We start from the raw sequence: 144,179 nt of genomic DNA, 5'->3' as shown, positions 1-144,179 counted from the left end.
CTGTGCAAAAGCTTTGAAGTTTCATTAGGTCCCATGTGTTTATTTTTGTCTTTATTTCCATTTCTCTAGGAGGTGGGTCAAAAAGGATCTTGCTGTGATTTATGTCATAGAGTGTTCTGCTTATGTTTTCCTCTAAGAGTTTTATAGTGTTTGGCCTTACATTTAGGTCTTTAATCCATTTTGAGCTTATTTTTGAGTATGGTGTTAGGGAGTGATCTAATCTCATACTTTTACATGTCCCTATCCAGTTTTCCCAGCACCACTTATTGAAGAGACTGTCCTTTCTCCACTGTACCTTCCTGCCTCCTTTATCAAAGATAAGGTGACCATATGTCTGTGGGTTTAACTCTGGGCTTTCTATCCTGTTCCATTGATCTATCTTTCTGTTTTTGTGCCAGTACCATACTGTCTTGATTACTGTAGCTTTGTAGTATAGTCTGAAGTCAGGGAGCCTGATTCCTCCAGCTCCATTTCTCGTTCTCAAGATTGCTTTGGCTATTCGGGGTCTTTTGTGTTTCCATACAAATTTTGAAATTTTTTGTTCTAGTTCTGTGAAAAATGCCAGTGGTAGTTTGATAGGGATTGCATTGAATCTGTAGATTGCTTTGGGTAGTAGAGTCATTTTCACAACGTTGATTCTTCCAATCCAAGAACATGGTACATCTCTCCATCTATTTGTATCATCTTTAATTTCTTTCATCAGTGTCTTATAATTTTCTGCAGACAGGTCTTTTGTCTCCTTAGGTAGGTTTATTCCTAGATATTTTATTCTTTTTGTTGCGATGGTAAATGGGAGTGTTTCTTTGATTCCACTTTCAGATTTTTCATCATTAGTATATAGGAATGCCAGAGATTTATGTGCATTAATTTTGTATCCTGCAACTTTACCAAATTCATTGATTAGCTCTAGTAGTTTTCTGGTAGCATCTTTAGGATTCTCTATGTATAGTATCATGTCATCTGCAAACAGTGACAGCTTTACTTCTTCTTTTCCCATTTGGATTCCTTTTATTTCCTTTTCTTCTCTCATTGCTGTGGCTAAAACTTCCAAAACTATGTTGAATAAGAGTGGTGAGAGTGGGCAACCTTGTCTTGTTCCTGACCTTAGTGGAAATGTTTTCAGTTTTTCACCATTGAGGACGATGCTGGCTGTGGGTTTGTCATATATGGCCTTTATTATGTTGAGGAAAGTTCCCTCTATGCCTGCTTTCTGCAGGGTTTTTATCATAGATGGGTGTTGAATTTTGTCGAAAGCTTTCTCTGCATCTATTGAGATGATCATATGGTTTTTCTCCTTCAGCTTGTTAATATGGTGTATCACGTTGATTGATTTGCGTATATTGAAGAATCCTTGCATTCCTGGAATAAACCCCACTTGATCATGGTGTATGATCCTTTTAATGTGCTGTTGGATTCTGTTTGCTAGTATTTTGTTGAGGATTTTTGCATCTATGTTCATCAGTGATATTGGCCTGTAGTTTTCTTTCTTTGTGACATCCTTGTCTGGTTTTGGTATCAAGGTGATGGTGGCCTCATAGAATGAGTTTGGGAGTGTTCCTCCATCTGCTATATTTTGGAAGAGTTTGAGAAGGATAGGTGTTGGCTCTTCTCTAAATGCTTGATAGAATTCGCCTGTGAAGCCATCTGGTCCTGGGCTTTTGTTTGTTGGAAGATTTTTTTTTTTTTTTGCTGTATGCAGGCCTCTCACTGCTGTGGCCTCTCCCGTTGCGGAGCACAGGCTCCGGACACACAGGCTCCGCGGCCATGGCTCGCGGGCCCAGCCGCTCCGCGGCATGTGGGATCTTCCGGGATCGGGGCACGAACCCGTGTCCCCTGCATCGGCAGGCGGACTCTCAACCACTGCGCCACCAGGCAAGCCCTTGTTGGAAGATTTTTAATCACAGTTTCAATTTCAGTGCTTGTGATTGGTCTGTTCATATTTTCTATTTCTTCCTGATTCAGTCTTGGCAGGTTGTGCATTTCTAAGAATTTGTCCATTTCTTCCAGGTTGTCCATTTTATTGGCATAGAGTTGCTTATAGTAATCTCTCATGATCTTTTGTATTTCTGCAGTGTCAGTTGTTACTTCTCCTTTTTCATTTCTAATTCTATTGATTTGAATCTTCTCCCTTTTTTTCATGATGAGTCTGGCTAATGGTTTATCAATTTTGTTTATCTTCTCAAAGAACCAGCTTTTAGTTTTATTGATCTTTGCTATCGTTTCCTTCATTTCTTTTTCATTTTTTTCTGATCTGATTTTTATGATTTCTTTCCTTCTGCTAACTTTGGGATGTTTTTGTTCTTCTTTCTCTAATTGCTTTAGGTGCAAGGTTAGGTTGATTATTCGAGATATTTCCTGTTTCTTAAGGTGGGATTGTATTGCTATAAATTTCCCTCTTAGAACTGCTTTTGCTGCATCCCATAGGTTTTGGGTCGTCGTGTCTCCATTGTCATTAGTTTCTAGGTATTTTTTAATTTCCTCTTTGATTTCTTCAGTGATCACTTCGTTATTAAGTAGTGTATTGTTTAGCCTCCATGTGTTTGTATGTTTTACAGCTCTTTTCCTGTAATTGATATCTAGTCTCATAGCATTGTGGTCGGAAAAGATACTTGATACAATTTCAATTTTCTTAAATTTACCAAGGCTTGATTTGTGACCCAAGATATGATCTATCCTGGAGAATGTTCCATGAGCCCTTGAGAAAAATGTGTATTCTGTTGCTTTTGGATGGAATGTCCTATAAATATCAATTAAGTCCATCTTGTTTAATGTATCATTTAAAGCTTGTGTTTCCTTATTTATTTTCATTTTGGATGACCTGTCCATTGGTGAAAGTGGGGTGTTAAAGTCCCCTACTATGATTGTGTTACTGTCGATTTCTCCTTTTATGGCTGTTAATATTTCCCTTATGTATTGAGGTGCTCCTATGTTTGGTGCATAAATATTTACAATTGTTATATCTTCTTCTTGGATCGATCCCTTGATCATTATGTAGTGTCCTTCTTTGTCTCTTCTAGTAGTCTTTATTTTAAAGTCTATTTTGTCTGATATGAGAATTGCTACTCCAGCTTTCTTTTGGTTTCCATTTGCATGGAATATCTTTTTCCATCCCCTTACTTTCAGTCTGTATGTGTCCCTAGGTCTGAAGTGGGTCTCTTGTAGACAGCATATATATGGGTCTTGTTTTTGTATCCATTCAGCCAATCTGTGTCTTTTGGTGGGAGCATTTAGTCCATTTACATTTAAGGTAATTATCGATATGTATGTTCCTATTCCCATTTTCTTAATTGTTTTGGGTTCGTTATTGTAGGTCTTTTCCTTCTGTTGTGTTTCTTGCCTAGAGAAGTTCCTTTAGCATTTGTTGTAAAGCTGGTTTGGTGGTGCTGAACTCTCTCAGCTTTTGCTTGTCTGTAAACGTTTTAATTTCTCCATCAAATCTGAATGAGATCCTTGCTGGGTAGAGTAATCTTGGTTGCAGGTTTTTCTCCTTCATCACTTTAATTATGTCCTGCCACTCCCTTCTGGCTTGTAGAGGTTCTGCTGAGAGATCAGCTGTTATCCTGATGGGGATTCCCTTGTGTGTTATTTGTTGTTTTTGCCTTGCTGCTTTTAATATGATTTCTTTGTGTTTAATTTTTGACAGTTTGATTAATATGTGTCTTGGCGTATTTCTCCTTGGATTTATTCTGTATGGGACTCTCTGTGCCTCCTGGACTTGATTAACTATTTCCTTTCCCATATTAGGGAAGTTTTCAACTATAATCTCTTCAAATATTTTCTCAGTCCCTTTCTTTTTCTCTTCTTCTTCTGGAACCCCTATAATACGAATGTTGGTGCATTTAATGTTGTCCCAGAGGTCTCTGAGACTGTCCTCTGTTCTTTTCATTCTTTTTTCTTTATTTTGCTCTGCAGCAGTTATTTCCACTATTTTATCTTCCACCTCACTTATCCGTTCTTCTGCCTCAGTTATTCTATTGATCCCATCTAGAGTATTTTTTATTTCATGTATTGTGTTTTTAATTGATGCTTGATTCATCTTTAGTTCTTCTAGGTCCTTGTTAACTGTTTCTTGCATTTTGTCTATTCTATTTCCAAGATTTTGGATCTGGGAAATAGAATCTTGGATCATCTTTACCATCATTATTCTGAATTCTTTTTCAGGTAGACTGCCTATTACCTCTTCATTTGTTAGGTCTGGTGGGTTTTTATCTTGCTCCTTCTCCTGCTGTGTGTTTTTCTGTCTTCTCATTTTGCTTATGTTACTGTGTTTGGGGTCTCCTTTTTGCAGGCTGCAGGTTCGTAGTTCCCGTTGTTTTTGGTGTCTGTCCCCAGTGGCTAAGGTTGGTTTAGTGGGTTGTGTAGGCTTCCTGGTGGAGGGAACTAGTGCCTGTGTTCTGGTGGATAAGGCTGGATCTTGTCTTTCTGGTGGGCAGGTCCACGTCTGGTGGTGTGTTTTGGGGTGTCTGTGGACTTTTTATGAGTTTAGGCCACCTCTCTGCTAATGGGTGGCGTTGTGTTCCTGTCTTGCTAGTTGTTTGGCTTAGGGTGTCCAGCACTGTAGCTTGCTGGTCGTTGAGTGAAGCTGGGTGCTGGTGTTGAGATGGAGATCTCTGGAAGATTTTTGCCGTTTTATATGTGGAGCTGGGAGGTCTCTTGTGGACCAGTGTCCTGAAGTTGGCTCTCCCACCTCAGAGGCACAGCACTGACTCCTGGCTCCTCAATTTGGGATGATGTGTTGTCTATTCATATATTCCACAGATGCAGGGTACATCAAGTTGATTGTGGAGCTTTAACCCACTGCTTCTGAGGCTGCTGGGAGAGGTTTCCCTTTCTCTTCTTTATTCTCACAGCTCCTGGGTCTCAGCTTTGGATTTGGCCCCGCCTCTGCGTGTAGGTCGCCGGAGGGCGTCTGTTCTTCGCACAGACAGGACAGGGTTAAAGGAGCAGCCTCTTCGGGGACTCTGGCTCACTCAGGCCGGGCGGGAGGGAGGGGCACGGAGTGCGTGGCGAGCCTGCAGCGGCAAAGGTCGGCGTGACGTTGCACCAGCCCGAGGCACGCCGTGCGTTCTCCCAGGGAAGCCGCCCCTGGATCCCGGGACCCCGGCAGTGGCGGGCTGCACAGGCTCCCGGAAGTGCGGTGTGGGCAGTGACCTGCGCTCGCACACAGGCTTCTTGGCTGCGGCAGCAGCAGCCCCAGCGTCCCACGCCCGTCACTGGGCTCCGCGCTTTCAGTCGCGACTCGCGCCTGTCTGTGGAGCCCCTTTAAGCAGCGCTCTTAATCCCCTCTCCTCGCGCACCAGGAAACCAAGAGGGAAGAAAAAGTCTCTTGCCTCTTCGGCAGCTCCAGAGTTTTCCCGGACTCCCTCCCGGCTAGCTGTGGCACATTAGCCCCCTTCAGGCTGAGTTCTCGCCACCAGCCCCAGTCCTCTCCCTGCGCTCTGACCGAAGCCCGAGCCTCAGCTTCCAGCGCTGCGCGCCCCGGCGGGCGAGCAGACAAGCCTCTCGGGCTGGTGAGTGCCGCTCGGCACTGATCCTCTGTGTGGGGATCTCTCCGCTTTGCCCTACCCAGGTATGTGGGGGGTTTCTTGCCTTTTGGGAGGTCTGGGGTCTTCTGCCAGCGTTCAGTAGGTGTTCTGTAGGAGTTGTTCCACGTGTAGCCGTATTTCTGGTGTATCCGTGGGGAGGAAGGTGATCTCCGTGTCTTACTCTTCCGCCATCTTACCCGGAAGTCTGCCACAGGCTTTTTGATTGTGAGCTTCAGTGTACAGGGATCTGGCTGGCCTCAGGTGTCAGTATCTTTATGTTTTTTTCTCTTGAGTTGGCCATATTCCAGAAGAAGTCTCTTCTACTCTCTTACCTAGAGAGTGAGGCCTAGTAGCCAATCTCTGGAAGAGAGAAGGAGGCGGAATGGGTGGTGAGGGGAGTCTCAGCACTGAGTATGCATAGGGCCATTCAGTTCCTCTGTTCTGTACATATTCTTTGGTTTCATCTGCTTCAATGTTAGGTGTGGGAGGAGCCATCATCCAGTTTCTTAGAGGGGAGAGGAAATCAGAGGGTCTAATCACTTCTTTAAAGTCTTTTAACCAGTTTTCCTGTTTTTAGCCTCATCTTCATGCCCAAATTCATAGGCACCTGGCGCCACCTTTCCTGCTGCCAGCTTACAGCATAGCCAAGCCACTCACCCATCTGTTTTTCATCTTCCCAATTTCTCATTTTCTCTCCCATTCTTTATGTGACAGAGAATTTGTATCCCTTTTAAAATATTTTAATAAGGTTTCTGAAGGAAGTAGAGGTGGATGGATGCTTTAAACCCCCATCTTGATGCAGAAGACACTTTCTCATGATTTTTAGAAAACCCCCTTTCTAATAGGACGCCCACACCTTGAGTTGTGCATACATCTTACTTCTAACTGTTTTTATTGGAACTTGGGACAGCTCTGTCCGACTGCCATTCAGGAAGAGAAAATGGGCATTTTTACTCACTCTGTCTTCCTCCTCTTTAGCAAGGTGTTAAGTAGATTTCTTAATTTTGGAGCATTTTTGTAGATGACAGACCATGGTTAATTCAAGGAAGCTTGGTAGAGTAGGGCCAATGTATGTGGAAAAGAGTGTTTCCTTTCTCATCATCCAGATCACAAACTCATCTACCCAATATGCCTTCAAGACCTAAAACGTTGTGCTCTGAATGGTACCATAAACCTTCAGAGTGTGAAAGAAAAGCATAGTGTGGCTTTATCATAAACTTTTTCAATGTAGAAGAGGCAGAGGGTATCTTAATGTTTTAAGAGTTTATTTAATGGTTTATTTAAAGCTTGATGAGAGCCCAATTTGTTCTCTGTATAGGGAGTCATAAAAGACCTGATTTCCAGAAACACATTGTAATTTAGCTGGTTCTTTTTCTTCTCAGAGAATATGGTGGAATGAAGGGAGACTTTGGGGAGTGGGTGGTGTATGTGAGACACAGGGACACCATGTTGAAGTGACAGCCTGGACTGAGCTCTCACAGGCTTTATTTTGTCTCCAGTAGAAACGAGTCATTGTTTGTGCTTTCCAAAGGGAGGACAAACAAATGCTTTTTGCTTGGGGTTTAGCTTCTGAACCCCAGTATAGTGTTTAGAAGATTATTGGGACTCAGTTAATCAACACTGCTTTTACATGCGATCATTTGACATCTTCCAGTTCCCTGGTGTAGAGCTAAGGCCCTCTGAGTTGAGCTCTGATGGTAGTCACCTGATGTCACACATAGGAACCAGGGGCTAGAATTACGGAGCTAGAACAATGTCCTCTGCACCTTCCAGGCCAGCTTTCTGCCTTTAGCACATGCTAAGGAAAAGTTCGGTTTGAATCTAGCCTATGACTTAATGTTTCCCGGGGAAACCTCACTGTAATTCCATAATGGAAGTCACGTTGCTCTTTAGATTCTCTCTCAGGATTGGCAAGGACAACGCCTAAGTCATAAGCAGGCTGGGCTCCTCTTTGTGCCCCAGTTCTGGAAAAAGGCTAGACCCCCCTCATTGTGCATGTCCTTTTAAATAGGCTGAGTTCAGAGTTACCATCTGGTATAGGCAGGAGTGGAGCTGGTGTCTTGATTTCACCTTGCTTCCTCCAACATCTTTTCATCAGTCTTGATGACTGTCCTGTCAATTTATTACCTTAAATATTTTTGAAAAGGCACCACTTTGTAGAATGGGCTTCTCTTCTGTTCTCTACCCCCACCTCCAGATATGATTCAGGGGAGAGCCTCCTGTTAGTTTTTCCCCCTTTCTTTTTAACTGAGAAAGCAAAGTGTGAGGCACACCACTCTTTACCATGCTGCATTTATTCCTGTCATTCATTTCCTCCTCTTGTAAGTGGGAGGCTCAGATTGAAGCCTGTACATCCTTCATGTCCACAGAGAGGGTAAGAATAATGCCCTTGTTCAGGATGGGAAACTGGAGATTATGGTCACATTAGTGGAATCCTGACTGATGACATCATTAGGTGCTTCACCCCTGCTCATCACAGCCAAGAAAAGTCCTTTTGTCCCTAGGTCAGAAGAAAAAGTATAGGCTCCTACTAGCCCAGCTGTGCAATTTAAGGAGCTGCCACTGCTTTCCTCCTCAACTCCTCTTCTCTGTCTATTTTGACTCCCATTAGAGGGTGGCAGGAGACTTCCACTGTCCCTGAAAAAGATCAAGATAAAGTTGAGTTGCACCTGAATGGCCTATGCAGTTGACAGCAATCCTGGGAAACTGTAATATTTCCTGAAAGATTGGACTGGAGACTAGCAGACTTTCAGAGGTCATCACAGACCTTCTGAAGAGGCACCTTGGAAGTTGGAGTGGAGGCTTGCTGGGACTCCTCCGTGTACTAGCTTGGAAGTTAACAACATCAAGTTAAAAGTGGACAAACCCCAGATAACTAGGGATCAGTTGAAGCTGGTAGAAGAGACATGGACAGCCAGCATCAGGACCATCTGAGGCAGAATACCACTAGAGAGGGGGAGACAAATCTGCATGCAAATGTTATGAAATAAGACACCCATACTGGCTGCCCCTGGAGTGGGAGAAATTTGTTCCTGGCAAGTTTCTGAAGATGCACTGCGGGAAGGACAGTATAGGTTATGAAAGTTTGTGTCCTAAATATTATATGAGACAGGAGAATGTTGTAGAAAGAGCATGGGCTCAGAAGTGAGATCAGTTGTCACTTGTTTGTTGTTATGTCCTTGGACAAATTACCTAACAAGTCTGATCTCCATTTTTTCATGTGGAAAATGCAGAAATGTGGAATATATATCTATATCTATCTATCTACATCTACATCTATCTCCACTAACATAGCACTTGGAGAAATGTGGACACTTGGTGTATTAGACATGAGAAACTAACATTCATCCCTACTACCTTATAACGTCTCTGCTATATTTGTGGGGTTGGATTCTGAGAACTACACTTCCCAGCATCCCTTATCAGCAGGATTCTAATTTTGATTCAGAATGGGAGGCATTCAGGTGTGATTTAGAAGCAGAACATAAAAACAGAAGTCGTTATTGCACCTGCAAATTTTTGGACAGTTACATGAACTTCAGAAAACAGTAGACACGAGCTTTTGCCAGTGGCTTCTGGGACTGCCCCCTAAAGTTGACCCACTTTAGGGCAATGGGCAGCATAGATCACTAGTGGCAGTTTTGGGGGGGCGGTCTCTGTACTCTCTCATTTCCTGAAAGTTAGTTTTGACTTTCCTTGACTTTATCTTCTCAGTTTATCCAATAGTATTGTAAACCTCTAATTCCCTGCACTAAATCCCTTCCTGTTCAAAATACCTAGAGAGGTTTCTGTTTTCCTGGCTGAATCTTACTAACACATCTGAGTTTTAAAAATACAGAAAGAATGGTGAGAATGAATGGTCTTATGTTTTCCTAATAAAAAGAAGAACATTTGCAAATCTGAAAGATGACACTGAGGGCTAGAATTGTAACAATTGGCATTGAGAATTGGGAAAACTTGGCTCAGGTTTAAGGAGGAGAGCTTGAGGAAGAGAGGATAGGAAGTCATAGGTATCTGGGTAAGAAGTGAAAATTTAATTATTTATTTTTCCCTGCCACTGGATAAGGAATTCTTGACAGCAGAATGATCTCAAGCAGAATAAAATGAACAAAGAAAAATGTAACCTGAATGGAAAAATAAGCTTCCTAATACGATGTACATGAGACTGTAGGTGGGGAAGAGGTGACTGAAATAAAGAGATTTACTCCATAATAGATAGAGGTGCACCCACGTAACCTATGGTGGGAGGAAGAAACCTATAACTGTAATGAAATGATATCTCTTTAACGTTTTATTAGACAAACCTCCTGACCCTTTAAAAATAAATGTCATCTGCACCCCATTCAAATAGCCCCTTCAAAGTTGGTTAAATTATAAGTTTGACTTCCTATTATCCGAGGGAAAGTGTGAGCCCTTCCTCCCATGCAGACCACAAGGCACTTCTCAGAGAGGAGCTCAGGTTGCACCTTGGTATAACAGAAAGCATGTAATTTTGATGCATTCAGCAGTGGAGGTGCAGTTGTCAGTCTGCTTCTACTTGTGAGAATTCTCTTCACCTTCTTCTTCCATGCAGCTTTTCAGTAAAGAAAAAGTCTTAATTTTTTTTAAAAAAGCTTGAAGCTTATTGTTGATTGGGTGGAGCCGAGAATGCAGCCAGGAGCACACTCAGCAGCCCCCACCCACCCCAGTTGCTATGGTTAGAGAGTCTCCTGCAAGAAAAAGAACATAGTCCTGCTTGCCCAGCTCAGAGATCTATGGAGCTGCCACTACTTTCATCCTTAGCTTCTCCTTTCTATCCCCTTGACACCCACTGGTGAGGAGCAAGAGAATACTATCCTCCCTGAGAAAGACCAGGAGAGAGAGGATATGGGCTTCAATGGACAATGGAGTTAGCAGCCATCCTGGGAAACGCTGTAGCATTTCCTCAAGGACTGGACAGGTGACTGGTATTACAATGAGAAGAGCTGCAAACCAATCAAGGAAACTGTGATTAGAAATGGAACACCGAGGTCTTGTTAGCCACACCTTGGGGGAAGGCACAGTGGGAAGAAGATGAAGCCATGAGGGGTGGGCTTGGATTGGAAGAAACAAGCTGACACAGTGGACAACAGCTGCCTACTGAGTGGGCACCTGCCTGTCCTTCCTCCTCCTGGCACGGCAGAGACCATTATCCACAAATCAATGTTCTCATGAATCCAAGTGGCCTCCCCTGGGGCAGCGTCAAGACCTAGAGGGGTGGCGGGACTGGTGATGGCAGGGCTGATTCCTTTGGTGGCTTTTGTGAATTGGCAGAAATTGGCAGCAGTGTGGCAGCCAGCTGCTTGAGCCGTCCCCTGTCTTTTGCTGTCACCAAGGAGGGGAAACTTCCCAGAGAGGGTAGCTGAGAGTCTATCCATCTATCAAAATTCCACACATTCAAGGCCCAGCTCATCTATCATCTCCTCTGTGAAACCTGTTCTGAATCCCCCCAGGTTGGATAGGTGGTTCCCTTTTATTTTGTTCTGCCTTGGTTGTACATAATTGTTCCATTAGACTTGAACTTGCAGGGGTGGAGGTTATGTCTCCCACAATGCCCGGAACAGGGCTAGTTCCTTGCTGCCTCTCAGTGTGTCCATGAAATTGAATGAATGACTGGAAGATGAGGTGGTTAGGCACACTGGGAGCCTTCTCCTTACCTGTTCTTGTTGGTGCCATCTGTTGAGTGCCATCGTTAGTTGGGGGTTGTGTACTGTACATGTGGACTACACCCCAGAGCTGTCCCAGAGCTGGATGGTCACCACGCTTTGGGAGTATGGGAGGATAAGGGCCAGAGGGTCCCATCCCTCCCTCTCCCTTCGTGGTCCCTGTGTGTGTAGAGGAAAGGGGAGCTGTCTTCATAAGTGCGTGAACTCAGTCCCTAGGAATTGTTCCCAAGTTCTGCTTGCCCTCAGTAGTAGGGGTCGTCATAAAGAATGGTAAGTTGAAGAGGAAGAATCTGTAGTGCGTGAATTAGAGAACTAGCAGCAAGGGGAACACTCATTTACTGCAGGAATTCAAATGCCCCCTCCTCTGTGAAGCATGTCCCCTAGTGTCTTCTCTGGTGTACCTTCCTACAAGCAGAGTTCTTTGCTCCTTCCTTTCTGTTCTCTCTCTCTCTCTCTCTCTCAGCAGCAATCTGCTCATTCTTCTACATTAACACTCACAGCACTGTACCATATCTCCACCCTCCCTCCTCCACTCCCACCCCTGGACCATGAGTCCCTCAAGACCATGGACAGAGTGTTCATGTGTCATGACACCTGGTGGGAATGCCCTGATGTTTCTTAAAGGAATGGATATAGAGATGAATGAATGAGTGAGTGAATGAATGCATGGGCTTCAATTGCTGTGCAGATAGGGAGGCAGAGATTCATAGAAGGAATTCTCAACCTGGGTTAAACTCTAGCTTGACCACTTACTAACCATCTGATAAGCCGTGGGCCTTGGCCACCTCATCTGTAAAATGGGGATAAATAATCCTGACCTTACAGCGCTGATGGAGGAGGGAGATTATCTAGTCAAAGGTCCCAAGGCAGTGGCTGACACATGCTAGACACTCAACAAATGGACAATTCTAAGACTACTTGACTCAGGGTGTTGCAGGGATACCAAGCTATTTGGAAAAAAAGTGCCTCTTCTGGAATGCAATAGGGAGGGAATTGAGAAGGTGCCAACACTAAACTAGGGGTGCCGACTGGCATTCAAAACCCTCAGCTGTCTGTTCCATTACTATGAACACTCCTGCAGCTCTCTGGTAGAGGGAGGTGGAGAAACCTACCTATTCTGTTCAGGTATGGAAACCGAGGCCTGGGCAGCCCATCTGGTGAGTAGCCAGAGAGAAATGTTTTCAGGAAACAGGGAAGCACCAGGACATTCATTCATTCATTCGTTCAACAGGCATTCCTTCATTATTGGGCACCTACTGCCTGTCAGGCCCTCCTATTTGCTGCAAAAACAGCCAAGGAGGTGAGCTGAGCCAGGTGGGAGCTGAGAACTCTCCACACACTAGTCCTTGCCCCCTGAGCCTGGGAGAGTGGCTGGAAAAGAAGGCAGTGAGTTGCCCTGCATTTATCAGCTGCCTTGTGTGGGTGAAGGACTCAAGGTGTCTCATCAGGTTCAATTCCAAGAGCATCTGAGCCAGGAGGTTTCTTTTTTTAGTTTACTGATGAGGAAACAGAGACAGGAGGTGAAGCAGCTGGACCCAGCCCACGCTGCAAGCAGAATGTTGTAGAGGAGAGGTTAGGCCTGGGTTGTTGAGGTCCCCAAGTTTCCCAATGCTGCGGAGGGCTGGAGGCCACCTCTCTGCTGTAACCCAGTCTGGTATGAACACCTAATTTTGAGGCATGCTATTGGAGCAAAAGTCCTGACTAGGATAGCTGGTGACGTCTTGCAGAGGCCACAGGGAAGCATACAGACATTTCCCATCCTGTATCTGTGGTCTTCTTGCTCGTCATTCATGCATTTCTGTCCTCTGTTTCACTGGTTTTACTTCTCGTTTCCAGCCTGGGCTCTGCCAGAAGGTGATTCCACATTTTTCTAGCAGCCCATGGTTTGGCTGCCCCCATCTCATTCCGAGACACCATGCCAGGCGGCCCAGCATGTGCAGGTGGGAATGTCTAGTCCCAGCTTCCCTGCCAAGTTCAAAAGGCAGCAGCTGCATCCACAGGGCCCAAAGCTGTGCAGCCAGTGCCTGCCACTGTCACTGAACAAATGAGAGTTTCCACTGGGTGGGCCTGGGGGTGACAGCTTGGGGTGTGGAGGGGCTAGCAGCTGAAACTGGTGTGGGAACAGCACCTGTGGGAACCAGATGGCTCACTCACCAGCAAGGCTAATGCAGACCCCAGGGCATCAAGGGATGCTGATCAAAGTGAAGCTTAGGGGCTTCCTGAACCCCTTTGGAACCTGAGGACTTGGGTTCAAATCCCAGCTCAACCACTTCCTAGCTTTTTGATCTTGAGCAAGTTAACCAGCTTCTTTGCCTCAGTTTTCTCATCTGTGAAGTGGGAATATTAATAGCATCCACATGAAAGGGGTGGCCGTGAGGTTTAAATGATTTAGTCCATGTAAAGCATTTAGTTAGAGCTCAATAAACATTACCTGTTCTTTTCTGGTCCTCTGCCACCTCCTCCATGCCCCATCACTCTTCTGCCTGCCAGCCCTCACAGATACTATTCAAAATAGCTGTTTCCCATCACCGGTCTTGCCTGACTGTCCTAAGATGCCTCTCCTTCTTCATGTGCCTCCCCACGTTTCTATAATTGAATTTGCAATCTGTACTCACAGGGCCACACAGATCATGTTCTCTGGGTTAAGGGATGTACCCATGGAAAACAAGAGGGAGAAAAGGCAGCCACTACTCTAGGCTTGGTTTCCACAAAAACACCAATGTGATGAGGCTCTGGTGTCTTGCCCAGTGGTCCAAAATGCCCAAGCAGTCCTCCTGCCTGGAGGGTGTGGAAGCAGGGGTGATATGCAAAATATTCAACAATTCAGAGGGGCCCTGACCAATCAGAGTGGACTCTGGCCACAGTGCTGGATCACTGGGTACTGGGGGCTGGGGTCTGTAGCTCTTGACCAATTGGCAAGGAAGTAGTTTAACAATCGACATTGTTGCACAGGTGTGTTCTGGGTCTGTAGCAGCTCCCCTGGTGGGAAGAGTCAATAAGGAGCCTGTGTGGAGTCTGGCTGGAAGGAAGGCAAGTCCTGTTCTCTCTCCATGACCACATGGTAGAAGGTTGAGAGAATTAAGTGGTCTTGAGGGGCTAGCAGTGTGGGCTGGTGTTAACAGTGTTGGCTTTGACATCAAACTATCCACTTACGAGTTTTGGCATCTTGAGCAAACTTTAAACCTCTGAGAACCTTGGTTATCTAATCTGTGAAATGGGGGCAATGAAACACACAGGGCTATTGCTAAGGATAAGTGTGATAGGAATCACCAGAATGCAGGGCCTAGCTGAGGAAGTGGGAGCAATCTCTGTTCCTCTTTAGGATGCCTTGGTGTTCTTTCCATCAGGTGGGACTCCTCCCGACTTTGGGAATCAATGAGGTACAAGTCTTTCTTCGAAGCACTCACACACCTGTGCAGCTCATGCTTGTTCTTTCGTTCATGCAATGGGGGTTTATTAAGTGCCTTCTCTGTGCCGGGCACAGTTCCAGCAGCTGGAGAGGCTTCAGGGAACACACCAGATGGGGCCCCTGTCCTCATGGAGTTTGCATTTTGGAAGGAGAAGCAAGAAATATGGCAGCCAAGCCTTTCCTCCTGCATCAAGCACTCAACAGTCCTGAGTCCTGGACATGACTGACACAGGAGCAGCAACAATAAAACCTGCTAACCTGAAATCAAGGAAGAAACCCTCAGAAGCCATAAATGAAAGCATGGCCTCCAACCAGAGGCCTGAGCTGGGCTGCTGTGGAAGATGTGCCGGGGTTCAGGAACTGCGTCTGGGTCAGCACTTTCCAGCTGGGGCTGCACCTCAGCACCAGCTGGGGAGCTTCTGGAGATGCACAGGCCACACCCCAGACCAATCACATCAGAATCCCGGGGTGTGGGGTCCAGGTACCAGTGGGTTTTAAACTCCTCCAGTGGCTCCAATGTGCAGCTGAGCTGGCCAAGGTCTTTGAAGTGGGACTGGGGATGAGCCTCCCGTGTAGGACAAGAGTCATGAAGGTCTCTGAGTAGGTGGAAGGAAACTGGAAAAACTCTACCCACCAGCTCAGCTAAAGGGGTAAAATGCTGGTCATCTACCTGCAGGGGCCACAGGGGACAAAGTGTCACTGTGAAAATTCAGAGCTTGTCTGTGCCTCCTGAGAGGGCCAGGAAAGTGGTCACACTGTAGTCTGTTGCCAGTGCCCCAAGAAAAGACATTAACCATAACTGTGGAGGGTGGCCACTTCTGCCACCCAGGGCACAAGACACTGCTATGGAAAACAAGTGTCCACTGAACAGTCTAGAAGGGCAGGCAAACAATAAACAGGGGAGCAAATATGTCAGTGTTTCCCAATCCTGGCTGTGCACTAGAAAGAGTTTTTTTTTTTTTTTTTTTTTTAAATGTATCTGTCCCTCATTCGTTTCTGGAGATATTGATTAAACTTGTCCCCATTGTGGTCTGGACATGGGGGTCTTATATGAATTTTCTCAAGGTTGAGAACTACAAAATAAGTGAGATAATTCAGATGGTTTATAAGGACCACCTAGCAGGATAATGTGTATGTAATAGAGAGTGATTGGCTGAGAGAGACCTGGGACAGACTCCCCCGGAGGTGACGTTCAGTTTGAGACTTGAAAGATGAGGTAGGTGTGTCCTGCAAGGAGCTGGAGAAGAAGCTTTCCAGGCAGAGGGGACAGAATGTGCAAAGGCTGGAATGAGTCTGGAAAGTACTAGGAGAAGCAAAAAAGCCTGTGTGGCTGGTGTGTAGTGAGCCAGAGGGGAGGGGAGCATTCAAGACTACATAAGCCGTGGTAAGATGCTTCGAATTCTCTTCCAAGGGCGAAGGAAAGCCACTGACACGTTTAAGCAGGGCAATTACATGAGCAGAATCCTAAAACTCACGGCTGCATGCATTTCATTGGCTCCCACTTACACCCACCCGACTTTTCTCTCTGCCCCATCCTTTATTTGCATTTTCACAATTACTCTGGGAAGAAGGTAGGTAGCTGTCTTCTCTATTTTATAGCTGAGAAGGCACCAGTGTTGAGTGACTCATCCATGTCCCCTGGGTTCTTGAATGGCAGGTACCCGTCCCAGAGCTCTTGCCCAAAGATACTCCTGAGCACGAGAAGTCACAGTTGTTGTTACAGTGAGTCCCCTACATATGAAGCTTCAAGTTGTGAACTTTCAAAGATGCGAATGTGCATTCGCATGTCCAATTACGTAACTTAGTTCACATGTCTGGTGTACATTGTCACGTGTGTGCATCCTCTGCAAGTAGTTGTACTTTTGTGTATTGGGTTGGCCAAAATGTTCACTCGGTTTTTTCCATCAGGTGGCTCTAGTAGCACTTAGTTGTCTTTAACTTCATTCGAAACAATTTTGTTAGATTGTATGTGACAGCTGTCATATCAGCGTACATTTAAAAAAAGACTTATCAAACTCAGTGAATTTTTGTGTAGCCATTTTAATATTGAAGATGGAAGAAAAAAACTCAACATTTTTGGCATATTATTCTTTATTATTTCAAGAAAGGTAAAAACGCAACCAAAACACACACACACACATACACACACACAAAAGATTTGTGTAGTGTATGGAGAAGGTGCTGTGACTGATCGAACGGTCGTGTCAAAAGTGGCTTTCGAAGTTTTATGCTGGAGATTTCTCCTTGCTGGACGATGCTCCATGGTTGGGTAGACCAGCTGAAGTTGATAGTGATCGAGACACTAATTGAGAACAATCAATGTTATACCATGTGGGAGAGAGCCAACATACTCAAAATATCCAAATCAAGTGTTGAAAATCATTTGCACCAGCTTGGTTATGTTCATCGCTTTGATGTTTGGGTTCCACATACATTAAGTGAAAAAAACCTTCTGGACCGTATTTCCACATGCGATTCTCTACTTAAATGTAATGAAAACATTCCATTTTTAAAACAAATTGTGATGGGTGATGGAAAGTGGATACTGTACAACAATGTGGAATGGAAGAGATCATGGGGCAAATGAAATTAACCACCACCAACCACACCAAAGGCCGGTCTTCATCCAAAGAAGGTGATGTTGTGTATATGGTGGAATTGGAAGGGAGTCTTCTATTATGAGCTCCTTCTGGAAAACCAAACAATTAATTCCAACAAGTACCTCTCCCAATTAGACCAACTGAAAGCAGCACTCGACGAAAAGAGTCCAGAATTAGTCAACAGAAAACGCATAATGTTCCATCAGGATAACGCAAGACTGCATGTTTCTTTGATGACCAGGCAAAAACTGTTACAGCTTGGCTGGGAAGTTCTGATTCATCCACCATATTCAACAGACATTGCACCTTCGGATTTCCATGTATTTCAGTCTTTACAAAATTCTCTTAATGGAAAAAAATTTCAATTCCCTGGAAGACTGTAAAAGGCACCTGGAACCATTCTTTGCTCAAAAAGATAAAAAGTTTTGGGAAGATGGAATTATGAAGTTGCCTGAAAAATAGCAGAAAGTAGTGGAATAATAGGGTGAATAGGTTGTTCAATAAAGTTCTTGGAGAAAATGAAAAATATGTCTTTTATTTTTACTTAAAAACCGAAGGCACATTTTGGCCAACCCAATACTTTACAGTACTGTATAGACTACAGTAGTACAGGTACCTTTATTTCAAACTCAGGATGTCTGGAAGCAAGCGTAAAAGCAGTGGTATATAGCCGATTGTGTTCGTTGGGTACCTAGGTTAACTTTGTTGGACTTACAAACAAAGTGGACTTAAGAATGTGCTCTCAGAATGGAACTCATTCATGCGTAGGGGACTTACTGTACATTGAGTTACATTCACTGCAACCCTGGCCGTGGGGATGGGAAAGCTCAATCTTGGCTTTCCTTGAGCAAAGCAGCTCACCCCAAAGTGGTCTTCTTTGCAACAGCCAACTTCCCATAAGTGCTGAGTCAGGCATCCCATCACAGACACTATCCTGCAACTCTACCGTGACAACCTTGTTCTAGAAAATGAAGGCGCTTTGAAATAAATCAAAGGGGTGTTTTGCGGCGCCAGCCTCACCTTGACTTACCTCAGTGTTCCGCCCTGGAGTCTGCAGTCCTTGTTGGCTGGACCTGCCCTGCAGGGTCCACGTGGGCCATGGGGCCATCTCCCCACTGCCTGGCTGGCAGCCAGGCAGTAATATTCTATTACTTCCCCAAGGACTGGCTGCTGACAGCTAGTGCTAGATCAGTTTTATGGAAGCCTCTTTAATACTTGAACATGTTGTCATGGATGGAGTATTTGGGGTTTTCTTGACACACATCTTGGAACCCCTTGGGAATCCCATTTCCCACCCCAAGTTCTAGGGGGAGGTGGGATGGCTGAGGAAGTGGCAAGGAAGATGGAGAGAGGCCACAAAGGACCTTCAGTGTCTTTGCTGGGTGGTTCTGTTGGGCTTTGGCTACAGCCAACTGGGGTGATTCTAAACACATGGGATGACCTGGGGTTGGAGAGCTCAATGCACTGTATGTGGAAACTGGTCCCACCACCTGGACCACTAAGGATGGAAATGAAACTCCTACCCTCGTCATGAAGCCCAAGGGTGACAAAAACATTGCTTCTAGACAGTAACCATGGAAACCTCTCATTGCTATGGATGGCCCACCGCCAGAACAGCTCCTTGTTCTATGGCATAGAGTGCCCCCCTCTCTCCTCCTCTCCTGCCACTTCACTGCATTGCCTCAGGCCAGGGCTCCGGTCCCCAGGAAGAGCTATAACTTGGCTCTCCAAGGTTCACCTTGATTTTTGTGGGTGCCAAGGTAAAGAGCCCTGGAGAGGCGAAAACGAAAGGATGGGGATAAAGTTGGGAAAAGATGATGACATCCGGCAGTGCTGGTGAGAGACAGGCAGGCTGGGGCAGACTGTCAGTGTCATTGGGGATGCTATTAAGGGCATTCATGAGGCAGCATGCGTGTCTGGAGTCCCATCTGACTGGCATCATTCATTCCTGTTCCTGTTCCATTCATTCTGGAAGGGGAACCTTAATTAGACATGAAGAGATTCATCAAATGGCAGCCCCTTGGAGCTGGTAGTCTCTTTGCCATCTGGACGGATGGTTTCTACCTTGTGACAACAGCAGCAGGAATGATTTACGAGGTCCCACAGCTCCACCCCCTGGGCCTGGTAAAACCTGAATGGCTTTTGTCCTCTCCAAAAAAGAGCGAGATTTTGCCTGTGCTGATGGGCACATGAGCAGGGGTTCACAGTAAGGTTTGCCCGACTCTGTGAAGTTGATGCCCAGACCCGTGGCAGCCAGGACCTTGCCTAGGGTCAGTTTTCAGTTTACAGTGACTCAACTGCAAGGATGAACAGAAAAAGCCCTGGAGTGGGGACCAGAAGACCTGGATGCAAATTCTTTTGGTGAGCTATGTGGCTTCAGGTGGTTTTTGCCTCAGTCTTATGACTTATACAATGGGGATAATGATTTCTGCATCATCCCAACTCACATGATTCTTTGGAAGTTCCTGTGACACTATAAGACGCAAAATGACTTTCTAAATTATACAACCCTTGACAGGCATTGAGGATTTAATCCAACAAACATTTATTGAGCAATTGCTGTGTGCTATGCACCACCCCTGGTGCTGTGATGGACATGGATGAATAAAACACAGTCCCTGCCCTTGGCGAGCTTACAATCTAAGAACGGTCATAAGACAAGTGCACAATAACTATAATACAAGGCAGAATATGGTAAGTGCCATGAGAAAGGTACAAATAAAGTGCTACGGTGGTTCAGCGGAGGGAGAGATCCCAGTGGTTGGTAGATTAGGAGGGGGCTTCGTGAAAGATGTGGTTTCTGCATGGGCCTTGAAAGAACCAGAAGAGAGTGTTTCAGGGGATGAGAACAGCAAGACCAAAGGCACAGAGACAGGAAAACCGGGCACCCCTTCCAGGAATGACGGCTAATCTAGATGGACTGGTACAAGGTGTAAAGGAAGGATGGGGCTTTACTGGATGGTCTGTAATGTCAGGACGAAGACTTGCACATTATTTTAAAAGTTTGTGAATGGCTGGAGATAAAAAAAAGTGTCTATGAATGTTTAGGATGGACTGGAGAACATGCAAGTGTGCCCAGAGGAAATCTGGGAGAGGAGACTGCTGCTGAAATTGAGAGACCAGAAGGCAAGAGTAGCAAGGGAATGCACGGAGAAGAAATGAAGATGACTTTAGGGTCTCAGAATTGGGTGGTTGAGAGGATCATGGGTCTTCTAATAGTAAAAGGAGAGATTGTAGAGGAAGGGGAGGCAGAGATGATACACTTGGCTTCAGAGATGTTGAGTTTCTGGCGCTGCTGGAGCAGATGGGGTGAATGACCAACGAGCAGTGTGCAATTGAGCCTGGAGCTCAGGGGAGGCGCTAGGCTGCAGGAAGTGTAGGATGGCTCCAAAGGAAGGCGGGAGGTTGCTGATGAGTGTGCAGGGATGTGAAGAAAGGGGGCCGAGGAGAGGACGCCAAGGTGGGGAAGGTCTAAGTGTGGGGGCAAGAAGGAGAGAGGGAAATAATGGTCGGATCTACTTCAGCTACTTTTTAGATTAAGGTAAGGGTGTCAATAAATAAATCATAAATACATAAATAAATAAATACATAAATAAACAACAAAGGGGTGTTGGCAAAGGAGAAGAGTCATGAGAACGTGGCTTCCTGGGCACCAAGGGGACAGGGAACGTCCAGGAGGAGTCAGTGTAGAGCCAAGCAGTGCAAAAAGCTTGGTGATGAGAAAGGGCTTTTGACGTGGCAGCTGAGTCTCTGGTCCCAGGAGCATGGGGGCCACGAGGGGGTCGAGAGGAAAGGCGGTGCCAGCACCAGAAAGCCCCCCACCCCCAGGTCTGGTGGTGAAGGGACGAGCCACAGGAGCCAGGACGGGTGGAATGAGTGCCTGTTGGTGGAAAGAGAGGACAGATGCGGCAGAGTGGCTGAGGACCGGTGAGAGGATGAATGTCATTTCCTCAGAAGTGGGAGGAAGGAAGTGAAAGGAGAGGGGAGAGATCAAGAGGTTTTGAGGAGAGACTGCATTTCAGATGATTCCACCTCTTCACTGAAGGAGGAGGCTGACGGTGGGGGTCATTTGGGGGTTTGAGGCGAATGGAGAAGATCTGAGGGGCTTCAGGGTGGGTGATGATGGGATGAGTGGGGATTGACTGATGGTCAAAAGGAGGTTGGCTGACTGACCACCTGCTCCCGGAGGCCTGTGGCCACTGTTATTACAAGGCAGCAGATCAGGGTACCGGGTACCAGGTACAGGCCGGGACTCCGTGGGGCTGCCCCAGACTAGCTGGGCTGCGTCAGAGGCTGCAGTGGAACCTCGGGCAAATTGAGCTCTAAATAGGAGAAAAGGACAGGCTGCCTCCTGATCATGGTGCCCAGATGGAGAGGGCGAGGGGGAAGGGGAAGCCGAGGTCTCTGGAACTCACGCCATCACAGGGCCGAAGTGTTTTGGCAGTACAGGACCTGCGGGTTGGGAATGGTGACGTGTGGATTGTCCTGGGTGCCCAGCCTTCTCTGGAGAGAACCCAGAGGCAGGTTTTGAGAGTTCCTTCCCTTCCCACTCCATCAATTTCAGTTTAAGGAACCAAGACCAAGAAGAGACAGAAAGAAAACTGTGTTTTCCAAAGAGCTCTGGCCTCTTTACTCCCCTGCAGGTGGGCACTGGCAGGTCCGTGGAACGCAGGGCCAACTCCAAGACCTGACATCGGGTTCCTCTCTGCACTCACCACTGGAACCTTCTGGAACCCAAGGCCTTAGCTAATCCACTGAGGCCTCACTGGCAATTTTGCCTGTTCCCCAGGGCACTGCAAGCTTCAACAATGAAATGTCTTCCAAGGCCTCTGAGATCCTCAAGATGAAAGGCCCTGGAGAAGTGTAAAATATGATACTAATTATTTCCACTTCTTGTGAGAAGTCCAAACCACTCTGTCCCCATAGAGCCTGTTAGGGCTGTTGCTTTTTTAAATATTAATTTTATAATGCAAATCCCAAATCTCAGACTTCAGGCGTCAACAAGGAGAACAACAAGGGAAGAAACACAGAGACATAGTATCGTGATCTTGGTTTGGAGCTAGAGCGTCCGCATGCAGGGTTAATAGGTTCTGAGCATCCTTCCACTGTCTCCACTGGCTTCCCATCAGGCATTAATTTAGAGCAAATGTCCTGCTTGAATTGCCATTGATTAATTATGTCGTCTCATATGCTTGGGAGTGGATCTTGATCCCTTTTCTTAACCCCCTCCACCTTCAATATAATGTTTTTTTACCTATCTTTCAAATATATTTTAAAACACTGTTATTTATCAGGCAAGGGAATGAATCTAACAAATCAAGCTGGCTAATGCTTGTCTACATGTGACATGTCATTCCAGCCCCTAAATTATCATCATCAAGCCCAGGTTTCCCTGGGGAGAGTATGTCCAGTATTTGGATACTACATTTGGCTTTGGGTTTTAAAAAAAGTCTTAACTCTTAATTTTAATAGGGGATAAAAGGATTTTGCCAAATTCTAAAATCACTACCTCTGTGAAAAGAAGGAGGTGGGGATGGACATTGGAACCTCTCCCCATAGAGCTGAAAACCTGTGTTGCAGCTCAGTGCCGGCAAGTGCAAAGATCAGGGTAGGAAAGTGACAAGAAACTGACATTGATACAGCAGTCTGGCTGCAGACACACCCCGCCCTGGAGTGCAGGATGCATAAAGCAAACACAGTGGCTGTAGAGAAATGGAGCTGGATGCTTAACGTTCTTCCAGGCCTCACACTCTGGGGCTCCTGAGGCACCCAGGAAGGCAATCATATATATTTTAAAGGGATGACATTTATCTTTGCGGTGCCCTTTCAAGCTTTTGCGGTGGCTTCCCTGGAGGCAGAAGGGAATAGCACAGTCCCTCCTGTGACATTCTAACAGAGCAGGAAGGAGGCTAACCCTGAGGATGAAAGCCCAGGGTCCCTTCCTCCTTGACAACTCAAGTGGCTTTAAAGAACAACCACCACATTTTGGACACTCTTTTGCCTTATTCGGGGCTGGAGTGCTGACTCTTAGTAGGAAGTTGCAATTTTTCGAAAACACGATTTGGAACACCCTAGCAATTTAGTGTCATCTGCCTGCTCCGTCCCATGTTCTTGGGGGATCTTGCAAAGCCAGAATAGGACCTGTCCACCGTGTCTTCTCCAGCCTTCTCTCCAGAGCTATGGAGGCCGGTCTGGGACAGGTGGGTCAACTGTGGTTCATCCTGCGGGCAGTTCAGCTCTGAGTTCATGGAACCAAGTCCTCAGCTCTGACGTGGCCTCTGCTTCTTAGTGAACTTGTGCTCCTTGGCTGGGCTGAATGTTCCAACCTCCCTCTTCCTGGGAACAGCACCATTTTAGACTTGGGTCAAGTTGTCCCCTCTGGTCTTGGCTTACCCAGAATCCATATTTCTCAGAGGCTCGGGGCAGCTGCCAACAAGTGGTTCTCTAATCATCCATGAGCCCAAAGACCCCTCCAACTTGGGACGCAGTGTGTCATCCAAAGTCATGGGACTGACTTATCTTCCTGTCAAGTCCTTCTTGCCCCCAAAGATGCTCTGAGTCTCAGTCTGATCCGGGTGGGTTCTCCACACCTTCTTCCTGTGGCTTATCTGCCTAATGCTAGATGAACACCACACAGTTATAAATACTCAGGTCAATATATATATGCAGGTATAGATATATATATTCTGGTCACTGTTTTACACTTGAACAAAGAAAACCACTAGCCTGCTTGTTCTAGAGTTTGTGCCACCCCGACTCCCATCTGCCTGTGGTATAGCTGGCAGGAAATGTGAGCCACTGAGTCCCATGGGGCGCTCACCTTACGTGGCCCCGTCGCACTGGCCGACAGTCAGTTTCAAAGCCCCCTGCTCGTGCAGGCTCTTCAGGGCCTTGAACTCCAAGGGCATGGTATGGGGACCGGCCTGGGAAGTGTAGCCGTACTTGAGGCTGTCGTAATAGTGGTACTTGACAGGGTTCTGGTTCTGATCTAGTGGAAAGGGCCAGAATCCATAGAGGTAGATCTGGTTGCAGAAACGCGTGGCCAGGGTGTACATCAAGAGGCCTGTGGTGGGTCTTTTGATGTGAACTTTGTTAGTCAGCCAGTATCTGGGAAAGAAAGAAGAAGAAGAAGAAGAAAAAAAGTGAAACAAAGAAACAAAAGAAACAGTTAGCGAATTATCCTTTCCAGGAAGGGGAAGATTTTGTCCTGGGCCACAGCCTGCCTCCTGCTGAAGAGGAGCTGCAGACATGAGGTTCAGAGGTTAAAGGGGCTTGCCCAGGTTCACCTAAGTAGAAAGGGCAGGACCTTGACTTGAGCTCAGGCTGGTTGAAATCTAAAGCAGGGGCTGGCAAACTTTTTCTGTAAAGGGCCAGGTGGCAACAATTGTTGGCTTTGCGGCCATACTCCTGGCCTCTGCCACTGTAGCCTGAGAGTGCCACGGACAACACACATGGGTGTGGCTGTGCCATAGTTTGCCGACCGTGATAAAGGGCCGCCTCTTGCATGGTGCCCACCGCCTCTTGCCACATCTGACTTTGGCAGGGGTTGACCTCCTTGCCTCCTAAGCATCATCAGATTTCTTTTCCATGCCTGCCCACAGGCCCCACACCCTGCCCCCTTCCGCCTCTGATGCAGGCTGCCCATCTCTGAGCATATGTGGCTTCCCTGGAGGGCAGAGGGAGCAGCAAACAGCCGCCTTCCCTGTGAGGCTGGGTTCTGCAAAGGAATCTGTCAGAAGTATGAGAGGAAACACGGGGCGGGGGCAGGGCGGGGAGAGCAGAGCCTGAGGCTAAGGGCTTCCTGTGTTGAGTGAGGTGCTGAGCTACCTTTGTACATAGAGGGCTTTGGTTTACCGTAATTGAGAAAGAAGTGAGGAAGAAACCATCTTCATTTCACAGGCTAAGCAACACAGGTTGAGAGGTGGTTTCAGTGACAGTTCTGTCTACAACTACCTGTGTGCCTTTGAGCAAGTTGCTTCTCCCTGCTGGACCCACTTTTTCACATTTATGCAGTGATGGGGCACAGACCAAGGGATTGCCAAGACAGCCTCCAAGTTCCACCACAGTCCAGAAGTGTCTTCAGAAGTGGGAAAATAGACACTCTCTTTGCCATCATTTTTGTTTTCCATCATGGTTTTTCTCCTGCTTGGATTTAGAACCCACTGGGATGTGTGGTCCAACCTCTTTATTTCTAGTAAAACCTTCCACTTACCCAGTGCTGAACCCTTTTATAAGTAATGCGTACGCCTTGGTGGAAAGCTGTACTTCCCTAGCACAAACTCCTTACTACTGTGTCTACACCAGACAGGGTCCGTGGTTTTCTGTACTCGAACACACTCTGTGGGCCCCCATCCCATGAGCTCCCATTTGCCTCTGTGAAAAACACCCACTCCCCATCGGAAGCACAGGCCAACGTTCCCCACGGCACCTCGGCACAGTGATGCCCGAGACTATAAAGTCACACATGTCAGTTAAATTCATGCCAGAAGGTAAAACGATGCTGGACAGAACACTTACATATTGCTGAAAGGTACAACTGTTTTACATTATTAACAGTGCTTCTAGCTCAAAGTTTGGGGGCAGCTTCTCTAGAAGCCCAAGTACACCTTTTTGCAAGAGGTTCCTTCTGCAGCTCCAAAATAGGAACCCCCAAACATTTCAGAGACTCAAGCTTAAATCCTTTAGCTTTTACTTTTTTTTTTTTTTTTGTGGTACGTGGGCCTCTCACTGTTGTGGCCTCTCCCGTTGAGGAGCACAGGCTCCGGATGCGCAGGCTCAGCGGCCATGGCTCAGGGGCCTAGCCGTTCCGAGGTATGTGGGATCTTCCTGGACCGGGACATGAACCTGTGTCCCCTGCATTGACAGGCGGACTCTCAACCACTGCGCCACCAGGGAAGCCCAAATCCTTTAGCTTTTGAGGGAGGCATCAGCCTTTGTATCAGACAAGGTTATAGATTCCTAATAACCCATATAATTTCAGTAAATCATGTACTATTGGATATAATAAAACTTATTTCAAGACTCCCTCCCACCCCATCCTGTCAGGCCAGGGTGATCTGAATTTCCCCCCTAACATCGATGATGGAGTCTGTGGTCCCCAACGGCCAGAATCAGAGTGAACATGATTCTTCTGGGCACTGCAGGTGGCCCCCTTTCACAACTGCTGTTGCTTCATAAGCCTGTCAGTTGAAGGCCCCTTTCTTTGTACCCTCTCCTTTTTCATCTTGTCTGAGACAAGAAACTTCCCTGCTGCTGAATTTTCCAACCTCGAATCAGACAGAGGGGTAGAGGCAGAGGACAGAAGAATGGCTCTAGTAACTGCAAACACAATAAAAAAATAATAGGAAAAGAGTTGGCGGACATACCACAGAACTTCATCATTTCTGTCCTGCATGGTTGAGAAGTTTCATCCCAGCTGATACGTAGGAGGCATGGTGCTGGCTCAGGGGGATGCTTGATGCTGAGACTGGGGCTTATTAGATAGGGAGCCCTTCCTTAGACTACTTCAATACTCTATATGCTCAGTGGGGCTGAGCTGAGCTTGGGAGGACCCTGGGGGTTGAAGGCAGGAAGAGTGCATGGAGGAGAAGAATCCAGAAGAGCAGCAGCTGACACCTCGGCTTAACTACATCTAATAATGGGGAGCTCACCCCCTCTTGAGCTAGTCCATTGCACTTTCAGCTTTAACTTAATGGTTCTTAACCTAGGCTGCCCCCTGGAATTGCCTGGAGCTTTAAGATGACCCATCCTGGGTCCCACATCCAGGTGCAGCCTGGATGCTGGGATTTTTAAAACCTCCCCCAGTAATTCAAATGTGCAGCCAAGGTTAAGAAGCCCTGCTCTAACTGGTAGGTGGTTCTGCCAAAAGAGCCTAAGAACGAGACTTATTTAGAGAAAAGAGGGGGAAAAATTAAGCATAAGGATAGTCATTGAGTTTTAAAGACAGTTGGGCCTGGAGAACTCATCTAGCTCAGTGGCCTGACAGGGGATATAGGTGAGCTAGCTGGGAGTTGGGACATGTGTGTAAGGAAAACTGACACTGGCCTCTGTGTTGCCAAGGCAATAGGGAGTGGTGGGGACTGTGGCATCTAAAGGGGTAGCTGGTTTTATTGTTATCTTGTATGGTCATGTCAAATTTTCTGATTTTTTCAAAGTTATCCGAAATCTGGATTTTAACACAAATTCTCCAAAATTTTAAATGTTGGCAACTACTTAAAAAAATTTTTTTAAATCCGGTGAGTCCCTATTGGGTGAGTTAACAGACCATATCTATGGGTAATCCACGGTTCTCCTGGACTGAACTTGTCCTCTTCTTTCAATTTACAGAGGAAAAAGTGAGAATCCAGGGTGACTTGCCTGAGAAGAGGCAAACCTCTCACACAGCTGGTCAGATAGAGCTTGGATAAAATGCAGCCTCCCCACTCCTGGTTCTTGGGTTTTTTTCACTCCATGGTGATTCTGGGGGTGGGTGGGGGATTGTCAGGGTTGGGGATGAGCTGGCTGCAGCTGCTGTTGACACTATCCAGGGACACACGAGCCACGGGCTGTGTCCCCTCATGAGAGCATCTCAAAGACTGTTCACTCCCTGAGAAATTCAAGCCCTAACAACGGCCACATGACAGACTAGGGATTTGCGGTTTGTTTATTTTCTGATTGCAAGGGCTTAGCAGGGTAAGGCTTTCAGAAATAAATTTCTTTTCAAGCCATTGATGCTCTGCCCAGAGAGAGGCAGGGAAGAATTGAATCAGTGGGGAAACGTCCAAGTAGCTCATAGGTGGGTCTGAGTTTACCCAGACAAGTGCAGTGCCCTCCCCGTAGGTGTGCCTTTCCCCTACATGTCCTCTTGGTGAACTCTCTTTTTTTTTTTCCCCTCAAATTGAGCACGTGAATCACGTCTTCCTGGAAATGCTCCCTTTGTTCTACTCTCTTCTCAGCTCAAACTGAATTAGTCATTCCCCCCTTATTATTATGAGTTTTGTTTCCATGGATCCTATTGTGCTTATGAACCCGAGCTGATCCTTCATTACTGTATGGGTTGGACTCCCACTTGAAACTGTACTGTGATCTCCCCAAGAGAGGAGGCCATGCCTTACACTCCTTTGTGGGGTCATCAGAGGCACCTGGCTCAGTGTGTGGTGCAGCCAAGGCACTATGGCAGAGACAGCATTGCTCAACCAATCCTCCATGGGCTTGCCTATATCTCTCAGCATCCCTTGTAAATGAGCTGGGGTCACATGACCAGTTCTGGCCAATAGACTGCAATAGGAAATGGTCCCTGCTGGACCAACTGTTCCCCAAGAGCTTACTCCTGCCTTGGAGAACCTCAGTGCCTCCTGGAAAGATGATGTCAGCCTAAGATGAAAGAAGCCTAAATCCTAGAATCACTGGTAGGAAGACAGCTCCAACCAACCTACATCACACTTTGCGAGGATGAGAAATAAACTTCTGTTGTGCTAAATCACAAGGGTTTCAGGGATTGTTATTGTAGCATAAACTAGAATTGATTATCCTGGCTTCCATGGCGCTCGGCAACGTTGGACTTAAGTGGAATCGAAAAATGGGAAGAAGTAGAAAAGGAGAGGGGGGAAGCTAGCAGTGCACGCAGCTTTGTGACTCTGGCCGGCTAGGACAGGAATAGAAACGCCCAGCCTCTCAGATCTGCTGCCCAGAATCGCTCACTGGGAAAGGTGTTAACAGCAAAAGAGGCTCCGGAATGAATTGAGAGCTCAGTGGCAGGGAGGGACCCTCTCATTTCCGATTCTGCCTCTGTGGGTAAACAAGAGCTCCTGAGTGAGGTCTGACAGGGACACGGGGGCGCCGTTTAATGAGCAGCTTGTTCTAGAAGCCGACAGTTATGCAGGAACAAATCACTCTCCATTTCCTTTATCGCTCCTCAGTCGCCCTGGCCAATTTAGAGACTGTGTGCATGGCCGACTTGTAGACGATTTCTTTCCTTGAGATAACAGCTGGGTGTTAAAACACAAACTAATTAATTTTGCCTTCCTAAACGAGGTTAGCTGGGTGCATCCAGGATGCTTTGCGAGGATGAGAAATAAACTTCTGTTGTGCTAAATCACAAGGGTTTCACAAGGATGCTGTATTGACAATGCACCTTTAATATCCTAGTCTGGAGGCTTTAATTAGAAGGCAAAGTAATCTCCAAAAAGGCAGTAATTATTTTTCAAATTTGTTACCCCAGTTGCCAAGATAATTAAGTGCCGTATTTTATGAGCATGGACAGCAATAAATGAAGATTGTCAAAATCATCACCAAAGCACACTTATCCTTCTCCCTGGATTCCTGTGCTTGGTATGTGGCAAGCATGGTGGCTGCCATGGTTGGAAAAAGTGACCAAAGGGGCTTTCTCTAAGAAGCTGAAAGCACTTTGTGGGATATAGCTCATATCGTCCTTGTGGAACAGGAATGCCTCACAGGAGGTCATTGAGGGATACTTGGTGATGCTTTGCACAGGATCATCAGCAAAGCCAGAAACAGGGCTCTCAGACTCCTGTTCTCTCGTCATCTACATCACCAGCCCGGTCTCTGGTCCAGGGGCCTCAAAGCCCATTGCTGTCTTTCCTTGGGAACACCTTAGAGCTCTGGTGTCTTGGGGGGGCATCTCAGGATGTAGCTTCCCAACTTTGTGGAAGTGGAGATTGGGGGGTTTGTTTCAGAATTTGGGGCTGGTATGCAGAGCTGGTTAAGCCCTGGGGATGCTTGAGGCTGATTCCTGGTCCCCAGCCCTCCATGCTTACCCAAGCCAGTATTCTCACTCAAGTAAGCCAGGCTAGCCTTAAGTATTACCATGCCACCAAAAGCTCCCCCATGACTCCTGGGGTCCACAGGATAACATCCAGCAGCCTCAGCCCAACTTGTGAAGCCCTTGAGATTTGGGCCTGAAATCCCTCCCACCACCTGGCATGCACAGCCACACTGCCACCAGGAACTTCTGGTTTCTTCCAGGACACCACCACCTCCTACTTCTCCTGGCTGGCAACTCCTTCTCAGCTTCCCTGAAGGAAGCCTTCTAGGACCTGCCTGGATGGTTTTGTGTCCTGTATGTTGTTCTTTTCCTATCCTAGCACTGATCATGCTATGCTATAACGATTTGTTTACTTGTCTTCCTCCTCCCCTACAATTTAAACTTCTATGAGCAAGTGGGTTGACTTCTTGCTTCCATGTAACCCCAGATCCAAGCACAGCTCACCCACAGAGTGGGTGCTTCACAGATCTTTGTTTAATGAAGCAGTGAGTAAAGATTAGCAAGTAGGGGTTAATGTCTCCCTTCGGGGGCACTGGCAGGAGAGGTGGAAGGAGCCTGGCCTTACCCTAAACCCTTCTAGGCAGCCACTGGGTTCTCACATGTGAAAGGTGGGCTAACAGCATCCTAGACAGTATGTTGCCAAAAGAAAGAAGGAAAAACCATGATGCCGGTTACTTAAGGCGTTCCTCCTTGCTACACGTGGGGGTGGCCCCAGGGAGTCTAGAGACTGCTGCTCCCGCACAGGTATCTCTTCTGTCACTAGAAGCCCTGTAGGGACCCAGCAAGACCATTTCTTGGGGGTTTAAACCTTCTGGCTAGATTCTGGAATCTAAACTGAGGCCACTACAAATAGAAAAAAAAGTTATATTTAACCTCATTCATAATTAAAGGAATTCAATTTCACACAACGAGATGCCATTTTTCACCAGATTGGCAGAGATAATAGTTGTTGATAACACATCATGTTGGGGAGGTTATGGGAAAACAGGTATTTTCAATAATCATAGGTGGGAGTGTAAATTGGTATATACCTCTGTGGTGGGCAATTTGGCAATCTCTATGAAAACTAACAATGCATATAGCATATATCCATCTCCCTTTTTTAGCAATGGCACATCTAAAAAGCAAGACTACACATATACATATGTGTGTAGATGCCAGTCCAGGACAATTGCTGTAATACTGATCATAGCAGCAGACTGGAAAAGCTTGTGATGCCCACTGATGCCTTTTGCTAACAGAAATTATGGTCCAGACATGGTGGAGTGTAAGGCAGCTGTGAAGGAGAATGAGGTGCTGCATGTCGATATGGAATAATTTCCAGAATTTAGCAAAGTGCAGTACTTAAAACATGCTCCCTTAGGTGTGAAAGTGGATGTTTCTGGAAGGATACATATAGAAAAACCAGTTTAATAGGCTGTTTCTGTGGAGAAGGGTTCACTTTTCACTTGAAATCCTTCCATACTATTTGGCTTTTTCTTTTGACTATGTCCATTGCTATTTAAAAAAAAAATGGAGACAATCCATTAAAAATGACCAATGCCATCTGTGCTTTAACACCCCAGACCTTCCTCCCTTTATTTAGGTAACACCACCAGGCAATGCACTTCCACACTCCGTGTCCACTGGAGGAGACTGGGCCTCAACTCCTGTGACCAGCCCTGGAGATGTGCTCTGCGGACTCTGATAGGCATGTCTGGGAGGGGTCCCCTCCAGCCTTAGCTGGTCTCTCCCCTGCCGCCCTGCACCCTGCTTCCTCTCACCCCCTGCGCCTGCCCTCCAGCCTCGGGTTCTGCTCCCCTCTGACAGGCAGCAAGGCCTACTTTGCTGAGCCGCTGCTCCAGCCCTGGCAGTGGTGCCCGCTGGATCAGTGCCTTCCGAGGGCCTAGGCTCAGCACTCCTGATGCCTAATTAAGCATGAATTCACCAGCCTTCTGTGCCCTAGGCTTGTGGGCGGGCGGCTGGCTACACAGGCCAGCCAGCGAGCTGCTTTCCTGCCCGAGGGCAGCCCTCTCTGTAGGTCCCAGCCTTCCCCATTGTGGTAACTGAATTAGAGCTATTCACTACCAGCTGCTGATCAGAGCTTCCCACTTCCTGCAGCCAAATTCAGTTGCCTGGGTGTCCTTCCCCTCCATTGCTCACGCCCCTTGCCAACAGCCAGCCAGGGCACTGTGCCACCCTGAGGGCCGGCAGAGCCAGAAGCTCCTGGAAGCCAGGTTGGGTCAGGGGCAGTGAGTGTCGAAGGGCAGGCCTTCTGCTCAGTGTCTCTGCCCCACGATGCCCACTTCCCTGCAATATCCAGGACCGATAACGGCCACAGATGGCAGGAATCTTGAGAGTACATGGTGGGTAGAGATTCTCCTAGCACAGGTGTGTTGAATCAAAGGCTCTCTATGGTGGGGGGCGGGTACTATCTAGCCCAACTGTTAAAGGTTGAATTGCATCCCCCCGAAACTCATATGTTGAAGTCATAACTTCCAGTACTTCAGAATGTGACCTTTGGAGATAAGGGTCTTTACAGAGACAACCAAGTTAAAATGAGGCTACTAGAGTGAGTTCTAATCCAATATAACTGATGTCCTTAAATCTGGAGACAGACAGGCACACAGGGAGAATGATGAAGATGGCCATCTACAAGTCAAAGAGAGAGACCTGGAAGAGATTCTTCCCTCAGAGGCCCCAGAAGGATTTCTAGCCTCCAGAAGTGTAGGGCAATTCATTTCTGTTCTTTAGGCCACCCAGCCTGTGGTACTTTGTTACAGCAGCCCTAGCAAACTAACACCCTAACTGTATAATACATATTTCCCTCTCCACAGCCCAGTAAGGGGCATCCCTTGCTGTCTGGACATCTCCAAGAATGCAGAATTCATCCGTTCCTAAGGGGCAACTATGCTCATTTCAGATGATCTTTATTTGTTGGAATGTTCTTCCCAGTGTCCAGAGGAAATCAGACTTACTCTAGATCCTTTCCCGACCCTAGTTCACACCTGGAGACTCACAGTCCAAATCTGTGAGCCCTTCAAGGGCAGGAGCCTTGATTTATTGATTTCTATGTTCCCTCAGCACAGGCCTGGAACCCTTGAGGTGCCTGTAAGTATTTGCTGAATAAGAAAGATTGCTCTCATACTCCTTGGAGACTTCTCTTCCCAAATCCTTTCAACTTTTGAATTTCTTTGTCACTGTGGCCCCTCTCCAGCCTAGTACCCAAAACTGAATGTTATTCTCCAACAAGGCCATCGCTGACCTCCCTGACTCTCAAAGATGTTACCCATCCATCCATTGCTGTGGATGTGTAATGCTAAGATCACATTATCCCTTTGAGCAACCACACATCTGCTGATGGTTGGTACTGTTTATCCCTCTTTACCTGTACAACTGTTTGGAACCCAAGTACAGAATCTTGCATTCATTCATATGAAATTTCTTCCTCTTAGATTGGCTCGTTGTTTCAGCCTGTCAAGAGAAATTTGGATTCAACTCTGAGGCCCCCAGTATTGGGAATTCCCCAAAAGTCACATCACCTGTGAATTTTCTAAGCAGACAATTGATGCCTTCAAGTAAGTCACTGGTAAAAATGGGGACAGTTGGCAGGACAGGATGCTGGTGGCCTGTTTTTAAAGATCTCTATGAAGTCAACATTAATCTAATCAATTAGTGTCTTTGGGGCATCAATGGTCAACAGACAGTGGTCAGTCTATGTGTCAAGGATATGGGAAGGCGTGTGGCAGTGGGAAAAGCAGAGACTTTGAAGCCTCTACATGTTGATTCTAATCCCCCTCTTCCCATCTGAGTGATCTTGGGCAATCCTCTTCACATTCCTGAGCCTGTTTCCTTATGAGTAAAATGGGGATGGAAATAGTATCTATCTTATAAGCCTGTTCTGAGGTATCCTGACCTTGCCGCTTGTTCTGCTTGGTGGGGAAGCTGCCCTGTGCTTGCGATAACGGTGCTGTGCAGGTGGAGTCTTGACACGCTGCTATCCACTGAGGTCTCCTAACACCACGTCTTCAGTGCAGCAGCTCCCAGCCCCCTGAGCTAATAGCACCCCCAAATCCAGAACTGGGTGGGTGTGAACTTCTGCTGCATCTGGTGCATTGCATTAAAGCGAGACAATGTGGTTAAGTTCATGGTTGTGACTCTTACTGGCTGGGTGACCTCAAAGAACTTCACCCAACTTGTCTGGTCATCAAGGTCCTCATTTGTAAAATGAAGACACTAGGGTGCTCAAAGTCAATTCCCACTTGACATTCTGATCAACAAGCACAAGTATTCTAATTTCCTCACACTTGTTATTTTCCACTGTTTTGATAATAGCCATTCTAGTGGGTGTGAAGTTGTAACGCATTGTTGTTTTGTCTTATATTTCCCTAGTGATTAGTGATGTTGAGCACCTTTTCATGTGTTTATTGGCCACTTGTATATCTACTTTGGAGAAATATCTATTCAAGTCCTTTGGCCACTGTTGAATTGGGTTGTTTGATTTTTTTTGTTGTTGTTGAGTTATAGGAGGTCTCTATATATTCTGGATATTAAGCCCTTATTAGATAATATGACTTGCAAATATTTTCTCCTGTTCTATAGGTAACTTTTTAACTCTCTTGATATATGGTCTTTTTGGCACACAAAGAGTTTTAATTTTGATGAAGTCCATTTTTATCTATTTTGTTGTTTGTTGCTGTTGTTGTTACCTGTGTTTTTGGTGTCATACTTAACAAACCATTGCCAAATCCAAGGTCATGAGGAGATTCCCTATGTTTTCCTATAAGAGTGAATTTCTTCTAAGTGAATTGTACACTTTAAAATGGTTTCAATGGGCTATACTATCAAAAAACCAAAATAATGAGTGTTGGCCAAGATGTGGATAAATTGAATAACGAGTGTTGGATGAATGTAGAGAAACTGGAACTCTTGTCACTGTTGGTAGATTGTAAAATGGTGCTGCCACTATGGAAAACAGTATGGAGGCTCCTTAAAAAATTAAAAATAGAACTATGGTATGATCCAACAATTCCATTTCTGAGTGTATATCCAAAAGAATTGAAAGCAGGGTCTCAAGAGCCATTCACAGACCCATGTTCATAGCAGCACTATTCACAAGAGCCAAGAGGTAAAAGCAACCCAAATGTCCATTGATGGATGAATGGATAAACAAAACATGGCATATACATACAATAGTATATTATTCAGCCTTCAAAAGGAAGGAAATTCTGACACATGCTACAACATGGATGAAACTTGAGGACATTACATTAAGTGAAATAAGCCAGTCACAAAGAAGCAAATACTATATTACTTTACTTATATGAGGTATCTAAAGTAGCTAAAATCATAGAAACAGAAGTAGAATGGTGGTTACCAGGGGTTGGATATATGAGGAAAAGGGGACTTGTGTTTAATCAGTACAGAGTTTTGGATTTGCATGAAGAAAAAGTTCTGGAGATCTGTTTCACAACAATGTGAAAATACTTAACACTACTGAACTGTACAGTTGGAAATGGTTAAAATGGTCAATTTTATGTGGTGTATATTTTACCACAATAAAAAAGTGTTTATCCTGTCCCACCCCATAAATGGGGTATTTATTGGACAACAGATTTTTAATAAGGAAATAAGATTATTCTGCAAACTACAACCCATATTGGAACTTTGAGGTAAAGAACTCCTGACAGGTGAATTTGACTTAGTCTATTGTTCTATAGACTCCTTTATTAAATGGAGGCTAAATAAATTTCCCTCCCAGTGATTTCACCCTCTGGTCCTACTTCTACCTCTTGAGTCTACAGTACAAGTCTAATCTCCTGGTTGGTGGTTGGTGGCAGCTGCCATGATCACAGTAGCTATGACTGATTGTCTGTCTCCCCTGTGTTGGCACAGGACACACATTCTGTCGTAGGTATTGCTCCCCAATATAAATACAGAAAGCAGGGCACAGGAGACAAGCCACCTGGTCAAGGATGTTATACAACCAAGGGAGTAACGGGGCTGGGATGTGAACCCAGGTGTCCCTACCTCCAAAGCTCATGTTCTTGATGTTAGGCCAGATTGCCTCTTAGCCAGACTCCTCCTCAGCCTTCTTCTCTATGACCCCTTGCTGTTTTCTCAAATACCTTTGTTCTGCATCCCTCACCAGCTCATTCTTTCTCTTGCAGTAAACACCAGGTAAGTTCCCACCTGGTGGGAACAGAGGCAAGCCCTTCCTCTCAATACAGACATTGCCCACCTTCTCAGTGATGCCCTACTGGACCCAAACCCTACAGGGCCCAGTGTCCGCACAGAGGGAGGGGGCCATTGTCAGAAATCCATCCCAAGGCCCCTGAAGCCCTCATTCCTGCCCCCTCCCCTTGCTAAAAGGAGAACCCTTTCCCATCCGTCTCTCCTGCAGTATTTCCTCCCAGGAGTTCCTGCAAAGGAAGATATTGCAATCTCAGGATTAACAGCCTGTTTGTTTAAAGGGCTTATTACTGGTGCTTAATGCTATTTTGACAGGTGAAAGTGAGTCAATTATAGCTGGAAATAGTTCTGGCTGCATAGTTTCTTCCAGGTGGTTGCCCATTCCCTAGCCAAGGGACTTTTTTTCTCTTTACCAAAGGGCACTTTGTCTCTTTCCCTCATATCCTCTGACCTCAAAACCACATAAAGACTTTCCTCCTTCCAGGAGGGAACAATGTTAAAGGCATGGAGCCTAAATCCATGAGATGGGGGTTGCTGCAGCAGCCCCGCTCCGTGAGGGGGTGAAGTGGGTGCTAAAGGGAGGCTTGACAGGTCAACCTCCAGGATAAAGAATGCAGCCCTAGCGAGCCTGGGTCCATACAGGTGTCACTCTTCTCCATCAGCCATGAATGTGGCTGCCTCTCATTGAATGTCTCTCTAGGTGTTTCTTGAGGGCAATGGGTTTCTGTATTGATACCCATCCTAATTAGACCAGTGCTGGTCACAGGCTTGGGTGTCTCAGGTCGGGGGTCACCTTTATGAAGACAGCAAGAGTTCTTTCTGGGTGGCTCAAAGGACTTCCTAGGGTCACACCGAGTTAGGCTAAGGCCCCAGTGAAGATCATTCCAATGTCCCCCAGAAATTGTCTTATGTCACCAGAGCAGGACTGTGAACTGCCAGGTGGTTGGATGGACCACTGGATGCAGGGCCAAGCTGGCAGTCAGGAGAGTCATGAGATATATTTGTAACAGGTATCTCACACTTAATATGCCCAAGAAAGAGCTCTCTTCCTCAACATGCCCAAACACACACAGACTTCTTCCAGACTCTCCCATCACAGAGAATGTCACCACTGTCCACGCATCTGCTCCAACTCTAACCCTGAAAGTCATCCTGGATTTCTCTCTTTCTCTCACCCCTTGAGGTCCTTAAATAGAATCCATTAGCAAATCCTGCTGCCTCTACTCTAAATGTTCTAGCAAATCTGACCAAAGTGTTGCATATCTACTACCACTGTCCCAGTCTAAGCCACAGTGATTCCCAACCTGGACTCTTGCAATGGCTTCCCAACAGATATTCCTGCTTTCCTTTTTGCCCCTCTATGGTTTCTCCTCCACCCAGTGGCTGTCCGAGGATCATTCTCCACACAGCTCTCTGGCAACAGATTGCTCAGAACTGGCACGCCACATGCCACACATTTGCCAGCCTACTTCTCCAGGAAGGGAGGCTCAGAAAGGCCAGGTGACTTGCAGAGGTCAGATAACGAATGAGTGGTGGAGCTGGGCTGCAAATGCACCTGGGAAAGGAAAACTGCCTCTGAAGCACCCCCCACACCCCGTGACTGCTCACCCGCGGACGGCGTGTAGCAGGCGCAGAGAGGGGTATGCAGTACGCACGTTGACGCGGTGCTTCAGGATGAGCTCGTTGACCCACTCGACCCGCTCCTTGCCGCCCCTGGCCATGAAGGCGGGGATCCACAGGATGCTGCCGTTGAGGCTGTGCAGCCGCTGCAGCAGCTTCTCCCGCCACGTGGCGTTGACCAAGTCCTCGAAGGCCCGCTGGATGACAGAGGGGTTCATGGTCACCAGGTCTGTCTTGAGCCCCACATCCCGGGCGTACTCCTGCACCGGGGCCAGGTTGCATCTGCCGGAGAAAAAGGCAGCGATGGTCCTTTTGGGGAAGCCGAGGCACTGCTGCTTATACTTAACTTTACCCATCCTTTATCTCTCCTCACGTCCTCCTCATCCCCAAACAAAGACCCAGGGCAGCTTCCTGAATTCACCAGGCCCTCCTGTCATCCCTGTTCCTTCTTCTCCTGACACACATATTTACTGGGCCCTTAGCACATACATAGAACCTTGCTGGGCCCCGGGGTTGGACAATGCCTGCCAGTAAGTCAGCCCTCAGCCCACAAGATGAGCATGCTATAGGCAGGTGTGACCCGGTCACATTAGGTGACAGAGTGAGGGCTCTGAAGACACACTCCTGGGTTCAGAATTCAACTCTGATATTTTCTTTCTTTTTTTTTTTTTTTTGCGGTACGCGGGCCTCTCACTGTTGTGGCCTCCCCCGTTGCGGAGCACAGGCTCCGGACGCGCAGGCTCAGCAGCCTTGGTTCACGGGCCCAGCCGCTCTGCGGCATGTGGGATCTTCCTGGACTGGGGCACGAACCCGTGTCCCCTGCATTGGCAGGTGGACTCTCAACCACTGCACCACCAGGGAAGCCCAGCTCTGATATTTTCTACCTGTGTGATTCTAGGCAAACTGATCAACCTCTCTGTGCTTTCTGAGAGCTTCCTCCTGGTTAAGGAACAGCCACAACAGTTTTTTTTTAAGCTATGACAGAGATCACAACATCATCCCCTACCAGGGATTAAGGCAGTCCCTAGACACCCAGTACTTAGAACGCTGCTGGACCACAGTGAGAGCTCAGTTCATGTTCACTGTTATCATCAACCTCACGGGGAGGAGGAGCATCGGGTGGGCTTCCTGAGGTGGTGACCATCACGGAAAGTCTGGAAGGATGGCAGAGCAGAAGCCCATTCGTGGATAAGGCACCTCAGGAGAGTGTTTCTCCAGCTTGCAAGAGCAGAAGAATCACCTCAGGCAGTGGTTAAAAATACAGAATCCTGGGCTTCCCTGGTGGCACAGTGGTTGAGAGTCTGCCTGCCGATGCAGGGGACACGGGTTCAGGAAGATCCCACGTGTCGCAGAGCTGCTGGGCCCGTGAGCCATGGCCGCTGAGCCTGCGCGTCCGGAGCCTGTGCTCTGCAACGGGAGAGGCCACAACAGTGAAAGGCCCGCGTACCACAAAAAAAAAAAAAAAAAAAAAAAAAAATACAGAATCCCCCGGTCCCTCACCTGGAGGTCCAGATTCAGCAGGTGAGCTGAGGAATTGGCAGTTTAGGAAACATCATGCTATGGCATTTTAGGCCCAATAAATATATCACAGGGGCCTAGGGGTATGAAGCAGTGTGGGCATTTAGGGGAAGGCAGGTGATTTGCTCTGATGGGGGCATATTGTGTGGAGGAGATGGGGTGAGAGAGGCAAACAAGGTGAGATAGCAGAGGGTCTGTGTGTCAGGGATGCTGCCACCTGGCAGCCAGTGGGGGTCTGTACACAGTGGCACCATGTGACTTTTGTCCTGAAAAACCACACAAGTCGGCCCCACAGACAGGCAGATCTGTGAGAGCCATAGAATAAAGGTCAAAGTACAGCTACACATTGTTCTAAGTGGCTCTCGCTGTGGTGTTTCAGGTCCGTCTTTTCCAAGTGCGTGTGGACCGTTGCGGATGTGAGTCCTGGGAGGGGGAGAGCATGCTGTGGCCATGCCTCTCAATGTGCCGTCCACTCAGTGGCATAAGGGTATTAGAAATGCAGAGTGTCGGGCCCCATCCCAGACCTGATGACTCTGCATCTTGATAAGCTCAGGTGATTCATACGCTGGTTATGTCTGGAGACACTGGGCTAGAGCCTAACGGAAGGACTTCAGAGACTATCAGCCCCACCACCCAGGTTACAGATGATGAAACTGAGGCCCAGAAAGGGGAGTGACACACTCCGAGTCACGTGACAAATGGGTAGCAGAGCCAAGACTGGACTCCAGCTATCATACCACTCATCTTGCTGTGCAAGTGTCAAAAAAACAAAACAAAGCAAAACAAAAAACTGTTGGTTAGAACCCGCTGTGGCCTCTGGAAATCCTGGGGCCGGGCTGGGTGGAAAACTGAAAACTCAATATGGAAACCAGGTCAGGAAGGCCGCCTTCAATGCTGCCAGGCTCCCTAGGAGGTGATCAGACCCTGCCAGGGTCAGCTTTTGCCCTCTGACCATACCTTTAACGCCCTCCCCAACTACCCTCACCCCTTCTCTGGCTTCTAATCAGATAAACCTGCCACTTCCCTTCTCCTCTCCCCTCTCCTCGCCCTCCCCAATTTTTCGACTGGAGAGCTTGGAGAAACAGGACTGAACCACTGGGTATGCCAGGCACAGACAGAACCTGGCAAAGGACAACAAACTAAAACAAGCGTGGCTGCTGGGCTGCAGCAGCTCGTGCATCACAGTGGATGCAGGAGTCAGCACCCCATCTAATCCCATGTCCTGAGGTCCAGGGAGCTCTGTGATAAGGCCGCTTCCCAAAGCCCAGGACAAGGCTCTCTTTGCATCAAGAGAGTCCCGGTAGAAACGTGAGATGAGGTTCTGCCAGTGCTGGGGTGCTGTTTAGGATGAAACTTGAGGCTCTGTGTGCCCTACTTTTGACCAGGGGACAGCAAGGCCTTGTTTTTGAGTTGGGTTGGGGGTCAGGTATCAGGGCCGTGAGTAACTGTGTCCAAATGTGTCCCCAGGCGACTGGAAAATGAGAAATGAGAATGAGAGCTCATTCTCTCTTTGGAGAGAATGATGGTCAAGTACAAATACAAGTCTCTCTGTCGCCCCTTCACTTCCCAGATTTTGTCTACAGGAGAATAAAGGTACTAGTAGAGTACAACTTAAAAGAGTTTTCCAAACTTGGGCCAACAACTGGCCAGCCCAGGAGACTTTTTAAACCAACCTTTTGTACTGGGCTCTATCCAGGGGTCAGCAAACTTTTTCTCCAAAGGGCCAGATAATAAGTATTTTAGGCTTGTGGGCTATACGCTCTCTCTGTTGCAATTCTTCAACTCTGTACAACTAATTCAACTCTACATCACAGTGAGAAAGCAGCCACTGAGGATATGAGAATGAATGGGCATGGCTGTGTTTCAGTAAAACTTTATTGATAAAAACAGGTTATGGGCCATAGTCTGCCTGCCTCTGTTCTAGACCAACGGTTCTCAATCTTGGCTGTACAAGATCCTTTTTGACTCACGTCCTAGGGAAATGGAAATAAAAACAAAAATAAACAAATGGGACCTAATGAAACTTAAACGCTTTTGCACAGCAAAGGAAACCATAAACAAGATGAAAAGACAACCCTCAGAATGGGAGAAAATATTTGCAAATGAAGCAACTGACGAAGGATTTATCTCCAAAATATACAAGCAGCTCATGCAGCTCAATACCAAAAAAACAAACAACCCAATCCAAAAATGGGCAGAACTAAATAGACATTTCTCCAAAGAAGATATACAGACTGCCAACAAACACATGAAAGAATGCTCAATATCACTAATCATTAGAGAAATGCAAATCAAAACTACAATGAGGTATCACCTCACACTTGTCAGAATGGCCATCATCAAAAAATCTACAAACAATAAAAGCTGGAGAGGGTGTGGAGAAAAGGGAACCCTCTTGCACTGTTGGTGGGAATGTAAATTGATACAGTCACTATGGAGAACGGTATGGAGGTTCCTTAAAAAACTAAAAATAGAATTACCATATGACCCAGCAATCCCACTACTAGGCATATACCCTGAGAAAACCATAATTCAAAAAGAGTCATGTACCACAATGTTCATTGCAGCTCTATTTACAATAGATGGAAGCAGCCCAAGTGTCCAACGACAGAGGAATGGATAATGAAGATGTGGCACATATATACAATAGAATGTTACTCAGCCATAAAAGGAAAGGAAATTGAGCTATTTGTAGTGAGGTGGATGGACCTAGAGACTGTCATACAGAGTGAAGTATGCCAGAAAGAGAAAAACAAATACTGTATGCTAACACATATATACGGAATGTAAAAAAAAAATGGTTCTGAAGAATCTAGGGGCAGGACAGGAATAAAGACGCAGACGTAGAGAATGGACTTGAGGACACGGGGAGGGGGAAGGGTAAGCTGGCACGAAGTGAGAGAGTGGCATGGACATATATACACTACCAAATGTAAAATAGATAGCTAGTGGGAAGCAGCCGCATAGCACAGGGAGATCATCTCGGTGCTTTGTGACCACCTAGAGGGGTGGGACAGTGAGGGTAGGAGGGAGACGCAACAGGGAGGAGATATGAAGGCATATGTATATGTATAGCTGATTCACTTTGTTATACAGCAGAAACTAACACAACATTGTAAAGCAATTATACTCCAATAAAGATGTTTTAAAAAAAAATCTTGGCTGTACACCAGAAGCCCTCAGGCTCCCTGGGCTACATGCCCCCACCCCTCTGACGGATTTAATTGGTCTCGGTTGCAGTCTGGATGTTGGAACTTTCCAAGGCTACCGAGAAATTCTAATGGACAGTCAAGGTTGAGGAAGGGGACTCACCCAACTAATCTTGTTTGATCCTTTTGGGACAACGGGCAATGCTCAACTTAAATATGCCTGTCACTTTGTGTCCAGGACATCTACCGCGGTTACCTGATGACAAAGCTGTGTGTGTCAATCTCCTGCCCGCAGCCGCTGTTCAGCAAGACCCCGGAGTTGCCCACGATGGCACACGTCCCGAAGTGCTTGTTCTTCAGCGGAGAGGTTCTGGGGAGGAGCTCATAGAGGTTCTGGGACACGTTCATTGTGCTGTCTCGGTCGAAGATGTAATGAATAATATCTCCGGGTTTCAGGGTCCCCTTGAGGACAGAAATGTCCTTTTCAGCATCCAAGAACTTTAAGATTTGCTTCCTACGAAAACCAAACACACATGAGGAAAAAGTCTCCTGTTGCTACCTGCCCTTTGCCAACCTGGCTTTTCCTCTCCTTGGTCACCCTGCAGGGCTGATGCAGCCCAGCACACAGGGGCAGCTAGAGGTCAGAGGCCCTCTGAGAATCTCTGGTTACACAGTTTTTAAAGTAAAATCTCCAGTTAGGATCCTCACCTTCCTAGGGGCAGGAATAAAACTTCCCTGTAATTCTGAGAGGATTTCTATCCTTTTTCTGACCACATCTCATCCCGTCTATGTGTTTGACTGGAGAATCTCCAATCTCTGGCTCTGGGCAGAGACTGGCAACATGGCCCAGAGGCCGATCTGGTCCTCCTTCTAGGAGACAGGATACCTGCCCTGGGAAATGACTTCATCAGGACTGAATGTGAGCTCATCATGAAGGGCCCTGGAAGGAAGGGTGACCTGCCACCCTGGTTTGCCTAGGAAAGCGTGGTCTTAGACTGAAAGCCTTGTACCCCAGGGACAAACTGCACCTGAGTCTGGGGCAAACCCAGACCATGGTCATCCTGTCTCATACTCCCCTCTCTGAGTGGGATTCAGGGCCACCATCTGACAGGCAGTCCCGAATTAGGACCTGGAAACCGGAATGACAGGTGTCCCTCATTCCTCAGTGGCCTATTTTCTTCCCTGGAAGCCTTCTCTGGGCACAGGGGCCTCCCAGGGGGCTAGTGGGTGTGTGGACACTGTGAGGTGTGTCAACCACTCGCCGTTTGCAGGACTGCGAACATGGCCTGCCGTCCGTGCACTGGTCCTTTCTGTGCTGTGTGCTCCCTGGCCCACTTCACTGCTGTCTTGTTTGGAGTTTGTAAATATTGATACCTCTCTGGTCCCACAGAGCAGCGTTGCTTTGTTTTGTTTCAGAACAAAGGTGATCAAAAGACAGCTCTCGGGCCTCCCTGGTGGCGCAGTGGTTAAGAGTCCGCCTGCCGATGCAGGGGATGCGGGTTCGTGCCCCGGTCTGGGAGGATCCCATATGCCGCGGAGCGGCTGGGCCCGTGAGCCATGGCCGCTGGGCCTGCGCATCCGGAGCCTGTGCTCCGCAACGGGAGAGGCCACAACAGTGAGAGGCCCGCATACCGCAAAAAGAAAAAAAAAAAAAAAAAAGACAGCTCTCTAGGCTTCAGCATGACTTTGATTTAGGGGGAAAGCTCCAGAATCATCTAGCAAAGCACATAGATGGGATGGGATGTGGTCAGAAAAGGGATAGGAATCCTCTCAGAATCACCGGGGGAGTTTTATTCCTGCCCCCAGGAAGGTGAGGATCCTAACTGGAGGTTTCACTTTAAAAACTGTGTAAACTGCCCCAAAGGTTTTTAGAAATGATTCAAGTCATCCGGAGAAGGAAATCTGGTACCCAGATCACCTGGAATTAATTTCATTTCCTGCAGCTAGTGAGCCCCCATCTAGAACAGACACAATGCTGCTGTTCTTTTCCACCAAGCCCCAGAGGAACAGGACCTTCACACGCTTTGCAAATGTGAGGATTTGCAAGGTGGCTGTACCATTGCACAGATGGTAACACTGATCCCTGAGAGCCTGTGTGATCTGAGATGGTCACAACCTGTGGTGTATCCCAGCAGGATGCACATTCAATTATTTGGGGAACTACAAAGAATTTAGAAGCTCCAGGCTGATGCCTGAGAAATCCTGATTCTGAGTGTGGCCCAGGTCTCAGCATTTCAAAGGCTCCGCAGGGGACTCTAAGGTGGGTCCAGGTTTGGGAGCCTCTGGCGTCACCAAGGGGCACCTAGAATGCTTGACAGGGCACAATGCTCCTGTTCCACTGGTCTTGCCTTATTAATAATCTTGATCTCGTGCTTTCATGCAGGGGAAACCACTCTTGATGAATAATTTGTATCTCTTGATGGAAAACAGAGATACAACAGAAAACATCGTTTTTATTTATAGTGCTTTACCCAGGATTACACAACTTTACAAACTAATATGGTCTGGAAATTGCTGAAACCTTTGCAATTACTTACCCCCAGAGTATTTAAAAGCAAAGAGAGCCCCCAGAAATCCCATAGATAAACTCCTCTGTGGATGGGTTAATTTCTAACTAATTATGAGAAATTACTACTAATTATTAAACATCATTCCAAATCACTCACAGAATCTTTATTATGAATAATGTTGGTGACTAATTGAAGGAAGATGAAGGAAATCCTTTTCTCCCCTGGGTGAAGGCACATTGTTCCTGTCAAGATAGCTGTGTGTTTGCAGGATCCCCATGGCGGCCACAGTCCGGTCTCCTCCGAAAGGGGGAAACCTTTTCTCTACCCAGTGGTGGGAGAAAGAGTGAGTGGAGATTGAGGTGGGCTTGTGCTGGCAGGAGGATTTCACTCACAGGTGGTGTAGTGGGGTGAATAGTGGCCTCCCAAATATATGTTCACCTCCTAACCCTGGAACCTGTGAGGTGCTTTATTTGGAAACAGCATCTTTGCAAATGTAGTTAAATTAGGGATCTCGAGATCATCCTGATGGGCCCTAAATCCAATGACAAGTGTCCTTATCAGAGATAGGAGAGGGGATACACAGACACAGAGCGAAAGGCCACGTGAAGACAAGGCAGAGACTGGAGTGACATGGCTACACGGCAGGGAATGCCTGAAGCCAGCAGAAGCTGGAAGGGGCAAGGACAGTTTCTCCCCTGGGGCCTTCAGAGGGAGCGCTCAGAATTCTGGCCCCCAGAACTATAGGGGAATACATTTCTCTTGTGTGAAGCTACTGAGTTGGTGGAAATTTGTTACAGCAGTCCGAGGACTCGTGCTTCACGAGGGCTGCTGACCAGGGGTGAGTAACGCAGGTTGGCAGCTGTTGGGGTGTAAGATGAAGGCCGAGGGCCCAGCCAGGGGCCCTCCGAAGAGGCCTTGAATGAGGGGAGGCAGAATGGTGGTGACAGGAGTCAGCTCCTTCAGATGCTTTCTCAGCTGCTAGGGCTCCAATCTCACACCTCTCTACTCCCCACACTTCCTCAGGCCCCAAATCCAAGCCTCAAGAACCCGGGGGTAGGGGCATTCTGATAGTGAGCCCACCTGAAGGGGGAAGCTCCCTGCTCTGTATGGTGACACTCTTGGTGGCTATGGTCAAGGCTGACCGCCATGCCCCAGACCCCTGTTCTCAGCTTCCTCTCCATGATGATGGGCTGGGAAGGTGGGCTGTGATAGTCAAGGCTTTCCCGTCTAGTCCTGGTTACTGCACTGACCTCATCACCCCCATTCCCTCCTCCTGATGGGTGCTCCAGCAACACAGCACAAACACCAGACTTCAGGCAGCAGCTTGGCATGCCTGGAAAACTCCTAATTTTCCTTCAAAACCCATTGCTCCTGGCAAGTCTTTCCTGGCCAGCCCTCTTAGTCCCCTTACAAAATGGAGTACTCTCCTCAGTATGATCTATCTCCAACTTTTTTTTTTTTTTTTTGGTGGTACGCAGGCCTCTCACTGCTGTGGCCTCTCCCGTTGCGGAGCACAGGCTCCGGACGTGCAGGCTCAGCGGCCATGGCTCACGGGCCCAGCCGCTCCGCGGCATGTGGGATCTTCCCGGACCGGGGCACGAACCCGTGTCCCCTGCATCGGCAGGTGGACTCTCAACCACTGCGCCACCAGGGAAGCCCTATCTCCACCTATTTATATGAGGCAACACTGCCTAATGTGTACATCACACTGCCCTGCTCTATCTTTGTTACATTTGTGACTCCTGCCAGCATGTCTGATTCATGTCAGCGCCCCCGGCTCCCAGCACAATGTCTGCAAGTGAATGGTTGGGTTATACTGACCACTCTTTGCTGCATCTATCACAGCTCTGTCAAAGTCAAGTGGCCAAAGTGCTGACATTGGAATCCCTTCCTTACAGTTCCCCATTCCCGCCACCCAACAATGACTGCACTGCTCTGGAAACATCACTCTGCAAAGATCAGGACAAGTGTTGCTCTCTGGCTAAAACAGACCTCTCCCTTTGTGGTTAGGTGTCCCATCAGCTCCTGGGTCACCTGATGCCCAGTTGTAGCTTTTCTTCATGTCATCAGGGAGTGGCTGCCTACTCAAGTCACACGGGCTGTGGGAGGAGACAGCTCTCCAAAGACAAATGGGAGGACCATCGCCGCTGGAAGGAGATGGATGCCAGGCAAGGACTGCTGCTTTGGGGCCCTCTGGGAGAAGCCATCTGTGATCCCCGCCCCCCCGCCCCAGGCTCTCAGTGCTGCTGACCCAAGAGCCTCACTCCCTCCAAACCCAGGACCTCAGCCAGTTGCTCCTGTCACTTCCCCGGCCTGAGTCACCGCACACATGTGCTGGGCTGCCGGGCTTGCCTGGGGTTTTTATTTCCAATTGATCAGTTAAGAGATGAAACCTGCCTCAGCGGGAGGTAAACATTTTATTTCTACCCTGACTTCTTTAGATGATGGAGAGCGGCAATTTGTCAGCTTGTGCCAAAGAAGGCCAAGTCTGTCTCTTGTCCTAGAGGTAATTACCACTACCTGATCCTCAGAGAGAGCGTTTGGTTGTGTCTCCACTTGGCTGAGGCTGGTTGGATGTTGCGCTTAAAGCCTTCATTACTTCTGTCAACGACAGCCGGCGATGAGGAGCCATTTATTACAACTTCAGCTCTGGAAGGGGGAGGAAAAAAAAGAGGAAGAGGGGAGACATGATCTATTAGCAAGCCAATGACAAGTCTAATAGTTTTGTTTTTGCACAAGCTTGAATGTAAACTTCTTCGGAGGAGCAAAATTGCAGTTATTACCTGAGAAGGGAAGGAAGTCTATTTATCTTCTAGAATGCACCAACTCTCTCCCTCAGGTATTACCTACATATATTCTGGGAGATAGGAAGGGGGTGATGAACTATCTTTCTCCCCACCCCCAGCCCCTGATGTTTCCTCCCAGTGAAACCTAGCCGTCACTGTCGTAATAGTAATGCTTCTTCAAGCCACTTTTGTGAAACTCCGAAGAGCAGTTGCATTAACAACCAAGTATCATAAGATGGTTTACAAACTTAATAAAGAGGAAACAAAAACTCATATTGGGGCAATGGGATGTAGCTTTATCTCATTATCCCTCGTTTGTAAGATGCCACTTCAAACGTCTGTGTAGTTCCAGAGTTATCCGTGCTGTTTCTCTCTCCCACTAGACTGTAAACAGGGGAGTTCCCTCACTCATTTCTATATTCCCCAATGGTCTAACATAGCAGGTGCTAAATAAATAAGTGTTTGTTGAATCTGAATTTGGATTTGACCTTGGGGGGTGCCTGGATGGATGAAGTTGCTGGCTGGCTCTGAATGCCCGGGGCCAATCATAATTCTGGGTGCATACAATCTTTCCACCTGACTCAGGCACTACAGGACCCGCTTGAATTCAGATGTTTGAAATCTATGCTAGTAGGTTTCTATGAAACTAGGTTACAATTACATCTCAAAAGGCAGTGTAGGAGCCAGCCTGCCTCTGCCGGATGCACACAGATGCATGTGGGTCACATCGCAAGTTCCTTTTGTCTGGGCTGACAGCAGATTCTCTCAGCTAGAATGATAAGTGGATTTCTGATGCCAAATTCTGGAGCTTTAAAGAATTCAAACCAAACAACTATGTCCTCTGCATTTATCTTGGAACAGCCAAGTTAAAAAAGATGAAATCCTTTTAACAGGTCTAAACCCAATGCTCTATTTTGCTTTCTGTAGGTAGAAAGGAATTTATTTGGGGGTGCACTTTCTCCCCACATACCTCCATTCCCAATATTCCTGACTCCTCTGGCTGATATTCCTTGTCTGGGATTCAAAAATATGTAACTTTTGCAGAGAACAGAAAATTCAAGGGTTTTGAGTAAGGTGGATGCATTCCTCCAGCCTGCAGGCTTAAAGGGAACCTATGAAAGGAAACAAAAGACCTGACCCTTTGCAATTTTTGCTGTTTTCATGAACAGGAGCAGAGGGTGTAGTGAAAAGATTTCATAAGTTGTGTGACTATGGGAAAATCACTTTATCTCTCTGAGCCTCAGTTTCCCCATTTATAGAAAGAAGGTATATAAGAGGAAGATATCCTCTGGATGGGGACTGGACATGGTCCAACCATAGCCAGTGGCACGCTTGAGTCTGTTGGCTTGCAAATCGTTTGCTCACACTCCTGTATCAAGCTGTCTTCTGGCCAAAGACTGTCATTCGAGGAAACACTCTTAGAATTTAGAGTGTGCCTTCAGTAATCAAGGTTAACATTTCTGAATTGACTTCCTAAATATTTTTAAGAGGTCTCAGCAAAGTTCCTGAATGCTCTATTTTCCGTCTTTACCTCCTGGACAAGCCATCTACCACAATGAAATTGGGTGAAATTCCTGATTCCTTTCAGAGTCTCCATTATTCGGCAAAAATTCAAGTTATGAATAAGCTCATTGGTGGCTGAAGTGCCTCCAAGTGAGTGGGCTCTTTTGCAGAAAGAGACTCTTACTCATCTGAATTTTCTACCTCTGCAGCCTCTAGACCTTGGGCCATTTCACGGGCTCTTCTATTGACAGCTCCCCCCTCAAAAGTGATTAGGGAAATGCAAAGCCAAAGTGAAACGAAACAGATCTCTTTGCTACTTGCTAAGTAAGAAGGGCACCATCCAGCAACGAGGAGAAGCAGATTAATAGCTGCCTTACAGCAAAAACAAATGAACACAAAATCTAATTTACAAACCTATTAGATTTGCTATGTAAGCTGTTCACAGCTGATCTGATTGTACCTCTGCCTCCAGAATTCCTGCAAGACAAAGGAAATGCATTATTTATAAACCCGGCTCTTCTTTGCAAAGCCCTCTTCAGTTGCCAGGAGATCTCACAGCCCGCCTTGGAGAACTACAGAGGGACAATGAAATCTCACCTAGGCCTCTCCAGAAATGGGCAACCTCCTGGCCCAACCACAAACCCAGGCATTTTCAAGGAAGTAGACCTCCTAGATGCTCCCCCGCCTCTCACTTGAACATTGTTTCAATTCTCACCAAGGTTTCCACTTGAGAATTTCATTTGAGCTTTGAGACAAACTCCTTTGTCTCCTCTGGTTAATCTCATAGGCTAGCATGCTTGAGCCTGACTAAGCACCTGCTGTAGCATGACTCAGTATTTCCTTTAGCCTGACTCATCATTTGCCCCTGGTCTTCGCTGGCTGTCACTCACCTGTGGTAAGACGTTGTCCATCATATTATCTCCAAACTTGAGACATCAGAAGTCCAACAGAGGCAGCAAGACTGACTCAACCAGCGCCTCCAACCAAATGTGAGAATGATTTGCTTTTTGGGGGCAGGAAAAATAATATTAAGTGGTGTCACTTTACCAGGGAGCAGGAGATGGGTGAGTAATGGGGTCCTTTGCTTCTTCCTCTGGAGGAAAAGTTTTTGGAGTAAAAGCATTCTAAGGCCCTTTCCAGCTCCACCATCTCTTCAGTTCTGTCGATTCCATTCTGGATGGGGGCCATGAAGTTTCACCCTGCTTTGCTAATCACACTGGGCCAGGGGAGAGATGAATCCATCTGCTCCTGGTACCCAGCCCACTTTGTGCTCTGTGTGTGTTTTTTTAAAGTTGTATGTGAGACTAATTATTTTTATTAAGTTAAATAATTTTTTCACCACTGATTTATAGGATATGTGGTTTGAGGAGACACTTCTTCACACTTTTCTCATTTTTTTTTTGGAGAGCTATAATTTTTTTGTGATTTTTGTTGTTGTTGTTGTTGTTTTTTGCGGTACGTGGGCCTCTCACTGTTGTGGCCTCTCCCGTTGCGGAGCACAGGCTCCAGGCGCGCAGGCTCAGCGGTCATGGCTCACGGGCCCAGCCGCTCCACGGCATGTGGGATCCTCCCGGACCGGGGCACGAACCCGTGTCCCCTGCATCGGCAGGCGGACTCCCAACCACTGCGCCACCAGGGAAGCCCTTTTTGTGATTTTATTTTAATTTTTGAATTAACTTTTATTGTAGTACAGTTGCTTTACAATGTTGTGTTAGTTTCTACTGTACAGGAAACTGAATCAGCTATATGCATACATATATCCCTTCTTTTTTGGATTTCCTTCTCATTTAGGTTACCACAGAGCACTGAGTAGAGCTCCCTGTGCTATTCAGTAGGTTCTCATTAGTTATCTATTTTATACATAGTATCAATAGTGTATATATGTCAATCCCAATCTCCCAATTCATCCCACTCCCCTTTCCCCCCTGGTGTCCATACGTTTGTTCTCTACGTCTGTATCTCTATTTCTGCTTTGCAAATAAGATCATCTATCATTTTTTAACATCTATCATTTTTTAAAAGTTCCATCTAGCCTTTCAGTCAAGGTGTTGGTACACTCCAAAGAAATAATTAAAATCACTGCAAAAGCTGTATATTTAAAGAATCCTGTGATTTAATAAGAACTCTTTGGGGGAAGTTACTGCCTAACTCCTCACTGGTTTTAAATCTGGATTTTTCTATCTGCTTTCTTTAGGATTCACATACTTGTAGATATAACATTGTGTGTGTGTGTGTGTGTGCACGTGTATCTTTTCCTGATAGACTGAATGTCCTTTCAACATTATTTGGCAACAGGAAATATTCTGCCTCATAGCTGGATGACCAGGCAACAGGATGTGTGCTATGACTCACCCAGTGCCTCATCTCAGGTCTCCCTTCAGGTCTCAAGTTTCATTACACACAGTCTAATTCTTAATTACACAGAGTATCATTGGTTCTTCACATTTAAGTCAATGCGTAATATCTCTTTTTCGTCTCTCTTCATTTACCCTTGGGATGGCGGCATTCTCACACGTCTAATTCAAGGGTCTGGGGATACCTGGCCATCTCTGGCCTGTAACCATAATCTACTTAGGTCAGCGCCTAAGGGCTTTCCTGGGCCCACTGCTGTCCACATGACACTGACCTTTCACATGTCCTAACCCTGACCCCAGTCCTCAAAATCAGCACTCCTTGGGGGAGGGAAGACTTGCTGGGCCAGATATTAAGTCAAGTACAGTAATTAAAAGTGTGGTCATAGCTCAAGACTAATGAAAGGTTACTGGAACAAAAAAGATTGTCTAGAAATGCTGCACATGAGAATTGATGTATGATTTTAAAAAATCATTATCAACGAGAAATTCAATAAATGGTTTGAAGTAGTTGATTAATAATCTGGAGGTGAGTTGGAGGGAAATCATGTAAGTGTTCCCTGACATAAATTTCAAGTGGATTTAACTAGTGTTTCTCAGACTTTAGTAATTCTCATATCCCTACCAGCAGTTTGCCATATTTTGTTTATCACCCATACTACTAACTACTTAAGTTTTTAAATTGACTCATCTTTTAAAAACTTCTTAACCTACACAATGCCATCTGTGAAAATATGGGTTTGATATCATGATTATATACTCATTTGAAAAGAACACAAAACCATTACCACAAAAATATTTATCAATGGAATTCCTAAAATCATCTTACTTATTACCAAGGACACTTATAGTACCTCTGGGGAAGACTGAATTAAACAGTTAAATATTTAAAGAAGGCAGCCCATACAAAATTGGTAAGAAAATGGAAGAGGATATTTATCAAATCTTGATGAGGTATGAGGAATATATGAGAAGGACTTTTAAAATTCAGAAGTGGAAGAAGAAATTCTAAGAGAAAATACAGACAGACAAAAAATCTTCATAAAAAATTAAAATTCTGCTTATACAAACAGCAAAACTCCACAAACTCTGTTCAGCATCTTTCTTGAAATCTGAGAGGACTCCAGGTGAGGTGAGCACTGCATCTGTGCATCTATCTGGTTTAATGCAACCAGGGGTTTGGAGAGTACTCAATGCTGAGCAACAACTTCCTCCTGCTTTCTCTTCTCCTGCCTCCAGGCCAGGTCCTGGGGAGCATCCAGTCCTGCTGACTTGGCCACCACAAACCATGCACTTTTTCATACCAATCCTTCCTCTAACTCTGGGTTTCCCCACCTCGGCCCTATTGATATTTCAATGTTGGTGTTGGGGGTTGGGCAGCTATCTGTGCACTGTAGGGTGTTCTAGCTGCATCCCTGGCCTCTACCCACTTTAGGCCAGGAGAAGCCCTCCCCATACCCCCAAATTGTGACAACTAAAAATGCCTCCAGACATTGCCAAATGTCCCCTGGGGCAGGGAGGCAAAATTGCCTCCATTTGAGAACCTCTGCTTTGAGGTTTGTTTTCTACCTAATACCTCTGGGAAGATGAATCCCCTCCATCAGCCAACCCATCCAATCGCCTTCCTATGCTAAACCCCAAGCCCAACACCTGTGCTTCCCCTCAAAACCATCTTAGTTTTCAATTCTCAGCCGCCTTTTCCTTCTCTTCCTAAAGCATTCTATTACAGCATTTGTCACCTTTTCATATTTAATTATTTCATGGAATCACAGATGTGAGACTTTAAAGAAATTTTGTCATTGAGATAGTCTAAACTCCTCCTCTTATAGTTGAAGAAACCAAGGTCTAGAGATTTGGTTCTGGTTTCAGCTTCCTCAGCTGCTCGCCACACTAGAAGGGAAGCCCCTGGATGGTGTGCATTAACCATGTCTTTTATTTTCTTTATCTGATGCTTTGACATGTGGGACCTTGCTGACTGTGGAGGGACAGCTCCTCTCAGGGTTAGCAAATTCCTAGAGATAGTAAACAACTGGCCTGGGAGTGCACCTTTCCAATACAAATCAACTAATCTAGAGCCCATACCCCTGCCACCTCCCTTAGTGGGATCTTATTCTCTGGGCCACTATCCACCTGCCATAATCACCTGGAGCTAGGTACAAGACATCTATGCATCTATCTGGTTTAATATAATGAGGGGTTACAGTTGTCCCAGACAGGTAGGACAGCTCCTATGCCCCAGAGTCTGCTGAAGTTATCCAAACTAGCCAATCCTAAGCCTGCTTACCCTGCTTCACCCTTCCTTCCCATGGAAACCACAATAAAGGCTTTTGCCCACAGTTCCCCCTCCCCTCCCTCCTAAGTGACCTAGTGCTACTCCATGTGGCCCTGCATGATGTGGTGTGCCAGCCCTCTTGGAATGTGGGAGTATAACAAACTACATTTTCAATGGTGGTCATCTCCGGATCTGTTGGCCTGACCATACCTAAATAATAATAAAACCTATATTAAAACAGGGGGACCCTGTTTTGTTCACCTTCCCCGCCTTGCATAGTACTTTGTCCAAGTGGGGCTCAGTGAATCAAATCTAACTTCAGTGCTAAGTGGGACTTTTCTTCCAAAGTCTTCCCTGCAGTTTGCATGCTGTGTTCACACATATTACTTATACCTGTACAAGACACAGTTTCACGTCTCAGATACCCAGAGAATGGGGCAGACCGTCATTCAAAGAAACTCAGGTTGCAGATATTTGGCTCAAAATGAATCACATGAATTGGCAAAGGATTTTTTTTTTCTAATTAGGTTTTGCCTCCATTGTTATTAAAATAAGCTTACATCCCTTGTGATTGGGGAATGCTGACACCTGCTTGGTTGAATGACAGAGGAAGATGATCAGGTGAGAAAAATTTGCTAAAGATAATTCATCAACTTCTGAAATCATAGAAACAAAGATGCTTAGGTCATCCAAATGAGAAAATATATGGGAAAGCTCTTTGCACACTATAAAGAACTCTATAAAACAAGGTATAATATTAGTAACAATCACTGTCCACTTGACCCTGCCCAATATTCTCAGCCATAGTGAGGATGGAGGTTGATTACTCCAAAGCTCTACATTTTAAGATGTCAGTCTCCTTTCCACCATGAACATAATACTCTTTCCGAGCAGTAAACTAAGACAAAAAATAAAAATAGCCTGTTTAAAAAAATAATAACAGGGACTTCTCTGGCGGTCCAGTGGTTAAGACTTTGCCTTCCAATGCAGGGGGTGCGAGTCCGATCCCTGGTCAGGGAGCTAACAGAAGCAATATTATAACAAATTCAATAAAGACTTTAAAAGTGGTCCACATCAAAAAAATCTTTAAAAAAATAATAACATGCATATTTGGATTTGTTTTCAGTGAAAAGCAATTAGCAAACCTGAAAACTGCATTTCTGTTTAGCCCAGTGGTTTTATAGGTAAGGTCATGTTTCAGGGTGCTGGGGTCTCACAGCTGTTTGAATCTCCCACATCCTTGGTTCCTCACTGAAGAGTCAGGCTCAGTAAATGAACTTTCAAGAGCTGAAAGCTTTAATTAGGAGTGCGGACCCAACTTAAGCAGTTGATTAGTCCTGAGAATAAAAGATTAAACTATAACACAATTCATGAATTTGCAGATGATTCTTCCTTTACAGTTTTGGGAAGATAATGAACGTGTGCTTTCAACTTGTGTATATAAACCACTGGGGTCCCTGCCTGTTGATCCTCCAAGGACACGTTATAAGTATGTGGCCCCACAAACACATGATAGGGAGAAAAGAAGGAAAAGGATGATTTGCAGTCATCACATGAACAGAGCAAGGGATTCCAACAGGGTTCAAGGGTGTTTTTTTAAAGACTTTTTCTTTTTTGTGGTAAAATATACATAACATAAAATTTCCATGTTATCCCTTTTTAAGTGTATGATTCAGTGGCATCCAATATATTCACAATATTGTGGAGCCATCACCAGCATTTATCTCTAGAATTTTTTCATCACCCCCAACAGAAACTCTATACCCATTAAACAATAACTCCCCAATCCCTCCTCCCCCAGCCCCCTAGTACTCTATTCTATTTTTTTTTTTTTTTTTTTTTTTTTTTGCGGTATGCGGGCCTCTCACTGTTGTGGCCTCTCCCGTTGCGGAGCACAGGCTCCAGACGCGCAGGCTCAGCAGCCATGGCTCACGGGCCTAGCCGCTCTGCGGCATGTGGGATCTTCCCGGACCAGGGCACGAACCCATGTCCCCTGCATCGGCAGGCGGATTCTCAACCACTGTGCCACCAGGGAAGCCCCTCTATTCTATTTTATTCTTCTATCTCTGTGACTGTGTCTACTCTAGATATTTTTTGTAAGTGGAATCATACAATATTTGTCCTTTTATGCCTGGCTTTTTTGACTTAATAAAGTATTTCAGGGTTCATCCACGTAGTAGCATGTCGGAAACCTGGCTTTGGATGTGGCTATTCTCAGGAGCTAGAATATCACAGAGACGGGGGAAGGAAATTCCCTTCCAAAGTGTTTGTGTCTGGATCATTGAGCACCTGTGATTAGCACAGGAGCAGAGGTCCCACCAGTTGACAAGTGCTTGGGGCTCAAGAGCTCAGGGGCTCTCCTGCCCAGAGCGTACTTGGCTAGGAACTTCCTGAATTTTTTGCTGGCAAATTGAGTTTTGATGCCCATTTCCTCCTCCATTTGAAGAGCTGGTCATACTTGGCCAAGTGCTCAGATGGGCAAGGGGGCACCTGCCTTGGCTGGTCCAGTGCAGATCCAGTCACAAAGCTGGCAATGACAGTATCTTCAGTTTCCCTAGCACAGTGAGAAATATGGTGCCCCATCCTTTGGACTGGGCCAGTTTGAACTCCTGAAAAGACTCTGTCACAGGGTCTTTTTCATTCACTCTGAGCAGAAGGCAGTTGCACAGAGTCCTTGCCCATAGGCTTGGGAATACATTTCATGTTGGTCACTGTGCAACCATCCCCTACCACCTGGGCACCACCTCCACTAGTGGAGAACTTCCAAGCTTTCCAGTCATACTGGTCTAAGGCATCTTCAGTGGATGCCACTAGGTAGTCCTTGATGAAGGACTTGTACTCATTCACCAACTCATCAGAGTGATGTAATGGCTGGGGTTATCAGGAGACCCAAAGTTCAAGGTCATACTTTCCAAACTCTAAGAGTTAGATGCTGCTGCATCTGTGCCATTCACCAGCCTTTCCCATCACATTCCACAGCAACTCCAAGACCCTGAATTCTTTAGGATATAAGTTGGCAAACTTTTCCTTAAAGGGCCAGACAGCAAATATTTTAGGCTTTGTGGGCCAAGAGGAAAAATTGAAGGTCTTATGCAGATGAAGATACTTAAACAACAAAAGAGAAAACAAATTTCGACAAAGTTCTTATTGATGAAATTAAAAATATAATAATGATTGAGTACATTATTTTGGGTAACAGGTCTATTAATAAGAAGAATGTAATTCTTTTTGGGGGATAAGACTTTAGTTAATTGAGGTTCAAGTTAGTGTTCCTGTCGTCATGGTAGAAAGGTGGCCTCATTCTTCTATACAGCCTTCCCTTGCTTCTCTGAAACACTGTTACCTTCCCACTGGTGAACTCACCGGATTGTGTTACCTGAATCTCTCTTTTGGACTTATACTCTGTGCACCCTAACAGTGTTGAGGAACCTGTCATATGGGGAAGCAAGTTAAGAGCACAAGCTCTGAGATAAGACTCCCAGTGTCTGCATTCCAGCTGAACTAATCATTAGCTGTGTGATCTTTGACTACTGCTAACCTATCTAGAAGCTTCCATTTGTTTCCTCATCTAAAAAAATGAGTAATAGTATCTACTTCATGGAGTTTTTATAAAGATTAAGTGAGCTAATGAGTGCAGAGGTTAAAACAGTGCCTGACATATTATAAAGCACTTAGTATTAATGTTATACTTATTTTGATTTTTTTGCAACTCTTTAAAAATGTAAAATCATCTCAGCTGGAGAGCCACATGATAACAGGCAGCTGCTCGGCTTTGACCTGTGAGCCGTGCTTTGCTAATTCCTTCTCTAGGATGTTAGGAGCAAAATGCCCCTCCACAAAGCGTCTTTGCCACATTTCTGATGACATCCTTCTGGTTGAGGTAGGCTTCTGCTGCCATGAGCATGGCTTTCCTGAAGTCACAGCTCCAACAGTGAGGATCACAAACTCCTGTATTGTTGACTCGTTAGCAGTGTGAGAACTACCCTGGATCACAATGAAAGCTGGAACTGGTCAGTCACTTCTGCACTGCCAGCCAGGACTCAGTGTGACGGTACAGTGGCCCCCCTCTCAGCAGCTTCAGCTTTACAGGCAGCAAACGACACTTCTGGTATGATGTTTGCACCAAATTTAGGTTTACTCCCAGTGCCACCCGTGTCTGACACCAGTTTGTTACCCTCCTCCAGGTCCACCCACTCAGCTTCCAGCTCTTCAGGCCAGGTCTAACACCTTCACTGATGTGCTCAGCAGTCTTTGAGATGCCTTTTCCTATTCAGCAAGTCTTATCATGGCACTGGAGCTCTTGGACCTCACAGACACTGAAACACTGCTGGGCACAGAGCTCCGAAGAGACCAGCGTAGGTTTCAGCCTTGACAATGGTGTTTCCATGAAAATTGAGACCTCTGGCTTCTGTGGGTGTTGTAGGCGCTAACAGGAGGGTTACAACAGCAAGCACATGGGCTTCTGTCTTCTTATGCCCACTTCACTGAATGCTCAGCTTCTTCTTCTGCCATCCCCTCTTCCTTCACGTTAAATATTAGCTTGGTCTGATGTATCCACTGGCTGTAATTTCAGCAAACTTTTGTTTGTTAATCAGCTTCCATCAGTGTACAAAAAGGTACCAGCTCACTCTTGGCTCTTCCCTCTGCTCGACCTCAGAAAATATTCGTAAGAACGGAGGGCTTTGATTACAGCCAATTTCCCCAGTCTGTTGTACTAGTCATCTGCACATCAAAAAAGTAAACAAGCCACTTGGATGCCAAGAATTTCCCACAACACTTATTCCTGATCTTTTCTCTTTCTCATCATGACCAACAACCAGGAGAGAGACCATATAATTTATCATCCAGACCAAACACTTTCGCCGTAAACCGAGTCATCAACCAGAAATGATACATGAACTGGGATGACCAACTCATGTGGTACTGGTCCTCCTCCAATCTACACTCATTTTATAAAGGAGACAGACTTTATAATACAAAGACTTCTAAGAGAATGCTGCATTCCAAATCCAGACCACTCAAAACCCCAGAAACCAAGGCAGTTAAAACTCAGAGATGATACATATCTATGCAGTTGGTTGAACTGGAGCTGGTGAAAGCTGTCAGTAGAGAAGACTTCTCCAGTAAGTGGTTCATGGCTATAGAGCCTTTTCTGAGTCCCTCCCGCCCCCATTCTGAAGACCCTTCTTTACAGTGAACCAGCGTCCCTTGACCTGCCTCGTCACACCTGTCCTGGTCACACCTGCAGCAAGGTTCTCCCCACACTCAGCTACCACTGCAGCTTCACCTAGCACGTGGCTTCACCACCAGCCTCTAGACTGGGGCCAAGCCTAGGACAGGGTCCTGCTCATCGCTGCATTACCATGGAGGGGTGGAGGTCACATATCTCCTGCACATCCAATGTGCTCCAAAGAGGACTGCTGAATGAATAGATGAGTCAAAAAAGCTGAAGCCATCCCTTCTCTGTAGAGAAGAGGATTCAGCCCCTGCCGGAAGCATGTCTCGGGGAGGAAGAAGGGAAACCCCAGCCTCACTCCCACCCCCACTGCCCACCTACCCACACCTGCCAGGAGTGCTCCAGATCCAGGGCCTTTGCACTGGCTGTTCCCTCTCCCTGGAACATTTTTCCAACAGACACCCCATGGCTCACTTCTCCCTTTCCCCTTTTTCAAATCTTGGCTCAGATCGGACCTTCTCAGAGTGGCCTTCCCTGACCATCCCATTTAACATAGCATCTGCTGTCCTACTCCCCCAACTGTGGCCCTTCCCACTCCCATCTCCTTTTGTCTTCTCATCACCATATCATATATCTTGTGTATGGTCTGCCTTTGCCACAGGAGTGTAAGTTCCATGATGGAAGCACTGTGTCTATCTTGTTGATGGCTGCACCCCTAGTGCCTGGACATCATCGGAAGTCAGTGAATATTTACAAGTAGAAGGAATCTGCCTCCTCCCATCCTTTGTTACAACAAGAAGCCAGCTGTCCTCTTATCCAAACCCAGTACCTCCACCTGTGTTCGGAATTGCATCCCTTCCTGCCTTTGGCGATTCTTATTCCATCAACTACTTCTTCTCTCTTCTCCATATATTTACAGCTTCCTTTCAGCTGCGTAATAATTCTGGTCTTTATCTTGGACCTTGTATATGTCAGACTCTGTCCTACGAATTTTATATTACTTCATTTAAGCCTGACAGTAGTCCGAGAATGCAGAAATGATGATCCATTTCTACCTGAGAAGAAACAGAGGCAGAGAGAAGGGGAAAATCCTGCCCGGGGCCACACAACTACTAAGAAGTGATGCCAGGATTTGAACCCAGCAGGCTGGCTCAGACCAGCACCTTATGACTCTGCCATGTTGCTGGCTCATCCCCACTAGCATTTATGTATATGTTTGCTTTTCTCATCTTCAATAAACGACCCAACCTTCCTTTCATACACCCCTCAGCTACATCTCTGTCTCTCGCCAGCACTTTGTAAACTTCTACACTGTCTGTGATTCCTTGCTCCACCCTCTCCCCCACCACTCCATTCTGATTCATGTCCCCAACACTCTATCAAAAGCACTCTTGTATGAACACCTTGTGATGGACATGTCTGTCCCCATCTTATTTGAACTCTGTCAACATTTGGTGGCATGTCCTCCTTCCTGGATAAGTAAAGTTGGGACTTCCTGGTTCTGGCCACAGGGTGGCCCTGGACAAACCTTCTCCCTCTGGAGGAAATAAGTTGCTGGGAAGAGACATGATAAATGATCCCAAGTGAAGAGAAGGGTTAGAGTCCTCAGGGCATCTTTAATATTCCTTCTGGCTCTGAAAATCCATTATTTTAAATCAAGCTCCTCTCAACACTTTAAGGTTCCATTAACAACGACATAAAATCCCTCCTTGATTCTTTCTGTTCCCCTGACAGAGGGTGCGCCCCCAATTAAAAATCTCAATTTTTCTCCATATTCATACCCAACAAGATTTTGTCCAGCATTACTTTCTATCAAAATATAGAAAATATTTTTCTTACAAAATATTAGTTTTATAAAATTTTCAGATACAAAATATGGTTGAATATTTTTTTCAACAGCTTCCTGCCCCCCCCACCAAAATTTACTCCCCAAGAGTGATGGCTTCACTATTCCAGGTGACAATCCCAGTCCCAGACGTACATGTTAACAAAACACATCCTTAGGAAGGGGATGTGGATTCCAAGAGAACATGCTCTTCATTTGCTTGAGCTCCACCCTGTGCCAGGCACTGTACCAGTGGCATGTTAATTTTCATATTTTGGTTTTAGAAATAGGACATGCAGGCTCAAAAAGTTTAAGTGACTTGCCCAGGGTCCCCCCCAGCAAATAAACTGGCAGAGCAGGGATTCAGTTTGCATGTAGTCAAACCATGTGTGCCTGCAGAACACTGGCTCCTGCACCCTGCCCTTCACCTGCTGCATGTAAGAATTTAATACACAGTCAAAGAGATGCCAGAGACTTAAGAGGAAGCAAAGGTTACTCAACAAGTAGTTGTGCGACACTTGGTGAGCTAATTGGGAAAATATTCAAGTCAGATTCTCCACTGGCACCACATCAAAAAGGACAAAATGTGATCTAGCCATTAAAAACTAGGCTTAGGAAGAGTTTTATATGAAAATTCATTCAATCCTATTTTAGTCCATTTGGGCAGCTAGAACATAATACCGTAGTCTGGGAGGCTTATAAACAACACCAATTGATTGCTCACAGTTCTGGAGGCTGAAGTCTGAGGTCAGGGTGCCAGCATGGCCAGATGAGGGCCCTCTTCTAGGTCACAGATGTCTTTTATCCTCACATGGCAGAAGAGGTGAGGGGTCTCTCTGAAGCCTCTTCTATAAGGGCACTAACCCCATTCATGAGGCCCCCACCCTCATGACCTCATCACCCCCAAAGGCCCCATCTCCAAATACCATCACATTGGGCATTAGGATTCCAACATGTGAATTTGTGGGGTGGAGGACACAAACATTCAAACCATAGCACTTCCACTGGCCCGTCACTTAGCGTCCACTATTGACAGTTGCTGCGGCCTCCTGCTGCAGACACAGTGTTAGCCTTGGCTGTCGTTTTCCGCTTTTTTATTGTATTAGAAATATACCACTGTAAAACCTTAACAGAGAGGTTGGCAGCCCTGAAAACTTCTCATTTCATTCATGTCACACGGTGTGGATAAATCCGTGCTCTTTAAAGAGAAGCAGAACGTCTGTCCAATGTGCCATGCTCTGCTCTTGAACCCGCCTCGCTGGGACTTGAAAGCCCTCTGCCTTAAGCCAGGCTTTCATCCCTCCCCTTTGTTCACTTCTTGACAGACCTGCATTCAGAGAGGCCGTGTCCTTATTAACACAGCTGCAGCCTTTTCCTGAGAAAACCCCTGGAGGGCACCTGGGTTGGGGATGACTTTAAAGTCACTTTTCTTCTGGGTGTTTGATATGTCTTGCCCCCTTCCCTACTCTGCGGGACCTGGATAAATGCGGCTCCCCTGACAGCCGACACCACTCAGGGAATGTCGCCGTCACCTGGAAGGAGGACGGCGGGACCATCAGTAAGGGGGCTGGAGTTCTGGTTCCCAACGTGCTCTAGCTTTGCAGCCCTTGGCCTCTCGAGGACTTGAGGTCCTTCTTTGCAAAGCGGGGTCGATTAAAGCAAGAAGCTCCGGGCAGACGTGAATGTCAGTTGCAGTGTTGTTATTGAAGGTGATGGCTGCTGCCTTCGGGGTCAGAAGAAACCACTGCCGCGTGTGGACTCTGCCAAGCCCCCTCGGATCAGCTGTCCTCAGGGAAGCTGCCTTCCAACAGCATGGTCCATTAGGGAGAAATAAGGAGCAGTGGATGGAAGAAAATGGAATGTGTTATCTGTGGCAGAACTGTGATTCTCACCGCTGCTGCTGCTGCTCTGTCGGATGGCTCTGTGGCCGTCCAGTGGGGAGACCTGCCCGAGGTTAAATTAGTGCATTTTCTTTTCTTCAGCAAAGAAGTGCTCAGCTAACTAGCACAAGAGGCACATCTGGCAGTCATGTTGCCAAGACCTGGGTGTGGTTCATCCACTGGCCATGGGGCTGTGCTGGATGGAGCCCCAATGGGACCCACAAGGTGTGGCCTGGTCCCTGAGCGGGTTGACGACACATCAGTTCTCCTGAATGAGACCCTGAAATGTCCCTTAGGTCCTAGATTCCCTCCTCCTTCATCAAGTGTCAACACTCCTCCAGGTTTTCCTTGAAACTCTTCTCTGCTGCTCCCTCCCAGCCCTTCCTCCTAGGCCCTTCCCCTAGATGTCAGGGTTGCTCAGAGCCCACCCTTAGCCCTTGAGAAGCCCCGGCTTCCATTGTTCATCTACATGCCCACAACTCCTGATGCACTTCCAGGTTCCAGAATCACAGAACAGCCTAGTTACTGCCACACAGACCTCAGACCTGACTGGCACTCACACCCCCAACCTGCTCTCCCCCAGGTTTCTCTCAGGGAATGGCACCCACCCAGTCATGCAGAATCAGGGTGCTGTGGACACTCCCCATCCTCTCTCACCAGGTTTCCCCTCCAAGATCACCCAGCCTTCAGACTCTCCCACCTGAGGACAGCAGGTGCCATGCCTTCATGCCTTCCCTCAGGTTCCCCGCCATGGTTTCTGTCTTAGCTCCCTGCCTGCAGAGAGTCATCCTTTGCCAAACGCTCCCACGTGGGACCTGGATTTCCAAAGTGCAAAGTGCAACATGGTGCTTCCTCCTTGAAGCTCTCCTGGGTTCCCTCACCGAGCCCCATTGCTTTCAAAATAAAGTCGTGCTCCTTAGCGTAGCACAGAAGACTCTTGCTCAGCTGGCCCTCTTTGTCCTCATCTTCACTTTCTCACACATCCACCTGCTAACTCCACCAAGCAATGGGTAGTTTCCGGAACGTGTGAGTCAGATCACAAGATTGTGCTTTTGAACAAAATCCTCTCTCTCCAGAACCCTTTATTCTGTTTTCCATTTACTTAATTCAGAGTTTATGACTTGCCAGCCCCAGGTCGTATCTGGCTTGGGGAGCTTGCACAATGTTAAATCTTTTAGGATTAAGAGGCCAATGGTAAAAACTCAAGGGATTAGTCATTATAAAATATCTTAAGTTTTGGCTTCTTTTGAACAATCAGAAGCACTGGCAACCCTGGACCATAGTAACTGGTGGAGATGAGAAGCAGCTGTGCCTCATGTTGTGGGGGGTATAAACTATATTTTCCCACAGTCCACACCACTCCTTACTGTCTTACACTGAACTGTTTCACTTATTTATGTGACCTGCCTAGACCTTGAAGGCATTTGAGTTTGAGATCCCTAGACCCACTCCTACTCAGGTAGCAAAACTCAGCTCATGTCACCTTCTGCATGACCTTCCCTGACTCAGGAGCCCCACTTATGCCAGGTACAGCAAGGCTATGGGACCTGAGGGTGTATAGGAAGTGGCAGGGGGTACTAGTTCCTTGCTCCCTTTCAATGACAACTGACAAGATGCTTATTGATAAAATCAACCGTAGCAGAAGAGGGACACCCAGAGGCACCGTCGTCCCCACCCCCCACACAATATTCAGAAGACCAAAGTTCTGGAAAAGAAAATTTGGGAGCTCCATTCTCCTTATGATGTGGGACGAGGCTGCTTTCTTGGACTTGCTGATTGAATCACTAACTGATAGACTAGTAACAGAAAGCCAGCCCTGGCTCTGGAAGTATACTCAGCCCTAACGCCTTAGGTGTGAGCTGTGGTCTCCATCCCCACTCCCCAGTGCATGTTCTGTGGGAGTCCAAGGCTCTGGGGAGGAATTGGGGGAGGGGGTTCTGCCCTTTGGGTCCCCCTTGTGAGCTGCTTTCTGATTACCTTTGAGAAAAGCCCCGAGATAGTGCTCAGGGTGGAGAAAATGAACTCCAGCCCTGTTGCTTCAGGGCACGGAAAGTGACGTCAACCAACAAACATCACTGCAGCTGGTAGCAGGTGGGGGGTGGGATGCAGATGGGCATAGGGAGGATGGTGGCACCCAAGGCTGTGTCCAGGTTGATGCTAGAATCGGGTGTCTGAATGGGGACTTGAGAAGGCATGTGCTCAGATGGATAGTGGAGAAGTGACCATCACCAGAGTTAACACTGACTAGGCACTTACCACGGGGCAGACACGGACCAAACCCTCACTGTGGATTTTCTCCTTTTGTCCCTATTGCAGCCCTAAGAGGTGGGCCTTTTTATGACTCCCATTTTGTTTAGGGATGTTAAGCATCATATCCAAGGGTTTACAGGGAAGACGGAGCTGGGGCAGGATTTGAACCTGGCTCTGTCTGACGGATTATCTCCAAATCAGGAACTTGGTGCAAGAGGTTGGGGTGGAGTGGTGGTGAAAGTCTGAGCTCAGTCAGAACTGGGGCATGCTGTAACGGGAGCAAACCCAGAAGAGAAGCCAGAGAGCAGAGCCAGATGGTCATCGTACCTGGGACCCTACACCTGACTCCAGACATGCCTGCAACTCCAGCTGCCACAGCTGAGAGGAGGAGGTGTGAAGCCATGTCAGGACAAGCGGAGTGTACAAGTGACCTGGGATCCTTCCATACCTCTTGATTCCCACCCCTCGTTCTAGGAGACTTTGACCCTAACACTTTGAATATTTCCAGCAGCTTCGGACAGGAAGTTCAGGCTGTGCAGAAGGCTGGGAACCTGCTTCCTGTTCTAAAGAAGCACAAAGGAGAGGAACAAAGATGGGTTAACAGGAAGCCCCCCTCCTTTGATTTTCCTCTTGCCCTAAGCATCAGTCCAGACATCCAGGGTGGGCTGGGGCCTGAGGCGGCATCACAGTCACAGGCTTGCCTACCTCCAAGGTCTGGGCTGGTGGTTCTGGACGGTGCCCAGGGGACAGTGGCTCAAGTTGTCACTGAGGGCTCTGCATCTGGGGGCTGCTTCAGAGCCTCACCCTCTTCCCATTTCTCCTGCCATCACATTCCTGTAGAAAGTGCCAGGGGAGAAGGCTAGGGTGAAGGGGGACACCCCGGCCCCTCCTTGAGGTTTAGAATAATCAAAAGGCAAAGAGAATTCTCTACCTCCCGACTTCTCGTGTGACCGCAGTGGACTGACAGGTGGACAGGAAATTTAACCCTTTTTTTTTCTAGATAGTAGAACACCTGCACATGCTTTGCACAGGCACATTCAGAACCAGGTGATGCTGTGGGCGGGAGCAGGGAGAGGATACACAGAGCCTACCCATCCCCTGGCAGAGGGGATGGGAGAAAGGGACCTAGCCTCTTGTTTTCTTGATGGAAATGCCTCTTTCATCCAACACTGTCATTAACACAGGCTTTGGTGTTATCCCTAAGTCCACCCTCACTAGCGGAATATGTAAAACGGAGCTTCCTCACCTCTTAAAATGAGTAAACAGTGAAGAGTAAAAGAGATAATGAATAGGTATAAACAGCTTGGCAGATGCTATTTTTAATTGTATTTTTATTGTTGTTTCTATTAAACTTTTCTGAGAAGAGAGAGTAGGTCATGGCTGAATTCTTCTTCCTTCTCTTCTTTTTGTTCTAATTAACGTGCCTGATGGGCCCTGGGCTATGCTCTGGGGTCACAGTGGGGGATGGAGACAGTCTCCAGTCTGAAGGTGCTTAAAATTGAAATTTGGAGACAAGAAACACTCACACACATAACACATACAGGAAACACTGCAGCAAAGGAACAGAATCATAACCACCCATCCATACACTGGGTGATGCTAAGAAGAAACCAGGAGAAGCAGTGATTAGAGACTGAGGGTATACTTGGGAGCGGGCAGGGAAGAGCTGTTTGGGGGGATGGCATTTTGTCAGAACCCCAGAATACGAGGAGGGCAGCCTCGAAAGGGCTGTGGGAAGAGCTCAGGCAGAGGGGTCTGCACAAGCCATGGTACCAAAGCAAGAGGAGCCTGATGGGTGAATGGATCCCAATCTTCCCTCATGTAAAATTCATGTTGTTTCTGGGCCCTCCTCGCCCCATAAGATGGTCTCTGAATCTTCATCCCCACCTCTGTTTATTGGTCCCATTTTCTCAAGATTGTGACTTTCTCATATAACCTCTCCCTCTTTCTTTCTCTCCCCTCATTGTTTCTTTACCGTATTTTTACAAATACACTTTTTTAATTTTTAAAATATTCTCCTTCTGCCTGCTCTTGACCTGCTTCTCTTTGCCTCTCAAACCTCTAGCAAGGCCAGACTGTAATCATGGCCCCCTTTTATCAGGGACCTCTCTGAAATCTCTCATCACCTCACCACACCAAGGAAAGAGGTCTCTCAACTGTCACCCAGAGCCTGCCGATGCCCCAGTCAGTGGCCCTGGAGCATCCTCATCCCATGCGCCCTTCTGCCGGGGGCGCTTGCCCCCACTTAGGCACAGCTTTGGTCTCTCGGTTCTCTCCTCACTTCTTTGTCCTTCTCCATGCCCTTTGCTCCCTTGGTTCCTCCTTCCAACTCTCTAAATGAGGGCAAAGACCGAAGCTTAATCCTGGGGTCTCTGTTATGTTAAAGATGGCTACACTCATGGCTTCATTCGTCTCCCTCCAAATGGCTTCTGATCTCCATCTCAGCTTTGACCTCTCTCCTAAAGATTATTTGCTTATGTATTGGTTACAGTTGCCCACCATCTAGGTGACCATGGACAAGTCCCTTCCCATCTTGGGGTGTCATTGCTGTACCTGGAAAATACAGGGGAATGGGCTGGCTGGCCTCTTTTGTACCTACACTCCAATAATTGGTGATTCAATGATTGTTAAATGTCTTCATTCCAACATAGATGAACTCTATCCTCTTAAAATCATCATGTTTAAAGTCAAACTCACCATTGGACCTTAAGGCCCAGCTTTCCCTCTGGATTCTGACACCCACAGTGGGCTCAGCCATCACTGACCACCCCAGAGTATTGTCATTTCTCCTCTGTAACCAAGACTCCCTAGCTCTCTCTTCCTTTCCATTTATAGCCCCCGCCCCCCAGCCCAGACCCTCCATGCTGCTCCTATAGATGACCTGGGTGGTCTCCCTAGCTTCTGCTCCTTCCAGCAACATACAGTCTACACATTCCTGTTCAAAACATTTCAAGGGTCTCAAATGTTCATAGCAGCTCCTCTTCAGCTTTGTGGAATCCTTTAAAATGTATGGATCCTCTGCCCAGAGAAATGCCCAAGATTTCAAGAGGTTCATGGATGTCCTAAAACCCATCACAGACTCTTTAGAGGTCTTTGGACCCCAGATGAGACCAAAGTAACCCCCCCAAAGAATCAAGTGTGAGTCCCTCAGCCCCTGACAGCCTGGCTCTGCACCCCCTGTCCCATCTTATTTTCCTCCACCCTCAGGTCTTCCCGAAGCCCCCCACTCCAGCCAAGCCCCAAAGGTAGGAACAGCTCTTTGATGTGCACTTGAACCTTCTTTGTCTCAGGCCATTCTCCCCATCTGGATCATCAATTTCATTCTTCTTCCGGCTAAGTCTTGGACCATTCCTTCAAGTTCCCACCCTGATCCCACCTCCTCTAGAAAATGTTTCTCTTGCCACCACCCTTTGTGGGGACTCCCTCTTTGGAGCTCCTACAGATCTGAATCATCATCACTAGGAGCACAATATTGTCAATTTTTGTTTCTGTGACATGGCAGGGCTCACCACTGAGGACAGGGACGCTTACTAGGTTGAGATGCTTGCTGGTGATAATGAATCTTCCTGGTAACTGAAGGAAGAAGGCTTCCAAAATCCTCCAATTGAGCTATGACTGATGCCAGCTTTTCTATATTTTATAACATACACTCACATGCTTTTCTAAAACGTGGTATACTGAGCATAATTTATCTGGAACACCCATCCTGCTGTAATAGAATGATTCTCCAAGTAGTACTGAGAGGCGGGGAATAAAGATGCTGCTGAGCCTGTCTTGCCAGTTCATCAAGAGGCTTCGTTGAGATGTGAAAGCATCCACTGTGATGCCTGGCATGTGGCAGACCCTCAGTGTGTAAGTTTGCCTTCCACCTCCCTTAGAGCAGCTTTTCCCCCTTTTAAATGTAGAGCAGGTGGTAGGTGAAAATAGCTCAGCACCTATATATTGCCCTACTCTAAGATTTCAGGGCAAGGAATTTAGAGGCATAGAAAAAGGATTAGCTATTTCCAGTGAGTCTGGACTCACTCAATAGGGAAGGTATCCAGTGGTGATGCTTTGCAGCTAGAGGAGACCTGTGGGGTTGTTGAACCTCATTTACAGATGGGGAAATTGAGGCCCTGAGAGCTTAGGGCCTGCCCTTGAGGTGGCAGATCTCCCAGCTCTCACTCACCCCAGACATGTTTCTCGTCCTCACACAGGATGATGTGTGATGCACATTCCTGTTCAAAATATTTCAAGGGTCTCAACTGTTCATACAGCTCCTCTTCAGCTTTGTGCTATCCTTTGAGAATCCTTTAAAATGTATGGATCCTCTGGCCAGAGAAATGCCTAAACTTTCAGGAGTTTCTCCTCCATCAGACCACAAACTCCTCAAGCACTTTTTCTGTGCTGGGTTCATCTTTGCATGTCACCAGCATCTCGCACAGGGCTTGTGAGCCCTTGTGTGTGACGAATCACATGCATTTTACTCACACAGCTTTGTGATGACCACACAAGACTCGTGGTAACAGTCACGGAAACCAGGTACCAGGGAGACTTCCTGAGGCTTTTCTCCAGGGGCACTGGGGTGCCTTGTAAGGTGGCTGTTTCTGCACCTAATTGGGAACAGACTGACTTTTCCAGCAGACTTGGCCCATGGCAGAGAGTGTGCTAGTTACACTAAAATGCTGTACTTGAGATATAGTCATTGAGCATTTACTGGGTGACATGCCCTGGGTATATGGAGATGAACAGGATAGAAATGGATCTTTCCCTCATGGAGAATCATCTTGTGGAAGATGAAAAAAAGAAGAACAGAAGTAAATATACCATCACCTGGTCCAGGCAGAACAACCCTCTCCAGTGGCTAATTTCCACCTATTTCCAAGACAGAAAATAAAAACAACACTACACAATGGGAATCTGATGAAGACCCCAAATCCAAAAGTCAACACAGTTTGCTTTATTTTATCTCAATTGATCTCAACTCTCAAAGATTCCAGCTTCAAAAGGCAAGATTAGGTACCATTAAGCCAGCCAGACCGGCATTGATTTAAAAACCCTCCTTGATACTACAGGATGGAGGAGGTTGCAGACCCTTATTAATCTCTTTGTTATCAGCATGATCTCAGCCTGCCAGGAGCCAGCGCACCTGATTCCCAAGTCTGGCCACATCCACATCCCTCCGGTCCTCTGGTTTCTGCGTACCAGGCCATGGAGCTTGTGTATAGCACCATGAATTACCCTGTTAAGAAACCTTTAATAGTGGGCTGGTCTTTTCTCCAAGGAATCAGGGAAAAGGAAAAGTGCAATTCATCTATAACGAAGACGGAATTCAACGGATTTCAAATCAGACAATTATGTGGGAGCTGATATAAATCACCATATTTTCTCTCCTTTGGCCATGGAAAGGAATATATAAATGATTGCAGAAGGTAGGTGGCAGGAGCTGTTCTGAGCTTCTCTCTGGAACGAACTCCCTCCTTCCTGCCCTCCCTCCTTTCCTTCCTTTGTTCTCCAAACCAGCACTTACTCTCTGCCAGGCACTGTGCAAGGGGCTGAAAGTACAATGCAGCACAGATGTGAAATGGTCCTAGCCCTCCTAAAGCTACAATCTACCAGGCAGGAAAGGCACCATGCAAGAAATATAAACCGTAAGGAGGAAAATATGGAGGGCGCTGGGAGACTCTAAAATGGGAGTCTCACCTAGTGGTGTTTCTGGGAGTTGGTGGCAGGGCTCAATCATCCTTGCCTTTTGAGTCATCCACAAGGTTGTTTCATCGGAGAATTCTTTTTTTGAGCACTGGGCAATTTCCCAGATACAATGAGAAATCGTATCTGTAACTAGGTACTTTTTTGGAAGATTAACTCACTTACTCTCTATAGAAGTTTTACAAGGACTTGTTGCGGCTTTGCTGCCAAGGGGGCAGATAATGGTCGTAAAGAGAAGTGAAGCAAGCACACCATCACAGCATCGACTTCAGTCATTTTTGGGATCTACCTTTACGTGTTTTGCTAATCTCACTTTATTGACTTAATAGTTTTCTTTAAATCGACTCAAAAACTTAAATGGATTAATCATCAAAGGAACCTTTATATCACAACCATAAATAGAATACCAATATCCCTTGCCCTAAATAGAAAGTAATGGCAAAAATAAATACAATTAAATTCTTGGCTTCCAGCCTGCCCAGAGGCTGTCTTTATCTGAAGTAGCAGATTGGTTTTAAAAGGCTCCCCTCTACTTGCCTTCGATAGCCCCTAGAGGCCTCCACCATCAATTCCTCTGCTTTTTATAACTGAGAATGGAGTTTGGAATTAGATTGCTGGCTGGGCAGGCCACCAAAACCACTCAGGAACCCCAAGAACTCTAGGGAACTGTAACCACGTGTGCCAACTGTGAAATGGGGCCATTGGCTGTGTGAATGATCACATCCAAGCCAAGCTCATGAGGGGACTTAATGACACAGTCAAGGAGTACTTGGCTGACCAGCTTCTCTGGAAATTTCTATCACATGCTCCAGCCCTGGGTCAAAGTTATTCTGGTACAGACATTGCGGCCTCCTTAATTAAGCTCATTTAATAAATCAATTCAACCCTTGTTTAAGATTTCTCCTTGCCTTGGGGCTTCCCTGGTGGTCCAGTGGTTAAGACTCTGTGCTCCCAATGCAGGGGGCATGGGCTCGATCCCTGGTGGGAGAACTAATATCCCATATGCTGCATGGCATGGCCAAAAAAACCCCAAAAACCAAAAACCAAGTTTTGAGAACTTCTTGGCCAAGAAAGTTGCAAAGACCGGGGTAACTGAAATCAAGATTAAAAAAAAAAAAAAAAGCCTCATGGATGAGATGGAAAATAAACTGCATTAAAAAAAAAATTCTCCTTGCCTTATTTCATGCCTCAGGCCTCATTTTTGGGAGGGTGAAAGGGAGAGAAGTAGGTTAATCCACAGGCCTAAACCCCGGCACCCCGGAAATGGTCAGGTAGGCCTTTATAAAATTCAGTTCTTTTTTCTGTGTTTATCAAGAAGTTACTTTACCCGAGTCTCAGTTTACTCATCAATAAAATGGGTTTTTCCAGGGTTTTATAATGAAATAATGTATGAAAACCCCTGGTGTGCACACAGGCATCCAGTTGTAATAATAACCATTACTGATTTTTCTGACATCCTGTTGAGAGTCAAGGCCAACTCTGATGGGCAACAGGGATCCTCAGACAAGTTTCCCCTTGGTTTGATGGGCCAAGGTCTTTGGCTTGGGCTGGGGCTCTGCAGAAGGCCATGAAACCAATTATTCCCACCAGTGCAGGGATTGTGTATGGTAATTACCTGGGGTCTTGTTCTGATGCAGATTTCATCAGGTGTGGGCCTGGGGTGAGGCCTGAGATTTTGCATTTCTACCAAAACTCCAGGTGAAGCCCATGTGGCTGGTCCAAGAACCACACTTTGATCGACAAGGCCCAGTGTTTCTCCAAGTGTGGTCCTCGAAAGGGCCAGAGATATCAGCATCACCTGGAACTTGTTAGTGATGCCAGTTCTCAGGCTCCACCCACCCCAGACCTGCTGAATCAGAAACTCTGGGGTGGGGCCGGCACTGTTTGTAACAGCCCCCAGTTTTGGGACTGCCTGACCCTGGAAACCACAGCACTTGCTCACTCCAGTTGTCTTCTGGGAGTTGCCTGGCACTGAGCCTAAATGGGGAGAGTCAGCTGTATCTCAGCAGGTTCCAGACTAGCAGGAGCCAAATCTCTGGGGATCAGCATTTTGGAACTCCCTTCTCTGTTCCCTTGAGCCAAAAACACTAATCATGGCTACTCTGATGCAGATGGTAAGAAAAGCGCAGCTAGGAACCTGGATCTGGGAGGGAGGGGTGGTGTCGGCTATCTGCACCCTTGGCCTCCCACCTCTCTCCCCCCTGCTTCCCTCCCCCACCACTCCCTGACTTCCATGCAGTTTAGATTTTTTTTTTTTTTTTTTTGCGTTACGCGGGCTTCTCACTGCTGTGGCCTCTCCCGCTGTGGCCTCTCCCGCTGTGGAGCACAGGCTCTGGACGTGCAGGCTCAGCAGCCATGGCTCACGGGCCCAGCCGCTCCGCGGCATGTGGGATCTTCCCGGACCGGGGCACGAACCCGTGTCCCCTGCATCGGCAGGCGGACTCTCAACCACTGCGCCACCAGGGAAGCCCCAGTTTAGATTTTGACAGAGACCTTATGGGCCCCTCCACTGAAGTTAGACAGGAAGGCAGGCCAACGAGTAGTTACAGAGAGTCCACGAAAAGTATATGTTTGCACTTTCCAAGGTCTTAAATCCCAGGTGTTGGGAATTTGGGCCCCCTCCAGCAAGTGTATCCAGATATGCTCACAACAAAGAAATGGTGTGTATGTCTCTAATTCTAGTCTAAGTCCCTTTCTCTTTTTCTCCCTCTACTGCCTCCCAACCATGATTTTTGTACTATATCATTTTTTGAATTAAATAGTACTCACATTGATGTTGCTTTGTTAATACCACAACTATGCTCTTCAAATAAATCACTGATGTCATGAGCACCTGCCAGGCACTCTTCTGGCTGCTTTCATTTGTGTGTGTGTGTGTGTGCATGTGTGTGTTTAGTTGTGGTAAAATACACCTAACATAAAATTTACCATTTTCACCATTTTCAACTGTACGGTTCAGTAGTGTCAAGTACATTCACGTTGCTGTGCAACCAATCTCCAGAGTTCTCATCCTGCAAAACTGAAGCTCTGTGTGCCAACTGAACAGGAACTCCCCTCCCCCAGCTCCTGGCAACTACCACTCTACTTCCTGTCTCCATGAATTTGACTATTCTAGTTATCTCATATAAGTGGACTCATACAATATCTGTTCTCTGTGTCTGGTTTATTTCACCTAGTGTAATGTCCTCGAGGCTCATCCATGTTGTAGCATGTGTCAGAATTTCTTTCCCTTTTAAGGCTGAGTAACATTCCATTGTATATACATACCACATTTTGCTTATCCATTCGTCCGTTGATGGACATTTTTTGGCTATTGCAAATAATACTGCTATAATATACATGGGTATAAAAATACCTGTTCAAATCCCTGCTTTTGATTCTTTGGGGTATATACCCAGAAGTGGAATTGCTGGGTCATATGGTAATTCTATTTTTAATTTTTTGAGGAACCACCCTGTTGTTTTCCACAGCAGCTGCACCATTTTACATTCCCACGATTTATAATTTACTCCTCAGAACACTGTGAGTTGGATACTAGTAACTCCATTATACAGGTTAGGAAACTGAGGCTCAGAGAGGTGAAGCCACCTGCGTGAGGTCACGCAGGTAATAAGTGTTTCATCAGTGATTAGAGCCTCAGTCTTTCCATAGCAGCTCCCAGGGGCTCCAAAGGTGTGGCCTAGTGTCCAGAGGCATGAGCAGGGAGTCTGGCTCATAGGGAAGACTTGACAGTCCTTACTGACCGGAGAAAAGGGAGGCCCCAGGCTGGCAGCTGGGAGAGATTTACAAAGCCCTAAGGGAGTCATCCTAATGACGCTGGAGGGTAGAGCTTTGGTGGCGGTTACCCTCTGGGGAAGGGGCTGCAGAGGCTTAGCTGGCTCCACCCCCAATGCTGGATGGTCCCGCTCTTCTGGAGGCTATTTGTCAAGGAGCTGCAGCTCTCGTGCTGCAGTCTAAGAGGCTCTCTGCCCGGGCCAGGACCTGTACACCACTGTGGGTTTCTCTCTTGCTCTTCTCTTTGCCTCTCCTGGGAACTAAACCTATGGACTGGGGTATAGTTTGGACATCAGGCAGAGTCTGCTTAGAGCTAACTCCCAAACTTAGGAACCTTAGAGGTGCAGTAGGAGGGGCTTTGCTGCTTACAGGAGAAGAGCAAACGAAAGTCGCCTGACCTATCAATTTACCAGCTCATTTTCTCCGGGTATCTTAGCCTCCCCGCTGCATTATTTAAGCCCCGCTGCATTATTTAAGCCACGCTGGCATTTACTAAGCAAGAAGGTGTGAATTAATCCTGTGTAGCGCTCCTCCGAGCATGGTCAATATTCTTGTTCTTGAAATTGGAGATGGGAAACCTAACAGCAAGCGCCCACACCTCGCTGGACAGAGTTCAAGGGTGTGTGCCCCTCCTCAGCATTGGCTGAAACGTTGCACCCAAGGGCGTGGTGGCCATAGTGCTTGGGAGGCTCACCTGACATGCCACGAGTCCTTTCTGAAGTCCTAATGTTTCCAGTTTCCCTTGCAAACTGTCTTTGTGGTACAGAAAATGGCCCAAGGCAGGAGATGGGAGGCAGGGGGAACAGGGGCAGGGAGCCCGGTGATTCGGGGACACAGAAGTCACTGTGAACAGAGTGGGTGATGGAGTCAGGCAAACTTGGCTGGCACCTCATTTCCTTGTTACTGGCTGTGTGACCTTAGCAAGTCTTGGCACCTCTTTGGGCCCCTACTTCCTCATCTGCAGATGAGCAAACATGACGGTTGTGAGGCTTAAGAGATTGCCCTGTGCAGCTCTCAGCACAATATCAGCTCCCAGGAAATGGGCTCCCTGGGCCTGTACAATCTCCCTGCAGAAGCCTGTCCCCTCCCAGCCTACTTTCTTCCTTCCTTGCCCAGTTCCAGGAAGCTGACTGCACTAGCCCTTCTCTCTTTCCCCAGAAGAAAATTCCTCCAGGCCTTAATCGTCTGTGTTGTTTTTCTCTCCCATCAGTGTGTGTGTACATGTGTGTACAGTGTGTGTGTCTACTCTAATGAGTTGGTCAAACAAATATGCTCCAGAGCCACTCTGATGAGACCTGGTGGGGACAAGGAGGGGGCTGGACGGGAGGGAAAGGGGGAAGGTGGAGTGGGGGGCACCGTTCCAAAACAAGATGCTGTGGATCTGGCGACCCTAAACTGCATTGATCTTCTGGGCTGCCATATTCCATTACGGCCTCACCTCTGGTTTCCTTTCTCCTGAGCTCTCTTCCAGCGTTGCTGCTTTCCGGGTTTCTCTCTCCCACAGACCTCTCTCTTTCCAAGCTTTACCCTTTGGAAACACGAGCATGCATATTTTCCCCACTGGATGTCATTTCGTACGTCAGTTTTGGATAATTCTACTGATTCCCTGGAACCTGGGTTCCCATCCCAGCTCTGCAACTGACTAGCTATGTGACCTTGGCCAAGTTACCTAACTGCTCTGTGCCTCAGGTTCCTCATTATAAAATGGAGATAATAACAATATGGACCTCAGGGCTTCCCTGGTGGCGCAGTGGTTGAGAGTCCGCCTGCCGATGCAGGGGACACGGGTTCGTGCCCCGATCCCGGAAGATCCCACATGCCGCGGAGCGGCTGGGCCCGCGAGCCATGGCCACGGAGCCTGTGTGTCCGGAGCCTGTGCTCCGCAACGGGAGAGGCCACAGCAGTGAGAGGCCCGCGTACAGCAAAAAAAAAAAAAAAAAGAAAAAAAAAATATGGACCTCAATAGGATTGTTGGGAAGATTACAGGTGCGAACAGAACTAAAGTGCTTAGGCTATCATATGGCACACAGCAGACCCGCCCCCCCAAAAATGACTGTTGTTACTCTCTGCTGGCGTCAGCCTCCATGGAGAAAAGATGTATGAGGAATGAGCCCCTGTTTCTAGAAGCGATGCCCTCTGTTTACTCTTCAAGGTAAACTGAGACCCCAGACTATAGATTTCAGTGATCAGTAACATTTCCAAAGAATTGGGGTTGGGGACTCAGTTTAGGAAAAAGATCACAACTACTATTTACCATCACCCTCTTTCAGGAAAGAAAGGACATCAATACCCAAAAGAAAAAAGAGAACATCATCTCAAAAGATAGTTCTCGGGAAATGACAGTTGGCATACCTGAAACTAACATAATTGTCATGGCTACATTGTGTTTTTTATTTTTTCTTTTCTTTTTTCCTTCTGGATCACCACCCATCTGCAGATCAGCACTGGGAAATGCTGATCTCAGGGTCATTTCAACCTCCAGCCATCAACTAAGAGAAGGAGGAGAAATTGTAGCCTGGAGCCTTAAAAGGGGACAAGGAAGCAAAGCTGAGCGTCTCCGTGTTTCTCCAACAATAAGAGCAAAGTGCTGAGGAAACTCTGTGACAGAGCCAAGAGCTTCCTTCTCACAGAGCAATTTCAGAACTCAAACACACACCCACACAGCAAGGCAGGACGCTGGGTTTCCAAGAGCAGCGAATCAGGATTCCAAGTGCTAGAAGTGTCCGGAGGAGCTGCTCCCTGCCGAAGCCTGTGACAGCTGAAGCTAAGAAAATGCTGTGACAAACAGGTCCTGTCAGGACACTGGGCGGCTTCCTAGCCAAGTGACCAATTGCAGGAGACTGGGGAGAATTTAAATCCAGCCCAGCTGTCCCCCAGGAGAGTGACTAATCTCAACACTTAAGGACAAGCCCCAGACCAGCAGTCACTCAGACACGGGACGGTTTCCCTGCACGCAGATGGCACCCAAGCGTCTCACCTTGGGGCTTCTCCTGGAGAGATGGACCTGTCCCTGTTCCCTGGCAGGAGGCAGCCACCTGACCAGCTCCCTGATGGCAGCATTCATGTTCCTGCCCCTCCCTTACTCCTTTCACTGTATCTTTCCATCTGCCTCTTGAACTTGTTTTCACTTGAGGCAGCTGAGAGGTGTGAGGCTCCTGAAACCCACTGAGGGTCCTTGCAGCTGCTATGAGTCTTGGCTGATCCATCATGATTCCCTGGTTTGACCAGTGTTTGAAAATCATAACACCACTTAAAAGTGCTTAATAGAGAAAATCTTTGAGATGACACACATCAACCTGACTTCTTACTCCCTCAATGTTTCAAACACACAACACAGCCTTTCTGTTCAGCAGCCTTTCTGGGGACCAGCCGTTGGAAGGAAACAGTTGGCACCAACTTAAGTCTGCTCTTAATGCCAGTGTGGAAGCCGTTAAGGTGATAAAGATGGACAGAGCAGGCACTTCCTCTCCAGGCAGAAGGAGGATGGGGGAGCCGCTGGCTGTTGGCACTGGCAGGGCTAGAAAGGGCTCTCTGGAGAAAATGAGCTGGACAGAGGCTTGGAGGTGGGGCTTTACACCTTTGCTTTTTAGCTGAACTGACAGTGGGAAACTTATCACTGGGTCCTCCTCTTTTACAAACTAGAAAGGTGCTTTCATTCCCATTGGCCTGCTCTACAACATTCTGAGACAATGAAAACTGTGCCCTTAACTGGGCTGTGGCCTCCATGTTGGATACACATGTTGGGAAAAGCAAGGGGCTTTCTGAGCAAGTGGAGGGTGTTTAATTGTTATTAGAATCGTGTAGACCTTTGGGGTCAGAAAGGCTGAATGCTTACTTTTGCCATGTGCTAGGCCTAAGTTTGTTCTGAAAATACTGAAAATACTTTATGGGCTCTATTTACTAAACCATATACTTATCACCAGGGGCTGGGGATAAGGGAAAAAATAAAACAAAATTGTTGAGTCCATCTCCATAGGATACTGTCATGATAGATGTTAAGTGTACACACAGGAGAGGCAGCTACCCCAGACTGTCCAAGGGAGGTCTGGGGTCTTGGAATTCTTTGCAAAGGAGGTGATACTAGCCTTCGCCTTAAAGGAGGAGGGAGGGGAAGTAAGGATGGGTGGGGTGTGGGGTTAAGAATAGTGTGTGCAAGGAGGTTGTTCTAGAAAGCAGTAAGAACTTGTGCAAATGGGCTTCCCTGGTGGCACAGTGGTTGAGAGTCCGCCTGCCGATGCAGGAACACGGGTTCGTGCCCCGGTCCGGGAGGATCCCTCATGCCGCGGAGTGGCTGGGCCCGTGAACCATGGCCACTGAGCCTGCGCGTCTGGAGCCTGTGCTCCGCAACGGGAAAGGCCACAACAGTGAGAAGCCCGCGTACCGCAAAAAAAAAAAAAAAAAAAAAAAAAAAAAAGAACATGTGCAAAGGCACAGAGGCATGAAGTCATGGTACATTCCAGGGAACTGTGAGCAACAGCAATACGGAATGGCTGGAGGCCAGGAAGGCTGAAGAGAGAGGCAGGGACCAGATTAGGTATTACCTTGTATGCCATGCTAAGAGCAATGGGAGCCTTTATAGAATTCCACTATTTCTGAGAAGTATTTATCATTTGCGATCTACAACATCCCCAATTTGTAAAACCTAAGCAATTTAAAAATCTAGCAACCCTGCTTTACAAGGGGAAAGAGGCCCTGAGTGGTGAATTGGTTTCTAAGATGGATATCTATTTGCAATTTAAATTTGATGCTAGGAACAGTTGGCAACAAGGGCTTGGAGCAAGTCAGTTAAACACCAGACTTTCTTTCTGTCCTATTTTATCCTCCAATCATGTTTATACTTGAGTGAAGTACATGAGGACTGGGGCGAAGAATGGGCTTTAAAAAAATGTTGCACGGTCTTGTGCAAATATGTGTGTTTCTTACAGAGTGCCTGGACTGCAACTGCCCAAGGTCATTTCCTTTCACATCCACCTGGACTCATCCACTAAAAGGTGCACCTCACCTCATTCTCAGCTGATGGCAGTAGTTGCCAGTTCACGGATCTGAGGGTCAGAGCTAGCCCTTCCTTGTCTATTACCTTCCCAGACAGTGTCTGATGTTTGGGGGGCACCAGGACCCTGACCATGGTGTACTGGACAGCATCAGTTCTGACCAGTCAGATGTCCATTCTAACAGGTCAGTGCCCGAGAGGGACCAGTTGTTAAGCATCTTTACTATCACCTAGTTCAGGTTCCTGGATGCCCAATCTTATGGTGTGCAGAAGTGAGGAAGGCGCATTCAACTGACATCAGAATCAGGGTTGCAATGGAATGGGAGTTTTCTCTCCTTCAGAAGCTTTAGCCCAAGGTCCCACCTATAAGTCTGGGATGCTCAGGCCCATGGCCAGTGAGCTTGTCTGGCAAACCAGGGTATAGCATCACACTGAACTTTGACTGGACCAGAGGGGCATTTTGGGGAGATGAGCCCCGAGTCCTTCTCCAATCCTCAGTACTCACCTTCCCTCCTTCTAAACCAGTGAGGGCAGGGGAGCGGGTAACTACTAAGTCAGACCAGGCTCTTAGGAAAACTGAGCCTTTGGAAGAATGCAGGGGGATGAGTTAGGAAGGCTAGTTCTGAGACCTATTATGTAATGTTATTTCAGGGGGCAAAGAATTCAGAGGACAGGGCAGTCTAGCACGGCAGTCAAGACAGGGGCTTTGGCTTCTCATAGAATTAGGGTCATTTGCTTTATCACAAGCAAGTTATACAACCTCTCTGAGCCTCAGTTTCCTCACTGATGAACTAAAGATAGCCACCCTACCCAGCTTCAAGAGGTTTGTTGGGGACTGAGTGAGCTGGTGCTTTAAAGCAGTAAGCACGGTGTCTGGCACTATTTGTGCTCAACAAATAGTAGCTTTGGGCGCCACTAGTAGGTGACCATTGGGTTGCCAGGTGGATGACATGTGTTAGCGTCTGTAAAGCACTTGGAATAGCTCTTGGTTCATAGCAAGCACTCAATAAATAAATGAATGTTAATGACCACCATCATCTTCATCTTCACCATTGCCATGATTTCTGTTATTACTAGCTACATCCTCTTTAACAAAAGTTCTGTAACTGTTTTATGATTAGAGACCTCATTTGGGAACTAGGGCATTGGGTTATAAGAGAGGGGACCTGTGCAGGCTTGCCCTGTCCCTAATCAGCCATGTGTGATCTTGGATAAGAGACGCTACTTCTCAGGGTCAAATTTATCCTAATTGTAAAAAGAGAGGAGGTTTCTTAGGGGGAGCCCTGCACTCCTTTCCCATCCTAAGGCTCTGTGAGTATCAGCCTTCCCTAAGGATGCTGTGTATGCCCATCACTGGGCCAGGCCCCAGAAAGATATTTATCCAGTAGATGTTTACTGAATGCCTTCTGTGTGTCAGGTTTTGAAGGCACCACGGTGGGCCCAGGGGATAATCAGAAAAAAAGTTTTAGCTTACGACTTGGTCCAATTGACTCTAAATTTGGAGTGCTGCATGAGTTGATGGGGGCTGTTTTACCAAAGCTCCACCCAATCTCTGATTTAGAATTTGAATTCACTCTTTGAATGCTTTGAAGAGCATTTTATATATATTTTTTCTCATTCAGCCCCAGGGAGGCATTTTCCCAAGCAAGCAAGTTAGAAACAGAACTTTGAAAATCATCACTTAGGAAGAGAGGTGTCTCTAGGGAAATAGCCTCTGGAAGAAAACCCCCGCCCTTCATAACCCGTTCTATGATTCCTTGAGCAGGACAGAACTTCTGAGATCACCACAGCAAAAGCCTTATTTTATAATAAAAGGAATCAAGAGTTTAGCAAAAATATATCTCAGTTTTGTTCCTCTAGATGATACACATGAAATTGTCTTTCCTCGTTTACTTCTCATGTGTTAATCCTTGGAAAATTTACTTCAAGTAGAGATTTTTCCTTCTTTCCTTCCTTCCTTCTTTCCTAACAGATCACAGGGTGCCATCATTGCCTTCCAGAAACAGCCATCCTTTCACAGAATTGTCTTCTCCCAGGGAGTGGTCCTGGCAGGTAATTTGTAATCTTCCCTAGCATAGGTCAATATCAAGTAGGGGAAGGGTGGTCAGGGCTGGTGCAATAGCACCGTGGTCTGGAGTATGATCCCAGGTCTCCCGGAAAGGCAAAGCATAGGGTGAGGAAGATAAGAGTCCTGCTCCTGGCGCCCCCTCACTGGCCACTGTGCTAGGGCACTGACCCCTGCTGGCTGCTCAAAGTTGGGGTGCTTCCAAGGATTAAATAAGTGACTGAGCTTGAAACTTGGCTTGAAAAACAGATATAGGGGGCTGCGGGGATTCTGGTCCTCTGTTTCATGTCCTGCCTCCCCCAGTTATGGCAAATCCCAGATGAGTTAACAGTGTGTGGGGAAGACTGGGGGTGGGACTGGACAAGGGGCTGCGGGAGAGGGGTCTCAGGCCTGGGTCAGGACTGGTCAAGTCAGGGGTCAGCCTGAGGACAGGGGCACCAGAAGGGGGGATAATGTCACACAAGATGACACAAAATTTTTAGACAATTTTCCCCAGTGTGGGCCCAAGCAGGACCCGCCCCCCCCCCCAATGAAACACATCCATAGCACAAGAGCCCTGGGATTTAAATATATATGTAAATGCCCTTCTTAGCTCAGGCCTTGCAACTTATTTCTGGGTACCGTTAGAACAACCTAACGTGGGGAGTAGGGGCTTTACAACACATTTGGCAGGGAAGTGTAGCATTATGTGCAAAGTGATTTCCTGATTGCATTTTAAAACTTAAAAGTCACTGGCCTAATGGACATATATACAATACCAAACGTAAAATAGGTAGCTAGTGGAAAGCAGCCGCATAGCACGGGGTGATCAGCTCGGTGCTTTGTGACCACCTAGAGGGGTGGGATAGGGAGAGTGGGAGGGAGGGAGATGTGAGGGGGAAGGGATATGGGAACATATGTGTGTGTGTGACTGATTCACTTTGTTATGAAGCAGAAACTAACATACCATTGTAAAGCAATTATACTCCAATAAAGATGTAAAAAAAAAAAGTCACTGGCCTATAGAAGAAATTCGGTAAAAGTTCAGTGAATGGACAAGCGAGGGATGCCTGAATGGGTGCAGCTCTTACGTTTTCATAGCAGAACAATGGGCAGCTGCTGGCCCTTCCCTCACATGTCAAGGTCAGCAAGTGGTCTGGGCCAGGCAGAGCCCACATCTGGGAGAAGAGTGTGGGAGCCGAGAGGAAGGCCCTCCCCACCGCGTCCTCCATCACCTCAGGACTTGTCTTGCCTGATTTCCTTTCCGATCCACGTTTTTGAGGCGAACAGCTACAGAACGTAGCGTTTCTCTATCTCCGCGTGGGAGCATGTCGTGTATTAACTGAACACTATTTGTGAAAGTTTTCTGAGCTCTTGGGGAAACCGAGAATGAGGAGGAGGAAGAGGCAGAGAAACGTTTGGTACTTGAAGAGCACTGGAGTTCACAGAAGGAATTCTGCAGTGGCCAAGATGGGAAGGGGCAAGGAGAAAAGGAGAGAGCAGGTCGTGGCGCCTGCCCCAGGTTTGAGTCCTTAGGGCCTTGGCATCCTGGACCAGGACTGGCATTTCCCTTTTGAGGGATCTGCCAGCTTAGCGAGCCCTCTACTAGCGCTGATAGTGAATGAAATAACAGATGGGACAAAGGAGGGGCGCACGCGGTGCGGGACTAGCCCCACGGAGGAAGGGACTTTCTGCCCACTCTGCGACCTCACTTTCTCTCTGCCCAGGGCCAGGAGGCTCTCCAATGGGCCCCTCAGAACCCTGGCTGCCCACTCCCCCCACCTGCCTACAGCGGCCTGGAGACTCTTTGTAGCGTCGAAGCGGAGAGGGGCCGGCCCAGGGGCGGGGCGCGACTCTCAGCCTCCAGGACCCACAGCAGGTGCGTCCCGCGCCGCAAGCGCGCACTCTTGGAAGTCCAGCGGCAGGGCAGGGGCTCGCGGTCCCCCCGCTCCCCCCGGAGAGATCGGGAGAAAAGCCAGGGCTAGACCGCGTGCCTGGGCACCCTCCACCCCAGCCCCCGAAGACGAGAGGGCGGTGGTACAGACTTTCCCGAAAGGTCTCCACCGCGGCGCTGCGAGCGCATAGGAACCCGGGGACATAGGGGGAGCCGCGGGATTAGCTGAGCGCCCAAAGCCAGGTGAGGGTGAGGGTGGGGAAGGGATCTCAGCTAACCCCCGCGCGCTCCGCCTCTAGCGGTGTCTGCCCACACCCCTGTGCTGGGCTCCCGGGCCGGCGGGAGGCGCGTTGCGTGTCTGTAGGTACTGGGGACACTCGCCTTCCCGGGAGCCCGTGAAGAGCCCCCGCCTTCCGCCCCGGCCCGGGGATCCCTTCCCCCAGCACAGAGATCCCCGCGCGCCCCCTGCCCACTTTGTTCAGGCGAGAAAGCGGCCGAGCAGGAGACAAAGAAACTCCTGCCTCCTCCACTCTCGGCCCCTCCGCCCGCCCCAGACACTCCCGGGCGCCCTCCCTCGACCCCGGCGACAACGCGCGCGGACATGCAGAGGAAGGGAGGCAGGGTGGGCGAGTCCGCTCCCCGACGCGGACCAGCTGGAGGCTGGCAGTGCTCCCTGCCCGGGGACTCCCAGTGGCAGCCGCGCCCCCACCCTCCGCCCCCCAAACAGTCCTGGGCTCCCGGCACAGCCACCCCCAGCCAAAATCGTCCCCCGGCTCTCCAGCGGAGCGACAGGGGGGCGCGGCGCACACAAAGCGGGCGTGAGGGAGGATGCGGAGTACCGGGGTGGTAAGAGATCCCGCCAGGGCTCGGCACGGGCCCAGGCGCAGCTATTTACCCTATTTCTTCTTCGATCTCCGAGATGTCTGCGAAGATGAGGAAGACCACGAGCAGCGTGAGCGCAGCCAGCATCCAGCTCCGGAACTGCAGCTGCATGGTGGGTTCGCGCCCACCGGGACCCGCGCGGGCCGGCGCGAGGAGCTGGGGCTGGAGGGCGCAGCGGCAGGCGCCGGAGCCTCCGCGCGTGGCGCCCAGCGGGGCAGACACCCTGCGCTCCGGGCGAGTCCGGGCCGGCGGCGGCGGCGACAGCGGCAGACAAGGGTTGCTCAGGCGCGGCGAGGCGGCTCGCTCCCTCTCAGCTCCCGTCCGCCCCTCCTCTCTACTCCCCTCCCCTCCCTTCCCCCGCCCAGCGCGGGGCTCCGCGCGCAGTTTGACAGCTTCGCTCAGCTCCTCTGCCCTCCTCCTCCCACCCCAGTCAACTCCAGTGTCCAGCCTCCCGCCTTTGCTTCTCCCGCCTGGCTTCTTTCAGCTCCCGAGGGCGGTGGGATGTGGCCGGAGCCTGCCACTCCCCGCTTAAGAAGGCTGGGCTCGGGGCACCGGGTGCGTCCGCGTACAGAGCTGAGCCCAGGGAAGAGCGAGCACCGCCCGGCGTACCCCGCCGGCTGGCAAACGCCCTCCCTCGCTCGCTCTTTGTCCAGCGCCCTCGGTTTCTCACAAAGTTTTCCCGACACAAAGACCAACACCTGGGGACAGTCCCCAGCGCGCGGCGAGGAAGCCGTTTCAGCCAGGCAGATGTTTCAGCAGTTGACGAATTAGGAGGGGTGGTGGAGGAAGGGGAGGGGAGAAGAAATATCCAGGACAGGCCAACTTCGGCAGAGATGCAGATCGCAATTTGTGGGCGAGGTGCTCGACCGCCAAGAAACCACCGCCTTCAGGCGGTCATCTTGGTCTCCACTGATAGACCCAAGGAGACCGGGTCCAGAGAGTCCCCTGAGTTGACTGAGCTCTTGCAGCCTTGCCTAGAACCCTGGCTCCTGCTGGAGTGGCCGCTCTACCCACAATGGCAGACTCAGTGCCCGCCCTGCCTGGGCCCTCGCGGTGCTAATTCTGAGCTGGGCATCATCTTACCAGCTCTTGCCCTCTCCTGGCAAAATCAGTAATTCCCACCCCCCCTCCCCCGCCCTGGAGTCCTATCTTGATCTAAAGGTCTGCTAGAAAATATGGCTCCCACAAGGGGTAATGCCCCCCGTGCTGAATATTTCATGCTTCCCCAACCTTAGACAGCTTAACTTAAATTACACTTTGCACCAACCATTAGCCTGGGGTGGGAAGGGCCCCATTAAGTTTGACTGGAATTAGATAATTACCCAAATTTTCTTTTTCTTGCACTAATTGTCACAATCCTGAAATCAGGAAACTTCCCAGAAATGACAAGCTGGTTATGAAAGTGAGAAGCTATATGGAATGTCCTCTCTGGAAAGCCCTGGTGAATGAGTGGGAGAGGCAGATTGGCTGTGCCTCCGGGGCCACCCATACAGAGCCAGGTCCCAGAGGGGCTTGGAGAGGAGCTGGCAGTGTCCAAGCCCCTTCAGAAGAACCCTGGGTTGGTAAGAGGGCCTTTTTGATTTCCCCTCCAAAGCACTGGCTGTGCTCTTCCTCTTTGTGTGTAGGAGTTGTATTTGTTATCATTTTGCCTTGTTCTTCTGAGACGAATGGTTGGGGTTGTGGGATAGGGAGAGGACAGAACAGGATACAGCTGTTACGCTGCTTAACATTTCAATCACTCATCCATTCACTCCATCACTTGGCAGTATTTATTGAGCACCTACTCTGTGCCAGGCTCTGTGCTAGGGGCTAGAGACAGCGTAAGAAGAGAGAGGCCCATGTTTCCTGCCCTCTAGTGGTTCATGGTTCTCGAGGAAGACAGACCTGGAAATTTGTAGTTGTGGTAGGGGCTGTGAGCTACAATACAGCTATGGCCTCTCGAATAGCTTATAATTGATTATTAAGATCACCCGCAAAAGCAAGAAGGAACTGGCTGGCCTCTCTCTCCCCGGCTCTCTGCTTCTCTACCAACTACACTCTTACTGTGGGGAACATCGTGGAGAGACTGCCATGATCCTAAATTTATCCCAGGTCAGGTAAACGTCACTGCTATAAACACTGCTACAACAGAGTCTATTTCCACTTCTATTAGGTGACCCATGTTATCATCCCAGCCTCAGAGGCTTCTTTCTTTGGACTCACTTGAGGAGTCATTATGAGTGGCCAGGAGGAGTAGAAACTTGGTGAATAGTTCCATCCCTTATAGAGAAATCCTTGTAACCAGACCCAAAGAGCAACATCCCTCAAGTACATCTGCTGGGAAACAGCGCTAGCTTTGTAACGTGGAGGCTGTCCTTGCACTGAGAGTCATTGAGATGGGATTTTACTCGGAGAATAATAGGGAACCCTTGTGATAGTTGATTGTGGACTGCTGTCCCTAAGCACTTGGACTTGAGTCTGTGTGGGCCAGCTACTCTTACAGTGATCTGTGTACATTCGCCGCCCCTTGCAGCTGTCTCCAAAAACTGAGTTTGCTCCTGGGATCTGGAAAGAGGAAGAATGATTGGATCAAAAGTGTCACGTCTGCTGATGCTGGGTAACCTGCCCTGTGGGCGCACGCTTGGCTTGGACCCCTCCTCTCCTTCTGACCCCTCTGTTTAAGCGTGACTTTTTCCTGCCTTGGTTTGTCCAGGAAACTGGAAGGTCCCACAGTAACCATTTCTTTAAGCTAAGTCATTGAACGTGTGGGTTAAAATATAGGAGTTTATGAGAGTGGCAGCAAATGAAAAGTCACTACCACCCATTAACATTTTAGCTCAAATTAATAGAGTCTATTAGCTATTCAGGCACCTCATCAGGCCCCAGGAAGTACGTATTAATGAGGGAAAGAGGAACAGGAAGCTCTGCAGAGCCCTGAAGGGGCTCAGTCGAGTCTCACCCAGTCATGGGGCAGTCCCTTCTCATCCCTGACACTGGCTAAGGGCGTGCTTCCCCTTCCAGGGGACAACTTCAGTAGTGGGGACCGCCACCCAGAGCTGAAATTCGGAGAAACTCACAATTGCATGTACCATTTACACATCTAACTAAACTCCCTCCACCTCTCACCCCCAGATATATAGACTTTTCACCAGAACTACTTCTTAGGTGGTAATGAAGAATCCTTTTGGCAATCCTTTCACGTGAGTACCACCTTCTTCATTTTACACTGGAGGAAACTAAGGCTCAAAAGAGGCTAAACTGCCCAAGATGTTTCACCTGGCAGAGAGGAAATTTTAATTCAGTTAGGCCTCCCCTGGGCCTCAGCAACTTCTGGGATCAGATTGCCAAGGCCCCTTCCAGCACTCCAGGCAGTTCTAAATGGATTTGTAAGCTACCATCGCCTTTGATTCTTACTGTATCTTCTTAGTTCTGGGATGTCAGGATTCAAGGAACAAATTTATCTTCACTCCCTGCACACCCTTCATCACTGGAGAGACCATGATCATAAATCTCAATTTTTGTCTTTCCACATCAAAGAGCCTAGGCCTTTCAGTCAATCCAAACTTGTTTTAAAAACTTGGTAATAGGGCTTCCCAGGTGGCGCAGTGGTTGAGAGTCCACCTGCCGATGCAGGGACACGGGTTCGTGCCCCGGTCTGGGAACATCCCATATGCCACCAAGCGGCTAGGTCCGTGAGCCATGGCCGCTGAGCCTGCGCGTCTGGAGCCTGTGCTCCGCAACGGGAGAGGCCACAACAGTGAGAGGCCTGCGTACTGCAAAAAAAAAACCCCAAAACGAACAAAAAACCCTCAATAATAAATAATAATTTTCTCATTCCGAGCTCTTAGCTGGTAACTAACACCCTTGAACTCTCTCCGAGAGAGAGAGAATTTTGACATTTTTAACATTTTAGAATGTTAAAAACCTGAAAAGTGGTAATGACCTGACTTTTTCATCATCTCTGAAGCAGAAGCTATGAACAGCTATCGGCGGAACAGGGTGGGTTGGGGGGTATAAGGAAGTAGAATATCATAGTTAGAACAGACTCATAGGCTGTTGTGTTTCTGCACCTCCAATAGCTGAGAGAACCTGCCTTCCCTTCTGAAATTTACTCTAAATTTGAATGTTCTCAGAAATGCAACTTTTCACCCTTCAAAATCAGAATCGAGCCATAACAAGGAAAAGTAAACGGGCACATTTGCATTCCATCTGTAGCTTTTGTAAGTGGTAAAATTGTATATTAGCCAAAGAAAGGAAGGAAATATATCCAGGCAATTGCTGTAAATGTTTCTGGGATTATCAGCAGGAGATCTTGGAAGGGACTTGGGAATGTGCTCCCCAGGGAATTGGAGGTGTTAGCAGACAGTGGGGAAATGGTTCAGTTTTGCTGGGATTTTTCTAACCCTTCAGACGGTATTAAAGGAGGTTTGAACCAAAGCATGAAGTCAGGTACCAGATGGCAAAGAAACCTAAAAGAGTGTCCTCACTTTGCTGTACATCTGAAACTAGCACAACTTTGTAAATCAACTATACTTCAATATAAAAGGGTTTAACAACAACAAAAAAAGGAATCATACAATTTTAAAAAAAGCATCCATTATACCAGTCCTTTGTCAGATACACATATTAAAAATACTTTCTTACAGTCAAAAAAAAAGAAAAAGAAAAGGAATGTCCTTTCTCTATTCTGACCAGGGCTTCAGCGAAATTATCACTGCGATCCTGGAATCAGCTTTCTCTGAGTCAGCTCACCCAACTTTGCTCAGAGTCCAGCATGACCCCTCACCTGCCACCACCCCTTGAGGCATCTGAGGAAGCTGGCCTGAGCTGGCCATCCGTGGCACTCAGTCCTGTGTCTCTTCTTTTAACCCCAGTTTGGATCATGGACCTCCATATTTTCAGAGCTGGAAGAGTGGGTAGAGACAGCTCCTGGCCACTCATTTACTTAAGTGTTGCTGCATCACCTGTCATGTGTCTGGAACTCTGCCAGAGGGCTGGGATGTAGTGGGGATCCGTAGACACAGTTTCTGCTCTCCTGCAGCTTGGAGTCCTGGGGGATTTTACAGATGGAAAACCCTGGGACCCAGAGACCAAAAGAGTTGACCACAGCCCCACTGCTAATTTCAGAACTGAGAACAGAATTCAGCTCTCCTGTCTTCTAGTTGAGTTCAGTGCTAGCTCTCCTGCACAGACCAATTTTATTTAGTTTTTCATGACATTTCAGTGAGATTGTAAATTCTCAAGGGGTGTGGACCTCTATTTCTCTTCTGGTCCCATGTTATCCATTGTGATAGAAACTAACTCAATACCTGTTCCAGCCATGGCCAATCTCAAGCCCCAGCCATCACCTCACTGAAGGCAACGTTGAGAAGAGTGGATATAGTATTTCTACCATGTACAGACCATATATGAAATAATCTCAAGAACATAGATAAGGGACTTCACTGGTGGCGCAGTGGTTAAGAATCCGCCTGCCAATACAGGGGATACGGGTTCAATCCCTGGTCCAGGAAGATCCTACATGCCGTGAAGCAACTAAGTGCATGTGCCACAACTACTGAGCCTGTGCTCTAGAACCCGCAAGCCACAACTACTGAAGCCCGCGTGCCTAGAGCCCGTGCTCCGCAACAAGAGAAGCCACCGCAATAAGAAGCTCGTGCGCTGCAATTATGAGGAGCCCCCGCTCACCACAACTAGAGAAAACCCCATGTGCAGCAATGAAGACCCAATGAAGCCAAAATAATAATAATAATAATGATAAATAAATAAAATTTAAAAAACATAGGTAAAATGTAGAAAATAAAATTAAGAAGTGATGCATTCCTAGTATTTATTGTCTTTAATATAATTTATTTATAATTTATCAATGTAAGTTTATATATTTTAATGTTTAATGACAGCCCTTTTTAACAATCAGGCATTTCCAGTGCAACACTGGTGACCAGTGGCAACAGGAAGTTGCCACAGTCACATCATCCTGGTGAGCAGGTTGGGTGAAATACCATTTCTAAAGTAGACTCCAGATGAGATAGTCTCCAAAGCCATGGCAGCGTTCATCAGAATATCCACCTGCTGGGATCATAGCACAAACCACTGGTTAAAGGGGAGTGCCCCTTGGCCCCAAGTGGGTTTCTTGTACAATGTCCCTTTAGGAGTCCTCTTCTACTTCTCCTCAAATGTATTATTTTGGTTGTACATCTTTTTTTCCCAGTTCCCCAAGTCAGGTTTGGTAAAGCAGATTGGGAAAGTTGCAGAAGGATCAAGAGACCAGTGGTTTTATAAGTGTATTAGTTTGGATTAAGTTTAGCTGCAAGCAACAGTAAACACAAAATGCCCCAAAACAAGTTTGTTTTTGTTTTTGTTTTTTCTCATGTGCGAGTCTCCAAGCACATAGCCAGGGCTGGTTTGGCCATGGGGTCCCCAAGGTCCTTAGGGACTCAGGTCCTTCCAGCTTTCCCCTGTCTCATCCCTACAGTGAGGCCCTTTCCTTGTGACCCATCACATCCAAGTTCTAAACAATAGCATGGAGGAAGAGACAAAGGCAAAAAGAAAGTTCTTGAAACTGGCCACATGATACTTCTGCTTCTGCCCCTTTGTCCTGAACACTGTCATGTGGCCACGCCTAGCTGCAAGAGAAGCATGAACAAATCTTTATTCTGGCCTTCTATGTGCTCAGCTAGGAAGTCTATCATGGAAGAAGGGAAGGAGAGATGTGGGGGACAACTGGCAGGCTCTCCCACAGTGGGGATGGAGAAGACCACGGCAGGCTTTTTCTCTCCCACCTCCAGCTCTGCACACAAACCCTCATTAGGCCTGCCTTCAGATGATTGTGTGAAGCAAGGACTTGCTGGAAGTTGCTGACCAGAAATAAGCATGTGTGTGGGTAGCAGAGCTGTTTCTGTAGCTGAGTTTCATGTTGTTGCATTTTCTGTTTCTTAGCACACTATTTTCCTACCTTTATTTCATTGTTATCACCCTAGGAGGCAGTGTAGTGGTTTGTATTAAGCAGGTACTTTGATTCTAATGCTTTGACATCTGGATCCTTGCTGACCCTGGAGAGACAGACTACCCTGCCCAGGGTAGTCAGTTCCTAGAGATGGTAAAGGATTTGCCTGGAATTGTGCCTTTCATGTGCAAGCCAAACAATCCAGGGTCCACACCCCAACCACCTCTTTATGGGGCTCTCAGTCTGGGCCACTATCCCCTTGTCCTAAATACCCTAAGGCCAGTAACAGATACCTAGAGAGAGACCCTATGCCCCAGAGCCCACTGAAATTATGCAAACCAGCCAATCCTAAGCCTGCTTATCCTGCCTCACCTGTTCCTTTCCATGGAAACCACAATAAAGGCTCTTGCCCACATTTTTTCCCTACACATTCTGCTTTCTGACTGACCCTGGTGCTTCCCCTGGTGGTCCTGCATGGCATGTCATGCCCCCCTCCTCTTGGAACTGTGAGTGACAAACTATCTTTCTGATGGCTCTCCCGATCCATTTGCCTCACTATAGCTGAATAATAACACCTACTTTAAAAACAGAGCAGTGCTCCTCAGACTATTCATGGTGCAGGACCAGCATTTTTATTAGGTTTTAAATTGCTCATTGATTGCAGACCAGTGCATGTCCTGCATGACTAGTATGCAGTTCACACCATGGGCTACTCACTGTGGGTGTCAGGCATCCCCAAACCCTCTTCATCTAGGGGAGCCCTTAATCACACACAGAGATGTTGTAAATGTGAAATTGTTATAAAAGTTTCTAAATGTTTGTCTTTACTTTCTGTACTTATCTCAGCAGGGATCAGTAACATACAGTTCACACACCAGTACTGGTCCATGGACCATACTTTGAGTAGTTCTGGTTTAGAGTTGATTTCCAGATCATACAGATCACTGTTCAGAACTTAGTTTCTTGTGTGATCTTGATTCAAGTTTCAGTCTCCTAAATATTAAGTGAGGAAAATAACAATACTCAACTCACAAATTTCAGTGAGAATGAACTAAGATAATGTAACTAAAGTACATGGAATTCTAGCATAAAGTAAATGCTCATCACATATGGACTTTCATGTATTATTTAGGATAATGCAAAAATGGAAAGGATATATATTTATAAAATGTGAGCAGTGGTTATTGCTGGATGGTGAAACTTGGGTTGATCTGTATTTTTCTACATACGTTTCTCTGTTTTATAAAATTTTCTACAATGGTCATAAATGACTCTGTAATCAAGAAAAATGTCATTAAAATTTGTCATGCCTATTTTCTCTGCACTGAATTTTTTCCTCCCAAAGTTTAATATTCTTTCTCAATAACCCAATATAAACGCACATATTAAGAAAATTGGTTTTGCAAACAACTTCCAATCTTTCTTTGATGTTTTGTAAACATCTACCTAGTATTCATATTGCAATTTTCAACGAAGGAAAGCACAGCCTACAAAACCTTGCCCCACTCATGTTGGGAGCCTTGGAGATTCTTCCCTCTCATATACTTCTCACCTGATGTCACTGATCATCACTTAACCTGGATTTCTCTGTTGGTTGTTCTACATCTCAGCCCAGCCCCAGCTTCTGGAGCAAAGGGACGATTCAGAGAGCCACCTGCAGGGAGAGGAGACAGTGGCTTAACGCCCACATGGTGCCCCAAATCTTGCAACTCCCAGGGGCTGAGGGGGCCTCTTCCCCTCTGCCCCACCACTGCTCAAATTCTGCTGACCATGGTTTCACGCTGGCCACAATACTGACGATCTGTTAAAATGAAGGGTGAGGGTGAAAGAAACATGAAGTTCATAAAGACATCCTTTCTTTTCAAATCTTCACAAATAAAGTTCTTGGCCAGGGCTTCAAGGCATCCTATGGTGCACAGCTCTCTTTGAGAAGAATAATCCTCACTTTAAATGCAGTTAGGTGACCACTACACATCTTGAAATATCCTCTTTTTTGCTGGGAGGAAATTTATTGAGATGGAAAAGCAAGCAGTAATTTAAGTTTCCCCAGACAACATATTTTTTTAAAGAAATTTATTAAATCCAAATTGTCTCAAACTCTTCCAAACTCTAAAAGGGTATTATTACTACTCAACGTTTATTACAGTGAACATTTTTTTGGGAAAGACTATCTTTACCACCAAGTAGAGTTGCATGTTTTTATGTTACAAATATTCTTCATAGTACATTGGAATCCCACATGCAATTGAAGCTTAGACTAAAAGTTTACATACAGGGAGATAATTTTGACAATTCTGAATGATTATGGAGATTTGTAGCTGTGTACCTGCCTTTACATAAGCATATTATTGGTGATAGCTATGACTTACTTGCTTCCAAGTCCTTAGTCAGTAATAGAACCCCAGTTATAACCGTGATCCAATGAAGAAGTACAGTCCATTTCTTAGGTTTCTGGAAATTCACTGAGATGACAGATGAGAGCTGGTCACTCTTTTGGTCCGAAAGCTGTTTAGTAAATTTTCCTGAGTGGCCCTGGGAGCCACCTCTAGCCATCTGACATCAATGGGAGGTAGATTGGGCACCTAACAGCCACCCTAGTGAGCACTTAAATTGCTCACATACTGAGTCAGAGAAATGCCACAAGATTTTCCCAATATAGCAGCGCATGGGTCCGGGAGAGATTAGGAAGGCCAGTTTACTCTTTCAGTTTTCTTCCGAAAGGAAAAAAACTGGGGTCTCAGATCCAGAAGGGCCCCATTGTGGGTTATTTTACCTCTGTAAGTGCTCATAAGGTCCTCGGCCAAACTCTCTCACATCCACTGTTTCAGCTGTTTTTGTGGATTGTGCTTCTAGAGCTTACAGGGAAGGTCAGGAAGAAAGAGAGACCCGGTGACAGCTGGAGAACTTGGAAGACTTTCTTTACAATGTCCTTCCTTTCCCCTTTTCCTCTGTGTGAATAATCCCCATTTGGACCATTTGATGAGTTTTGTAATTCTTTTTTTTTTTTTTTTTTTGGTGTATAGTTGATTTACAACGTTGTGTTAGTTTTAGGTGTACAGTAAAATGAATCTGTTATACATATACATACCTCCACTCTTTTTTAAATTCTTTTCCTATATAGGCCACTACAGAGTACTGAGCAGAGTTCCCTGTGTTATACAGTAGGTCCTTATTAGTTATCTTTTTTAGATATAGTAGTGTATATGTGTCAGTCCCAATCTTCCAATTTATCCATCCTCTCCCCTTACCCCCCAGTAACCATAAGTTTATTCTCTACATCTGTAACTCTATTTCTTATTTTGTAGTTTTCAAGATATAAGTGAGTTCCTTTGACTTTTTATAACAACCCCCCCTCACATTCTCAGCACTGTCATCCTATTTTCTACTTGAATTGGTAACGTCTTAGCTTTTATGTGTTTTATAAACCTTTTGTTTTTTTCCCTATAGTTCAGCTCATTTCAAAGGATACTACTCTCTTGTGGTTCCAGGCCTAGCAAAGGGGATGGCATCTTCCCCTCCCCTTCCTTACCATGTCTGTGTGCCAGCTGCTGAGATGGGCAGATGTCCTTCATGCAGGATGAGTGCCCCAGGATCAGACCACAGCTGGCCTCCGGCAGAGGTGTGCCACTGCAAAGAGAGAAAACAAAAGCAAAGCTGCATTCATTTCAAGCTCCATTAGGGGCATGTGTTGGGAAAGGAAATCAATGGGAAAGATGAAGCTGGCAGGAAAAGAACTTCTCTTCCTTCGTTTCTAGAATGGAATTGACCACAAATAACGACAAAGCAGAAATCACTAAGTGGCATCTATTTTTTAAAACAGGGAAATTTAAAAATCATATCCCAGAAACATTTTGTTGTTATTTCTAAAGCATAGCTAAAAAAAAAAAAAAGAAGAAGAAAGTAAATACTAAAAAGATTACTGCCACTTGGTTCTTTTTTCCTTCACATGGCAAAATATTAGCCGGGACCCAGGACAACAGTGCACAGCTAGCCATTGTGAGATTATGAGAGGGAGACTCTTTGAATGAAGCAGGAATTGTCATTCCAAGGTTGCTGCAGCCGTTTGAAAGGATAAACTCTTAAGTATCAATAATATTGATGATTCATCATAATTTGCTAGATAATAGAAAACCATTTTACAGTTTTGCTTTCAGAAGCCGGTAAAGAGAGGGCTTCCATAGGGAGAGGTTTACCACTCAAAAGTCATCCTCATTCACTGACAAAATAAAATATAAAAGGTATTTTCAAAGAAGATGTGGATAGGAATATAGTTTTGGATGTTTGTAAACTAGTCCCTGCAGAATCAATCCTTACTCTGCATTCATACGACTTGTACATTTATGGCTGTTCCACAAAAGGAGGAAATTTTTTCTGTCAGTTATTTGATTTCTTTTATGCAATCAGTCCTGGATGCTTTCATTTCCATTCATTTGATAAGCTTTTCCCCCGAGCTGCTTTTGTTGTCCTGCTGTAATAGCCGAGGGGAACCACCGGGTGGCACTGTGCAAGATGGGCTGCGGGGTGGGGGTCGGGCTTACCCAGAATGAAGTGGTATCCCTGGGCTGAGCCAGTGCCAGGAAAGTACTGGACCACCAAGAGTCGAAAGGGAAATTGAGAGAATGGGAGTATAGCGAGGAGACAATCACCTAAAGGGGCAAGAATCTTACATTTTGCTTATTGACCTGTCTCAGAAGCCAGTTTCAATCACAATGTAACTGGAATTGAGATGAAAAAGTCGTTACAGTAGTATCTCTGGAAATCAGTATCCAAGGCAAACAAGTCAAGGGGAGATGGATGTGGATTATCAAAAACTGGTTGGAAAATCCGAGTTATTTCTTCAGAGGAATCCAAGGTATTTCTTCAGAGGAGTCCTTTTCTTAATGCCCCTTCTAGCTTGGGTGAAGAAATTAAGTTTGAGCAGTTCCTCAAACAATCAATAACAAAAGTCAGTAATAGAATGACACCTTGCACCATCAATGAAAATCAATAATAAATCAACACTTTGCACTATTTCTGATTTGGTCACAACCACAGTAAGATGTACATTTCTAGCTGTTTAAATCAAAAAGTTAAAAATATGAAATGTTCCCACTTTCCCCAGATATCCTGACATATAATTAGACAGAAAACCAGAGTCTTTCTCTTGACATCCCTTCCCCTCCCCCAAAGAAAGGGATATAAAACAGCAAATCCACTTCCTTGAAGGAGGAGGAAGAGGGTGATATTAAGACAGTATTTGTGTCCTCACAGCTCACACACCTGCCACAAGATCCTAGTAAACATCTTCCCATTATGTGCCCAGCTCTGTGCCCACCAATCTGATTTTTAAGAAACTGAAGCCAGGGGCCTCCCTGGTGGCGCAAGTGGTTGAGAGTCCGCCTGCCGATGCAGGGGATACGGGTTCGTGCCCCGGTCTGGGAGGATCCCATATGCCGCGGAGCGGCTGGGCCCGTGAGCCATGGCCGCTGAGCCTGCGCGTCCGGAGCCTGTGCTCCGCAACGGGGGAGGCCACAACAGTGAGAGGCCCGCATACCACAAAAAAAAAAAAAAAAAGAAAAAAGAAACTGAAGCCAGAGCTTTTCCCTCAGAGTCTTGCAAAAGATCCCCAATTCAATTATGAGGTGACGCTTATCACATGTTGCATAGATATAGCTGCACCCAACTCCTCATTAACTTAATGGATTCCTATAGTCAGTCTCCAGGGATGTGGAGTGAAGCTACTGAGATTCATGGCAAGTGTGGGAGTATTTATAAATGCATCTCCCATTACTCGCAGGTTCTGAAAGTGAGAGCGTTCTACTCCTGTAGCAGGTAGGGAGGAAGGGAACACAGTACCAGAAAAGCTGTCATCATTTGTTCATTCATTTATGCTTTTTATGACACCTAGTTTTGCTTCCCAAGAAGAGAATGCTTATTAATCTTCATGCCTTTTGTCTATCTTGGAGTTCCTGCTGTCCCATTTCATATGACATTTTTGGAGTAAAGACTTAAGTGTCACCTATATGGGGCAGTTGGCTTTGCTTACAGATTGCTTTTTTCCATGTCCAGAGGAAATTATTTTTTACCAAGTGTCTCTCAAGTATAAATCATGGATCATAAACTCATAGCCCAAGTTTATGCTGAGTCACAAAAATATTTTCTTGGGCCAGCAAAGTAGTTTAAAATGTTTCAAGTCTAAAAGCCTTTAGTGGGCCACAGACTTCAGCTCTCAGCAGGGTCCACCACTCCCTGTTGTTTTTAACATCTAGCCTGATTCACATACCTGTGATCTGTGCTTGGCTCCAGGGGCATCTAAGAGCTGGATCTGTGTGAAACTCACATTGTTGTTAGGAAAATAACCCAGAATGTGTGCACTTTATTGAGGATGGGTCAGCACCTTCTCATATAACAGATTTTAAATAGAGAGGGATAATCCCATATACTGTTCACAGGGGGGTAATTTGGAGCAACTTCTCTGGAGGGCAAACTTAGTGATATAATGGAAATCATGTTATATGGGACACCTGTTCTATAGAGGAATTGATGGTCAGTGAGAATGGAAATGTGCAGACCCACCAGGAAGAGACCTGCTCCTGCACAGCCGTTATGCTCTGGGAGCAGCAGTACAATTTACAGAGAGGAATGAAGGCCTTCTGTTAACCTAAGCCCATTAAATGGAGATCAGTTAAAAACACCTCATAACATAACAAAAGTCTTTAAAAAGAGTATGTCCTCAACCCAACAATTCCATCCATCTCTAGAAATGTTTTCCTAAGCAAACATATAAATGAGTGTGGAAATGTTTAGTTACAAGAATGTTCACAGCAACATAGAAATGGAAAATCGAAAACAACCAATTGTCTGGCAATAGGGTTTCATGAATAAATCATGTGATGGCTATTCAGTGGAATATTATGCAGTCTTTAACTCATAAATAAGTGACATTTGTGTATATAGAAGTTAGCTTGCATTTTAACCTAAGTGTCTATCAACAGATGAATGCATAAAGAAGATATAGCACATATATACAGTGGAATATTACTCAGCCATAAAAAGAAATGAAATTGAGCTATTTGTATTGAGGTGGATGGACCTAGAGTCTGTTATACAGAATGAAGTAAGTCAGAATGAGAAAAACAAATACCATATGCTAACACATATATATGGAATTTTAAAAAAGTGGTTCTGAAGAACTAGGGACTGGAAAGGAATAGAGACACAGATGTAGAGAATGGACTTGAGGATACAGGGAGGGGGAAGGGTAAGCTGGGATGAAGTGAGAGAGTTGCATGGACATATATACACTACCAAATGTAAAATAGATAGCTAGTGGGAAGCAGCTGCATAGCACAGGGAGATCAGCTTGGTGCTTTGTGTCCAGCTAGAGGGATGGGATAGGGAGGGTGGGAGGGAGATGCAAGAGGGAGGAGATATGGGGATATATGTATACGTATAGCTGGTTCACTTTGTTGTACAGCAGAAACTAACACACCATTGTGAAGCAATTATACTGCAATAAAGATGTTAAAAAAAAGTTAGGTTGCATTTTTAGTAAGTTGAAGTTTATAAAACAATATGATCCCACTTTGCAAACATAAACATGTACATATTTTCATGGTGGAGTGGACATCGTCCAAGATGGTGCCCAGGGGTGTCTGCCTCCTGGTATTCATGGCCTTGTATAATCCTCTTCCAATGAGTAACTTGTTTCTTACCAGTAGAACACAGCAACATTAAGGGGATTTCAATTCTCTAATTAGCCTACAAAAGACTGTGACTTTTGTATTGCTATCAGACTCTCTATTGCCTTCTTGGCTTGTACATTTTGATGAAGCCAACCACCATGTTGGAAAGGCCCATTTGGCAAGGAACTGAGGGCAGCCTCCAGCCAACAGCCACTGGAGAATTGAGGCCCTTGGTCCAATAGCCCATGGGGAACTGAATCTTGCTAGCAACCACTGAGTGAGCTTCCCCAGTTGAGCCTTCAGATGAGACCCAGCCCTGGCCAACATCTTGTATGCAGACTGTTGGAAACTCCAAGAAAGAGGATGTCCAGAATCCTGACCCATAGAAGCTGTGAGATAGTAAATGTGTGTTGTTTTAAGCTGTCAAGTTTGTGCTAATTTGGTACTAATAGATAACTAATACCTAGGATAAGAGGTCTGGAGGTATATATTGGAAAATATTGGATGTCAGTATGTCTGGATGGCATGAATGTAGCATTCTTAAAATGTTTGGGGGCTACAAATCACTTGCATGTTATACTGGCAATCTTTTATATTTTATTCTGATGAAAAATTTGAGATTTTGACACTGTTATTGAATAAACAGAAGAGTGTCTTAACAGTTTACAATGTATTTGTCTGATTTCATATACTTATGTCAGAGCGATCACGTCTCTGAGACACGCTCTCTTTTTATGGTGGGGGTTGTGATTTGGGGTGACTTTAATTCACAGATTTTTCCTCCTCTTTATTGCAATTTGTGTTCTCTGGAGGCAGGTACAAAAATAGAGTTTAAGTTCCAAGATTGTTAGGGATCAACACCTGTGAAAGGAGGGGGAGGAGTGGTATTGTGTAGAAGGAGACAGTGAACTACAGTGCAGGTCTTATAAAACCTCATCCACCCAGAGGGGAACCTGGAGCCAATATTGTCCATCAGATATGTCCTGAATGGGGTAAGAATGGCTAGGCCTCTGTAGCCTTGTTGCTCAGCCACTGGATGAAGGCTGCCCTGAGAAGGGAGTGACCTCTGATGCCTGAGACAGACCTGGAAGGAGCTGACAGCTGGAAGCTGTCTGCTGACCACACCTCCCACACTGGACTGTATGTCCTCCTTCAACGGGCTCCTGAGCAACTCATTCTTGTGTCAGCCACAGTGGAAGAGAGGAAAGGGAAGCAAGGCTGGGCTGAGGTGAGAGTTGCGCTGCTATGGGGGTTGGGCCAAGTTGTGCTTGGCCAACCACACAGGGAACTCTTGACCATATTTGGCCCATCAGAGTTTCCCCCATTGGGTGGAAAAGGACAGATTTATATTCCCCACAGTGGATAATTGGATGTGTTAGCCTAGGAAAGGCATGCCCTTGTGTGAGGTCACTCTGTAGCTGAGGCCAACCCTGAAGGAGCTGATGGCTGGAAGTGGTCTACTAATAGCACTCCTGCAGCATCGGCAACAGGACCTTTCTTCCACAGTGATCTTGGTGGACGTCTCTGTGTCCACAGTCTGCTATTTGCACTACTCAGATCCACTTCTTCATATGCATTCTCGAGCAGCCTGACCAAATTTTAGTGACCTCCCCACTTCCCGTGGGAAACTTAGAAGAGGAAGTTTAGAAGGAACTAACAGCAACTGGTCTTGGGGTCCCACCTGGAACTCAGTGTTTTCTCCACCACTACCCAGCCTAGATTCCTCTCACCCTCAGCTAACACTCCTGCTGGTCTCAGGGGCTCACTTGCTAAAATACCCAGAGGTCTGGGTCCCTGGTCACCAGGCCTTTCTTGGGTCAGGGATGCTGCACTTACTCATTTACCATTTACAATTGGCAAGGTGGGGGGGGGACCAAAAGCCACCCAGTAGATCATCTGGAGCTCTACCTCCTCAGTTTCAGGGACAATTACCCCTGTCAAGATGGAGATTCCTCACTTTGCCTGTTGGTCCCTGGACCTAAAGAGTTTGACATGACCAGGTGGCAGCCATAGCTTATAATTCAGTGGGGCTCTTGCTCTGGTTCTGGCAAATGTATACCTCCATTGGGAACTAGGACCTGTAGCTCTGAAGAATCCAGCTTTGTAGAGAACAGAAGCACGGTGTTCTTCACTGGGTCACTGGCAGGGATGTTAAATATGGCCATTCCTCTTTCTACCTCTTGCCTCCCAGACCCATGCATTATTCCTACTGGGCACACAATACCATATAAAAGTCTTTAACTCAATGTGTATACTGCATCCTGGAGAGCGGCACCCCATCCTCATGGAGTATTTCATCCAAGCTGGGCTTCAACTGAGCCTTCAGAAAGCTATTCCATTGCTCTGTGAGGCTGGTAGCTTCTGGGTGGTGTCTGATGTGATATGACCAGGTGATTCCATGTAGGCCAATTTCTACACCTTCTTTGCTGCAAAGTGTGTTCCCTATGATGCAATGTTCTATAAGGTCCCATGTTGGTGGTTCAAACATTTTAAGGCCTTGGATAAGCTGAGGCCATGTGGGCAGAAAAGACAAACCTGTACTTGGAATATATACTATTCCTCTTACAAGGACTCTCTAGCTCTTCAGGATGGAAGGATTGAAGTGACCAGTTGTAGTTTTTGAGTTATGTTCCCATATCAGCACTCAGGGTGGTCTATGTGGCTGGCAGATAGACATTGGGTAGCAGCAGTAGCTAAGTAGCCCTGGTAAGTGGGATCCCATGCTGTTGGGACCATGCATAGCCTCCACCCTTCCTTCTGTGGCCACTTCATTCATGTGCCCATTGTGTCAGCACTAAGGTAACCAGTGACCTAGGGTGGCTGACTCAACTGGCTGAGTCATCTTGTCTGGTGGGTTGTTTAGTGCCTCCTCCATGGTGGATGCTCTCTGGTAGATGTTAATATGTGATATAAAGATCTTCATACCTTGTGTCCTCTTCCATATGGCCATTTGCATGCTGCTACCCAAGATCTCTTTGTCCTCAATCTCCAAATCTTTCTCCGTCCAGACTCCTGACCACCCAGACAAACTATTCATATTACCCATGAGCTATAATGTGTTCTTACTATGGTCCAATTCTCCTTCTGCACAAAGTGAATGATGAGGTGTACTGCATGAAGTAGAACCCATTGGAAGGGTTTTCCTCACTTCTGACTTTCAAAGCCACCCCTAAGCAAGACTCTAGAGCAACTGCAATGGCCATCCACTTTTAGCTTGTATTCACATACCAAGATGACTGTCTCAGACAGCTCAGCTGCTATAACAAAATACCATAGACTGGGTGGGTTAAATAACAGACACTTGTTTCTCACAGTTCTGGAGGCTGGAAGTCCAATATCAAGGTGCTGGCAGATTTGGTCCCTGGTGAGGACCTTCTTCCTGGCTTCTAGACAGCTCCCTTCTCTCTTTATCCTCACATGGCAGAGAGAAGTTTTGGTGTCTCTTACTCTTCTTATAAGGAAACTAATCCTGTCATGGGGACTCCACCCTCATGACCTCATCTAAACCTCATCACCTCCCATAGATCTCTCCTCCTAATACCATCACATTGGGGGTTGGCACTTCAACATATGAATTTGCGGGGGAGCATAAATATTTAGCCCATAACATTGACCCATCTGTAAACCAAGCTTGGGTTTTTCCTCCTTCAGCTTGTCATACAGGCTCCTGTATATGATGAGCTGAGAGTGAAGTCATGGGGATCTAGGCTATCTGTTCATGCAGCTTGCTTGCACCCTCTGGGCCAACCGTTGCTCAGTCTCATCCTGTTCATTTTTGTTGGGCTGCTGCTGGGCCAGCCCAACCTGAGGACATGATGACAGACTTAGACCATGATGAAAAATTCTGGACTCATGGTCACCTTGTGTTCCATGGTCAGGTGCTCCATCTCTACCACGATCTATTTTCTAAAGGTGTATAATTCTACACTGCAGATCTATGGGCTTGCAGAACCCTGGGTTCTTCACTGTGGTTATTTCACTGGAATTTACCATTTGCTTCACACAGCATCTTTGCTCACCACCATCAACTCAATAGCATAGGTTCTGCTGGGTCATACAGCTCAAGTAGCAAGGCTGCTTGCACTGCAGTCTAGACTTGCTGCAAAGGCATTTCTGGCTCTGGCTCTACTCGAAGTATACAGTATTTCATTTCACCCAGTATATAAGCTAGAACAGTACTGCAAAGTATGTAATATGATACTTCCAGAACTTGACAAAATCTACCAGTGTTTTGTCAAGCACTGTGCTTCCTTCCTTCTTCATGGTGGGAGGTATAAATGCAATACTTTTTCTTGGGAGGAGATGTCTTGGCATGCCCCTGACCACTGTACCCCTAAAAATTGTATTGATGTGGCAACTCTGATTATTCCTTTCACCCTCAGGAGCATATGTGTCACACTAAAGCATCCCGTGTTTTAGCCTATTCTTTATTATCTGACCCAAATTATTGCAATATCATCAATGTAGAGGATAGACTGAATGTGCTGTGCTGTGGGATGTTCAAAGCATTCATATCTCTTTTACAGGGAGAGTTCATATATCCCTGGGACAAAATTATGAATGCATATTGTTGCCTGTTCCATGTGGGTGCAAACTGTTTCAGATCCTCTTTTCTGGTAGGGATGTAAAAGAATCCATTTATCAAATCAATTACCACATATCATGTACCTGAGGCCATGTTAATTTGAGCTAAAAAAGTCAATACATCTGGCATGACAGCTGCAGTTGGGGCTACAACTTGGTTGAGTTTGTGGTAGTTTATTGTCATCTTTCAGGATCCATCTGGTTTCTTCCAGAGTCCAGACTGAGGCATGTATGGAGATGGCATATTCTGACATCTTTAGATCATGAGTCAGTAAACCTTTTCTGCAAAAGGCCAGATAATAAATATTTTAGGCTTTGTGGCCATACAGTCTCTGATGTAACTACTTAACTCCGCTGCTATACTGCAAAAACAGCCATAAACAATATGCAAACAAACGAGTGGCTGTGTTTCAATAAAACCTTATTTAGAGAAACAGGTCGTGGGCCAGATTTTGCCTGTGGGTTGTAATTTACCAACACCTGTTTTAGGTCTTTAAGAGTGTCAGCAATTCCTGACATCCTTTCCAGAACGTGATCCTGTTTTTGATTTGCTCTCTTGTTTTGGAGGGGGATGGAGAGTCAGGCCAAGCAATCAAGCAGTTCATAAGGTTTGCTTTCTGCACTTTCATACGTTTGATTGGTAAGAAAACAGTGAGGCAAAATGCATTCAGACAATATATTTATTAGTCATGGCACAAAATGTTTGCATGGATACCCATTGTCCCCCAAGCTCCATGGGACAATGTGGAGTGGGCTTAGTGGATGCTACACACACACACACACACACACACACACACACACACACACACACGCACGTCTATGTCGCAGGCCAGGAACAATGAGCTTAGGAAACACTAAATCCTACATAAGGCTGCTGGCAAACACACCCATCCTCCTCTCCAAAGAAAGATTAGGCTTATTACTCTAGAAGGTAAGAAAATCTTCTGGGAGGAGGGAGATTTTATCATCCTGGAATGTGTCTGAGGGTCTCTATCTTAGAGACACTATTTCTAGCTTCTAAGACTGTCTGTTATAGAAACAGTCTTACAGGATGCTTGGCTCCGAAGATGAGCAGAAGTGCCATAACTATGGAGAATTACCTCCAAACAAGGACAGAGTTCCAAGGCTTCCCCTTTGCCTTCCCCACTATGATAGTTCCCACCCTACTGATCAAGAATCCTGTATGGGGGTTGCACCAACTACTGAATACATGAATCGCAAAGATGTATATCGAGCCCACAGAAGTGACCACTAGGGGGCTTCCCTGGTGGCGCAGTGGTTGAGAATCTGCCTGCCAGTGCAGGGGACGCGGGTTTGAGCCCTGGTCTGGGAAGATCCCACATGCCGCGGAGCAACTGGGCCCGTGAGCCACAACTACTGAGCCTGCGCGTCTGGAGCCTGTGCTCCGCAACAAGAGAGGCCGCGACAGTGAGAGGCCCACACACCACAAAGAAGAGTGGCCCCCGCTTGCTGCAACTGGAGAAAGTCCACACATAGAAACAAAGACCTAACACAGCCACAAATAAATAAATAAATAAATAGGTAAATAAATAAATAAATAAATAAAAAAGAAGTGACCACTAGGTGGGTCCATGGACCCAGTGGATCCATTGTAAGCCAGATCTTGGCCAGGACCCCATTTATTACCTGGTTCCTATGTACCCCCAACTCTAACAGAGGGGGAAGGATAGTGATGCCTTAGTTTTCTCAGTATCAGTGTTAGCTCAGACTTATGTCCAACAGTCCTCCAAACGTTTGACTGTTCCCCTTTCCTCAGTGTACAGCTACCCAAGTAAACAGCTGTAGGTACCTTTGAGGAAGGACTGTGGGAGTCATTACTGTGTACTTGCCATGGTGTTGTAGACTCCTTCCTCCTGGGACAAAGCCAGCTCTTCAGTCAATTGGTCTGAGTCTGAAAACTGGCTCAAATCAAGAATATGGATAAGAGGATGTGACATTTTATTGGGGTGACAGCTTTCAGCCTTCTGCTCATCTATTCTTGTTTTCTTCTGGTGGTACAAGCTTAATGGTACCATTGTGGGATGCCCATCTATCTCACCTTTAGTGACATTATGTTCTGTTACTTATCTCCATAACAGGAATTTTCTGTGGGTCTAGCTCCCTTGGATGCCACTCCTATCACAATTACTGTGTACTCATCACAATAACTGTGTCCACCTGGGCTTTATTGTTCCAGGGTCCCATCATCCCCATTGTTCTCAGTGTGCCTAGCTCTGTAACAGCCTCTCCGCCACCAGCCCAGCTTACAGAGGAGAGCTGCTACTGAACTTTTTAGTGATGCTGGTGTCCTCCAACCACTGACTTTAGAAAGTGATGTCTTTTTTGAGACTTCCTTGGAACATGTGTTGAAACTTCTGGCGTTACACTGTGTATCCACTCCAGCCCATCCACTTCTCTGAGCCTTTTAATCCCTTTCTCCATCATCTGCATGGTAGTTCTGGCATTTCAACTTCACTTAGCATGAGCCATCACTACTCCATGCTTCTAGGTGCCATCCTTGTGGCAAGTCAGCACCATCTCCTGGGGTCCTTGCTAGGTTGCATCTTGTCCACTCTTAAATGAAGTCCTGAGCCGAGGCCTCAGTTTTCTTTGTCCTCTCACTACAGGAGATGAAAACCCCTTTTTTGGCTATCAGGGAAGACCTCTGGCTTTCACACTTGACTTTTGTCAGCTTTTTGTGAACTTTCTCTAGGGTATCAGTGGTGCATAAAAATAGCCATCCAATCCATTGTCTTTATAGGTACTATGCCCCACCCCCACCCCAATACACTCTTGATAAGTTGCACCAGCTAATGCATTCCCTTCAGCTGGCTTACCATTCCAATTGATCAAAGGTGAGACTTCTAACAAATGAACTCTCTGCATTTTAACTACCACCAGTCATGGGGTCTTCATTGCCAACCAAGCAGCCAGTGATCCTCCAAATCTTCATCCTATTGCCTGCTTTCTTGGACCACTCCCAGTACCAGTTATCCCAGGTTGGGTTCTCTCCAAGTAGATGCCAAGATGGGAGTTTTTAATGGGGCCCAAAACCTGTGAGAGGAAACATGATTGGGCAAAGAAGGAACAAAATTAGCATGCATGCTTGGTAAAGCCCTGGCCAACCTCCCAGAGAGTTCTGAAGCATGCATGGCCCATCAGAGTTGTCCCCTATTGGGCTGAAATGTCCAGGCATCAGTGATGAGTCACTGGGCATGAACTCCCCTGGAAAGGGCATGTTCTTGGGCAAGGTGGTGCTCAGGAGCTGAGGCAGACACTGAAGGACCTGACATCTGGAGCTGTCTGCTGACTGCACACTCAGTAGCTGAGGCAAAATGTCTTTCCTTGAATGGGAATCTGGGTGAGGCATCCTCCTGTCCACCATACTGCTGAAATGTAATGCCTCCTTTTTTCCCCTACAATGTTCATGTATTATTTTTCTAACTAAATTAATAAAATAAGGAAATAAGACAACATTTTTTATTTCAAGGTAAAATTCAAATCAGATCAACTTCTCCTAATTTGATTATTTGTTTCAACTAACTTGTTTACAATTTCTAGGGTGCAAGGTAGCATATATGATCAAGCTTCCAAACATCTATTTAGAAAGGGGTAAATTCAGTAAATCAGTTGATCAGTAGATAATTTTAACACCTTTGTGGAGCCCACTACTGGCTCTCAGCCTTTCTTGGGTTGACTATAACAGGTGCATTTGACATCCACACAAGATGAATTCAGATTTCACAGCCAATCAGATAGCCTAGGCCCTGGGAAGTAATGTCATGTGATGTCCTTAGGAAGACAGTGAGTGACAGGCAGATTGTAACCCCATCCCAGTGTGGCATTGACTTGTCCATGTTGTACTCATTTTTGGAGTTCTTTTTTCTGAGTCTGGCTTAGATTCATGTGGCCATTAGAGTCAATCCATTTGCACAAATACTGATTTATTAACCTGAAACAATCAAAGGGAAGGAGTGTCTATCTTTCTTCTCCCCTTTATCCATTTGAATGTTCTCTTTCTGTGAAAGTGCTTTTGGGAGTGAATTAGTAGAAGTCCTTTGCTTTTGAAGATATGAAGACCTGCCTCATCCCTCAGCAGGATGGGGCCTCATCCCTGCTTCTGTCTAATAAGATCTCTTTTCTAATAAGAAAAGTCACCTTCTGACAAGAGGCTTTGAGGAGTAAGTAGGGAATTTAGTTTCTTTCCAATAACTATGGGAAAACAAGCCCAGAGGAAAAAACAACCTGAAAAATTGTGGAGGGTCTGTCTGGGGGAGGGAAGATAACACAGGATCTGGTGACAGTCAAGCTCAGGGGTAAAGGTTTAAATACCACCTATTTGTATGAGACTTTGGTCAAATCATATAAACTCTCTGAAATATAGTTTCTTCCTATAAATAACCAAGATCCTGGTGTTGGGCCATTTCTCTGTCCCTTTTCGTAGCAAAATGTGCTTGCTGTCAATTCTCTGTCTCCATTTCCTTTATGCTTACTTTTTCCTCAACCAATTCCCAACAGTGCTTTGCCCCACCATTCTGCTGAAGTGGCTCTTAGCTACCTCACCAATGGCCTCCATCTTGCCAACCAAGGGGTCCATTTTCAGACCTCCCAGCAGCATCTGACTTGGTTGGCCCTTCCTTCCTCTTCAAAGACTTCTCCCTCTAGGGTTCCAGACAAAGCACTCTCTTGGGTGGCCCTTTCTTCTCTTGTTTTTGACCATTTCCTCTTCCTCTGGCAGACAAGGGCCAAATTATGAGTCTCTTCAGATCTCCTGTAGTAACACACTTTCTCTAACGATGTCATCTTGGGGATTCAAGGCTTTAAATATTACCTACAGGCTGAGGACTTTCACACTTAGATCTCCAGCCCTGACTTGCCCCTGAATTTCAGTCTAGATATCCAGTTGCTTACTTCACATCTCCTTTTGAATGGCTCATCAGCATCTCAAACAGACTCTTGTTTTTTCCCACTGTGCCAGTGGGGAATGGGCTCAGTGAGGAACCCAAGAGCATCCTCCCCTTTTTACTCTGCTTCCATCAAAGGTTCTGGGAATCTAACAACTCCATTTCCCCAAATCCCTGACAATGGGTTTCCAGTTTAGATTCCACTAACAAGAAGCCTTTGTACGAGATTTGGAGGAAATTAGAGAAGCAGAAACCAAATAATTGCTCCTCATGGAATCAGCAAACGAAAGATTTTGCCATGGCCCCCAGCAATTTCCTATGAATCATCTACCTCTGAAGCTGAAATTATTTCAAGAGGTTTTCCGAACTTCCACAGCTTCCTCTCTCTCTGTAAACTGGAGGTAAACCAAGCTACCAGGGGCACCTTTCCCTGACCTGTATTCTTTCTCCGTTTCAAGGGTTTGGTAACCACCTACTATCTTAAATCCTTTCCTGCTTAAAATAACTCAAATTCTTTCACTTTTGGTATATCCTCCAAATCACCAGCCCTCACACATTAGCATGCATCAGAAATACCTGGATGTCTGTTAAAATAGACTGGTGGGTCCACCACAGAGTTTCTGATTCAGTAGGTTTGGGGTGGGAGTGAGATGATGCTCATGCTGCTGGTCCAGGGGCCATAGTTTGAGAACCATTGACCTAAACCTTTGCCATCTGAGTTAATGGTACCACCATCTATATAGTTGCTTAGGCCAAAAACCTGGGAGTCATTCTTGATTCTCGTCTTTCCTCCATGGCCATGATCATGACCTTGGTTATATAGATGAAGAAACTGAATTTCAGGGAGTTATATAACCTGACCAAAGTCTTTTACTGATATGTGGCATTTAAACCCATTTACTTCAGAGGCTGACTGTCACCGAATCCTATGCTATCTTCCATCCCCATGGTAGACCTACCACAATATTTTAAATTGGGAAAACAGTTTGTATCTGCATCTCTTCCTCCATGAAGACAGAGGAGGGGTCACCGGCTGAAAGAAGTTGGAGGTTTAAGAAATGAGGGGCCTGTATGATCTGGTCACCTAGTAGAGCAGAAAGTCCTTGGACTAGGTAAGAGTTGTTGAATTGCTAAGCATGGTTGGGGTGCATTTTGAGATTTGAAGTTAAATTTTTATTTTTTGGTGAATTATACTTGATTTACAATATTGTGTTAGTTTCAGGTATACAACAAAGTGATTCAGGTATATATACATTTATGTGTGTGTACATATATATAATATATATTATTTTTCATATTCTTTTCCATTATAGGTTATTACAAGATATTGAATATAGTTCCCTGTGCTATACAGTAAATCCTTGCTGTTTATCTACTGTATATAGGGTAGTTAATCCCAAACTCTTAATTTATCTCTCCCCTCCCCTTTCCCCTTTGGTAACCATAAGTTTGTTTTCTATGCCTGTGAGTCTGTTTCTGTTTTGTAAATAAGTTCATCTGTATTATTTTTTAGATTCAGCATATGAGATATCATATAATATTTGTCTTTTTCTGTCTTAGTATGACAATCTCTAGGTGCATCCATGTTTTGTCAAATGGCATTATTTCATTCTTTTTTAATGGCTGAGTAGTATTCCATTATATATATATATATATATATATATATATATATATATATATATCTTTATCCATTCATCTGTTGATGGACAATTAGTTTGCTTCCATGTCTTGGATATTATAAATAATGCTGCTATGAACATTGGGGTGTATGTATCCTTTCAAATTAGAGTTTTCATCTTTTCCAAATATATGCCCAGGAATGTGATGGCTGGATCATATGGTAGCTCTATTTTTAGTTTTTTAAGGAACTTCTATATTGGTTTTCATAGTGGCTGCCACAAGTTAAATGACCACCAACAGTGTAGGAGGGTTCCCTTTTCTCCACACTTGAGGTGAATCCAGTGCATCCAGTCTGCACAGGCATGAAATTTTCTCCAGAAATGTTTGCATGGGCCACTGTAGCTCTGGGAGAGTCCAGGAGCAGAATTGCTAAATCAGGAATCATATACACTTTACATTTTGGTGACCATTGCCAAAGAGCTATGCAAATGTACTCTCCCATCAAAATGTTCTCCACACCTGTTAATATAGCATTGTATCAAATTTGTGTATCTTTGCCAACTGCTAGGTGAAAAAAAAGTCTATTTTGTTGTTTTTAATGCAAATTATTTCATTATATGTGAGAGTGAATATCTTTTTGTATGCTGCTTCTGTGAACTGCCTATTCATGTTGGGGACTTCTTATGAATATGGGGATAGTCAAGTTAAAAGAAAAGTACATTGTTTGTCCAAGCTACCACGCAAATACCTGCCATTAAAATATTAAGGAGCAGGTCCTAATACCTTGGGGCTCAGGTTTAGACACTGGTATCAGAGGTGTGACTTTTTCTAGAAAGTAAGATTTCCTTTGTCCTAGCTAGAAGCATTTTGGCTAGGGCCACAATCCTTCTCAAAAACATCCTCATCCTACCAAAGTGTAGGTACCAGCCAATCAGAGACTGGTACCCAGATTCCCAGCTCCTACCACTGTGACCCCATGACAGGTGAAATTTTGCCCATGACACAGCCCTAGGGAAACACTGAGAGGGAAGGAAAAGCAATGAATAAAATGAAACAATAAAATAAATCCTCTTGCTTATAGGTTCAGTGGGAACTGTGAGTCAGAATTATGCATTTGGCAGCATAGAAATGATGCTAATGAGTACAAAACTTATGATCATACACTTTTTAACCCACTGTACAGCTCCTTAAGAGAAAATAAGACTTCTAAATCTAGTAAGTTTGTCTAAACTGAGACCCATGGTGCATACACATACTATGCTCTTCCAAATTTTTAACCTGGAGTATGAAAGAAATAAATCCTTTGGACTGCTTTTCTTTTTTTGCTGGGGAAGGGTTATACATAGATTCTGTTGAAAAGTGGCTGAGAATCACTCTAAGCCCATGCTTGGCAGAGGGGCATGGTGCTGATATTGGAGAAAGAACATAGGGTATTGGGATAAGATGCTGGTACAGAAGTAGACGCCTCTCCTGAGGGTGTGGTTGTGGCCCCAGGAGTCCAGGCGGGTAAGAGGGAAAGAAGTTGACGTGTTTTGGGAATGTCCAGGAGGCTGATGTGATAGGTATATGGTAAAGCTGGGGGTGAGAGAAAGAGACAAGCACAGAGGGGGAGGCAGTGTCAGGCCACATAGGGATGGGGTTAGGGTAAGGGCAGTTGGATGAATGACCTCCACAACACCATCCCAAGTAGTCAGGTGCAGGGAGATGAGGAAGGCAGGGAGCAGTGAGAAGTACCTACAAAGGCAGAGCTTTACTGCCAAAGGGAGTGAGGCTTGCAGGCCCCCTGGATGCTGCGGCAGGTGGGCACATAGCTGAGTAACCACATCCTAGATGGCCCCGCTCTGGGCTGTGTTAAAGCTCTTTCTTACTGGGAGCTTCCTTACTGGGAGCCCAGTCACTGTGCATATGGGAGGATGTGGTTAGTGGCTTGTTTCGCTAGCAGCAACAAAGCAATTAATCTTTCTGGAGCTGCATGAGCCTTTGCCTGAGCATTTCACAAGTGTGATGCTGGGAAATAATCCCAGGTAAGTGTCCTTCAAGCCCCCTGATTATAACAGCACTCCTCTAGGGCAACTCTCAGGCTGGCATAATCCACTTGCCAAGGGCAGAGTGGGAAGGGCATGGCTGTCTCCAGAATCCTTTTTCCAGATGAGGAAACTGGGGCCAAGAGAAGTGACTTATCCAAGGGAACTCAGGGTGTTGGAGGCAGAGCTGGGACTAGACCCAAAGGGAGGGTTGAGGAACTGGTCTTGACACTGAACCAGGGTCAATGCACCTGACCTGGGTGTTGTTTCCTCCCTGGAGCTTTCACTTGGGCTGAGTTAACAGGAGTTTGGTCTCAAGGACAAGGGGGCTGATTTTATTTTTCTCAAGTTGAGGTCACAGCAGGCACACTGAGGGATTTTCTGGAAGACCCCATATTTAAGGGGTGCATATAAAATGTCTAGAATGCATTAAGAGAGTGAGACCAATGGCAAGAGAGTGACAGCATGGCACGTGGACAGTGGGCAGTGGAACCGACAGCATACAGCTCAGAGGATCTGGGGGTTGGCTGCGCAGAACATGGTAACTAAGCCCAAATATATGAAGGGCTGACATGAACAAATAATGTACTTTGCTTGATTATTATTTTCTCTATCATTAATTAATAATCCTATTGCCATGGAGCTACTTCTCATGTTTTATTCCAAATATGTAGGACTGTAATTCCTTCACACGGGGTTAACTGCTTGGGACCTGAATCATCCTTTAGAAGAAAGAGTCCCAACTCTAGCTGCACGTTTTAGGGGCTTTGCAGTTCCCATACCCCACCCTAGAGTTTTTATTTAATTGGTCTGGGATGGAGCACTGTGGTAGTTTGGACCATTAGGCAGAGTATTTTTTCCCATCTTGTTGATATTGGGCTTGGCTGTGGGATGTTACTGGACATGACAAGAGCAGAAGCCTTAAATGTGCTTAGTTTGGCTTGTCTCTCACACTCCATTGATGGGTCATGAGAAGAATGTACCCTGGGTAGCCACTGCTCTAAGGAGTATGAAACATACCTAAAGCTCACCAGAATACAACCTGCAGTCCAGAGCGTTTCCCCAGTTGAGCCCAACGTAGATCAGCCAAGCTCCAATCCACCCACAGACCTGTGAGGGAGAAATGAATGCTTGTTGCTTTAAGCCACTGAGTTTTGAGATGTTTGTTACACAGCATTGTTACAGTAATGTCTAACTAATACAAGGCCTCAGCCTTAAGATGTTCTGATTCAATTGATTTGAGTTGAGGTCCAGGCATTAGTATTTTTCAAAATGCTGCCCAGGTGATTCTATGGACAACCAGGGTTGATAATTGCTGATTTGGAACACTGCTTTTCTGCCCAGGATTTGTGTGATTCTATCACAGCTCAAGCCAGTGTTTCTTAAAACCTGGCTTTGGTACCATGTACATCAGAATTCCTTGGATAATAGGGCATCTCACATATTAAGAATGGAGATTCTTGGGGCCTGCCCCAGACCTACTGAATCAGACTCTCTGGAGTGGACCCAGGACTTTGCATTTTTAACATGCATACCTTCTCCCACCTCCCCTTCCCAACCCTGGGCATGTTTCAAGCACACTGAAGTTTGGGAATGGCTGGTTTAGGGATGCATTCCCATTTCCCACCACTCCGCAGCAACAGAGTTGATGATAATTGAAACTTTCTTACTAAAAATTCAAACAATTTCTGCTTGCCTCTATGAACATTCGACTTTAGTCTTTTAAGTCTTTATAGTGGAGCAGAGGAGAAATAGGTTCTGATCTGATTTTGATATAATGGAGAAGGTTGGGCTACATTATTTTGTCCAGCTCTAATACTCTATGATTCTACACCATTATATTGGTCATATAATCTGTGTAGCAATGGTATGAAGTGGCTCAACCATTAGCTACTGCAGCCAGAATGGTGTCCAAGGGCTGTAAGCAGGAAGTCACAGGTCCTTACGGGTCCTGCCCCAGACATTAAGCCAAGCTGAACACTGGGGCTCTAGATACCTTGGCCTTCAAGTCTGAGCTGTAGCCCCACCAGCCAGGGCCCTTGCAGAGGCCACTCTGGACCCTTGTGGCTCTTGTCTGGTTGACTTTCTTTACACTGTGCTCCATTTCTGCTCCACTTTGAACTCTTGGCTTTCCAGTGTGGATGCCAATCCTGTTGCTAGTCCTTTAGACATGAAGTTGAGATTTGCTCTCCCCTGAAAGGGAAGCTCACTTTTTCTTGATGACTCTGATTGGCTCCAACCTGTAGCCTAGCAGTTCTCCGTCTCACCTGGGGAACTTGAAACGACCTTGATTCAGGCTCCCTCCTCCTCAGTAATTCAATCAGAATCTCTGGGGTGGGACAGAGGTGTCAGAATTTCAAACACTCCCCAGGGGATTCCAAAAGGCAGCCAGCGTTGAGACAGCCATTCTCTGGCAGAAACCACACCACTCTGTAGCCACCCCCTCTACCTCCATCCCCAAAGCTTCAGTTAAACCTCCCTCACCAGGATGCTGCTTCTGCCAGGAGGATTTCAACACAGTAACCATGTTTCTACGCAATAGAAGAGCTCTTTTTAATGTCAGTCCCAAACTGGTCATTACTTTCCCCACCCACAAGAAGCAGAGGGTTTGAAATATGCCCCCAATCATCAGGTTGCAGTCTGAGAACAGAGGCAGCTGGCCAAGGAAAACAGAGCGCTCAATGAGAGAGACAGAGACAGAAAGTTTTGGGGCCATGCAAAATAGGAAGAGAAGCCATTCCCTTTAATGAGTAACCAGCGGCAGGCACTTTGCTGAGCAATACAGTTGATAAATACTCTGTACTTAAAGTGAACTTTGAACAAATGTATAAGCAGAGATTGAGTGTTTTCTGCAAATAGAAGCAAGCAAGGGCTTCATACAAAGAAGCCGTGTCCCAGCACAGACTGAAGTGCGACAGGAATGGGGTTAGAGACACAGCAGAAATAAAGTAGCCACACCTAGATGGTAAAATAAACTTCAAAACACCCAGATGAATCAGATTACAGGCAAGCTTCTTAATGATACTAAAGAAGGGTTGCACGAGTTCTGTAGTGAGAAGAAATTGGAAACTCCTATCAGAATCTCACTGTATGTTATTTACAGTTTGCTCTTTGCTGACTGTATAGTAAGTGGTTTATCATTTTTCTTTCCACAGGGTGGGCTCCTTGTTTTCCATTAATTCTTTTGTTGTCTTCACAAAGGCCCGAACTAAGGGGTCTTTTACAGAAACATACCTGGACAGAGGGGTTTGGACATCCAGCCTGGGGGCAGACCAGGTAAGTAGCTCCCCCTTAAAGAACGGGCCTTCAGCATCCTAATTTCTCTCTAGGGATGCTGCAAGTTAAGTCAGCACTATCAGCCCCCAGAACAGAAGATAATCAGTGGCTGTGAGAAAGGAAGAATGTTAAAGTCCCAGGAACGATGTGGTTGGGTCCATCTTCAGTGAGACGAGGAACCAGAAAAATCTGGAAAGGGCACTTGTCATCAAACTGGAGGGGTTGAGAGAGTCAAGAGGAGTGTTTCCAAGCAGCCATGTCTGCCTTTCATTAAGATGAAAAGCCAGATAATTTCCTCATGCAATACCAACAGATCTCAACAAGGCGGCCCAAACTCACCAGCCCATCAGTTCCAATGGCAACGAGCCCGTGAGAATGGGATCTGACTCCCTTGTCTGCCAGGACCGGATATTGATTTTAGTTTCTGATGGAAATAAACAGAATTTGCTTTTCTCGGTGATTTAAAGACACATAATTAAACAAGAAACATCAGGGCTGAAAGAGTAAAGTGCCGTGAACAGACTTATTCTTTTAGCTTTCCCTTCATTCCTGGTCCTCCAGGGAGGCACCTCTCAGCTCCCCCACTGCTGGTGATTCGTTTTGGAGGAGTTTCTGGAAACTCGGCCGAGGAGAGGGTTAAACGACATTGTGGCTGAAAACGGATTAAGAGCGAATGATTACACGAGAGCTGGGCTGAAACAGAGCCCTGCCCTGGCAATAAGCTCCTGACAACAGCACGAGGTTACGTTATGTGGAAGGTCTCCTTGGATTTTCACAGAAAAGGGCAGATTATCAGCAAACGAAAGGATACAAAGCCCAAACCTTAAATAGCTAGAGAGAAGCTGGGTGGGAGAAACAGTCCTTGCCAGGTCCTGTCTCTTGGAGCCTTTGAGGCCAAATCCCATTTCACACCAGATTTAATGGAGAATTCTTCTGAAAGTCAAGATCTGCCCACCGCCTTTGAACATCTTCCTTTAAAATGGTGTTAATGAGCTTGACTCCTTCTTCAAGACCACGAGGCCCCATTGCTGCACCGGCAGTGTTCTTATCTATCTACCCAGGCCCTACCATCTGATGGGAGATTCAGTTTCACCCCCGATTTTCCTTTTTATTCCTTTATCTGAGAAGAAAAGAATATTTAGACATTTAATTGTCATGTAACGAGATAACTATAACAAGTTAATTAGTTCTCAATTAAGTTGCATTTACCGTACCACCTGAATGTGTTCTCAGCAATTAGGGGCGTCTAATGAACTTGCAGTAGCTGCCTGCTTCCCACAGCCAGCAGCACCGTGAAAGCATCGTTCCTGGGATCTGAGGCACCATGTTCTCTAGAAAGCTAGCATCAGTGTATACCTCCAACGTGTCTTAGAATCAACTGGAGGTAACAGCTGGTCAATCCTCGAAACAAAAAGCCGGACCAGCTCCGTGAAAATGGAAACAAAGAATCGTGGAATTCATGTAACGGAAAGAGCACTGGCTTTGGAATCCAAGGGATATGGGTTCAAGTCCTGACTACTACTTTCTAGTAATGTGACTTTGGGCATGTATCTCCCCAAATCTCTGAGCCTCAGTTTCCCCATTCCTATGCCAGGCCTAACAGTAGGGAACTTACTAAGATTCCTAGGTAGACTGGTCAGAGAGTGAGGGCAAAGACTTACAGGTGCTGTATATAGTAGACATTTTGTTAGTTTGTGCATGTCTCTCTGTAAGCTCTGTGGTTTTGTAGGATTTGGGCAAAGAGGTTACCTGGCTAACCATTTGGGGGGGGTTAATTGTCATTTTAAGTCATCGCAGGAACCCCCAGTCACATTTCAATGTCCTGTTAGTGGAGAAAGCTCCCCGCAAGCATTATCAAAATATGAGGGATAGCCAGGGGCTCTAGGTGGATAAGGGTAATTATTCATTTTATTCTGGTGTTTCCCTTAAGATTCAGCGAGATGGAGATCAGGAAAATGATGGGAGTTATCAGTCAAGCACTGGGGAGCAATCATGAAACTAGTCTCCTCTGGGGAGAAAACAGAGTGATGGAGGGGGAAGGAGGAGGAGGAGAAGGGGTAAGGCTCTCAGAGAATCAGCATCCAGCCACAGTGAATGGGGTCCAGAATTCCAGCTCTCCCTCTCTATTCCTTTCTAGCAACGGATTCACCTTTCCTTCAGCGCCCACTATGATTAAAAAGCCACATTGAGGAATCATCAGAAGGAGAGAAAAAAATTTACAAACTAATTTGCATTTTAATGAATTTTTAATTGAACCAAAATCTGTTGTTTCTCTTTAAAGATGCAGCACTGACTTTTTTCCCCCGCTGCTGTGGGCCAAGCGGGAACTTAATATGATAAAAACAATGATAATGTTAAGCTTAATTAGGTTTGAAATCTCATCTAGAAAGGCTGCTTGGAGTCTGGGAATGGTGAGCATTTGCTAGCAGCAAGCTAAGAAGCCAGAGTGCATTTGTAGATACCCTCTTCCTAAAACCACCAAGAATGCACCCAAATCAGCCAGGCACATATGCTGGGCCAGGACACCATCAAACAGTTCTCTCCTGTCATGGTGCTTTTGGGTTTCTAGGCATACGTGCCAGGCAAGCCCAGCCAGTGGGAGGTGGACATTGTATTTCCACCCTGGCTTTGGTTTCTGTTATCATCAACTGCTTCATCTTTTCTTTATATCACTTAGCAGGGTCACACTAAGACACATAGATGGTGGTCTAGGTGATCCATGCATGTTTTGGGAGAAGGCATTGAGAGACCACCATTGAAAAGAACTGATAATGGTCTGCGATTTTATCCTACTTACAAGCTCACACATCACGGTTCCATGGATGCTGGCAGAAGACATGACACTCCTGGGTCAGAGACAAAGGACTTTGTTACTCATGGCAAAATCTGTAGCTGGAGCTTCTGTTTGTACCAGTTCTCCATGACCTACAGTCCCATGGAGGTAAAGGGAAGTGACATAGGTGGGCTTGGATGGCTGCTTCACAGGCAGTGAATTATGTTACACTGTGATTGGAGGATTCATCACTTTTATAGGAAGGGGAAGAAAGCCAGCTTTGGGGAGAGAGATGCTACCTCTTCCCTTAAGGTTAGTCACTGCAGACACAGCTCTGGGAAGTAGTCCAGGTAAAGAGCAGTCAGTGCCTTGCATTCCTGGCACCCTTAGCAAGAACATACAATGATGCTCAGGGTCCATGGTGGGTTCCAATTCCAACAACCATGCCTATGTGTTACTTTCACAGTCAAGGGCAATGTCTCAGTGGATTCGAAGGCAGTGTGTATAGTAGGTATAGTGGGAAGAGGTTTGTTTCTTTACTGGAAAGGAGTAAGTTATTTGCTGAAATTATTACTCAGGCAGTCCTCTGTTTTTTAGTATTTTTGCGGTAGATACAATTCTGGAGTATTAATTGATGAGTACCACTCGACTCCAAATTTCTCCATTTGCTCCAAATGTCCTGCTTGCTTTCTCTCCTCCCTCCATCACCCTTTCTGAACCCTTCAGCCCCAGCAGTCAGATGTAAGCCCAGTTCCCCCAAAAGTGATGACCACGGCAGAGCCAGAGGAAAAGACATCACATACTTGGCTTTAAAGATTAAAGAACCACTGCACCAGAGTATGGCAGGAATATTTGGGAAGGATGTTTGTTTGCCAAGCAGCTCTTTTTCTTCTCCAAACACAGCCTAGATAACATCTCCACAGCCTGAGGGCAGGAGAGGACAATCAGAGAGAAATAAAGAGGTGTGGGTCCTTGTGAACTGTCCCCTCAGGCTGACTAGAGGGATGCCTACTCAACAGGACCCTCAGATAAATTTAGGGATAAGCTACAGTGGGAGCAAAATGGTGTCCTGGAAAATATGGTAGAGCGAACCTGAGAAACTCACAAAATTTCTTAGGGTGTGCAAGAACAGCTGAATTTTCCCTGTGGCCTAAGGTCAGCTTCTACAGGTGGCCTGGTCATCAAGGTTGACGCAGGTTTTAGTCCAGCCTGTGAGTTCCAATTTGCTCTTGATCTCCCTCATATTATACCCATCTTCCCTGCCTGCTTATTAGTTCTGAGGACTTCAAGTGCAGTGTCAGACAACAGCCACACAGGGACTGCTTATAGTTGTGTAAGGTCAAATCCCTGCTGTAGCACACACACCCACCTACCCATCTATGTACCCATCTACCCACCCACCTACCCATTCACCCACCCATCTACCCACCTACCCACCCATCTACCCGTCCATCCATCCACCTATCCACCCACTCATCCATTCACCCATCCACCTACGCACCCATCCAGCCATCCAACCACCCACATACTCACCCACCTACACATTCACCCTACACCCCCACTCATCCATCCAAGTGGTTCTGCCAGTCTTTGATTTACATAGGTCACTCTGTTTCCACCTAGAAGGAAACATCTGGAAAATGGTGGGCCTGTGAGCATGGAGAGGAGAGAAGGAATTTAAGAGAAGTTTCTTCTTCATACTTGCTCCAATCACTGAACTCCTTCCTCCCCCAAATCCTTTGAACTCTTAAGTCCACTCATCCTATAGAAGCTGTATGACAGAAGAGGGAAACCAGGCCATTTTCAATGTTGCCCAGACTGGGAAGCAGGACCATGTCTCAGCAGGGGAGACAGAGCAGCCCTGCTGAGTTGACAACTCTTCAAATGCATCTCTTACAATAGTGAATCCAACCAGAGAATCAATGAATCACTCCAAACAAACCTAGTTATTTTTAGTACTTCTCTTTTTATAAGGTGAAAGTACAAATCTTTGCAATTTTCCAGTGGTCTACTGGGAATTTTCAAAGATAGGTGTAGAAAATATCCTGAACATTTTATTTTATTCTAAATTAGGATCCAATCTAGGGAAGGCAAAAATTTAAAGAGTTGCCAGAGGATATTCAGATACTTGATTAAGATAGGATCACTGGGGGCTTCCCTTCCCTGGTGGTGCAGTGGTTGAGAGTCCGCCTGCTGATGCAGGGGACACGGGTTCGTGCCCCTGTCTGGGAAGATCCCACATGCCGTGGAGCGGCTGGGCCCGTGAGCCATGGCCGCTGAGCCTGTGCGTCCGGAGCCTGTGCTCCGCAACGGGAGAGGCCACAACAGTGAGAGGCCCGCTTACCGCACAAAAACAAAGAAACAAAAAGATAGGAACATTGGATGCTTGAAAAAGAATAATTGACTACCTATTTATCAAAGTAATTATTAAATATTTTTAAATAACAGGCTTATAAAGCATCTGAGCTATTTTTATGGGATGAACTGCTTTTTCATAATCAAGGACATAATAAAGTAAACATAAAGCTCAGATAGAGGGATAGAAAATTATTCTGGTAAGACAAAGAATCTTTGCTATCTAGGAAGATTACACAGAAGGTAAAGAATATTCTTTTATATTATGGATAATGACATTGGTCAGTAAATCAAGGAAGCCAGCCCTTCAAAGCTGGGAGAACTTTGTCAAAATGTTAACATTTTCATGGCTTCTTTTCAGAGTCAGGTGTTATAAACCAAGGCAAATAAATTTCACTTTCCAAGTTGTGTCCTTCCCTTATATCTCGGAATAGACTTGCTTAAAAAGTGAAAGCACACAGGCACTTGTATTTCTGTCACCATCGCTCCTGGTATTGTCTCAACCATCCATATTAATTATGACTTCTAACTAAAGTAACTAACTTCTATTTCACAGAGCAAATTAGGTGGTAGGTAATGGAGGACTGTCTGTCATATATGAGTATTTTAGCAGATTAACAGAACTTGTGATACATACAACACAATTTTATATAGCTACAGACACCACTTTTATACTTTAAAATGAATACGTTTATTAACATGACCCAAAGATTTAGCTGTATAGCTTATAAAAATAAGAAGCAAAAGCACATATACTTTAAATTATAATTTGTAATCAAAGTCTCATTATTCTATCTTATTTTGAAAATAGCTAGGTGTCTAAGAATTATCCATTAATTAGCTCACTCTGATATATGTCCAAGCTTTTAATTCACCTAAAGATGTTGGAAATTGTCTAAACTGGTTCAATACAAAATATAATTACTGTTGATATGAAAAAGTCAGATAATGACTCAATTCAGTTGAATGCAAATTTACATTTTTCATAATCTTAAACCTCATTGGGAGTAATCTTAGTTTATTTGATTAGTAAACTTATATAAACTTAGGAGACTCAGATTTTGTTAGGAATACATACCCAAGTAAAATAAAATGTACTATTGTATTACACTTAACACTGATAAATCAGAGAAAAGATATATCTAGTGTTTCTTGAACTGTGATTTGCCAAAATTTTCTGTAATTATGTGTTTGGTTCCCTACAATGTTTCTGAGCTAACAATTTATGTAAGATGGATTTTTTCAGGTCTAGCACATCGAAGTATCAGAAATTCAATGTTTCTATTTCCTGGGAATTTTAGGAATATTCCACTTATATATTGATTTTTGTTTATAAACAAGTCAGAAGAGTGATCCTATAATTTAAGAAACATATTATCTTCCAGAAGTAGGAAAATATTTTATACTCTTACAAATGAGAAATCAAGGCCTTTTTCATTTATGGACTAACAGTCATATAGAGAATTTGTAGCTTCAGCTCTACAACTTTAGCCAGAAATCAAAAGTAAATACAGAAACACAAAAATTCACTGGTCCATATTGAAAAGAGCCAATTTCCTTCCTTGTAGGCTAAAATTCTTAATTGAGCAGAGCTTAACATAGTTAAATAGACAAACTAGGTAATCTGTCACCTGTCTCACCCAATAGAGACTCTAACTTCCCTCTACAGAGATTACTACATGGTCAGATCATAAAACCAAAATCCCAATCATTACTGCCACCCCAGGGATTCATTTATTGGTGCCAAGTGAGCCACAGACAAGACAAAGATACCAAATCAGTAGAAAGGAAAAACCTTCTCTTTCTGCCTTTCCTCTTGACTGACCCTCACGTTCAGAGCAAGTTTCTGCTGCTATGACCTGAGTCACACAGGCAGATCTGGGGAGCAGATGGTCCAGTGTGGTCCTTTGTGGTATAAGGTAACACAATTGGTGTGTCGATCTCAATGTGATGCTCTTAGAGTGGCAGAGCAAATGCCACACTAGGAGCTAACTAACACATGTCTGAGACAATAGAGAAGGAGGGTTTCCCCATGGACTTAGAGTTGGTAGGGAGCTTAGTTATCTTACCACCCAATGTCCTTATTTGCAGAAGGGGAAACTGAGTCCCTCAGAGGCCAAGATTCTCTCCCAGGGTCCCACACCAAGTTATAGGTAGCTCCAGGGTCAGAAAATGCAGACCTTCTGTCTTCTAATTTTCACAGCCAGTGATGTTCATAGTAAGTTACATCATGTAGCCAAGTTATTTTTCTGGCACTGAAAACCCCTAAAAGTCTTCATATGTATTCAGCACCCTGGTCAGTTATTTTCACTGCTTTTGTCATTATCAGGAGTCTGATTATTTGATTCTGTAGAAGTTTTAGAGGAAGCCAGATACTGTGCGCTCAGAAATGGTCTCATTCTTTTCTGGATCAAAGATAATTATAATAATAGAAATTCCATTCATGAGTCTGTTCTGTAGGCTGGATATTCTACTATGGGCTCTACATTCATTCTCTCATGCAGTCCTTTACAATAACCCTTCAAGGAAGACACAGTCATTGCCATTTATAGATAAGCAAACTGTGGCGCAGAATGGGAGAGTAATTAAGGCCAAAGTTTCATAGGATTAAATGCCAGTGCTGGGATTTGAACTGGGATCTGACTCTTGATCCTGAACTCTTGCCACGTTTGAAGAATATTAAGTCAAGATTCTGGAAGGTTTTGAAAGTCAAGTTACTCAGTCTGGATATTATTTTTTAGGCAGGCCTTTTCCAAAGCTTATTCTATAAGGTATAGTCTTGAGATTTTAACAGATGTTTCAAAGGGCAAAGGAAGTACAATACATTTCTGTAGCCCAGTTCATAAAGAAGACCCCGAAACACAGGAAACAGGTCTGTACTCCCTTTAATATGTTACTGTACATTGCAAAACACAGAGAGGATCTTATCTGCAGCATCTCCCCCGAACTTATTTGGCCACATTTCCATGCTCAGAATATCATCTATGGACAAACTATAGCAGTGGAGAGGCTCAGATAATTTCTGAGCAGAAACATAGTCAGATCTGTGTTTACAAAGGCAATTGAGGCAGTGGATGCAAGCATGGACACAGTGGTTTCCACCCTCTGGGAGACCAGTTAGAAAGTAGCTAATTCCACTGAGGTAGAAAGAAAAAGAAAAGTAACCTCACTCATCCATCTGCTAATGGACAGAGTGGGATCCAGGGACCCAGATTACCAGCATGTTCAAAATCCTCGTCCAGTTAAAAAGCCACCCTGTTTGAGACAGCACTTTGAAAACCATGTAGAGCTACACACACACACACACACACACACAGATTAGCAAAGACTAGACATCAGAGATGCTGTGTGAACACACAGACTCCAGCCTTAGTTCGTCCTGTGTCTAGACCCACCCACTCTGTGTTGATCCCAGTTGTAAACACACACAGTCTAGGAACATAAGCTCCCACTGCATCAATCCAACCACCAGGATCACCACGGACATTCATCTGCCCCATCATTCACAGCTCCCTTCTACACCAAGACCAAGCCTGCTCATCCAGAGATGCCATCCATTGGCAAAGTATGTCTGTGGCACCATCCAATTCTCCACCCACATGGAAGCACTCGAGGCAGTGAGTGTTTGTCATGGGTCTTGTCAACTGATGTCGTCTTTTCTTGTTTCTCTTGGCAGGTGTAGGTGTGTGTGTTTGGTTCTTTGCATCTCCTTACTCTTCCCATCATAACAGACCTTGCTGGACTCTCTGGATTGTGGGTGAGTTCTACTAAAAACATGTCTAATTGGGAATATGTGAATATTTGGACCATTACTTTTGTGATTTCCTTCTAAGGGTTGGTTAAAACAAACCACAGTAGTGTATAAGGGGAACACCTAGGCTTGTGGTGGAGGAGACAGACTAACTGCTATAGAACCAGATAGAGTGGATGGGCTTCCTGACTCCAGGTCTTAATAGCCATGGACCTTGGACAAGTTATCAACCCTCTCTAAATTCCAATTTCCAAACATCAAAAATGGGAATCTGGGACTCTTTCTACGGTGGGTTTAAGGATTAAAAGAGGATAAAGCACTCAGTAAATGACAGGGACCAACGTCTGTCCACAGGGAGGACTTGGTGGTTAGTACAATTGGCTTCTGCTGCTGGCACAAATCTCTTTCCTATTTCACTTTGCTTTTGCCTGTCAGCTAGTCCCCATTCAGGTCCAGTGGTTCTGATGGCCAGACAATTGCCTTTGCTAGCTTATCCAGATGTTCCAATTCTAGCCATATCTGATTCATATCTCTACATCAGGGACCTAAATGAAAATTGCTATGAGTATCAATTCCATCAACTCTGGGAATTGTTGGGCTCCAAACTCTCCCTCAAGGGAGACTTTTAGCAACATAATTTAGATTATAGTTCAGCTAATGTTTAGTGAACACCTGCTATGTGCTAGGCATTATGCTCTGTGCTTTCACACAAGTTATTTCACTAAAGTTACAGAAAATGCCAATTTTATGGTATCGTCAGTAGCTCAAGGTAGCATTTATACATATATGTCCAATCCTAGCAGGGTAAAACTTCTCTTTTCTGCTTTTTAAAAAAAAAAAATTAATTAATTTTTGGCTGCACTGGGTCTTCGTTGCTGGTGCGGGCTTTCTCTAGCTGGGGCGAGCAGGGGCTACTCTTTGTTGCGGTGTGCAGGCTTCTCATTGCAGTGGCTTCTCTTGTTGCGGAGCATGGGCTCTAGGCGCGTGGGCTTCAGTAGTTATGGCTCGCAGGCTCTAGAGTGCAGGCTCAGTAGTTGTGGCGCATGGGCTTAGTTGCTCCGCAGCATGTGGGATCTTCCCAGACCAGAGCTCGAACCCATGTCCCCTGCATTGGCAGGTGGATTCTTAACCACTCTGCCACCAGGCAAGCCCCTCTTTTCTGCCTTTAGGGGTAATATTCAATATATTTATCAACGTGTATAGCTTGAGTTACAACCAATCAAAATGAGACACTGGAGGATGGCACTTGGGCAGGGTCGGGGGTGGGGGGCACTTGAGGACCGCAGCTATTTACCAGCTGGAATAGAAGTATTTTAACAATTCAACTTTCAATATTTTAACAATTGATATGACTGATCTTGGTCAAGCTGGATGAATATTAACCCCATCTTCCTTCCCAATGGTTCAGACATTGGAGAGATGGCAAAATATTCCTTTACCTCCTTCAGTTGCTGTTAGGGGAAAATGCAGAAAGTGTTACCCTTGGGGCTCCAGGGACAGAGAATGAAAACAAGATCCATGGTTTCTGGACTTTGGAGTCAGACAGAAGCTGGTTGGGCTAGCTGAGGCCGTGTATATAGTGGTTAAGACCTCCGGTTCTGGATCACGTGGACCTGGTTGGAGGCCTCCCTCCATCACTTACTACCTGTGTGATACTGGACATGTTATTAGCCTTGCTGAGCCTCAGTTTCCCTGTTTATGAAATGATGATAACAGCACTACCTCACAGGGCTTTTCTGCAGTTTTATGAAACAGTATAGATAAGTCTCTTAACACTGTTATTGGTTATTAATGTAACTGGAATAATATTTTCAAAATACCCGTCAAAGTTTTCTGTCTTCTCAGAAATCCAGTTTTCTGGGAATTCCCTGGTCCAGTGGTTAAGCCTCCGTACTTTCAATGCAGGGGGTGTGGGTTCGATCCCTTGTTGTGGAAGATCCCACATGCTGTGGTGTGGCAAAAAAAGTGAAAAAAAAAAGAAGAAGAAAGAAATCCAGTTTTCTTCTGTTGACTTTTATGCCCTCATTGCCTGAGGGAGGGAAGACCAAATACGTGGAGGAAGTAAGATTTGTCAGAAAGGAAGAGGAAGAAGAAGGCCCGCCATTGCTGGGGGGCAGAGAAAGGGGGAGGGTGAAGAGCAAGGGGTCAGACATGAATGTCCTTGCTTTCTTCCCCCTCTGATTCCTTGGGGAGACTGAGGAGGATTTGTAGAAACATTCGAGAATTTGGATGAGTCTCGGAATAGGAGGGCTTTCTCCCTGTTTCCCAGAGGGTAGCCCAGGAGAACTGCAGCCTCTTGGAGAAGGCCTGCTCTCGGCGTGGACAAGTACGGAAGGTGCCAGGCTGAAAGCTGGGGATGTTTGCCCCCGAGAGAGGGCCCAGCTCCCTTGTTGCCCAGTTCCCATGGCATCTGGGGCCCCGGAAGTTCCTGCTTGTTTCCCCTGGTGGGGGACACAAAATAATGAGAGATCCCAGCGTGTAGAATATTACTGGGAAGTAGCCCCAGCATGCGGGGACCTAAGTGGGGGCTTATGGCAGGGACTCCAGATGTCACCTTGGACCTCAACAGGATTCCCAAGAAACAGACAGTAGCGGTTGCCCCTCAGTGAACACCAGCACAGGAAACCCAGTGAGGGGGTGAGAGGAGGGACCACCTAGCAGGGTGCATGTGGACCGAGAGGAGTGGGTGACCAGAGGGTCCCTCCTCACCATTGCGGGGCTATGCCAGCTCCCCTCTGCCCTCAGTGCCAGCTTGGGAGGGAGAAGGGGGAGGGGAAACCCTTTGAAATGGGAGTTGAGAAAGAACTGAGAAATTGCTACCACTTCCCTCCTGCCCACCCCTGTTGTCTCCAAAATGGGGACTCAGATGAGGGCAGTTACAGACGTTAACTCTTGTCGTATATTAATTTGGGTAGGTCACACCAGCTGTTATTAAGAGCAACAGCAATGATGCATTGTGGCAATGGTCAGGTGCAAGGCAAGAACAACGCACCTCCAGGGGGACTTGACACTTCTCATCAAGAGGGTGTCTCTGGAGCATCCCGTCACACCCCGCTGAGGGGGCCCCCTGGCAGCTCCCCTCCCCCCAAACCCCAGCTCCTCTGTCTTTCAGCTTCCCGGCTTCACCCTGCCCCTTTACCCGGACCTGTTTGGATTGGTGACCTGAATTCACACTCTTTCCCCTGGTCCACCAGATACCACCTTCCAGTGTATCTCTAGTTTGCTTCTATTAGAATCCACCTCTGAAATCATAACATTTCAGACATCCCATTCTCTGATCACAACCCCATCTCTGCTCACGTGTGTCACTAGTTACATTCATCCTCCTTCAGACAGCCTGTCCCTTGACCTATCTATTTCCCTCTGCCTATCAGCAACTCCCATCTTCCCTGCCCAGAGTCCGGGATCCATCCAGAGTGTTAGCCACTCTCTTGCCAGCATCCTCAACTCAAGCTCCTTCATCTCACTCTCCTGGCAAAATCCAGCCATGCACCACTTCAACTCTTAGCCCTTTCTGCTGAGCATTGTGAAAGGAAAACAAAAAAATCACACAAGCCTGCAAATTGGTGCCAAGATAAATTCCCAATATTCAACCAGAAGTAGAGCTATGACACTGCCCAGGAGGACTTCTATTTTCTCCTGTCAGCCCTCTGTCCCCATTCTTCAGTGGCTTTAATTGATCACACCTACACCCACCCTGTCTCAGCAGATGATCTTACTTATAGTCTACCTCCAGAGAAAAGTAACACCTCAAGCCAATGTCCTCAAAATGTCCTCAGGCTTCCTCACACCTGCTAATGGATTTATACCTCAATGTACCATTTCTCCTTTCCCTCTGCATCCAAGGCCACTCCAACTCCTGTGCTTTGGACTTAATTCCCTCCTGCCTTCTCTTCACCCTTGCTCTATCCCCCCTTTGGCCACATATCTTCAACTTCTCCTTCTCTCCTGCTCCTTTTCCCTCCACATTCAAAGATTCTGAAGTCATTTCTACCCTAAAGATAAAAATAAGTGAAAAATAAGCTCCCTAGGCTCCACATCTCCCCTCTAGCTGCTGGTCCCATTCTTCTTCCCTCTTTTCTTAAAATAGTGTTTTTTACTCATTGCTTCCAATTCCTCATTTTTACCCACTCCTGGGTCTCTGCAATCTACCATAATCCCACCACCCCACTGAAAGTGCTCTAGTCAAGGTCAACAAGGACTAACATCCATGGTCACTGCATCCAATGATGTAGATCTGACCTTTTGGCAGTATTGCTCCCTTTACAAAAATGCCACCTCCTTTTGATGCCAGTTCACACATGTTCCTGGATCTCCACACACCTTGCTGGCTACTTGTACTCAATCTCTTTTTTGGAGGAAGGGCTTCTTTGTCTCTGATGATCATCCTTTAACCCAGTGGTTCTCAGAAATATGAGCATGCATCCGAATCCTCTGGAGGGCTTGTTAAAATACAGGCTCCTGGGCCACACCGCCCCCCCCCCAAGAAATTCTAATTCAGTAGGTCTGGGGTGGGTCCTAAGAATTTACATCTCTACTAAGCTCCCAGGTGTTGCTGATGCTGCTGGTCCAGGGCCCACACTTTGAAAACCACTGCTCCGAGGTGTTTGTCTTCAGCTCCTTTCTCTTTTCTACACCAGTGGCTCTTGACTCTGGTTGCACATTAATATCACCTGGGAAGCTTTAAAAAAAATAGGAAGGCTTGGACACCCAGGCTGAGTTAATTAGAATAGCCAGGAAGGGAGCTCAGGCATTTGAAAGAGCTGCCCAGATGATCCTAATGTGTTGCTAGGGGTGAGAACCACATCAGCCCTGGTGATTTCATCCACCAATATGGCTTTACTTACTCTCTAAATGCTAATGACTCATAAGTTTCAGACTTTAGCCCAGACATTGGTCCTGAGCATCAAAGCTGTATTCCCAATCACCTGCTGGACATCTACCCTCCAATAGCTCACAAAACCCTTACATTTACCATGGCCATTCTGGAACCCACTATTACCTACCTACTTCTCCTTTGGGGTTTTCCATGTTCAGTGTCCACCCAGTTGTCCATACTAGGAAACTGATGGTTAGAATTTACTCTTCAGCTCTCTATTAGTTTCCTGTGTCTGCTGTAAATAAATTTCCACAACTTGGTGACTTAAAACAACAAAATTTTTCTCCCACAGTTTGGATGCCAGAAGCCCAAAATCTGGTTTTGCTGAGCTGAAAGCAAGGTGCCTACAGGTTTGCGCTCCCTCTGGAGGCTCTAAAGAAGAACCTGTTCCTTGACTATTCCAGCTTCTGGCCAGCATTCCTTGGCTTGTGGCCACATCACTCTAATCTCTGTCTCCATGGTCACACTGCCTTCTCTGTCTGTGTCAAATCTCCTTCTGCCTCTCACTCACAGGATGCTTGTGATTGCTTTTAGGACTCACTGGATAATCCAGGATAATCTCCCCATTTTAGGATCCTTAACTCAATGACACCTGCAAGGTGCCTTTGCCCTATAAAGTAACATTTACAGGTTCCAGGGATTAGGACCTGATACTGTTGGGGGCCAGTATTCAGCCTACTACAAGCTCCTTCACCCCCATGCCTGCATCATAATTTAGTATCCAAATTCTGCCCATGCTACTTCCATAAGTATCTCTGGTGTCTTTGTACTTCCCTCCACCTCCATTGCTATGTTCAAATCCAGGTCCCATCATCTCTTGCCTGAACTACACAGTAATCCCTTAAGTGAAGCTCTGTCTGCCCTCTTGCTACCCTCTAGCTCCTTCTCCACAAGGCAGAGTAATTTGCCCCAGAAGATGATACTGTTCCCCTGCTTTACCATCTCCAGTGTCTTCCTATGATTTCTATGTAAAGCCCATAGTCTTGGTCCTGGCTTTGGGATTCCACTCTGGCCTGCACCTACCTCCCAGCCCAGCATATGCCCTCCATCCAGCTGTACTGCACTTTTCTCCCTGCTTATCTGTGCCAGTCTCTGTGATCTTAGAGCTCTGCTACACTTTTTCCCCTGCCTGGAACATCCTTCACACAGCCCCTGTTGGGTCCTGGGATAGCTTTCCATGGCTACTTATGCTTCTTCAATCATAGACCTAGCACAGGTCAGTTGTAACCAAGGTTTAATTTTTTATTTCTCACCTAGACTGTAAACTTCAGGAAAGCCAGGCCTGATTTGATATTGTTCTTCTCTTTCTCAGTGTCAAACACAGTGCTGCCTCAGTAGGTATGAAACAGTGTTTATTGGGTTGAATTCCCATGACCCTTCCCAGCCCATTGTGCCTTAGGGTCTCAGGGACACCATCTGGACTATTTAGACATCACTATTACACAATGAAAAATCAGTTCCTATTCACAGAAGCCCCAGGTGCATGTTTCTTCACATCATTGGTGGGGCTCACCTGTGTTTTCTCTCTCCATCACATGGTTTTGGGAGAAAACAAACTGGCATGATGCAGGTTTTCTCTGATTGGCTGGAGAATGATCCCACATCAACTCTGAGCCCTGAATCTAGTTCCTACACTCATAATTCCAAGCCCTTGAGCTGGGCCAGACCCTACATAACCCATAATCATGAACTTAAACAACATTGTACCTACAAGACCCAGGTTTTACGTTCCTGGTAGCTCCCTGCCTGCTGCCTTTCCCGACACTAATGTCTACATATAGGGAAGGGTCAGGGGCACAGGTCAGATGATCTTTAATGACAGATGAATCCAGATAATTAGTGGGGGATCATGCCCTGTCACTGATACTGCATAAAATGCAGATAAAGAGCCCCAGGCATGGTAAAATTCCAGTTGCCCTTACCTCTTGCCCAACCTCTTTCCTCCTGTTCCACTGCCTTCTTCCAGATCTTTTAACTTAACCTCCCATTCCCAGCTCTTTGCCCTCTGCACTGATCTCAGAGTTTAGGATATACTCTCTCCATCTTGCTGGCCTGGATATCTTATCAAGCACCTAACTCCTAGAAGTTCATTATCCTACCAGCCTGCCCTTCCCTAACCCCACAAAATGGGGATGGGGAAAGTGCGTGATGCGTGTTTGTGTGTGTATGTGTGTGTTACAGAGCAGCTTAAGGATTTTCCTCTTTGCTTTTGGTCTACAAGACTTCTCCCTCCTTTGGTCCCCTGACAAGTCTGTCATTGTAGGAGACCCTTTTCAGTGTCACCACTTCTGGCGTCATTTCCCTACTTGTTCCTCCACTCCCCACCACATTTCAGGACTCTGGCCGCTACATGCTGTTCCTGCCCCTGGAATGCCATTCCCATCTTCTCTGCCTGGAAATTCCTGCCCATCCTTTGGGAATCAGCTCCAGTGCCCCTTCCTTTCTGAAGCCTCCCCATCGCTGCAGGCAGAAATACATCCCTCCTTCCTGTACTCACAACACCACCATTGAGCTCTATTAGAGCTCCTGCACCATTGTAGGCTAGGGGCTGTTGGCAGTTGTCTCCCCGACTCAAAAGTGAGCTTGCTCAGCAGGTCTCTTTCGTCTCTGGATTGCCCATGTCTGGCCCGTGATTGATGCTCAGCGTTTGTTACAATTGTTCCTGGACCAAGAGGAGAAAAGTCCCCATCCAGCAACCCTTGCTCAGCCTTGGGCAAGTAGGGTAGACAGCCCTCCCAGAGCCTCCCTCCCCACTCATCCTCCGCCTGCTCCTACTTCTTTTGTGAATTAATTGGGATTTGGTGCTTCAGCCTCTTGGCTGGCGCCTTTAGAAAGAGAGTCATCAGCGGTGAAAGCTCACCACATCGCCTCATACCTACAGGGCTTGCTGAAATGATGCCCGTGTCCCTGCCTTCCTGGCCTCTCCAGCACCTGCGCCAAGTATGCAGGGACCACGCTATGCGTTGGATCGGAGGGCAAAGCTGTTTCGAGAAGTCCCCGCACCTGGTGGGGCATTATCTCGGTGGTGTTAGAGCTTAGGAAATTAATGAAAAGGGAGGGAAGGCACTGGGATCTCAGACTCCCAGTTGGGTCTTGGCGACCCCTGAAGCTGGCAGTATTAAGGAGCTAATGTGCTGACCGCGGAAGCTCAGCTGGTCTCCCGTCCTGCGCCCCGCGTCGCTTTTTCTTCACGCCGATGAGATGCTGGCGGAGATGCAGCAGGCACGCTGCTGCAAATGCTAAGCATGGGCAGCTGTGCCAAGATTTGGAGGAACAGATGATTCCCTTGCAGCCAAAGAGGCTTAACCCATCCAGCTACTCTCACTGATTCAAATGGAAATCTAGAAGGAAACTGATGCTGCTGGTTACTAACCACGTGCCAGGTACTTTATATTGTTTATTCACTTAATCTGCCCCAAAACTCTGAGGCCCTTGCCTACCATCCCATCTGATAGAGAAACCCAGGGCTCCTGAGGGTACGTCTCCTCTCACAGCCTGACCACCTCTTACCCTTCTACAAGCTGTGTCCTGCACAAGGGCTTTGGCCAAGTGATCAGATGGAGGCTGAAATCTAGCCACATTCTGGTTGTCAAACTCTCCAGAGCATGACTTTCCCCAGAGACTGGCCACCAACCCTGCTTCGCAGCTAGGTCTAGGGCTAAACTGAAGTTGGTTTAAATCTTCAATTGGTTATCCTGCCTCCCTGTATGTTTCAGTCCTAAAAGCAAACCCCAAACTTAGGTGAGGGCAAAACAAACAGAAACCAGGGGAGACTCAGTTTTGAAAGGAATAAGGATCCATTGACCTAGTCTCTGCCATCTTCTTTCCTCTAATCATGACCTGATAATTTGTTTGTGAGTCCCACCCAGCTGCTTCTCATTTTTCAATATAAACTTCTTTGGGCTGCATTTGGGTAGGATAGGGAGACTGGGACACATGTCATTATATCATTTTTGCTTATTGAAAAAAAAACAATCATTAATATTAATACACCTTCAATAACAGGGTTGTCTTGGGCATAAGGCAGTTAGCTTGATTGGTTTCCCCACAGCTGACACAGCTGGGGTTTGAAGGTCAGCATCTTCATGGGATTGCTATAAATAATACAGTTAAGCCTAGCTGAGCACAACTCCAATGCTGGTTTGATTCCTGCCTTCTTACTGCCTCAGCCTCTGCCTCTATCTCTACCTTCTCCAGCCCATCCTACAGACCTCTGACAGATAAGTCCTCATAAATCAGTTAGTTCATTGTTTTTCTTCCCAGCTCAAAAGCTTTAAGGGGGTCCATGTTACTCAGAGGATGAAGTCCTAACTTCATCCTAAAGTGGTTCTCAAAGTGTGGTCCCCACACCAGAAGCATCAATATCATCTGCCAACTTGTTAGAAATGCAAAATTTTAGAGCTTCACTCCAGATCTCCTGAATGAGAAACCCTGGAGGTGGGGTCCAGCAATCCGGCATTGGAACTGCCCTCCAGGTATCTCTGATTCTAAAGTTTGAAATCCTGACCTCTTTGTTACCTTCCACTCCAACCAAATCTATCCTCTCCCTGCTCCTGGTCATGGGCTATTTAATCTTTTTTTTTAAATTGAAGTATAGTTGATTTACAGTGTTGTGTTAATTTCTGTTGTACAGGAAAGTGATTCGGTTTTATATATATATATATATATATATATATATATATATATATACACATATATATTCTTTTTTATATTCTTTTCCATTATGGTTTATCACAGGATATTGAATGGAGAGTTCCCTGTGCTATACAGTAGGACCTTGTTTATCCATTCTATATATAAGAGTTTGCATCTTCATCTCTGCTCTTATGGTGCTCACTGGTGATAGCAGCAGCTGGTTTTCTCCCCAGCATCCATCTTCCTCCCCTTTATTGACAATAGACCTGTATTATGGAGACACCATTGTGCTTTGCTAACAACATTTCCTTTGCAAGTAGGTGTAATCATAGAATTAAATTCTAGCTAATGATTTTAAGTGGAAGTTTAGAGTGAGGGACCTCTGAGAAGGAAGGACAGCTGGGGTAAGCCCCTTTTTGTCTTTCCACTTTTCCTCTTCCTCCTAACTGCTACCTGGAATATGCATAGAATGGCTGGAACTGTAGTAGCCTTCTAGGACCTTTGGGGGAAACCTTGACAGGAAGGCTACACACGGCCAAGCAGAAAGGTAGAAAAAGCAAGGGTCCTTTGAAGCCACCATGTCAGCCCTGGAATATAATCTCTGAACTTCACAGGAGAGAGGAAATCTCTGTGTGTACAAGCCATGAAAGTTAGGTTTCTGTTGATAACAACCAAAAGCAATTTCTAACATAAAATGCCTTCCAAATTTCTCTTTATTTATGCATATCCAACCTGTTCTTTAAGGCCTGGTTTGTTTCACATCCTATTAATTTAGCAAACACTGGGGAGCATCTCCTCTGTGCCAGGCCCTGAGTAGGTCCTGGGAATGACAGGTGAGCACAGCCTCATCCATGCTGATGTGATTGAGGACTCGTCTCTCTCCCTTGCAGTCCATGAGCCTGTCTGCCATTCAAGGGCAGAGCCTCTGGCTCATTCATCTTTGGCTATTAACCCCTAATGTGGAGCCTGATGACTGGGAGGGGCCTAGTAAAGGTTTGTGACATGAAAGAGTGACTGTCGTGGACTCCTCTAGAAGCTTCACCTGAGTTTTCTGGTCCACATTGATCAAAAGGGAAGTGATCTTTACCAAGCACATACTTCATGCCAGGTTAGGCAATTTTTTCCACACATGATTTCACTCCTTCCTCCCAGCCACCCAGCAACATTTGAGTTATCATCCTCATGTACATTTGGGGAAATTCAGCCTTGTTGAGATAAAAATGATTTGCAGGCTCATTGTAGCTCAGCTGGTAGCTGATAGAAATGGGATTGATAGGGCTTCCCTGGTGGCGCAGTGGTTGAGAATCTGCCTGCTAATGCAGGGGACACGGGTTCAAGCCCTGGTCTGGGATGATCCCACATGCCGCGGAGCAACTAAGCCCGTGAGCCACAACTACTGAGCCTGCGCGTCTGGAGCCTGTGCTCCGCAACAAGAGAAGCCGCGATAGTGAGAGGCCCGCGCACCGCGATGAAGAGTGGCCCCCACTTGCCACAACTAGAGAAAGCCCTCGCACAGAAACCAAGACCCAACACAGCCAAAAATAAATAAATAAATTTAAAAAAAATTAAAAAAAAAAAAAAAAAAGAAATGGGATTGATACCCTACTGGGATGTTTTCGTTTGTAAGAAACAGAAACTCCAACTTAAACTGGCTGAAATGATAAAGGGAATTGATTGACTTACAAAGCCCAAAACCTTCAGATGTAGGGCTGGCTTTAGGCAAGAGTAGTTCTAAAAGGTTCCTTCTGTCACAATCCACAAAATTCCTGAAGTTCACTTGATTGAATTAACTTGGGTTCCTTGCCCACTCCTGAACCATTTGTGGGGTTGATGAAAATGTGATATCTTAGGCTTACATGAATATTTATGGCTTCCAGGCAAGTGTACAAATAGAGGCTTCTACGCAATAGCCCCCCCACCCCGCCCTTTGCTCGTCCATCTCATGCTCCATCCACATGGCGAAGGGCTTTATACATATGCATGTGGATACCCCTGTCCTCATGTTCAAGCTCCACACCTGGCCTAGGTGTGGGCCCACTGGCAACACGATCTGCCTCTGGGAGGACAGAACTGGGCAAGAGACCAGTGCAGGCCCAGGAAGTGGAGCCCTGATACCAAGGGCCTGCTCTATAAGGGGAGCTGTAGGCTCCTTGTGGGTCTGTCCCCCCAGTCCCCCAGACTCTCACATTATAGTAAAATGCATGCTTGAAATGGGGTAAAAGCTGGGCACTCTGAAGTGTGTGGCCCAAGGCAGGAGTCCTGTTGCCTAATTGCAGTTCTGGATACAATGATTAACCTCAGCTAGTGGGACCCATCTCCAGAGCTGGAAGTAAAATCATACCCACTCAAACCCCAGGCCTCCAGAGTAAAGTGGAGTATGGCTTGGGAGGGATGTGATGGGAATGGATGCGGAACGGGCAACCACCATCTATCCCTACAGGGCTAAACCATGATGCCTGTTAGCCAGAACTTGCAGGCAGGACCCATGTTTTGTTCACCACTGAATTCCCATCACTCGTTGCAGAATCTGGCCCAGTGTAAGTGCTCAATATATATTTATGAGATGCTGAATGAATGAATAAGAAAGACTTCCTCTTATCCCCATCACTCACAGTTTCCATCATATTTATCTTGCACATAGTCTAAATCTTTTTGCTTTTGGCCATTTCAGGTAAACTCTCTAGTTCCCCCAAGTCAAGCCCCTGAGACTCCATTCTAAGATAGGGGCTGTAGGTGGGCCTGATGTGGTTCCTTCCCTCAAAAGAAGTGGCATCAATCAAAGCAGGACACATGGTTCAGAGGGAAGCTCAGTCAGTGACTAAAGAGCACCTTGTCTTCCATACAGCCCAGTACCTCCAAGACAGAGTGTAAATGAGGGTGGGGTGCACATTCTTCAGCCAGTTTTCTAGACTTTCAGATGCTGACATTAGAATTTGATCAACCAGATGTGTAATTTGGCCAGGCACCATGAAGCACTTTGCTTTTGTCTAATTTACCATTATCAATGGTCATCCATGGAAACGACTACACACTGATGCTCAAAATAGCTGGCCCTGTCTTCACTCCTGTCTCCACAATCAACAAGGGTCTGCCCTGTGCTCCTCACACACCGGCTCCCAGCAGCACCATTTCTGAAAGGGAATTTTCTTGTCTCTGTGATGAGAACAAAATGTATGTTACCTCCTGCTTCCCAGAGATAGCACCACATTTTCTGAGATGTGAGTTTTGACCTGTGATAACAGCCATCTTCAGATGACGGCCTCTCCCTGAACAGCTGGGTCCAGGGCTCCCTTGAAACAATTGTATAAAACACACCAAATGTGAGGCTGCTCTACAGATAAACTCAATCTGGTTCTTTTAATCCTTTCAGTCAATAATTTGAATCAGCACATGCCTAACCCTGGAGGGTGTGATGTGACCCCCGTATCCCAAAGTCCCCAAATAGGTTCCAGGGACTGACAGAACCCGTATTTCACTTAACTTGCTCTTGACTTGAGTCCCCTCCCTATTCATTCCACCCACCAGTTCCTCCTGAATCAGAAGATTGGTCTAAATTCTCTGAGGTATTTCTTGGAGGACTATATGTACAAAAGCTACATTCCAAACAGTTCCCTCTGAGTGACTGGTCCATAGCAAGTTCTAAATAAACAGTAGCAAGCCTCATGGGACCATAAATTCATGTTTACAATATTGTCTCTTATCTCTGCAGCGCCAGCACTGGGTGAGTATTATCAGCTTGTAATTAGTAAGGAATGATTGATTGATTGAGTCAATGAATTAATAAATTTACTGTCCCTGGATTCAACAGGTATAACCCAACTCACTCTTCCCCCAAGGTTCAATTCTTCCTTATACTGTAGCCTGCCCAGATGGCACAGTAATAGCTACAGTCTCCCACAGTTCAGGATGTCTCAGCCTCAGAAAATTGTCAGTCCTGACATATTCAATATTGTCTGGTTCATGGGATTTATCTGTTACAGGCCCTGGTACAGAAAAAAGCACTGTGAGCTGAACTGGCATGCCTAATGTGCAGTTGTATGCAGTCCTGGTCTTTACTCTAGTTCTCATCATTGCTACAGTAGCCAGAGCTGACTAGCAAAAGAGGCGATAAAAGTGAGTATCCAGAAAGTCAAGGCCTGATTTAAACCTTGTGCTTAGAACAAATATTCTCTAATTTATATTGAGACCCTGATAACAAAATGACATTTACAGTTTTCAGCGTCAAAAATGAAGGGGAGGGCTTCCCTGGTGGCGCAGTGGTTGAGAGTCCGCCTGCCGATGCAGGGGATGCGGGTTCGTGCCCCAGTCTGGGAAGATCCCACATGCTGCAGAGCGGCTGGGCCCGTGAGCCATGGCCACTGAGCCTGCGCGTCTGGAGCCCGTGCTCTGCAATGGGAGAGGCGACAGCAGTGAGAGGTCTGTGTACCGCAAAAAAAAAAAAAAACAAAAACAAAAACAGAAAATGAAGGGGGAAAGTCATCAAATCTCAGATGCCAGGTCTTACCAGTAAAGGATGTAACCCATACGAAGTACAAATGACTATTTGACAGACTTCTGATTGAAGGCTGAGACATGGTTACATGGTGTTTTAAAATTGACAGGACCTGAAGAACAAACTGAGGAAATTATTGGAGAAATACTGTTTTCAGGTTTAGATGCCCTCTGAACAGATGTTGTTGGTAGGTTGAATAATAGTCCCTCAAATATGTCCATGTCCTAATCCCTGAAACGTGTGAATATTACCTTACTTGGCAAAAGGGACTTCGTAGTTGTGATCAAGTTAAAAATCTTGAGATGGGGAGATTATCCTGGATTATCTAGGTAGGCCTGATACAATCAGCATGGTTCTTATAAGAGGGATGCAGAAAGAACCAGAGTCAGAAGAGAAGGTGATATAATGATGGAAGCAGTGATTGGAGTGACGTGCTTTGGAGATGGAGGAAGAGGCCATAAGCCAAGGAATCCAGATGCTGAAAAGAGCAAGGAAATAGATTTTCCTCTCAGAGCCTCCATGAGCAACCAGCCCTGCAGATACCTGGATTTTAGTGCAGGAAGACTGATTTCAGACTTCTGACCTCCAGAACTGTAAGAGAATAAATTTGTGTTACTTTAAATTCACTGTCTATGGTAACTTGTTACAGCAGCAATAGGAAACTAATACAACTATCAACCATCAACCCTGAATTTATGGCTAATCTTATAATGAGTAATTTGTTGTGTGTCTAACCTCCTACCAATGGAGAATTTACTGGTGAGGAAGGTTCATGTGGCCTCACAGTGACTTGCTGTAGAACACTTTAATGATTTGTCATGAAGTATGAAGGGACTGGAGGAGGGGGAAATCCCACATTAGCAGTTTGAAAAGTCATTCTGCATTCCAGTTACTTGAGGAAATGAATGTGAGATTTGGTGGAGTGATAGCCAAGAGTAGCTTCTGCTTCCAAAGAACAGGTTAGGAAGTAGAAATGTGTTCTACAGAAAACTATTTTCTCATGTTGGGCCTTTCTAAACTGTTCACCACAGACCTTTTAAGATGCCATTTTAAGGCTCCATAACTCAGTTTTCCTAGAGTGGTTAAATGTATGGACTAGAGTCAAGTTGCCAGCAGTGCTGAAGGCTCCCTTGAGATTGTGAGCATAACTTTAATGTCAGGAAAGTCTGCTGTTTGTTTCTCTCCAACTACATCCAGCTCTTCCAAGGCAAACATGAAGTATATAAGCAGGATTAAAATTTTATTAGGCAAGTGCAGTGGCAGAAAGAGAGGAAGGGGGTTGAGGATGTGTAAAAGAGTGTTACTAGTGATGGGCCATGGATTTAAGTCAAGAAAGGAGAGCAAGAACTTGATGGAGTAGTGGATAGTAAGAGATTGGTAGGCTCAAGGGGTTGGAGGTCCTCGTGGGACCAAGGAATGGTTGGAATCAAACCACTAGAAGGAATAATGGTGGTGGTGGGTAATTACACATAAAATATAATCTAGACCATGATGTGTCTCCCAACTTCCTCTCCAAACTCTACCTCAGCCTGCACTGTACCTTAGTCTTTAGCTCAGCCACACCAGCCTCTTCTCTTCCTTGAACCTGCTCAACCTGCTCCAACCATCCCCCCATTCTTTTTTGCCCTTCCTGTTCTGTCTGCCTGGAAAGCTCTTCCCCAGAAGGGCCCTGTGGCTGGCTCCATCTCATGATCCAAGCCTTCCCTGATCTCCATGTAAAATCGTGACCCACTCCAACCCTCATTGAGGTTACTCTTGATCATATCAATCACATAATACTTACCTAAACCTGAAGTTATTACATTTATTTGTTGACTTGTTTACTGTCAGTCTGCCCCTCCCATCTAGAAGGCGAGCTGCATGAGAGCAGTGACCTTGTGTGTCTTGTTCTCTACTAACTCTCAGCACCCGGAACAGTGCCTGGCATAGGAAAGGAACCTAAGAAAGTAAGGATAAATGGACAAAGGCATGAATAAATGGAGTTTTGTAAACAAAATTTTCCTTCATTAACCTTAAAAATTGTTTAAAACAATTAAAGCAATTTAACCTAAAAAATTGTTAATCTGCAGACATTTTTTTTCCCCAAACAAGTTCAGTATTTCTGTCAAAATCCTTGGAGACCCTTTCTAGTAGGGGCAGCAGTTCTCAAGTGGGTGCATTTTTGTCCTCCAAAGACATTTGGTGATGTCTGCTGACATTTTTATTGTCCAGTGTACTATTGGTATCTAGTGGGTGGAGATTGATGCCAAAAACTCAGCCTCTGTGCACCAGTGCTGAATCAAATCTTGGAGACAGAGTTTTGGGTGAAGTAGAAAAGAATAGCTTTATTGCTTTGCCAGGCAAAGGGGGACACAGCAGGCTCATGCCCCTCAAAACTGTGTGTGCCAACCCAGGAGGATTTGGTGAGGAGGTTTATAGCAATGGTTCAAGGGTGGGTTTGCTGTTAAGGATTAGGGTGTGTGTAGGGTCTGCATTCCTTAAACTTGGCCTCAGGTGGCCTCTTGCTATGGTTATCAATTGGTGATCTTCTCTGGAATGAAGAATGCTAACTTCTTCCATTTGTTGAGGGTTTTAGTTCTGTAAAGAGCTCAAAGACATTTTTATGTGAATCCCTTGAGGCAGAACAAGGACCCTGCCCTAAGACTGCATTATTGTTTCTTGGCTGCTCCTCCCTTGTCTCTGCATCCCCTCCCTTCCCTGATTAGCAACTGTTCAAATCTGCCCTTTGGAACTCAGGAAGGTCATGGAGGCTGGAGTCTGTTCCCTACAAACAAGCAATGGGGGACACCGAAAGGCTTCCATGCCTAGGAGCACCACAGTGTCCTGCTCGGTTTCAAGAGCATGGATGCTGTTAAATATCCTACAGTGAATAGGACAGCTGAATCCCCACAGTAAATTATCTGGCCCCAAATGTCAATAGTATCAAGGCTGAGAACACTGCTAGGAGCTAAGAGTAATCACCCTGTGAGAATTGTTGGCCAGACCAAACCTTGTAAGAAACTTTGTAACTCCCCAGTGCCCTGGAGAAGTGGCACTGTCGGGTGAGGTTGGAACTCCCCCATAGGCTCTGCCAATGTACTGTGTCTCTCCAGTGAGATGCTGTGAGGGAGCCACTGGATTGGTACTAGCCAAGATAAACAATCCAGAAACTTCACACACTTCTTCCAGGAAAGAATAAAACCAAGAGGGCAGACCTGCACTTGTAACTGGTTGTCATTTGCCAACTGGGACCTGGGCAGCCTTGAAATGGACAAACATACAATTATGTGAAAGTGAAAGCACACACTGCAGGCCTGTATGGTCCCAGCACTGACGGTTTCTCAACTCCCAAAGCCCTTCCTATTCACCAGGAGAAACCCCATTTGCAAAACATTTATTCAAGGCTTAATTACCAATAAATCCTCCCATGAAGCCACTCCATTGAAAGGCTGCACAATAGCTTGGCTTGGTAATCAATGCCCCATTCATGCGCTAATGAGTGGAATCAAATGGGTGTTAAGAGGTGTGGTGAGCAGGCCCAGGGACCAGAGAGACTCCATCTCCCTTTTTCCTTTAGGGCTCTTCTCTACTTAGGGCACTGTTCACATGCTAATCAGTGCTGGGATCCTTGGAAGTTGGGGACAGCGAGGCACCTGTGTTCCTGTGTAGGCAGGTGCACTAGTCCCTGTGAATTTCCTCCAGTCTGAAACATCAGCCCTGCTTCCAACCAGTTGGTGTCTTGAGCCCTGTTTTTAAATAAGTTGGGGTTATCCCTGAGCTGACCTCCACCCATACATGCGTATCATCATGCATCAGATCCAGGGACTGGGTGCTGCTCTACATGCACTGTTCTATTTAACCCTTATCACAAATATGGCACATGATTTTATCGTTATATCCTGGTAATAGAGATGAGAAAACTGAGGTTTCCTGACTTTTTCCAAATCATATGGATAATAATCAGAATGATCTCTGACTCACCAATGAATTAAACATTTATTTCATGCACATGTGTGCCAGGTACTAGAAATACAGTCCAATGAGGAGGACAGATACAAAAGCAGATAATTATCACACCACACATTGGGGCCCCCCTGAGGGGGGCCTGCTCCACTCCAAAACCCAATGTCCTTCTCCCCTGCATTGAGTTATCCCTCATTGGTAACCCAGGTAAGGGACTGTGGTGACTTGGACCAGTGTGTAAATGGTGAGAAGCCATCAGATTCTTGTAAGGAACAATGAATTCCTATAATTTTAAACTTACTCTAGATAAGGGTAATAGGAGAAAAGAAATTTACAGTTTCATTTCATTTGTGAATGTAGATGTACAAAATATTACATGAAATATTAGCAAACTGAAACTAACAGGATATTTTAAAATAATATACATGGAATTCCTTGTGGATTAAATAAGTAAAATAGCAACCCCAATAGAAAAATAATCAAAGCATATAGAGAACAAACGTATGGATACCAAGGGGGAAAGCGGGGGGTGGGGTGGTGGGATGAATTGGGAGATTGGGATTGACTTATATATACTATTGATACTATGTATAAAATAGATAACTAATGAGAACATACTGTATAGCACAGGGAACTCTACCCAATGCTCTGTGTTGACCTAAATTGGAAGGAAATCCAAAAAAGTGGGGATATATATATATAGACGATTCACTTTGCTTACAGCAGAAACTAACACAACACTGTAAAGCAACTATACTCCAATAAAAAGTAATTAAAAAAAGAAAAATAGTCAAAGCATGTGAACATGTAATTTATGGAAGCAGAAACCAAATGCACCTGAGGAGGTGCTTAAAGTTATTAATAATCAAAGAAAGACAAATTACAAAATAATATACCACTTTCTATCTAGTAGATTGGCAAAATTAGAAAGCTGGATAATGCCAAGTGTTGGTGGGGATTTGGAGATGCACACCCTTGGGCACTGTTACCAGGAGGGCAGATGGTGTGATGTTCTGTAGAACACAGCTGGTGCTCATCTCTTAACTGAGTCCAATTAAGTAGATGTACACTGAATGACTCAGCAATTTTATCCCTCTCTATCTGTAGTCTGACGAAATACTTACACAGCTCCCCAAGGGACATATACAATACTTCAGTGCAGCATTGGTTGCGTGCCAGGAATTCGGAGACCACCTGGGTACCTATCATCTGGAGATTGGATAGATAAACGTGGGGAGTGCACAGAGCAGAGCAGGGAGCAGAAGTTTAGAGACAAAAGATTAATTGTAGCCATAGCAACATGAATGAACTTGAAAAAAATTGTAATTAGTGAGAAAGGTAAGAAGCAGAATGAAATATATAACTCAATAACATTTATGAGAAAGTTCAAATACATGCATAAAAAACAACACCATCTTGCAAGAACACATACAAACAGAAGCACATAAGTGCATATGTTTTCCATTGTGGGAAGGTGACCAGGAGTAGGGTGTACAGTCAAGTTTCCAGTGAGAAACAGATGGCACACCCAAATTAAGATAATTCAGGGTAGATTTGTTTACAAAGGTGTGGGTGGGTGTAGGGAAACCACAAGAGGTAGTACAGAAACCCAGAGCTATTATTTTAACCCAGCCTGAAGGGAATGGTTAGTGGAACTTAAAGGGAGAGACTTGTAAAGAGAGAGCTGCCAGGAAATCAGCAGTGGCTTTCAGCTGCTGAGGGACCCAGCTAGGCCTAAATGACCCCAAGGAAAGGAATCAGAGATACATTCCCTTGACCTCACTCTCCTCCCTCCCTTATCCTCCCTAGAGCTCCCCACTGGTCTACTCAACAGAGAGCCAAAGGGCAAGGGAGGCCATTGATGTCATCCATTCAAATCTGTCTCTTGGACAGAAAGAAGAGTGAAGATGTGTGTGAAAGGAATGGGTCTGGAAAGACAAATGGCAGCTATGTGACTCTTGAGCTCTGAGGAGAAAGGGAACTCATCAATAAAACAAATAAACATAAACATGGAGGAGGGTGGGTCTTGAAAGAAAAAAGCAAATAAAGACATTTCCCTTTCTAGGAGTAACCCAGGGGTCAGCTGTAAAG

General features: G+C 46.1%; 1 protein-coding gene, 1 non-coding gene and 1 pseudogene across 3 annotated transcripts; all 3 read right to left on the bottom strand.

Moving 5' to 3' along the window:
• Positions 1-13,734: 13,734 nt before the first annotated feature.
• Positions 13,735-18,326, bottom strand: LOC132488137 (uncharacterized protein C15orf32-like; annotated as a pseudogene).
• A 5,713-nt stretch (positions 18,327-24,039) lies between these two features.
• ST8SIA2 (ST8 alpha-N-acetyl-neuraminide alpha-2,8-sialyltransferase 2) lies at positions 24,040-84,375 on the bottom strand. 2 transcript variants are annotated; one of them, XM_060095087.1, is made up of 6 exons: positions 84,278-84,375; positions 49,653-49,715; positions 47,470-47,598; positions 42,696-42,953; positions 37,761-38,054; positions 24,040-24,325 (listed from the first exon to the last, which is right to left on the bottom strand). In XM_060095087.1, the coding sequence occupies exons 1-6, from the start codon at positions 84,373-84,375 to the stop codon at positions 24,040-24,042; spliced, it is 1,128 nt and encodes a 375-aa protein (XP_059951070.1). The 2 variants fall into 2 exon arrangements, with proteins under 2 accessions (XP_059951070.1, XP_059951071.1); XM_060095088.1 differs by lacking the exon at positions 49,653-49,715.
• On the bottom strand, positions 61,958-62,101 carry LOC132489700 (small nucleolar RNA U109). Its single transcript, XR_009532087.1, has one exon. It is a non-coding gene; the product is annotated as a small nucleolar RNA U109 (small nucleolar RNA).
• Positions 84,376-144,179: the final 59,804 nt, after the last annotated feature.

The sequence above is a fragment of the Mesoplodon densirostris genome, chromosome 4, assembly GCF_025265405.1.
Source record: "Mesoplodon densirostris isolate mMesDen1 chromosome 4, mMesDen1 primary haplotype, whole genome shotgun sequence".
In the NCBI taxonomy this organism is placed as follows: Eukaryota; Metazoa; Chordata; class Mammalia; order Artiodactyla; family Ziphiidae; genus Mesoplodon; species Mesoplodon densirostris.
The sequence above is the reverse complement of the archived record's forward strand: the minus strand, read 5'-3'. Positions and strand labels throughout refer to the sequence as shown.

Excerpts from the sequence above, each read along its gene's own strand:
- ST8SIA2 (XM_060095087.1), bottom strand. The coding sequence starts at position 84,375 with ATGCAGCTGCAGTTCCGGAGCTGGATGCTGGCTGCGCTCACGCTGCTC. Across the intron at positions 47,599-49,652 it reads TTACATAGCAAATCTAATAG|AGCTGAAGTTGTAATAAATG; the intron begins GTTTGTAAATTA and ends TCCCCCTTCCAG. Across the intron at positions 24,326-37,760 it reads CTGCTACACGCCGTCCGCGG|ATACTGGCTGACTAACAAAG; the intron begins GTGAGCAGTCAC and ends TTTCTTTCCCAG.